Genomic DNA, 144,179 nt, shown 5'->3' with positions numbered 1-144,179 from the left:
CCTATGTCCCTCCTTTGATGGCAATGTATAAATACAGATATAACCCACCATTTCCTCGGAGCATTATCTCAATTCATTGAGGTTCTGCTTCCCGGCATATGTCGACATTTTGGCTCAAATAAACTCACTAAAATTCTTTACAGGTTTCAATGGTTTTTTTTTTTTTTCGTTAACACAGCCTTGTTGCAGAAACCAGATTCGCCAGTCCTTTGAAGACCCCAGGCCTTTGCATATCACCAGCCCATATTACCTGCAAACTGCCCGTTTGGCAGACCCCATTGCCTACTTCCCCATGTCATCGGTCCTTCTACCCAAGCTGGCTTATGGGGGGCTGCAGAGCAGATTTTTGTGGATGACCTGCTGCTCTCCCATGCTGCCGGCAATATTGGAATAAACGCTCATATATGATTCAACCCTGTCTCTGCTTAATTGGCTCAAGTAGTGACAGGCAGTCTGGACCTCTTGGTTGTCCATTTACATCTGGGGCTCAGTTTACTCATTATTTATTAGAGATTCTAATTCTAAGTACCTCCTAATGTTACAGAGAACCGGAATAAATCAAGCAATGCTCAGAGAATTTGGAGTCACACTTTATTCACCGGGGTGGGCTTAGAGAAAATGAGTTCAAATTCTAAGCTAAGCTACAACCAGAGCTTCCCTTTTTATTAAAGAGCCAGCTCTATGTGGGCTTAGTGGTTATCTCGCTGCTGGCCTTGAAAACAACACAGTTCTATCCAATTAAAAAATGCACCTGGCATGGCATTGAGAGTATGGGCATATCTAGTCTCTGGCCTACAAGGTCAGATAGCTAAGTTTATCTTCCTCATTATTCAAGCAGGCTGGAAAGCAAAGTTATTTTTTTTAGAATAAGAGGCTGTCTGAAAAATAGCAGAGAATTCCAAACAGTAGTTTTACAAAATAGGGGTTAGCCTTCTCACTAAGGCTGTTGCAAAAACAAAATGAGTTAGCATATATAAAATACTTAACACATTACCCAGGACAAAGTAAGCATCCTATAAATGTCACCTAGGATTTAGCCATGAAAATGGTTTAGCAATAATTTGTAGTCATAGGACCTCTGTGAACTTTGGGGTAGTATACTTTATGGATTATATGTGGATGAGAAATTTTCAATCTTGCTGAAAGCAGCAACACCTTTATTTGGTCCTAGACAGAAAATTATGGGTGAAGAGCATTTCAAACCAACATAATTTACAAGGAAGAATGCAGAGAAAAAAAGAACTTTGGGAAAAAATTCATGGTAGGGTTTACTTCATTTATTTTTTTAAATATGTTTTTCTTGTTTGTTTTTTTTTTTAGAGGGAGAGAGAGAGAGGGAGAGAGAAAAAGAAATATCAATGGGAGAGAAACATCGATCGGCTGCCTCCTGCATGCTCCCCGCTAGGGATCAAGCCTTCAACTCAGGCATATGCACTGACCATAATTGAACTGGTGGCCCATTGGTTCATGGGTCAAAGCTCAACCACTAAGCCACACTGGCCAGGCTATTTCATTTATTTTTAATCCTCACCAGAGGACATGCTTAGAGAGACGAAGGGAGAGAAAGAGGCACACACACACACACACACACACACACACACACACACAGAAAAACACACAGAGAGAACATGGAGAGAGAGAGAGAGAGAACATGAATTGGTTGCTTTACCTATGTGCCCCAACTGGGGATCGAACTGGCAACCTTTCGGTGCACAGGACCTCACTCAACCAATTGAGTCACTCCAGACCAGGCAGATTTATTTCATTTTTAAAAAAACTACAAAGGTAGGGGAGAAACCAAGATAGCGGCATAGATAAACACCTAAACTGCTGCCTTGCACAACAATTTCAAAACCACAACTAAAAGACAAAATGGACACCATCCAGAAACACAGGAAAGCTGGCTGAGTGGAAATTCTACAACTAGAAGGAAAGAGAAAAGCACATTGACACTCAGAGGAGCTGCAAAAGGCTGAGGTATGGAGACACACGCGCAGAGAGGACTGGCGGCTGAGTGCGTGGCTGGCTTTCTCAAGCAGGAGGGAGATGGAAGCTCTTGACTGCGCTGAACTCCAGGTCCGGGCGAGACCCTGGGGACCCAGACTCATATGGGGGAATCTGGACTGTCAGGAAAAGAGAAAAGCACACTGAGACTCAGGGGAGCTGCGGAAGGCAGAGGTCCGGAGGCGCGTGTGTGCATGGAAAAGACTGACTGCTGAGTGCGTGGCTGGCTTTCTCAAGCGGGAGGGAGACGGAAGCTCCCGACTACACTGAACTCCAGTTCTGGGCGAGACTCTGGGAACCCAGACTCATTCGGGGAGAAACTGGACTGTCTGGCAGCGGGCAAAACTCGAGGGCGGCTTTCTCTCAGAGGTGCTTGCAGCGATTACTGAGGGACACTGAGACCCAGGGGCTTCATAGGGCAGGGCTGATGGGAAGCCAAGGCTGTCTGCTCCGCCCTGAGACTCTGCCCCATCCAAGCTGAGCATACAAGCTTTTGCAATTTTGCAAGTCTTGTCTCCTAAGGGTGTCTCCAGCACAGAAGTTCTCCCAGCATAGACACAGCTGATCCTCACAGCCAATTGGCCTGGAGGTCAATTCCTCCCAGTGATACCAACAACAATCAAGACTTAACTGCAACAAGGCTGTACACACAGTCCACAAAGGGGTGCACCAAGAGTGTCCACCTCAGGTAACTGGGGAGGCCGAGCCACTGGGCCATGTAGGACACCTAGCACACAAAGCTACTCTACCAACTAAGGGAAGCAGTGAAAATGTGGAGACAAAGAAACAGGTCACAAATGACAGAAATGGAGGAAAGCAAACTACTGGATATAGCGTTCAAAACCACACTTATAAGGTTTTTCAAGAATTTCCTAGAAAAGGCCCATAAATTTAGCGAGACACTCGAGAATATGAAAAAGGACCAACTAGAAATTAAGCATACACTGACTGAAATAAAAAATATTATACAGAGACATAACAGCAGACTAGAGGAACGCAAGAATCAAGTCAAAGACTTGAAATACAAAGAAGCAAAAAACACTCAACTGGAAAAGCAAAAAGAAAAAAGAATCCAAATATTTGAAGATAGTGTAAGTAGCCTCTGGGACAACCTCAAGCGTACCAACATCCGAATTATGGGGGTGCCAGAAGAAGAGAGAGAACAAGATACTGAAAACCTATTTGAAGAAATAATGACACACGCCCCTGGGTCAGGGTGAGGCTGGGTCCCGGGTCCAGGAGAGGCCGCGCGCCCCCGGGTCCGGGTGAGGCCGCGCGCCCCCGGGTCCAGGAGAGGCTGTGCGCCCCCGGGTCCGGGTGAGGTCACGCGCCCCTGGGTCTGGGCGAGGCTGCGCGCCCCTGCGTCCGGGTGAAGCTGGGTCCCGGGTCCGGGTGAGGCCGCGCCCCTGGTTCTGGGAGAGGCCACACGCCCCTGGGTCTGGGAGAGGCCACGCGCCCCGGGGTCCGGGTGAGGCCACGCGCCCCTGGGTCTGGGTGAGGCTGGATCCCGGGACTGGGTGAGGCCGTGCGCACCTGGATCCGGGTGAGGCTGGGTCCCGGGTCCAGGTGAAGCTAGATCCGGGGTCCGGGTGAGGCTGTGCGCCCCTGGATCCTGGTGAGGCTGGGCCCCAGGTCTGGGTGAGGCTGCGCCCCTGGGTCCGGGAGAGGCCACACGCCCCTGGGTCCGGGTAAGGCCACGCGTCCCTGGGTCCGGGTGTAGCTGAATCCCAGGTCCGGGTGAGGCCTTGAGCCCTTGGATCTTGGTGAGTCTGGGTCCCGGGTCTGGGTGAAGCTGGGTCCTGGGTCTGGGTGAAGCCGTGCGCCCCTGGATCCGGGTGAGGCTGGGTCCCGGGTCCGGGTGAGGCAGCGCCCCTGGGTCCAGGAGAGGCCACGTGCCCCTGGGTCCTGGTGAGGCCAACCGCCCCTGGGTCCAGTGTAGCTGGATCCCGGGTCCGGGTGAGGCCGTGCACCCCCGGGTCCAGACGATGCCGTGCGCCCCTGGGTCCGGGTGAAGCTGGATCCCGGGTCCAGGTGAGGCCATGTGCCCCTGGATCCGGGTGAGGCTGGGTCCTGGGTCCAGATGAAGCTGGATCCCGGGTCCGGGTGAGGCCGTGCCCCTGGGTCCGGGTGAGGCCACGCGCCCCTGGGTCCGGGTATAGCTGGATCCCGGGTCCGGGTGAGGCCGTGCCCCTGGGCCCAGGAGAGGCCACGCGGCCCTGGGTCTGGGTGAGGCTGGATCCCGGGACTGGGTGAGGCCATGCGCCCTGGGGCCCGGGTGATGCTGGGTCCCAGGTCCGGGTGAGGCTGCACGCCCCTGAGTCTGGGTGAAGCCGCACCCCTGGGTCCAGGTGAGACCAAACCAGAGGGAGTTGGACCTGCATTACCACCATTTGTCCACCATCCAGAGCTGAAACGTCAGTGCCGACATGTACACAAAAGGAACTGGTGGACATTGAAATTGGGTCTCAAAAGAACTGTTGGTCCAGAAAGAAACTTACTACAGACTGATTCATTTGTCTGTCAGCATAACTATTATTGCTCGTCTCACATTCGGTTCTTATAAGTATATTTCTAGTAACACATGATCTCACTCATCTAGGGGAAATGATGAACAACATAGACTGATAAATAAGAACAGACCCAGAAACAAGGAGGCATCGATTGGACTGTCGGGCCTCAGAGGGAGGGGAGGGGAGGGTGGGGGTAGGGGGGAGAGATCAACCAAAGGACTTGTGTGCATGCATATGAGCCTAGCCAATGGTTAAGGACAACAGGGGGTGGGGGCATCCGTGGGGAGGGGTGGGGGATGGGAATGGGGGGATGAGGACAAATATGTGACACCTTAAGCAATAAGGACATTTTTAAAAAAAGAAATAATGACAGAAAACTTTCCCCACCTGGTGAAAGAAATAGACTTACAAGTCCAGGAAGCTCACAGAACCCCAAACAAAAGGAATCCAAAGAGGACCACACCAAGACACATCATAATTAAAATGCCAAGGGCAAAAGACAAAGAGAGAATCTTACAAGCAGCAAGAGAAAAACAGTTAGTTACCTACAAGGGAGTACCCATACTATTGTCAGCTAATTTCTCAACAGAAACTATGCAGGCCAGACGGGAGTGGCAAGAAATATTCAAAGTGATGAATAGCAAGAACCTACAATCAAGATTACTCTACCCAGCAAAGATATCATTCAGAATTGAAGGTAAGATAAAGAGCTTCACAGATAAGAAAAAGCTAAAGGAGTTCATCACCACCAAACCAGTATTATATGAAATGCTGAAAGGTATTGTTTAAGAAGAGGAAGAAGAAGAAAAAGGTAAAGATAAAAATTATGAACAACAAATACATATCTATCAACAAGTGAATCTAAAAATCAAGTGAATAAGATATCTGATGAACAGAATAAACTGGTGAATATAATAGAATCAGGGGCATAGAAAGGGAGTGGACTGACAATTCTCAGGGGGAAAGGGGTGTGGGGGGTGTGGGAAGAGACTGGACAAAAATCATACACCTACGGATGAGGACAGTGCGGGGGAGGTAAGGGCAGAGGGTGGGGTGGGAACCGGGTGGAGGAGCTATGGGGGGAAAAAAGAGGAACAATTGTAGTGATCTGAACAATAAAGATTTATTAAATTTAAAAAGTTTAAAAATAAAAACTACAAAGATGGAAAGGAAATCAGTTGCTGATTAGATTAATAGAATTAGATCCCTTTCTGAAAAAAAAAATTTTTTTGTTAATCCTCAACTGAGGATATTCTTCCATTGATTTCTAGAGAGAGGGGAAAGGAGAGGGAGAGACAGAGAGAGAGAAGCATTGATGTGAGAGAGCCACGTTGATCAGTTACATCCTGCACGTGCCCAACTGGGGCCGGGGATAGAGCCTGCAACCAAAGCACAGGCCAGTACCTGAACTGAACCCGAGACCGTTCCATCTGCGACCCAGTGCTCTGTCCACTGAGCCAAACCATCCAGGGCCTCTTTCTAAAAACTTACTTTTACATTGCCTAATGGGACTTTAAAAAATCCATTTGTTACCTGCCAGAGGATGAGACCTCTGTTCTTGTCCTCTTGAGGGGAAGATTTCAATCAAGAGACACAGTGCAGACGAAACCGCTTTGGCTCAGTGGATAGAGCGTCAGCCTGCGGACTGAAGGGTCCCAGGTTCGATTCTGGTCAAGGGCATGTACCTTGGTTGTGGGCGCATCCCCAGTGGGGGGTGTGTAGGAGGCAGCTGATCGATGTTTCTCTCTCATCGATGTTTCTGGCTCTCTATCTCTTTCCCCTCCTCTGTAAAAAATCGATAAAATATATTTTTAAAAAAGAAAAGAGACACAGTGCAGCAAAGCAAGCAAGAATTTAGTGGCTGCAGCAAAACACACTCAGGAGAGTGAAACAAGAAGATCACAGAAGCAACAGCTGAGCCTAGGCTGGGCTGCTTGGCTCACTGGGAAGTCAGGGAAAAGGGGTCTGGGAGACAGGTTTAGGGGGTTGCCTGGGACAAGCTGCTGCTGCCCATTGCTCCCCAAGTCTTGTGGGGTTCCTATGGAGTTTAGGAGATTTGTGCCAGTGGGGGAAGTAGAAAGGGAAGGGAATGGCGAGGGCATGCCCCCCAGAGGGAGGGCACATGCTGGGTCCTTTGCATTGGGGGGTACTTATCTCTCTCAGGTGGGAATCTCAGGGGAGGTCTCAATACAATGTTTATCTGCTCCCTAGGGGTGCTCTTTCAGGGTTGTGGTCTCCACTGATTGGTGGGTGCAGATCAGGGGGTCATTATGCAATGCAGCTGGTCCTGAGGCAGCCACAGTGTCACTTGTCTGGTTTTGCTGCTTTTCCGGGTCTGGGGCTGAGACACAACTGAGGCCTAGATGTTATCTCTAGGGAGGAAAGGTCAGGGGTCCAAACCGTATGACCAGCGATATCCCAGGGGAGGAAAGGCCACCTTGGGGGCAGGTCCTTGTCTTCCCAGTTTGCCCCTTGCTAGGCCCCTGGGGCTTTCTGCCCTGGTGACCTTCTTTTGTACCTGGCCCACTGTCCTTGCTCTGCTCATGTCTTGCCTAAATGCCTATTACACAGTCATTCATTTAAAAACATATTAGTATTGTTTAATGCTTTATTTTTAAAATGTTCAAAGTACTGTACAGTTGACATACAATATTATAGTTTCAGATGTACAACCCAGTGGTATGGCATTTATATAACTTACGAAGTGATCACCCCATGTCTGACACCATACATAGTTCTTACAATGTTATTGACTGTATTATCTGTGCTGTCCTTTACATTGCCACGACTGTTCTTATAAGGAGATCAATTAATAACAGCTCTAAGGCGCACCTTATATCACTTAATAACAGCTCTAAGGGGCACCATTATATCTCTCTGTCTACCTTAAGAAATAGGACAAAAATGTAGTAAGTCATAGTGTGTCACCCCCGCCCCTCCATAACACTTACCTTCTCTGCTTCTTCATACATTTTTGTATAAGGAATAATGAAAGGAGTAGCTTCTGAATCAATTTTGTAAAAATAGCTAGTGTTCCAGATAATGGAATATTTCTCAGCACTAAAGAGAAATGATCTATCCAATCATGAAAACACAGGGAGGGACCTTCCCTGCACACTGCTGAGTGAAAGAAGGCAAGCTGAAAGGCTACATACTGTGTGACTCCAACTCTGTGACATTCTGGAAAAGTCAAACTATGGAGACAGTAAGAAGGCCAGGGTTGCCTGGAGTTAAGTGGGAGGAGGAATGAAGCACAGGGATTTTTTAGGGCAATGAAACTTCTCTGTGGTGCTGTGTTGGTGGGTACCTGTCACAATACGTTAAACCTTAGAATGTGCAACACCAAGAGTGAGCCCCGATGTCCACTATGGCCTCTGCGTGATGATGACGTGTCCATGTAGGTTCATCAATTGCAACAGATGGCAGCGCAGCGGCAGGATGCTGGCTGTGGGGAGGCTGTGCAGGTGTTGGGCAGGGAGTCTGTGGGATCCTCTGTACCTTCTTTTCAAACTCACTGTTGAAGGGAACCAAAGTCTGCCACCTGAAGCTGCCATCTTGGGTATTGCTTTTAAGCTGTTTTAGGAAAACAGGACTCGGAGGGAAACTTTGACCCTCACCAGTTTCCTGCCCAGAGGATTCAGACAGAGAACCGGCCTTAGGAAGGAGATCTAGAGAGCTCACCGTAGCCTGATTTGCATTACGCATGGGCAATAAGAGGGCTTCAGACTGGGAAGAGGGGGGAGGGCTGCTCGCCAGATACCCCTGCGTCCCCTTGTTTGAGTTGCCTAGCAAGGCTTTTCCTGCCATGTGTTTCACTCTTCCTCAATTACCTGCAAATCATTCATTCTTGCTTCTGAAATCTAGTATCTTGTCCCACCCCTTTTCTCTTTTGTGCAAAAATGTCTTCTGTACAGTGTTGCCTCACTGCCTTTGGATTTTCATGCTTAGGTGAATTCCCATACCCGTGTCTGAACAGTTATTTTTCTTCTGTTTATCTGTCTCTGTTAATTTGAGAATTAGCCCAGCCCAGAAACACTTAGAAAATGGGAGGGAAAGTATCAATATTTTTTTAGCCCCTACAACACAGTGAACCTAAAACTGCTCTAAAAAAATACAGTCAACTTTTTAAAAATGGACTAAAGATGTAGAAAAACAACTAGAGCAAAGAGATCTGCTCACAATTCTAACAAAATCACTTCTTGCCTTGGCCAGGTAGCTCAGGTGGTTAGAGCATCATCCCAATACTCAGGTTGCTGGTTTGATCTTCAGGGCACATACAAGAATCAAACAATGAATGCATAAATAAGTGTAACAACAAACTGATCTCTCTCTCTGTTTTCTTTTTCTCTCTCTCTCCGCCCTCTCTGCCCGACCCCCCCCTTCCTCTTTTTACCTCTCTTTAAAGTCAATTGGGGGAAAAAGAAATAATTTCTTTACAATTGTGGACAAAAAAGGGGCCACATAGTATACGTGAGAAGCTCAGGGGAGGCCGGTGTGGCAGACTTACAAACTCAGACCTAAAGTAACCACATAGGATGGTCTGAACTTAAAACCTCCTGACTAAAAGTGAGTCATGGCGGGCAGTCATGTCCTAGGCTGGTATCTTTCTTGACAAAGGTCAACCTTTTACCTTAACTGAGCCTGTCTAATGTCCTTTGGCATCTACACTAGCATACCTTTGGAATGTCAGGGTAATTTCCTTTTTCCACACCCCTCCCTATTCCTGAGAAGAGACCACAAAACCCCTCATTGTTATTGTGATCGTGTTAATTGTGTTAACGAAAAAAAAAACAAAACATTGAAACCTGTAAAGAATTTTAGTGAGTTTATTTGAGCCAAACTGTCGACATATGCCATGCCGGGAAGCAGAACCTCAATGAATTGAGATAATGCTCCAAAGAATGGCAGGTTACATCTGTATTTATACATTGCCATCAAAGGAGGGACATAGGTGGGTTACATGAAATTCATTGGTGACGGATTAAGGAGGTGGGATAAAGTCAAACGGTGGGAAACCCCTGGAATTGGATAAAAAGTAAAATGATGGACACATACTTAGGTGGGTGCAGGAACAATTAACATGATAATGAAGGAATTTGAGGCATCTGTCCTGGCGCCCACCACATTTGGTTGTGCCCCAGGGGCTCCAGCAAAAGAAGGAAGTTACCATTTACCCAGACATCTCACAGATATGTTATCTTAGAGGCAAAAAAAGGCAAATGGGCTCAGGAAAGATCTGAGTTGATCTTTGTCAGGGAAAATATCAGCCTAGGAATGACTGCCCACTATAACCTGTTTGTAGTTAAATATTTAATTTTCAGACCATCTTTTGTGGTTATTTTAGGTCTCTGAGTTTTCAAGACTGCCACACAGGCCTCCCCTGAGCTTGTCAGGTTAGCAGGTGGCTTCTTTCGTTCACAATTGTTAACTGCCAACTATCCTATACCCACCTAAGTAAAAAAGCATGTGTCTATTTGTTTTACTTTCTATCCAATCCCAGGCTTCCCTGCTCTGCTTTCTCCTGCCTCCCTAAGATATCACCAATGGATTTCATGTAACCCACTTACCCATCCTCCTTTGACTGTAATGTATAAAATAAGGTGCAAAACGGCCAATATCTCCGGAGCATTTTCTCAATCCACTGAGATTCTGCTTCCCAGTAATTATCATCAGTTTAGCTCAAATAAACTCATAAAAATTCTCTGCAGGTTAAAATATTGTTTACATTGACAAATAAAATATTCAGGTAGCATAGAGATTAGCTAGGGCTAGTCATAGTGCCAACAAAATGAATTTGTGCCAGAAATTTACTTATTTGAAAGTTAGTATAAAAGCGGAATAAATATTCGCTGACAAGAAACATGACCTTGACAACAATTTCAAAAATACAACTAGAGGTCAGAACGGTCATCGTCCAGAACCACAGGAAAGCTGGCGGACTGAAATGCCCACAGCTGGGGAGAAGGAGAAGGCCACGGGGACAGTCGGGGGAGCCGTAAAAGCCTGAGGTATGGAGAAACGGACGGAGACACGAGCACGCGCGCCTGCGGGGAGGATGGAGCCGGAGAGGAAGGGGCGGCTGACGGCCTGGCCGGCGTTCACTGGCAGGAAGGAGATAAAGGCTCCGGATTGCGCTGAGCGCCGGCTCCTACTGCACTGAACCCCGTTCCGGGCGAAACCCTGGGAAGCCAGGCGCAGGCTGGGGGAATGAATCTGGGCTGTGGGGCGCAGGCACAGAGGAGCGGCGGAAGGCAGAGCTCCAGAGGCGCGCGCAGGAAGGGGCGCAAAGGACGGACTGTTGCCTGCGCCACTGAACTGCCCTAGCGGGAAGGAGACAAGGGCTCCGGACCGTGCTGAACCCCAGTTCCGACTGCACTGAACCCCAGTTCCGGGCGAAACCCTGGGAAGCCAGGCACATGCTGGGGGAATGAATTTGGCCTGTGGGGCAGAGGCACAGAGGAGCGGCGGCTCCAGAGGCGCACACGGGAGGGCGCGCAGAGGAGGGACTGTTGCCTGCGCCACTGAATGGCCCTGCTGGGAAGGAGACAAAGGCGCCAGACTGCGCTGAGACCCAGTTCCAACTACATTGAAACCCAGTTCCAGGCAGCGGGCGAAACTCCAGGGCGCGTTTCTCTCAGAGGTGTTTGCAAGGAATACAGAGGGACACAGACACAGGAGCCTCATGTCTCCTGCACAGCAACTCTTCCTATATAGACAAAGAGGGTCCTCATGGACAATTGGCCTGGAGGACAATTCCTCCTAGTGACACCAACAACAATCAAGACTTAACTGTAGATACTCACTCAGTTTCGCAACTGCGCCGCCCCCGCAGGCCGCCCGGCCCGGGGCACTGGGGACACCGCGGCGGCAGCGGCGCCCGGAGCCCGGCGGCCGCCCAGCGCCCATCCCCGCCGCGAGGCCCCCGCGTGCCTGGTTCCGCGGGGCGCGCGCCCCGCACACCGGACGGAGGCCCAGGCGCCCTCTCCGTGCACCTCCCGGCGCCACTAGACCTCAGTAGAGTTGACTGAATTCAAGGGATTAAGAAGAACAAATTGGGGAACTCGAAAAAGATGACGGCGGAGGTGAAGGCTGATGTGTTGCCTCACATGGCAGTTTCGGAAATACAACTGGAACATGGACTAGTGAGGGTGGCGACTGCTGCTCGTGTCTCCCCAGACCGGGCGGCTGCTCCTCTCAGTCAGCACCGCAGCCGGGGCCATGGGCTCGTGAGCGCCGCAGCAGCTGCTGTGGCGGCGGCCGCGGACTCGGCGCAGCGGCTCTCTGTGAAGGAAGAGACCATCTTTCTGCAGGAGGGGCGCATCCGCGCCACCGACCTGGCCGAACTGCGCAGTGAGATCCTCGAGGCCCCGGAGGCCGCCAACACCGATTTGGAGGATTCTTAGGAGTTCTCATCTTACATTCAAGCCCTTTAAGCCATTTTGACAGAGGAGAATCAAGAAGGAGGCTAAGTTAAACAAAGGAACTGCGAACTCCACCGCGCACAGCAATTTCAGGGGCACGAATGGAGGACAGAGCCTCTGCCATCCAGAACTACAGGAGAGATGGCTGAATGGTAGATTTATAGCTAAGAGGGAAGAGGAAACCAGCGAAATCGGAGGGGATGAGGTGTGGAGGCGCGTGGGTCTGGTTGGTGGCGGGGGAAAGGGGCTTTTGTTCCAAACCTAGGGGAGATTAGCTCTCCATCACACTGAAATCCAGCTTCTGGGGACCCGTGGGAGACCCAGATGCCTGCGGGGAGAGGCGGGACTCTTGCGGAGGTGCCAAGCGCCCCTGGGTCTGGGGGAGGCCGCGCTCCCCTGGGTCCGAGTGAGGCCAGGGGTCCATAGATCCAGGTGAGGCCTCGCGCATCTAGGCCCGGGTGAGCCCAAGTGGCCCTGGGTCTGGGAGAGGCCAAGCATCCCTGGGTCCAGGTGAGACCATGTGTCCCTGGATCGGGTGAGGCCTCGTGAACCTAGGCCCGGGTGAGCCCAAGTGGCCCTGGGTCTGGGAGAGGCCAAGCGTCCCTGGGTCCGGGTGAGACCATGTGTCCCTGGATCCGGGTGAGGCCTCGTGCACCTAGGCCCGGGTGAGCCCAAGTGGCCCTGGGTCTGGGAGAGGCCAAGCGTCCCTGTGTCCGGGTGAGACCATGTGTCCCTGGATACGGGTGAGGCCTCGTGCACCTAGGCCCGGGTGAGCCCAAGTGGCCCTGGGTCTGGGAGAGGCCAATCGTCCCTGGGTCCGGGTGAGACCATGTGTCCCTGGATCCAGATGAGGCCTCGTGCACCTAGGCCCGGGTGAGCCCAAGTGGCCCTGGGTCTGGGAGAGGCCAAGCGTCCCTGGGTCCGGGTGAGACCATGTGTCCCTGGATCCGGGTGAGGCCTCGAGCACCTAGGCCCGGGTGAGGCCACGTGCCCCTGGGTCTGGAAAAGACCAAGCGCCCCTGGGTCCAGGTGAGACCATGTGTCCCTGGATCCGGGTGAGGCCTCGTGCACCTAGGCCCGGGTGAGCCCAAGTGGCCCTGGGTCTGGGAGAGGCCAAGCGTCCCTGGGTCCGGGTGAGACCATGCGTCCCTGGATCCGGATTAGGCCTCGTGCACCTAGGCCCGGGTGAGCCCAAGTGGCCCTGGGTCTGGGAGAGGCCAAGTGTCCCTGGGTCCGGGTGAGACCATGCGTCCCTGGATCCGGGTGAGGCCTCGTGCACCTAGGCCCGGGTGAGCCCAAGTGGCCCTGGGTCTAGGAGAGGCCAAGCGTCCCTGGGTCCGGGTGAGACCATGTGTCCCTGGATCCGGGTGAGGCCTCGTGCACCTAGGCCCGGGTGAGCCCAAGTGGCCCTGGGTCTGGGAGAGGCCAAGCATCCCTGGGTCCAGGTGAGACCATGTGTCCCTGGATCCAGATGAGGCCTCGTGCACCTAGGCCCGGGTGAGCCCAAGTGGCCCTGGGTCTGGGAGAGGCCAAGCGTCCCTGGGTCCGGGTGCGACCATGTGTCCCTGGATCCGGATGAGGCCTCGTGCACCTAGGTCCGGGTGAGCCCAAGTGGCCCTGGGTCTGGGAGAGGCCAAGCGTCCCTGGGTCCGGGTGCGACCATGCGTCCCTGGATCCGGGTGAGGCCTCGTGCACCTAGGCCCGGGTGAGCCCAAGTGGCCCTGGGTCTGGGAGAGGCCAAGCGTCCCTGGGTTCGGGTGAGACCATGCGTCCCTGGATCCGGGTGAGGCCTCGTGCACCTAGGCCCGGGTGAGCCCAAGTGGCCCTGGGTCTAGGAGAGGCCAAGCGTCCCTGTGTCCGGGTGAGACCATGTGTCCCTGGATCCGGGTGAGGCCTCGTGCACCTAGGCCCGGGTGAGCCCAAGTGGCCCTGGGTCTGGGAGAGGCCAAGCGTCCCTGGGTCCGGGTGAGACCATGTGTCCCTGGATCCAGATGAGGCCTCGTGCACCTAGGCCCGGGTGAGCCCAAGTGGCCCTGGGTCTGGGAGAGGCCAAGCGTCCCTGGGTCCGGGTGCGACCATGTGTCCCTGGATCCGGATGAGGCCTCGTGCACCTAGGTCCGGGTGAGCCCAAGTGGCCCTGGGTCTGGGAGAGGCCAAGCGTCCCTGGGTCCGGGTGCGACCATGTGTCCCTGGATCCGGGTGAGGCCTCGTGCACCTAGGCCCGGGTGAGCCCAAGTGGCCCTGGGTCTGGGAGAGGCCAAGCGTCCCTGGGTCCGGGTGCGACCATGTGTCCCTGGATCCAGATGAGGCCTCGTGCACCTAGGTCCGGGTGAGCCCAAGTGGCCCTGGGTCTGGGAGAGACCAAGCGTCCCTGGGTCCGGGTGCGACCATGTGTCCCTGGATCCGGATGAGGCCTCGTGCACCTAGGTCCGGGTGAGCCCAAGTGGCCCTGGGTCTGGGAGAGGCCAAGCGTCCCTGGGTCCGGGTGAGACCATGTGTTCCTGGATCCAGATGAGGCCTCGTGCACCTAGGCCCGGGTGAGCCCAAGTGGCCCTGGGTCTGGGAGAGGCCAAGTGTCCCTGGGTCCGGGTGAGGCCGTGTGCCCCTGGATCCATCCGGGTGAGGCTGGGTCCCAGGCCCGGGTGAGACCACGCGCCCCTTGGGTATGGGTGAGGCCACGTGCCCCTTAGTCCGGGTGACGCCGTGCCCCTGGGTTCGGCCGAGACCAAACCAGAGGGAGTCGGACCTCCGTTACCGCCATTTGTCCACCATCCAGAGCTGGGGGGTCAGTGCTGACATGTACACATAAGGAACTACTGGACATTGAAATTGAGTCTCAAAAGAACTGTTGGTCCAGGGGGAAGCTCGCTACAGACTGATTCATTTGCCTGTCAGCATAACTATTATTGCTCGTCTCACATTCAGTGCTTATTAGTATATATCTAGTGACATATGATCTCGCTCATCTAGGGGAAATGATGAACAACATAGACTGAGGAACAAGAACAGAACCAGAAGCAAGGAGGCATCGATCGGACTATCGGGCCTCAGAGGGAGGATAGGGGAGGGTGGGGGGAGGGGGAGAGTTCAACCAAAGGACCTGTATGCATGCATATAAGCCTATCCAACGGTTAAGTTCAACAGGGGATTGGGGCATGCGTGGGGAGAGGGGTGGGATGGGAATGGGGGGATGAGGACAAATATGTGACACCTTAATCAATAAAGAAATTTAAAAAAAAAAAAAAAGAAAAAAGAAACATGACCTTTATATACAGTTCCCTGGATAAAACGGAGTGAGCACCCACGTGTACTTAACGTGATTTCTGGTCATTGATTATCCAGACGCAGAGATGAGAATTAGCTTATTCCAAGGGTATCACTTCCCATTAAGTCTCCCACTATTGTGTAGCTGTCCCGAATGTCCCTGCAGCGCTCAGGAGCCAATCTTGTGCCGTGAATGTGTATATCAGTGCAGGAAAAGGGTCCAAGATGAAAGAAATGGTGCCACTTAGCTGTGGGAAGGAGCATTCTTAAGGACAGCACTTTCCACTGGTGGCATTTGGAGTTTCTTACCTATCAACGCCTTTCATCAGATGAGAGTGTGGACGAAAGGGCCACATGCCAACCTGACGAGCTCAGGGGAGGCCTGGGTGGTGGCCTTGCAAACTCAGAGACCTAAAAGTAACCAGAAAGGATGGTCTGAAATGAAAACTTTTAAATTAAAAAGCAGTTTATGGGTAGTCATACTTAGGCTGGAATCTCCCGACAAAGGTCGATCTTTACCTTAACTGAGCCTGTTGTCTTTTTGTGTCTCCAATAACAGATCTTCAGAGTGTTGATACCGATTTTTTGGACTGGAACCCGAGTCTTTGTCTGCCAGAATTGAAGAATGAATCCACGGACAGAAAGTGGTATAGCAAAGGTGGAGATTTATTAAACAAGTACAGACTCCCACGTGCGGAGAGGGAAAGAGTCCCACAGAATGGACTCCCACGTAGGAAGGGGGAAAGGGTCCCCCTGAGTTCCTCTTCTCTAAGGCTTATAAAGGCTGCAGATCCTGGTGCCTTGATATCCCCTCTGATTGGTCACTATTCCCTTAGACTGGTTACTGTAGTAACTCCTGGGCTCAAAGGTCAAACCTCATATGGGACTTGTGAGGTTCTCCCCCCTCCTTCCTTATTGTTTTCCTATTCCCTTTGGGCTTTCTTCTTTTCCATCTGATTGAAGGGCTTCCTTCTCTTTATTTTGTAAATATAGACCTTTCTTGGCTACTTCCAGTTCCCTTGTCTTATGGAAATGCAACTGTTGCTGCTCCCTTGTCTTACGGAGATGTAACTGCACCTGGCTTCCTGGTGTTATGGAAATGTACCTTCTCCTTGTATTTTTTCCATGGTCCCCAATTCTAAAAAATCCCTAAGCCTGCCTATACTTCCCTAAAATTCCTGCTTCAGTGTCAAAGCAATTTTCCTTTTCCCAGACCCCTCAAAGCCCAGGCCCATCATTGGTACTGAGTTAATTGTTGACTGTTAACTATCCTGCGCCTACCTAAGTAAAAGAAGTATTGTCTATCATTTGACTTTCTTTTTTAAAAATATATATTTTATTAATTTTTTACAGAGAGGAAGGGAGAGAAACAGAGAGTTAGAAACATCAATGAGAGAGAAACATCGATCAGCTGCCTCCTGCTGGGGATGTGCCCGCAACCAAGGTACATGCCCTTGACCAGAATCGAACCCAGGACCCTCCAGTTCGCAGGCTGACGCTCTATCCACTGAGCCAAACCGGCTAGGGCTATCATTTGACTTTCTATCCAATCCAAGATGTTTCCCTGCTTTCTCCCGCCTCCCTAGTCTATCATCAGTGGATTTCATATAACCCACCTACATCTCCTCCTTTGACTGCAATGTATGAAACTGCCATTTTCCAGAGCATTATCTCATTTCCTTGAGATTCTGCTTCCTGGCAATTGTTGACAGTGGACAATTGGCTTGTGGACGAAAGGGGCCACATGCTGACCTGACAGCTCAGGGGAGGCCTGTGTGGCGGTCTTCAAACTCAGAGACCTAAAGTAACCCCATAGGATGGTCTGAAATTAAACTTTGACTAAAAGCAGTGATGGTGGGCAGTCACCTTCCAGGCCGGTATCTTCCCTGACAAGGTCAACCTGTACTTTAAACTGAGCCCAGTTTTTTGCTTCTATAAGAGCATGTGGTTGAAATGCCAAGGTAACTTGCAATTTCTCCTTTTTCCAGACCTCTCAGGGCACAACCAAATGCCCTGGGCCCCAGGACAGAGACAAAAATTCTTCATTGTTATTATTATCATGTTAATTGTTGACTATTAGCTATCCTGCATCCACCTGAGTAAACGAAGCATGTGTCTATCATTTTACTTTTCATCCAATCCCAGAGGTTTCTCCCCCTTTACTTTCTCCCACCTCCCTAATCTATCACCAATGGATTTCTTGTAACCTGATAGATCCTCCCTTCCCCCAACTGATGGACAGAGTATGACGTAAACTCCACCTGCAGCCGGACATTCCTAAACACCTTATGTGGACTGTACATGGAACCACCAATCAGCACCTGCCAAATACCCTAAGCCCCTGATTCCTAAGTCCCTAGGTGCCTAATCAAGTGCCTTGTATGAAACCACCAATCAGCGTGGGCTGAGTGCCCTAAGCCCCGTCCCCTCCCTCCCTCCCCTCCAAAGGCGCTTACACCCTGGCACGCCCTCTCCCTTTTCCCCTCTGAAAGGCGGCCGGCAGGGTGATCTCCAATAAAGCCTGTGTCCTGGTATCCCATGGTCTCCGGCCCTCTGTTTCATCTTTCATAACCCACCTATGTCTCCTCCTTTGACTGCAATGTATAAAAACAGGTGAAAAACCACCATTCTCCGGAGCATTATCCCAATCCTGTGAGATTCTGCTTCCCTCAATTGTCAACAGTTTGGCTCAAATAAACTCAAAAATTCTTTACAAGTTTGAATATTTTGTATGCTAACAAGAGAAAATTATGTTTGCCCTTGTAAAAGGTGACCACCGCACTGACCATGACTTCCCGCAAGGATGATGCAGGCCTTTTGCTTAGAATGTTCGAGCAGCCAGTGGGACAAGGCCTTCCAGAACCGCAGAACCCCCGCCACATCCCACCTGTCACACCCTGGTGCGCTCTGGGCGCTGGGAGAGTCTGTAGCCAGCATCCTCGGCCTTTCCCAGAGCGCTCACGGTCTGAGGCCAGTGCGCCGCTGGTTCCTGTGAGCCCAAGCCTCGGCCACAGTTCCAACTCACACGCAGGCCCTGCTGTGCCGAACTTCAGGATAACGACTGAGCACATCCTTTTAGGACAGACAGTGAGGCCCTCCTCTTGGTGGAAGGTGGTGGTGGGAGGCTGTTTGCCAGCAAATGCAGGAATTACAGGGCAGCTGCACGTGTGTTGGTGCCGGCAAATGGAGAGGGCTCCCCAGTTGGAACAAACGCGAATTGAAAAGAGGCTGCATTATCCCAGTGAAAAGAAGAGACTTCTTTCTCTCCCTTTCTGTTAGAATGTCTTTGCCTGTGCTTTTTAAATGTATGTAAGTCTTCAATGGCCTCTTGCTGGTCTTAAGGAATGTTTCCTGAGGGCCTGGGAGTGGGTCTCTTTGAGAAGCCCACCCCTGTGCCCTGGGAGGAGGGGAGCCAGCCTGCCACCTGACTCCAGATGGCAGAGCTTCCTTGGTGGGTTTGGCTCAGTGGGTTGCGTGTCAGTCAGCCCTCGGATGAAGGGTCCCAGTGTGAAAGACTGAAGGAGGGCCAGCAGCCTGACTCGGTTCATCAGTTTCCTAATGTACATTCCTGATAGCCTATACTTAGGTCCCTGCCCCTTAACAATCTGGTCTAGCAAGACCTGTTTTCCTAATTACTCCCAATTGACAAAGCGCCATAAACCAAGAATGAAACAGCTTAGCTAGAGGGGACTGTCACTGGCCCTAACGGACCAGTCATTTAGATACACTCTAGCTTCCCCATTTAACTGACCCAGAAGGGGCTGTGGACCCCACCACCAAAGCCCGGTAGTTAGGAAACAGAAAACAAAGAAACCCAGGAATATATATATGAGGCAGTCTCATTGTGTCATTTGTTCCGGCTTTGGATCTTTGAATCCCCTCTCTTTCCCAGTACCTCCAAGTGCTCAACTGTTGCTTCTTTTGCACCGATCCCACAACACCAGGTTCGATTCCAGGCAAAGGCACACACCTCGGTTGCAAGCTCTATCCCTGGCCCTGGTCAGGGTGCTGGAGGGAGGCAACCAATTGACGCATCTCTCTCACATCAATGTTTCTCTCTCTCTCTGTCTCTACCCCTCCCTCCACTCTCTCTAAAAACCAATGGAAAATTATCCTCAGATGAGTGTTAACAAAAGAACGCTCACCAACCAAATGGGAAAGCTTACCTAAGATGATGGGTTGTGTGCTCGGGGCACCAAAGTGTGGGATTCCTGTCAGTCTTCCCAATCCTTTTAGTGAGTTGCCCATACTGTGCATCACACTCTGATTTAATGCTTACCTGGTAATAACAGTTTCTTCCGCTTCTACCTCTTGTCAACATAAAAAATATTCAAACCTGTAAATAATTTTGTGAGTTTATTTGAGCTGAACTGTTGGCAATTGCTGGGAAGTAAAATCTCAATGGATTGAGAAAATGCTCCAGAGAATGAGAGTTTTGTACCTTATTTTATACACTAGCTTTCCCATTGCAGGAAAAATCCTGCAATAGGATTTCCTGCTGCACTCTACCCCGCCTCCGTTCCTCCCTTGTCCCCCGCCTCACCTTCTCCTCCAGCCCGCCCCCGTTTCCGTTTGCCCCCGGCCCCGCCTCTGCTCCGCCCTTGTCGCCCGCCCCGCCTTCTCCTCCAGCCCGCCCGCATTTCCCTTCGCCCCCGGCCCCACCTCCGCTCCGCCATTGTCGCCTGCCCCGCCTTCTCCTCCAGCCCGCCTGCGTTTCCGTTTGCCCCCCCGGCCCTGACTTCGCTCCTCCCTTCTCCTCCCCCCGCCCTTTCGACGCTGTCTTGATATGCAAATCAGCCGCCATCTTTGTTGGGGTAATTTGCATACTTGTCCTGATTGGTTGGTGGGCGTGGCTTGGCTGGTGGGCGTGGCTTAGGTGTAGCGAAGGTGCGGTCAATTTGCATATTTGTCTATTATTAGATTAGATTACAATCAAAAGAGATGATGCAAGTGGGTTACATAAAATCCATTGGTGATAGATTAGGGAGGAGGGGGAAAGCAAAGGGGCAGGGGAACCTCTGTGATTGGAGGAAAAGTAAAATGATTGACACATGCATCTTTTACCTAAGTGGGTACTGGATAGTTAACAGTCAACAATTAACACGATAACAATAACAATGAGAGGATTTGTGGTATCCAACCTGGTGCATTGGTTGTGCCCTGAGGGGTCTGGAAAAAGGGGAGTTACCCTGACATTCCAAAGGAATGTTATTGTAGATGCAAAAGACAATAGACAGGCTCAATTAAGGTAAAGATCAACTTTTTAAAAAACCTTTATTTTTGAGAGTATTAGAGATTGTGGGAAGGCATTGGACAGAAGTTGGCTGACGGCACCTGTCCCTGCCTTGACTTTCCCAAACAAGCCTGAGCCCCCAGATGTTTACTTAGACACGTCCTTGCTTAAAGGACACTACAGATGCATGTGTCTTCTCAAGAATACTTACCCTGCTGTTAGTATCTAACAGTTAATTTTAGTGCAAGCTGTTGTTACAATAAAAGCCTAAGAAGGCAAGCGAACAGGGCTGTTGGCTCCTATAGCCAAGCAGTCCCTTAGCCTCTCTTTCAAAGAAACATGTCAAAATAATCCATTCATCCATCGCTCAGGGTCTGCTTGTCAGGTCCAGCAAGAGATGTCTCCCTATCCCCCCACCCCCATTACTCCCTTACACCAGGTTTCCTCCCGCCCCAGGCCTTTACCACCTTATTGTCTGTGTCCATAGGTAATGCATGGATGCATATACATTCTTTGGTTAATCTCTTCCCGGCCCTCCTCCCCCTTCCCTCTGAGATTTGTCAGTCTGTTCCACGTTTCCGTGCCTCTGGTTCTTTTACTCATCAGTTTATTTTGTTCAGTAGATTCCTCATTCGTTTATTTTGATTTTTAGATTCAATTGTTGATAGATATGCATTTATTGCCATTTTCTTGTTCATTTTTTTTTTCAAGCACTACCAAGCAGAATTTATTACCCAAAGCAGTTTGAGGAATTCCAGGCACTGCTCAGCTTTCCCTGGTCACAAGGAAACCAGAACCTCTTCAAAGCCACCCTCCACCCACAGCTGAAGTGAGGGGTTAAAGGCTGCAGCCCAAGTTATGTCACAATTATTATATCCTCATTCGTGACTAATAATGTTAAAGTCACAAGTGGGCTCAATGTGATTGGACCCAACTGTTCCACAGTAAAATTAAAATAAGGTCACAATTTTAGAGAGGTTATTCAGACAGAAAGATACCAAGAGTCTTAACTGGCTGTGAGAAGGGGAAAACATTTGTTTATAGTTACCAGAATTGAAACCAAAATGTGGGGGTTTTGGGTCCGAGTTCATTGTCTCGTGAAATTGAAGAATGAGTCACAAAGACGGTTCGTGGACCCGAACTTTGCTGGGAGAAGCCAGTCCTGGAACGGGCAGCTGGGTTCCAGGAGCAGCCGGCGTCCAGGCTTCCTTCCCCTGTGACAGTGGGAGCAGTTCACATCCCGCTCCCTGAAGTCTGTGAGCCTGTGTGTGGAGGCCCAGTGGCCATAAGCCATGTGGCGCCGGGAAGCGCATCTCCTGCCACCAACCCAAGAACCTAGCGCCAGGCAGAGCGAAGAGGAAGTGGGCACGCTTTTTATATAATATGCTTGTTAGTTCCTGATTGGTCCTTTCAAAGAATTTCAAAGAACATCCTTGGGATTGGTTTACGTGCCTCACTGCCTTGTGATTGGTTATCTGCAAGCTGCCTATCTTAGCAACAGTCATACAGTCAGACATTTTAAATCTCATGCCTCTCACACTTGGCCTTCCTACCCCACCCAGTTGGGGTGCCTTAGTAACTCTGTAACCTGAGAATCAAAGGGTCTGGGCTGCCTGTCACTACTTGAGTCAAGCAGAGACAAGGCTGGATCATATATGAGCATTTATTCCAACGATGCCGGCAGTATGGGAGAGCAGCAGGTCATCCACAAAAATCTGCTCCGCAGCCTCTCCTCCCCGCAATAAGCCAGCTGCTTGTATAGGGTAGGACAAGGATTACATGGGGAAGTAGGGAGTACAGGCCTGGGAAGTAGGAGGCTGGGGTGGGACTCCATTGTTTGGGCAACAAGATTGTTAATCTTTCCATGATGATAGGCAGTTCTTGAATGAGAATGGACCGCATTCAAAGGTTGACTCCCAGGTCCCAGGGACATACAACTCTCAGCCAGGTTAGAATGTCCTTCTTAAACCAGAACTAGGCAATCACGGTTAACAGAACATGATTATATTTCCTATAACCATAGTTAGTATGCAACATTCTATTTTTGCCTCTAACAACTCTGCCTGATTTTACTTCCTCCTCCACTACTTCCCTGCCCCCCAGGGTCCCCGTCTCTGTCTATCTAGCTTTCTTCTGTCTCCTCAGAATTACATGGAATTGTATAATAATCATGTGTGAGTTTGAGCCTGGAAGGGGATGCTATTCCTGTGGTGCATTGACCAAACCCTCTGGGCTAATCAAAGCCATGGTTTAAGGTCTCCCTTGGGGATTCCCTGTGACTGTCCTTAGTTAGATATCTCCTGGTTGCCTAGTGACAAAGAAGCCTGCAGAGGTTGCCCCTGAAGAATGGAAGGAAGGGAGGCGGGTGTTAGGAAGGTGGTTATTCACCTTGCAAACACAATTCTCTCAGGTTGCAAAAGAGGCAGTCTTCAAGCAGTGTTGAGAAGTTCCCTATTTCTTTTCTTTTCTTTCTTTTTTCTTTTTTTTTTCATTTCCCTGACTATTTCTACATTTGGGGAATGCAAGCTGGTTTGACCTAATGTGGGATTTTGGCTTTATTTGTTGGATTGGGTTTATAATTACACTAGACCCAGGAATGCCAGTCCCTTATTCTCCTTTTGTTATCAAACCAAATAGCACCTGTGTCTACAAACACTGTGCTTTAAACTAAAACTGCTACAGCCCCTCATCCCAGACCATGAGCTGCAGATTTTCCTGAAAATCAGCTTCTGGGCCAGTTAATGAAGTTGTCTCTTCATAACTCAGCCTCCCATCCCCCACCTGGCCAGTCACGGTGGAACCAGGAACTCAAGGGACAGATTTCTTCCCTCACTTAACTCAGGCACTCCGCATGCGCCCCTGGGTCCAGGTGAGGCCACGCGCCCCTGGGTCCGGGTGAGGCCACGCGCCCCTGAGTCCGGGAGAGGCCACACGCCCCTGGGTCCAGATGAGGCTGGGGCCCGGGCCTGGGTGAGGCCATGCGCCCCTGGGTCCGGGTGAGGCCATGCACCCCTGGGTCCGGGTGAGGCCACGCGCCCCTGAGTCCGGGTGAAGCCGTGCCCCTGGGTCCGGGCGAGACCAAACCAGAGGGAGTCGGACCTGCATTACCACCATTTGTCCACCATCCAGAGCTGAAAAGTCAGTGCCGACATGTACACATAAGGAACTGGTGGACATTGAAATTGGGTCTCAAAAGAACTGTTGGTCCAGAAAGAAACTTACTACAGACTGATTCATTTGCCTGTCAGCATTACTATTATTGCTCGTCTCACATTCAGTTCTTATATTTCTAGTAACACATGATCTCACTCATCTAGGGAAAATGATGAACAACATAGACTGATGAACAAGAACAGACCCAGAAACAAGGAGGCATCGATCGGACTGTCAAGCCTCAGAGGGAGGGTAGGGGAGGGTGGGGGTAGGGGGGAGAGATCAACCAAAGGACTTGTGTGCATGCATATCAGCCTAACCAATGGTTAAGGACAACAGGGGGGTGGGGACATCCGTGGGAAGGAGTGTGGGATGGGAATGAAGGGATGAGGACAAATATGTGACACCTTAATCATAAAGAAATTAAAAAAAACAAACAAACAAACAAACAAAAAAAACCTCAGGCACTCCGGAGGAGGCGAACTCCCAGCACCTGCCTGCCACACGCTGCTCCACTCACTGAACTCTGCTCAGCAGAAACAGTCATTCTGACTACAGGTTCCCCAAACCATCCTTACTTGCGTTTTAAGGCATACCAGCTCTTCTGTGTAAGGCCTCTGCTTTTTTTTATCCTTATTACTTAAAAGAAGCTTCTGCCTTAAAGCCCACCCTTGCCTAGGCATTTAGCCCTGAGATGCTGAAAAGGTGGGAATGAGGGCAGAGCCCAATTAACATCAGGGATTCCGGTTGTTGGAGTTGCACTTGATGATGACTTTCAACCCCAGTCCCTCTTTGGATGTTTCAAAGGCCTCCAACACGTTCTCCAGGGGAAACCTATGGGTCACTAAGGACTTTACATTCACAGACTTGGACGCAAGCATTGAAATCGCCATCGGCCATGTGTTGCAGTATCGAAACACGCACTTGATATCCACCCCTTGGGGGCTGCATGCACTGCGGGCACACTGGTCATCTCAGAACCCAGTCCCACAAGCATAGGCTCCCACCAGAACAAGTGGTGTAGATGCCAGCCTGCATGGCGGTCTCCACCCCAGTGCACTCGATGGTGACTTCTGGCTTGTGCCCCAGGAGATCTTTCACTTTACTGATTTCCTGAGGGTTCTCCTTGGAGATCTGGAGGACAAAGTCAGCCCCAACTTCCTTGGTTTTAGACAACAGAGAGGCAGACAGATCAGTCACCACCATTTGAGCAGCACCCATTGCCTTGGCCACTAGCAAACTGACTAGTCCAACTGGTCCAGCGTCACACAGAAAGACCTTGTTCCCCAGGGTGACTCCAGCTCACTGGCAGGCACGGATCACCACAGACAGTGGCTCAATCAGGGCCTCTTCCTGAAAGATGACATTGTCAGGAAGCTGGTAGCAGAAGCTGGCATTGTGCTTATAGAACCGGCAGAGGTTCCCATCATCAGGGGTGTGGCACAGAAGAAGATGGACGGTGACAGGTTAAATTGGCCAATCTTGCAGAATTCATCGGTTTCTCCGGAAGCACCAGGCTCGATGCCAGTGTGATCACCTGGTTGTAAGTGCTTTACCAATGATCCCACTCTTATGCCTGTTCCTGAAACTTCATGACCCAGAACCATTGTTTTTTTTTCACAACAAAATCCCCAATTCGACTGTGCTGCCGGTGGCGGACATCTGAGCCACAGACTCCAACAAAATGCATCTTAAGCAGCACCTTGTTTGGGCCTGGTTCAGAAATATCATAGCTCCCCAGGCACAGGTCCCTGGGTCTGTGTACCACCAGGGACAGGTTCAAGAGCTTGGCCACTGCCATGTCACTCTTCCCTCCTGGGTTAGAGCTGCAGTCCACAGGATGTGTGGAGGTTCTAGTCTATTGTGCATATTTTTGATCTTTTATTGCTTCTTCTTCTTAAAAAAGACTCTTTAGCATTTCATGTAATACTGGTTTGGTGGTGATGAACTCCTTTAGCTTTTTCTTGTCTGTGGAGCTCTTTATCTGACCTTCAATTCTGAATGATAGCTTTGCTGGGTAGAGTAATCTTGGTTGTAGGTTCTTGCTATTCATCACTTTGAATATTTCTTGCTACTCCGTCTGGCCTGCAAAGTTTCTGTTGGGAAATCAGCTGATAGTCATATGGACACTCCCTTGTAGGTAACTAACTGCTTTTCTCTTGCTGCTTTTAAGATTCTCTCATTGTCTTTTGCCCTTGGCATTTTAATTATGATGTGTCTTGGTGTGGTCCTCTTTGGGTTCCTCTTGTTTGGGGGTCTGTGTGCTTCCTGGACTTGTAAGTCTATTTCTCTCACCAGGTAGGGGAAGTTTTCTGTCATTATTTTTTCAAATAGGTTTTCAATTTCTTGCTCCCTCTCTTCTTCTTCTGGTACCCCCATGATGCAAATGTTAATACTCTTGAAGTTGTCCTAGCGTTTCCTTACACTATCTTCATATTTTTGGATTCTGTTTTCCTTTTGCTGTCCTGATTGAGTGATTTTTGCTTCCTTATATTCCAAATTGTTGATTTGATTCTCAGTGTCCTCTACTGTTGATACCCTGTAAATTATTCTTTATTTCCATTTGTGTATGCTTCATTTCTGACTGGTCCTTTTTTATGTTGTTGATTTCTCATTAATTTCCTTGAAATTCTCACTAAGTTTCTTGAAGTTCTCATTAAGTTCCTTGAGCATCCTTATACCATTGTTTTGAACTCTGTATTTGGTAGTTTTCTTGCTTTCATTTAATTTAGTTCTTTCTCAGGAGGTTACTTATGTTCTTTAATTTGTGACATGTTTCTTTGTCTCTGCACTTTGGCTGCTTCTATGTGTTTGTTTCTATGTATTATGTAGGTCTGCTCTGTCTCCCAGACTTAGTAGAGTGGCCATGTGCAGTAGGTGTCCTGTAGGGCCCAATGACTCAGCCTCCCCAGTCACCTGAGCTGGGCATTCCAGGTGTGCACCTGTGTAAGCTGTGTGCACTGTCCTTGTAGGTGAGCCTTGATTTATGTTGGAGTCACTAGGAGTGATAGACCCGCAGGCCTATCTGTTGCAAGGATTGGCTGCAACTATAGCTAAAGACCCACTCCATAGGTCTCCGAGCCAACCCTATGGAGCAGGACTTGCTTCAGTGGGGCTTTGGTGCTCACTGAGTCTGCCCTTCACTTGTGGAGATGGTAGGGTTGTAATCCAGTGTGGTCAAAGTTGAACCCTGGGTGCACTGGCTCTGGGGCTTCCTAGGAGGTGCAAAGTCAGCCTCTGCCTTTCCCCTGCCTGGGGCCACACAGCATGAGCTACAATGCAATCTGAAGATGACTGCTACTTGTATTGAGCTTGGAGGTGCCCAGGAGAGGCCAAGCTCTGAACCAGGGTGGGCTGCTGCTAGTGCCAGGCCTAGGGCCACTTATTGAGAGGTACAGGGCACAACTGCTGCTTGTTTTATTTTAGCAAAGTCCAAAGCATGAGGCAAAAGAGAACAGTTGTATGGAAAAGCCACTGGAAATGGCTTGGATGAGACTTCAAGGAGGGAGGGGCAGGGTCTCAGGGAATCACCAGGACAGAGCAAAAGTGTGAGCCAGGTTTATGGAGATTCAGATATGGCCCAGCCTGTCAGCTCTGTGACAAGGATGGTTCAGCAAAGGCACGCTGGCTTCTGCCAGCACTTCTGTCTGGGAGCAAGCTGCCCTCCAGCTCTCACCCTGATTCCAGACAAGTCAGTTCCTCCCCAAATGTCCCAGGTTCCTTTCAAGCTGCTGCCCCAGAGCTGGAGCTCAGAAGGAGTGAGTCCAAGTAAGTCCATGTGCAGGCCCTTTAAGAGGAACTGCCTGGCCAGGCTGTTGTGGCTCAGTGGTTGAGCATCAACCTATGAACCAGGAGGTCACAGTTTGATTACCAGTCAGGGCACATGCCCGGGTTGTAGGCTCATCCCTGGTAGAGGGTGTGCAAGAGGCAACCGATTAGTGATTCTCTCTCATCATTGGTGTTTCTATTTCTCTCCCTCTCCCTTCCTCTCTGAAATCAATAAAAATATTTTTTAAAAGAATAATTGCCTGGAACTCCAGAAGCATAGGTGTCACTCAGCAACAATCATCACTGGTTTTTACAGCCGGAAGTTATGGGGACTTCTCTTCACAGCACTGGAACCCTGGGTTGGGTCCTGGTGTGAGGCAGGGACCCCATCTCTGGGAAACCTCCATAGCCAAGTATTTCTTCCCATTGTAAACTGCCTCACGTGGGTGTTGGACCAGCTGGTTCCATGATTCCACCGGGTCTCTGCCCCCTCCTACCAGTCTCAATGTGCTTCTAATTTAATTCCCTAGTTGTAGGACTTCTGTTCAGCTAGATTTCAGGTGGTTCTGAATGTTGGTTGTTGTGTATTTTAGTTGTAAATTCTGGTGTCATTGTGGGAGGTGGCGAGTACTGTGTTTACCTATGCTGTCATCTTGACTGGAAGCCAAGTTTACTTTTTTTTAGGGAAGATTCTAGCCTAGGACATGACCACCTGCCATAAGCTGCTTTTAGTTAAAAAGTTAATTTCAGGCCATACTTTGTGGTTACTTTAGGTGTCTGAGTTTATCAGGCTGCCACTCAGGCCTATCCTGAGCTTGTCAGGTTAGCATGTGGTCCCTTTTCATCCACACTTGTTGAGTGATGTTCTGGGTGGGAGAGGATTTTATTTGCAGTTATATTTCCCCCACACTAGCAAACACAACTTGCAGGGCACCTTCCTCAAAGCACCTACAGGTGGGTGCAGGCTCTCAGCCCCACCCCAGTGAGCACTCCTTTCCCCAAGGTGCTCTGGAAAAGACCAAGGCCCAGAGGGAGTCCAACCAATTACTATCCATCAGAATCTCTGGGGTAGGGCTAGGAAATCAACATGTTTTTAAAAACTTCCCACTAGATTGCAGGGTACAGGTAGCGTTGAGATTTGTGGCTTTTAGAGACCACACAAACCCACTCTCACCGGAATTGGAGCTTCAGCAGAGTTATAAAGGGTTGAAAATTTCCCAGTTCCCCATGAGGAGACACCCCATCTCTTCCTGCCCCAGGTCTCTTCAATCTCCTCAGTCTTCTATCCTTTCCAAGCCTGGGTCTCACCTTTCCTTCAATTTGGGGAACAACAGATTGCCATTAATTTCATTTCACTAAAGTTAGCTACAAGGGGAAAACCTAATATAGCTATCCCAAGGAAGCACAGGGAAGGAAAAAAGTTGTCTTTGGCCCTCACAGAGTCCCTGGCTTGGTCTGGAAATTAAACTGATAAAGACAGAATAACAGGAGAAAAGTATACATTTTATTTAATGTAAGTTATTTTTTTAATTAATTATTGATTTGAAAGAGAGAGAAGAGGAGAGAAACATTGATTTGTTGTTCTACTTATTTATGCATCCAATGGTTGGTTCTTGTATGTGTTTGGTGATAGATTAGGGAGGTGGGAGAAAGCAAAGGACGGGGAGGGGGGGGGGGGGGCGGGAAGCTCTGGGATTGGATGAAAAGTAAAATGATACAGGATAGTTAACAGTTAATGATTAACCTTATATGCGGCTCAGGGTGTGGGGGGTCAATGGGGGAAAAGGGGGGATATCTATAATACTTTCAACAATAAAGATAAATGTAAAAAACAATTAACATGATAAAACAATGAGAGGATTTGTGGTCTCTGTCCTGCTGCACTGGTTGTGCCCTCTGGAAAAAGGGGAGTTACCCAGACTTTCCAAAGAAATGCTATCCTAGAAGCAAATGACAATAGACAAGCTTAGTTAAGATAAAGATTGACCTTTGTCAGGGAAGACACTGGCCGAGGACATGACTACCCACCATAAACTGCTTTAGTTTAAAAAGTTTTAATTTTAGACCATCCTTTGTGTTTAGTTTAGGTCTCTGAGTTTGCAAGGTTGCCATGCAGGCCTTCCCTGAGCTACTCAGGTTAGCATGTGGCCCCTTTTCGTCCCGAGTATCCTCAGTGGGAATAGAAGCTACATTCTTGGTGTATTGGGATGACACTCTAACCAACTGAGCTACCTGGCCAGAGCTACTTAATGTAAGTTTTACGTGACATTGGAGCCTTCATCCTACTTAATAATAGACAAATATGCAAATTGACCATACCTTCGCTATGCCCACGATTGGCCAGGAGGCGCGGGGGGCGGGACTTGGGGTGGCCGGGGTGGCTGATTGGGCTGGCGGAACGTTGAGCTTGCGTTGCCAGTGGTGGCGCGAGCTCAGCGTCTGCGCCATGGCTGTGCTGCGGCACAGAAGGGGCCTCTGGGGCAGCGAGTTCACGTCCCGCCACGGACCATCAAAAGCGGGGGAGCTGGGCGCTTGTCCGCTGGTGCACCAGGCCTTTCAGAAGCCTCTGCCGCGCTGGAGGCTTCTGAAAGGCCTGGTGCACCAATGGACAGGCGCCCAGCTCCCCCGTGATCGAAAGCAAAAGCGTGTAGGGGACCCTACACGTGCATGATTTAATCATGCACTGGGCCTCTAGTAAATAAATAAAAACCCAAAGAAACCACTAACTTGAGTGTTTTTATGCTAGAGTTGATGAAGAGTGGATGGTCATGGAGGAATATGACAGAACAATGGTAAAAAGTCAGTGTGGTGAACTGGGGGAGACAGCAGGGCCTGTTTCTCTGAATCTTCTCAATGTCTCCTCTGTCTTGGAGATAAGAGGCACCTTTCCTCTGGTACAAGGAAGGCACCTCTGATCGAAGAGTCTTATAGCCTGTTTCAGGGGATGGGGGGGTGGGGGGGTTGGGGGGTGGGGGAGAGGGTTAGAGAATCCTTCCAGGACCTACCCTACCAGTTCTCCAATTTCTTCAGCTTAAAATATTCAAGGTGCCAAGATGTCCTGAACCCCATCAAAAGGAATCATTACTTCAAGCTTTGTACTGAGAAATGTAACCATGAGTCAGATTTTTTCTAATGCCTCAAAGATTAAAAAATCTTTAAGAACATGGCTCTGTTAAAGAAAAAAATTATTCTGACACTTGTTAAAAGAGCAATGAAAACTTTATTCAGCACGATGGCAATAGGTGTTGAGACTACCAGTATTATAATAGGGGAGAGAGCTCTGGCCCAACTCTCAAAGCAGGACAGATGGCTGTGGGTTTAAAGCCAACAAACAGTGTGTGTGTGTTGCGGGGGGTGGGGGAGGATGGGGGTAAGGGGTGATCAATGCTAGGAGAATCCCTAAGAGGAGACATCCAGGGTGGGGAATTCTTGCTAAACTGTCCGAGTAGAGTACACGTTTTGTTATCCAAGGCGTCCCTTGAGATAAACTTAACTGTGCAGGTGTTTGGACATTAAGTAGTTGCTAGTGAAGAGACTACTCTAAGCAAGCAGGACCGAGGGTAGGCATTATCATCTGACCTGATATTAATATAGTTAAAACTGCTGGAGGCCAAAACCGGTTTGGCTCAGTGGATAGAGCGTCCCAAGGGTCCCAGGTTCGATTCCGGTCAAGGGCATGTACCTTGGTTGCGGGCACATCCCCAGTAGGGGGTGTGCAAGAGGCAGCTGATCGATGTTTCTCTCTCATCGATGTTTCTAACTCTCTATCCCTCTCTCTTCCTCTCTGTAAAAAAATCAATAAAAAAACCCCACAAAAACTGCTGGAGGAATTACACCACACAAATATATGCAGTTGCAAATCACACAGAACACTTTATTACTCACAAGGTTCCTGGTGCTGTGGGCTCAGACTTAACAGGGTCCCTGGGGAAGAGTGGTGTCCTCTGAGGGCAGCGGTGGATCCGTCTTTGGGTGGCTGGCCATCTGGTTGGGTCGAGTCAGCAGGAGGAGGGCGACCGAAGTCTCACGATAGGAGGTTTGGCCGTTCCTCTGCCATCCGGTGTTGAGCAAGGCAGCGTGGAGTGTGGATCAGGAGGATGATCGATGTACCCGTTTTTTAAGCCTTTTGTCCCCCAGCAGTCCGGGTGGCTATCAGTAACATACATCATCACACAAGTGTTCATCAGAGTACAAGCTGGTTATCAGCAACTTGCATCATTCCTATGGGTGGAGTACAGGAGGAATATGGGGTAAGTTTTATCTATGTCACACACACACAGGGATGTGGCTACCTAAGTGGTCAAGTCTGACCCTTAATATGTTACTCTAAGCGTTCACCCTAAAATTACAAACTTATAAACGAGAAAATTATTACTATTACATAAACCTATTTAACAGGATTCTTGCTGAAGACAGACTGGGATGGTCAGAAATCAAGGACACACAGGTAAGCAGATACTGAAGAAATTCAAGACATGCCACCCAAAATATGCACTTTGGTATATATGGATTATTTGGAGCTGAAGGCACTTGTAAAACAGCAAATGCTGGGAGAGCCCTTCTCTGAACTTCACTGATTCACCTAAAGACAGATCCTCCAAAAGAATTTTGTTGTCCTAAACCCCCTGCCTGGGAGTTCCATCCACTAGGAGAGGATACTAGAAGTCACCACCCAATCCAGACAGAGTTTGTCCCAAACTTCCCATCTGTTCTAAGGCCCAGTCATCTTTTTTTTTAAAAAAATCCCTGACTCTCTTCTAAGAAGCCCATATCCCCTATCCTTTTGGTGCATAAGCGCTTACTGCTTTTTTTTTGGGGGGGGGGTATTTTTCCTATGATGCCTCCATGCATATAATATTAAAAATGAATACATTTATATGCCTTTTCTCCTGATAATCTGACAGTATATTTCATAGGCCTAACAATGGAATCTAGGAAAGCAAAGGTGAGGCCTTCTCTCCCAACTGACTCAACAGGATTTTGGCCACAGCTGGACTAGGCAAGCCAAGGTCAAGGCCCAAGGGCATGGCATAGTTGAAAAGAGGGCTCAGAGCAGCCTGTCTACAGTTTGGTCTCAATCTCTGTTTCTACCACTTCATGCTCTAGCAACAACTACTTATACCCACCCACCTGAACTCACTCCACACCTTTGACCATGCAACTCTCTATGCTCCAAATGCCTATCCATCTTTTGGTCTGTAACCCATTCAAGACATAAGTCAACTTGGACAAATTCCTTGAAAAATACAATTAGCAAATATGACATAAGAACATCTAAACAGCCCCAAATCTATAAAGAAATTTAATTTAGAATAAAATTTCTTCCATTTATTAGAAAGGCCCAGATCTAGAGGACTTTTCTGGTGAATTCAATAAAATATTTAAGGAAGGAATAATGTCAATACTAATACTTCACAACTTTTTTTTTTTTTTTTGAAGCCTGTGGGACCCTGATACCAAAACTTGACTAAGACATTGCAACAAAATAAAATAACAGATAAATGCAAAATACTAGCAAACAGAATTCAACTATATATTGAAGAATTACAAACAATGACCTGGTAGAGTTGATTCCAGCAATGCAAGGCTGGTTCAATATTTGAAATCATTGTAACCAACCTTATTAACAACTTAGAGAAATAAAACCACAGGGTCATGTCCATTGATGCAGAAAAAGGTTTGGCAAAATTAAAATCACAAGGAATTTTTATTAAAAAGCTCCTGGAATTAATACAGAAGTCAATATACTAGCAATTTCTATATACTAGCAATCAACATATAGACACCAAAAATTAAAAATGCAATGCCATTTACAATCACTCAAAAAATTTTTAGGTTTAAATGTAACAAAAAATTATAGGATTTGTTTGCTAAAAACTGTATAATGCTGCTCTGGCAGGTATGGCTCAGTTTGTTGGAGCATCATCCAGTAGACAGAAAGGTCGCAGGTTTGATTCCCTGTCAAAGCACATACCTCGGTTGTGGGTTTGATTCCCAGTCTGGACACATACTAGAGGCAACCAATCGATTTTTCTCTTTCATATTGATGTTTCTCTCTCTCTTTCTTTCTCTCCCCACCTCTTTCTAAGAATCAATGTCCTCAGGTAAGGATGAAAAAATAACAACTATATAATGCTGATGAAAGAAATTAAAGAAAGTCTAAATAAATGGAGAGACATACCATATTCATGGATCAAGAGACTCAACATAGTAAAAACGACAATTTTCTCCAAATTGATATACAAGTTTAATGCCATTACTATCAAAATCCCAGCGAGATTATTTGTAGACACAGATGAGCTCATTCTAAAGTTCATAAGGAAAAGGAGCTAGAATAGCTAAAGCAATTTTGAAAAAGAATAAAGTAGGAAAATCAGTTTACTTTATCTCAAGACTTCTACTATAGCTACAGCAATCAAAACTGAGTAGTATCTGTAGAAGGATAGACTCATAGATCAATAAAGCATAGAGAACTCAGAAATAGATTCACATAAATATGCCCAGGTGATTTTTCACAAAAGTACAAAAGTAATTCAATGGAAAAAAGGTAACTTCTTCAACAGATGATACTGGAGCAAATGGATGTCCATAAGTAAAAAAGTGAATCAAAACCCAAGTCTCATACCTTACAGAAAAATCCATTCAAAATGGATCACATACTTAAATGTAGAATGTAAAGCTATAAAACTCTTAGAAACAGATAATATGAGACAATCTTTAGGATCTAGGGCAAGGCAAAGAATTCTTAGACTTGACACTAAAAGCACAATCCATTCAAGAAAAAACTTGATTAATTAGTATGTTAGATTTCTAGGGCTGTCTTAACAATCTGGGTGGCTTAAAACAACCAAAATATATTCTCTCTTAGTTCTAGGGGTTAGAAATCTGAAATCAGGTCTCAATAGGTCCATGCTTCTCAAGTCTCTAGGGAAGAATTCTTTGTTTATTCCAGTTTCTGCTGATTGAGGTATTCCTTTCCCCACAGAGTGCTGGGATTGGGATCCTTACAATATTTTGAGAAAAAGAATTTTCTAAGACTCACAGGAGAGGATGAGTGATTTTTATTTGTATGGAATTACATCTCTGTTTCTAAAGTCCCATTCTAGTCATAGAAGTATAGTTGGGGTTTCAGTAGAGCTAAAAGCAAAGGCAGTGTCCAGAGTTTCTGTTCCATATTGCAGTTGGCTCCAGTTCAGCATCAGGCTAGTTGCAGTGCATTAGTCCATTGTGTGTGGGGTTCACATGGCTGTGGACCATGTGGGCAAATACAGGATGCAGGAGCAAGAGAGCCCCACAAGCCAGGAGTCACGCATAACCCACCAGGAGCCCAAGAGCCCAAGAGTGACCAAGAGCTCCTTTGTTTAGGGGAATAAATATCCTAAATTTCTTACCATTGCATTGGCCATGCCTATCCTGGCCAATGACCTGCTTCCCAGTGTGACTGACAGCCAAGTACCTTCTCTATTGTTATAGTAATATATAGAAATGTTTAAAAATGTCTAAAAATGTTAAAAAGGTTTTAAAATGTCTGAGTTAACTTTCTTGAAACTTAAAGTGTGATATTAAGGACATATTCCCCACTGCCCTGAAGCGTGTGTACCCCATAGATAAGGATTTGAACTTCAGTTACTGATCCAGAGTGACTTGCTAAGATAACCATATGTGTGAGTGATGTACTCTCCCTAGATAACATGTAGCCCCTCGCCCTGTTTGAGATTAACATGTGTGCATTGACGTCATTCACTGATAGCCACCTGAACTGCTGCGGGTACGAACAGGCTTTAAAAATGGGTCCTGACCAGCCAACAGTGCTCGCCTGTGGAGACCACCATAAAGGCATGTCCTTTGGTTGGTCCGGCAAGTGACGCCGCCCCACACTCCTCTCCCTGCCAGACCACAGAAAAACAGCTAGTACCTCCTGATCAAGACTTGACCAAGCTCTCGGGTGAGGAACGCCAGCCCCCTGCATCCGGACCAGACCAGCCCAGCTGCCGGACCCCAGAGGACAGCACCACCGGGATCCCGTTAAGCCTGTACCCGCAGCATCAGGAACTTTGTGAGTAATAAAGTGCTGTGTGATTTGCAACTGCATATGTTTCATGTGGTGTAATTCCTCTGGCAGTTAGTTGATTCATTTTGCGTACGCTTAAAATTGAAATTAAAGCTTCTGGTCTTTTCGGTCCTAGGCCCGCCCTCGGTCCTGCATGCGTAGAGTAGCCTCTTCGCTAGCAACTACTTGAATGTCCCAACACCTGCACGGTTCAAGTTTATCTCAAGGGACGCCTTAGATAACACCCCAGATCCTTTCCCGGGATCTACTTGGGACACCTATGTCACCCCAACTTTATCGGGCATGCATCCATTCTTCCCTTGCCCAGTCCCCTGGGGTGTGCAAAGTTGCAGCTTCCTGGCAAAACTGCCCAAATGACATGCCTATAATATTTGGCCTTCCCTTTGCTCCTTTCTTGTTATTAATAACCACGTTAATTACACCGGTATCCCTTGGCTTGTTGTCACTTCCCTCATCACTGCTTTTGCTTTCACTTGGTGCTCTCCCCGTGTCTCTGTATCTGTGTGTTTCTCTCTCCTTATAAGGACACTAGTCGTTGAGTTAGGGTCCACCCTCATCCAGTAGGGCCCCATTTTAGCTTGATTATATCTGCAGATTACATCTGATTACATGTGTCATATTCACAGGAACCAGGAGTTAGGGCTATAATATATCTTTTTGGGGGGACACATTTCAATTCATACAATTAGACTTAATCAAAATCTAAAACTTTTGCTCTGAGAGGAAACTAAGATGGTGGCGTAGGTAAACACTAGTACTTGCTGCCTCCCACAACCACATCAAAATTACAACTAGAATACAGAACAGCCATCATTCAGAACCCCCTGAAAGCTGGCTGAATGGAAGTCCTACAACTAGAGAAGTAAAGAAGAAAGCACAGTGAGACTGGTAGGAGGGGCGGAGGCGCAGAACGGGCTGCTCCAGCACCCATGCGTGGTGTTTTTTAATTGGGAGAAATATCTCCTAGGCCTCCCGTGAGAAGCAAGGGGTCCCAGCCCCACACCAGACCCAACCCAGGGTTCCAGAGCTGGAAAGAGAAGTCCCTGTAACTTCGGGCTTTAGTGTGGGGTCCACCTGGTCCGAGGCTTCCAGGGAAACAAGATGGCCAGACCTTCATTATGAATGGGAAAGGATGGGACTCATACCCTAGTTGAGGAGGACCCTAGGGGACAATTGGGGATGGGGAAGAGGTTAGAGGCCAGGGGCGTAGAACTGGGTGTGTCTCTTCCAGGGCCTGCCTGAGTAGCTGGTGGTAATGGCTGCAGTGGGTAAATCTGGCTGTTTTTCCTAACAGGTTACTTTCCCTGGAAGAATAACTTCAGCATTGAAACTGTGGAGCAAACCTGGGGAAGCCATCTAGAGACCACCAAGGGTCTTCAGTAGAGTTGTTAATGAGCCCCTTTCTTCCCCAGACTCTAATCTAGGCAGTGGAGATACAGCAGGGAAAGGCGTCAAAGTCTGTCCTCTGGGAGGGTGAGAAGAGATAATGTGAAGGAGGGTGATAAGAGGCTTGGGGAATCCATTCCTACTCCTGCAGCCCCACGGGGGAAACACCTGGAGGTGGTCCAGGCACAGCTCACTCTGCCCTTCTCCGCCCGCCTTACTCCTTTCTCCCCTTTCTGGTCCCACTGCTGCCCCTCCAGGGAGGCTCTGGTCACCTCTGCCCTGGGCCTTGTGCTTCCTCCTGTGGAGTGTGTATCAACATGGCTCTGTCAGAGATCGGGCCCAGTGCCTGATTAGGACCAGTAGAGACCTTTGCTCTGGTGTGCCCACCATCTTCTCAGGATTCCCACGTCAGTGTAACCACAATTTTCTCTGGAGCCATGGTGGGAGAGCCAGTATGCAGGGTTCAGAATGAGTCGCCCCAAAAATATGCCTCTATGGTATGTGGATTGCTTTTGAGCTAAAGGCAATTTCAGCTCCAGGCTTGAGAGGAACTCCTGCCAGCAATAAAGTTCCTGCAGGAGGAAAAAAGAGGTAGGCTTTTCTGACGCAATGTGGTTAAGAAACTGTAAAGAAATTAACTGTATATTTGTTTCTGGAAATGCTTGGTTAGCAAATTGGAAGAAAGCAGGGGCAGTTTGGGAAACTTAGCATCCTAGAAATTAAAAAAATAACTGGATTCCACTTTTACAACTTATTTTGAAAAAAAATTATTTTTTCAGTAAAGTTGTAAAAAAAAAAAAAAAAGGCTCAATGAACACACATATACCCATCACCCAGTTCTGTTAACTTTTTGCTGCATTTGCTTTATGTCTCTATAAAATAGATGCTTCTGAGTCATTTGAAAGTTGTAGCCAGGAGAACTCTTTACTCCAAGTAATTCAGCATACACCTCTCCTAATAACAAGGCATTCTCATCAACAGCCATCATAACACTGAAGCATTTAATGATTCCATAATACTTTCTAATGCATATTCCCCTCACAAAGTTCCCCAATTGCCCCCCATCTCCTTCATAGCTTCTTTCCTTCAACCAGCTGTAGGGTGATTTGCTGGTGGTCTCCTGTGGAGAGGTTCTCTAACTTTTCCGTTTTTCTTTCCGTGATACTGACGTTTTAAAGAGTCTGGTGGAACTATTTTGCAGATAAGCTCTCAATCTGGATTTGTCTTATTTTCCCTGTGACTAGATTTACTTTAAACATTTTTTTTGGCAGCTATACATGGGTGATGTAAAACCCACTTTGAAATTCAGTATGCTAAGGCTTCAGAGGGCAGCTGAGATACTTTTATTTTTCTGCGGTGAAAGCCGTAACATTTATTGAAGACTGGAAGTATGTTTGTAAATCACAGGGCTGCATGAGCATACATTCCATTGTTCCTAATGCTGTTCCAACACTGAGATACTTCTAGCAAGAATTGTAGCCTCCTGGGGCGTGTGGCCCTTTCAAACGAAGGGCTGGCTGAGTTCTTCGGCCTTGATAGCTCTAACGACCATTACTAGAGGCAGCATTTAAGCCAGGGGTTCTCTTGACATTTGGCTTTGTCTGGAGACATTTTGGTGGTGATACCGTTGAGGGAATGGGTGTACCACTGGCATCTGAGTGGAAAGAGGCCAGCGATGCTGTCAAACATTCCCCTTGAAAAAGTATTATCTGACCCCAAAAGTCAATAATGTAGAGGCGGAAAAACCAAGGGAGCTACTGAAGTGTTCCAACCAGTTGACTCCCTGGCACCATTCCTTCTTGTTCCTGAAATGCTCCACTATTGTCTGGGCCATCAACATTAAACACACAAATCCCAGTACTTCCTGCTAAGTAGGAGATTCACTTTCATTTGTCTGGATCTAAATTGGTCCTCTAGTTGGCCTGTGAACTTCCTGCGCCTGCCAGCCAATGCGTCATCCGAGATGAGCACTGTCAGGGCAGGCACGTAGCAGTAGCCATCTTATTTGGGAGAAAAGGTGCCAGTGAAACCCCAAGAGCACTGCTAACTAACAAGTGTGCTGAGGTTAGAGTACACACAGTGCTTTCCAATAGTAAGTCCTGTCATTCAACCCAACACGCGAGGAGGCAGTTAATCACGCGGTGGCTGGCTGGCTGTGCCTTTGCGCTCGAGGAACCACGTTTGGCCAGGGACTGGCTGGAGGACACCGGCTGGCGGGGGGGGGGGGGGGGGGGGGGGGAAGAGGAGGGGGGAGGGAGGTGTCAAGAGAGAACGCTGGGGGTGGGGGTGGGGTGGTTGTGGAGGAAAACCAAGTTTGGACGAAGGGGAGAACACTGGCCAGGGTTAGGATTCAAACGCGGGAGTCAGCCCCCAGGTCCCGCACTCAACTCCTTAGGAGTCAAAACTGTTCCGTCCTCTCCCTCCTCCTCCTGCAAACACCTACCCTAACGCTTAAAGGGCGCCTTGGGTGAAATAAAGTCAAACAAGTTCAGCGGTAGCCATGGGCATGCTTGGCCCCTGATCTCTGGAGAGACGGGCGAGTGGCGGCGGGCATGCGGGGAAAGTCAGGTCTTGCAGACGCCTCCCTAAAGCCCTACGCTCCAGGTGGGGCAGGTGAGCGGACGAGGCCCCGTCCGAGCAGCGGTGCGCGGGGCGGCGGAGGGGTCCGCGCGGGAAGGAAGCCGTCGATGGGGCCACGGCTCAGACCGAGGACACCCTTGTGCCAGGGTCCGGCCTCCTCCGAAGGGCAGCGCGCACGCCGCAGGACGACTTGCTGCTTTAATCCAAGGACAAGGCGAGCTGGCCATTCCGTTATGGGCCTCCCACTGAGCGAACAGTCGAAACTTCCCTGGAGGCCTTACTTGGGCGTCGGTAGCGCCCACTCGGGCTCTCGGACCGCCCCGCTCCGAATACCGCCCCTTCCCGGCACGCACCTGGGCCCCTGAAGCCCCGCACCGCTAAGTGAGAGCAGATCCAAGCCCCGCCTCGCTGCCCCGCCATCAGGTGGGCTGTGTCAGGCTCGGCTCCGCCGCAGGTGACGGCCCGTTCCACCGCCCGCCCGCCCGCCGGGCCCCGCCCCGCCGCTAGGCATTGCAGTGCTCCGTCCCGACCCGCCCATCCGGCCGCCAGGTGAGTAGCTCCAGGCCCCGCCCACCGCCTGGGGCGCCTGCGCAGTGTGGTCCGTCCGGCCGAGGCCGGGCGGCGCGGCCGGCGCACTCGACAAGCGCAGTACGCGTGCGCCGTGCGGCCGAGGGCGGGCGGCGGCGGCGGCGGCGGCGGCGGCGGAGCGGGGGCGGGGCGGCGCCGTCTGGCTCGGTCGGGCTGGGGCGGGAGCACGGCGCGGGACGGCGGGGCCCGCGGGCTGAGGACAGCGGCCTCAGTGGCCGACAGGTAAGGCCGTGTGCCGCAAGGGAGCGGGCGTCGCGAGCGGGGGCGCGGCGGGCTCGCTGAGGGGCGGTGGCGCCCGGGGAGCGGCGGGCCACGGCGCATTGTCCGGGCAGCGAGTGGCGCCTGTACAGCGCCCCCTGCCGGCCGGGCCGCGGGCGGGGGCCTCCGGCCGTTCGCCTTTGTTCACCGCCCCCGCCAACATGGCCGCCGCCCCTGGCCCGGCAGCTCCGCGCGCTTTGTTCCGGGCGCCGCGGCCCCGGGCGGGCGGTGCGACCTGGGGAGGGGGACCGATGCGGCGGGCGCTGGCGGGGGCGGTGGGGTGAGTTGCATAACGCGGGCCGGGCTGGGGATGGGAAACGGGACCCCCAGGCGGGGGAGGGGCTGGAGGAAGGGGGAAAGGTACCAGTCCCCTGGGTCTTGGGGGGCGGAAGGGGAGGGAGGAAAGGATGTGGGGAAGGGTGAGAAAAGATGTGGGGTGGGGAGGGGCGGGGACGGCCTACGGAGTCCGTGCCTAGGCGGTGCGGGATCCCTTGCGACGCGTGGACCCGGTGGGACCCCTGGGAAGGGATGGGAGGGGAGGAGGTTCTGCGGGTGGTAACCTGCAGCCCGGCGCTGTCCGTGCGTCTCGGCGGTGGGCCTGGCGGAGAAGGCGGCCGCTTGGGGCTTCCCGTGACGCCCACCGCCCCATTTTCCGCGCGGCATCCCGCGCCCTAGGCGCCTTGCGCGGGACGGGAGGCTGGCGAGGTCGGTGCACTCGCACACACTCGCACTTTTCCTCGCGATGACCTTGAGCGCATTCCGCAGCGTTTGTGGAGAAGAACCCCGTGACGCGGGAACTGCGCAGTGCCTTGGGTTCGGGTCTGCCTGCCTCTCCACTGGGGGTGCGACCCCCTTTCTGTAACTGGAATAGATTTTGGTGACGGTCTCCGCAGTATGTGCCTCGACATAGGCACCCCAAATCTGTTTATGCAGTTGTTTTATGCCAATTTGCTTCCTTTGACTTGTGGTTCGGATTCCGGGTTTTGGAGAGGGTTTTTCCTGCACATTGAAGTGGCAAGTGCGGATTATTTTACCTATACGTCACAAAGCAACTCGAGATAAACGTTTCAGTGTTTTAAAGGATTACATTGCTTAACGAGACTTCAGTAGACATACCTACAGGTATGGTAATACCTGTATAACTTCTGTTGGCATTTTCTGGAAGGGTCGTTGTAAAGGGAGAATACAGTAATTGTTTTCTACATAGCTTTGTTAGGAAGTGAAAAAACCTATACTTGGGGATGAAGACTAGGACAAATTGAGTGTGTGAACACTTAAGGGGTTATGAACTTTGCGAAATTACAGATGGGGCTTAAGTGAAATGAGACCTCCCAACTCCCTTCTCCTAGTTAATGGGCAAACCAAAAAATTGTAGTAGCTACTAATTTACAGAACACTTATTATCAGGCTAATATATGTAAAGGTTGCACAAAACGTCAGGATTATCAGTAGTAGGCATCAGTTTCTTGTGAGGAATAAAATAAAATTTCTTTATTTCTAATATTTTGAGTAGGGAAATAGCTACTGTTAAAATGTTGTGAAATGAATAAGGAAAGAGTGTCTCTGGTCATCAATTTACGTTCAATTTAGGATTTTTTAAAAAGACTTGATGATCCCGAGAATTTCACTAGTACTGTTTCTTACCATACCTTTAATTACCAATTCAGAATACAGTAACAGTATTTACTTAGTTCTGGAATATCTGAATTAGTGTTGGTTACTGAAGGTGAATCTTTGTGACAGTTCAGATAGTTCCCAATTTATGATTTTTTGACTTTACAATGACGTGAAAGCAATTCCTGTTCAGTAGAAACCGGATTTCAAATTTTGAGTTTTGAGTTGTTCCTGGGCTAGTGAGCCGCAGCTCCCAGTCAGGCACCTGATCACATCAGTACTCTACAGTGAACTATGTTGGCAGTGTTTTTAGGACCTTGTTTTGGGTTTTTGCATTCCATCATGTATATAAAACAGCCATCTTTGTGTCCGGTTTCTGGCGAGAAAGATGAAGCTCAAGATAATTGGCCTACTGCCCTACCGGTTTGGCTCAGTGGATAGAGCCTGCAGACTGAAGGGTCCCAGATGCGATTCCCGGCCAGGGCACATGCATGGGTTGCAGTCTGATCCCCAGTAGGGGGTGTGAAGGAGGCAGCTGATCAAGGATTCTCTCTCATCATTGATGTTTCTATCTCTCTTCCTCTCCCTTCTTCTCTGAAATCAATAAAAATATATTTAAAAAAATAATAGGCCTACTGTAGGCTAATGTAAGTGTTCTGTGCACATTTCAGATAGGCTAGGCTAAGCCAGGATGTAGGTTAGGTGTATTAAATGCATTTTCGATTTATGATATTTTCAACTTATAATGGATTAATTGGGATATAACCCCATTGTAAGTTTAGGAGCATCTGTGGTTCTAGGAGCTGTTATAGGATAGACCAGTGGTCAGCAAACTCATTAGTCAACAGAGCCAAATATCAACAGTACAACGATTGAAATTTCTTTTGAGAGCCAAATTTTTTAAACTTAAACTTCTTCTAACGCCACTTCTTCAAAATAGACTCGCCCAGGCAGTGGTATTTTGTGGAAGAGCCACACTCAAGGAGCCAAAGAGCCGCATGTGGCTCGCGAGCTGCAGTTTGCCGACCACGGGGATAGGCAAAAGGTTCCTTGGTCACCTAAGTTTGGGAAACAATGCTATCCATTTCCTTCTAGGGTCACAATTCACATTTTTGCATTTGGGCTGTGAGAAATAGTGTTTTCCATATTTGGCCCCAAATCTCTTTTTGTTTTGTTTTTAGAGTACTATCTATTAACACCCATGAAATCTAGGTAATGTTGGTCATGGGGGGTCCTTACAGTGTATTTTAGATAATGTTGCCTCTCCTTTCATTTTGAAGTGAGAGGTTGATGTGGTTTGTGTGTGCCTTTGCATCAGATTTGGCTTTTACTGTATTGATGAGAAATTATGAATTATTTGATGTCCTACCTACAAGGAATTTAATTACAGTGTTTTCACTACTGGATTACTTACCTGATTGCACAGTTACAACTTATGGCTGCATACCTTAATTAACTTTTTTCCCCTTGGTATGTTAGAAATACATGAAAAAGATACTGTTGTTTCTGAAGTTACTAATGTGGATTATTTAGAGATTAAAAATAATGCTGTTTGGTATTTCTTTGGTTTAGCTGTTAGGATCTTAATTAACTGCTGAGAAAACAGTTAATATATATTCATGTAAATATTTCCTTATGCTTATTAGATGTGTTTTCCTCTCTCTTTGAAAAGAATAAATTGGAAGATGGGAATCAATTATTTTGTCCAAGTATTTTGTTCAGTTTGGAAGACATTATGGTATTGTGAAAAGGAGATGAGCTTTGGAGTTGGACATAGAGATAGAATGACCTTTCAACTCAGAAGAGTTGGGTTGAAATCCAGCCCCATTGGTCCAAAGTCACATAGCTGATTCATCATGTAGCCCTTTTTAAAAAAATATTTTTATTCTTTCTTATTGATTTTAAGGATAGAGATAGACATGGATTTGTTCTACGTATTTATGCATTCATTGAATGTTTTTTGTATGTGCCCTGACTGGGCATTGGACCCCTAACCTTTGTTGAGGAATAAAATTTGTATTGGGATGATGCTCTAACCAACTGAGCTGCCTGGCCAGGGCTCACCTTTCCTTTTTGAACTTCTGATTCCCCATCTGTAGACTGGGATGAAACCTGTTATATAAGGCTTTTATGAGAATTACATAGACTGTAGCGTTTACAGTCTGAAAAAAAAAAAGCAGCTGAAGCCAAACATTGTTGACTTCTTCCCCTTCTTTTGAACTTTTATTGTTTTTATTTTATTTTTATTTTTTAAAAATATGTTTTTATTGCCCAGCTGACGTGGCTCAGTGGTTGAGTGTGGACCTATGAACTGGGGACAGTGATGGTGAACCTATGACACGCGTGTCAGCACTGACACGCGTAGCCATTTCTGATGACACTCGGCCGCATGCCGAGGATGAAACATTTGCGACTAGAGTCTTGGAGTTAGTTTTTTCCTCAAAGTGACACACTACCTGAGTTATGCTCAGTTTTTTGGCGAAGTTTGACACACCAAGCTCAGAAGGTTGCCCATCACTGATAGGAGGTCATGGTTTGATTCCCAGTCTGGGCACATGCCCAGATTGTGGGCTCGATCCTCAGTAGGGTGTGTGCAGGAGGTAGCCGATCAGTGATTCTTTCTCATTATTGATGCTTCTATCTCCCTTCCTCTGTAAAATCAATTAAAAATATATTAAAAATATGTTTTTATTGATTTTAGAGAGAGAATGAAACATCAATGTGAGAGAAACATTGATTGGTTGCCTCCCGTATGCACCTGTACCCCAACCAGGGACTGAACCTGAAACCTAGGCATGTGCCCTGAAATCCAGGCATGTGCCCTGGCCAGAATCGAACTGGCGACCTTTGGGTGCATGAGACAACGCTCAACCTACTGAGTGACACTGGCCAGGCTCTTTTGAACTTTGCTGTAGTTATCAGCATGATTTTTTTTCATGTTGAAGTAAACAGGTTCTTTGTTGTGCCCCCATATTTAATTTAATTTTTAATGAAATCTTTATTAGGTGTTTATGATCCTAAAATTGCCATAAATCTTTTCCAGAACAAGTTATGTATGGGCATAATAAAGATGTGCCCTTGGAGACCTTAAGGGTTTCATGTACATATATAATGAGGACATTTTATGCAGAGGGTATTGTGAAAGAGAAGGTGATGATGCCCCCACAGAATACAGAGTAGGAGAGGATGGAAGGGATAGCAGGCGAAAAGGCATGAAGAAAGTTTTGAGGCAATCCTAGGTTTGAATCCCAGCCAAAACATGGCCCTCGTTATCTTTTACTCCTTTGGATGTTGTGTTTATTTGTAGAATGGGATGGGGACACCTACTTCATCAAGTGTAATTTCAGTGGAGTGGCTCTTGGATGTAGTAAGTGCCCTGTGGGTGTTGATCATGATGATGATGTTCACCCCTGCTGATGCCACCTGTAGTTTGGGATGGCCCGTTTTTCTAGGAATGAATTTGGGTCCAGATTTTAAATAATTATACATATCACGTTAAGGCAGTTAGTGTTTTATCCTGTAGGTGGGGGAAACCATGGACAGGCATTGAACAACATGAAGGGGGAGAGGAGGACTGTGAGTGTGTAGGATCTCTTGTCTCCAGAGTCTGGCCTATTGTGGAAGGCCGGTGAAGTCATTTGAGGCAGGAGGAATTGGTCTGGAGTCAATAGAACGTCAAATGTGTTGACGTTTGGGGGTATTATTTTATCCAGATGTTGGATAAAATATGGGTATGATTTTATCAAATGTTGAGAGTGAAAATGAAAAGACGAGTAAAGCATTTTATTCCATTTTAGATGTTTTCAAGTTGCAATAGTGTCTTTAAAAGGCAAAGCAACTTTAAAAAACAACAACTTAGATTATATTTGTTTATAGTAAGTTGATCACTTTGCTTATAGTTATATTCTTATAATTTAGGTTTAATTTCTTGATCTGTCCGAAAATGATCTATATGTTTGTAAACGATCTATATATTGTATATATGATCTTTACATCTATCTGTATATCCTGACAGAAGTGATAACAATATCCTCTTGACTGCATATGGGTTAGTTGGTTGTTTCTTTTTGCTCTTTTTCTCTTTTGAGCATCACTGTGACACATGTTTTTTGTGTGTATCCAGTGCGTTTAACCAAGTAGTAATCACTGTTTCTTCCATTTGTCTTAACTTGGGTATGGTGGTGTCCTTTCAAGGTAGTTTTCTTCCCTTGGATGCAGCTCCATTCATCTTTGAACTGTTTCTTGTTCCTGACGCAAGGTGTCTGAGACACATTTTGTGTTTTTCCTGCCCAGTACCTGTTAGCTGGTTCTTTTTTATTTTTTCAGAGGGGAAGATTTCACTTTATTGTTACATCAGTCTCACAAATAAACCCAATACAGCCAGAAACACTGAGCAGATACAGTGCTATCAGCTGATTCATTTAACCTCTTTTATCTGGAGTGGAATTTAGATACCAGAACCTGGTGGTGTGCGTCCTGATTGCTACTGGGATGCCCCTGTTTTCACTGGACAGACTTGAGATAAATACATTTTGATTTTATGGATATTTCCATTTCATACCATTGAAAATTTACATTTTTAGCAATATTAGTTACTTTTCTTTTACTACAATATAAATATAGTCGTTTTAAAACACTAATAAAAATGGTTGTAGGTTTATATTTTATTAGTTATTTTTGTTCTTAAAACTTATCCACATAAGGATGTATAGTTGACATTCTGAATTACAAAATCATTTTAAAATATTTTCTCTCTGATTATGTTACTGATTTGACTATTAGTTTGGTTTATTTGCACGAAATTCTTAACGTTTAAGGATTGTTTTAATTTATGTAATGCATTTTTTAGTATGTAAACATTTATGTGGTTTAGAAGTTAAGGCTGTATTACAAAGGTATGTTTACAGCCTTCCATTCCTGTCCTTTGTACCTGTTCCCTTCCTGCCCCGTTTTTATTAGTTTCTGGTTTATTCTTCCAGTGTTTCATTTTTGCAAATACAAGTTCATACATGTATTTTTTATTTCTCTTCCTTTCTTAAAGTCTAGAACTCTGTGTTCACTGTTTTGTTTCTTCCTTTTTACTTAATATATTCTGGAGATGATTTCATATGAGCTCTTTTTTATTCTTTAGTATTTGTCTCCTAATGATGAACAGTTGGATTGTTTATATTCTATCACTTCAGTGAATACTTTGTGGATATATTGTTTTGTATTTGTTCAGGAATAGCTTTAAGATTGATTTTTGGGTAATAAGTCAATATGTTTGTAATTCTGGTAATGTCAAAAATTACATTTAAAAAAAAAGCAGATCTCATTATGTCACCCTTTTACTTAAAACTCTCAATGGCTTCCTATTGCTTTAAAGACAGAACTACATCACATGGCCTCAAGGGCAGTGTTCATCCTTTGGGACTTGCGCCTCACTGTGCACTATATCTCCCCTTGCTTTTCTAGCTCTAGCCATGCTAGTCCTTCTGCTAGTTCCTGTGCCATCATCTCCTCCACCAGGGAGTGTGGCACTTGTTCTTTTCCTCTGCCTGGAATGCTTTTCTGTCCTTCTTTCATTATTCCTAGTCTTTAGAGCTTGTCTCAAATACAGCTTTTGCATGAAGTTTTTTTGTGTGAGTTTGTACATTTGTCCAATAAAGGTAGAGACAATAGTCCAGGAAACCCTCATACCTACTAAAACAGCCATCCATTTGCTGAAGATTTTTTTGATCAATAGGAGGAAGTCAAGTCCTCCTATTAGAGACGTTGCTATTCTCCCTGATGCTTATCAAATTTATAGTGCTAATTTATGAATTTTTCTTTGCGTTTATATATACTTTTACTGATTTCAGAGAGTAAGGGAGAGAGAGATAGAAACATCAATGATGAGACAGAATCATTGATTGGCTGACTGGAATTGAACCTGGGACCCTTCAGTCTGCAGGCCAACGCTCTATCCATTGAACCAAACCAGCTAGGGTGAATTTTTATTTTCCCAAAAAGGCTGAGGTTAATGAAAACAGAGACTGTTCCTGTTTTTGCTCATAATTATTTTATACTCCTTTGCTCAATGCCTGGTTTGTGAGTGCTCAAACCCCCTGGACAGTAACTAGAATTGTTTATGGGAAGGTGCAGGCTGTGTGTTTATGCCTGGTCTTCTGCATAGAGGTCTCTCAATCAGTGGTTATTAGGGACCCGAGTTAAGGTGTAGGAGCGGATGGAGCAGCTTATAGACAATAAGGCTGTTATCTACATGGCTGATGCTGGACTTTGATGTTCACAGAGCAGGCATTTGGGGATGGAAGATGGATATGTAGTGGGGAAGAGAATATGAACAAGCTAGAGGTCACAGCAGGCCAGGTTGAAAGCTGTGTTAGTTCTGTTGTCTGTGACCTTGGTTGTGTGGGTGATCTACAAGAGCTGGACCCTTGTCATGGAGCTAACTACACACACTTGGCTTAGGAGGCAGAGGAGCTCAGGGAAGGGAAGGTACAAGCAGGTGCTGCAGCTGATGCAGGCCAAATCATGCCTTGAATCAGTGAGGTCGATTGGAAGATCAGTGAGTGCCCATTTGCTTGTGCCCTCTGCCTGCTGCACAAGACTCTCTCTTGTGGCCTGCCCAAACCAGAAATAAGCAGGAGAGGAAATTCTGGGGAATGTGATTCAGCTAAGTTAAAACATTACAAAGCGAAATGATAAATTTGGGTTTTAAATTTCCCCACTCAGGTTCTACATAAAGTGAGTTTCTGTGTCTGCCCTAAAAGTACAAATTGAACTCCCAGTTTGTAAGTGAAAGCATTGATTGGTAAGGAATGGGATCCTGAAAATTGAATTAAGAGCATATGGTCAGATTGTGATTAACCTGGAAACCTTGAAACCCTAAATTCTGCTGGACTACCTTTGCCAATAGTAGAAAGTCTTTACATTTGGTGTCTGAGGAACTTAATCTCCATTCCCTGAAAAACCTGTAATTGGCCTCTCCTAGGATAGTCCCAGCAGATTTCAAAGTGTGAGGTGCAACGGAGGACGAAGTAGGTAAGTAAATGCCGGTACTCATCACCTCCCACAACCACATCAAAATTACTACTAAAATACAAAACAAACATCATTCAGAATCACCTGAAAGCTGGCTGAATGGAAGTCCTACAACTAGAGAAGTAAAGAAGAAAGTACATCAAGACTGGTAGGAGGTGTGGAGGTTCTGAATGGGCTGGTACAACACCCATGTGGGCCATATTTTAATCAGGAGGGATATCTCTGTTGCAGAGGCCCCCCGTTCCCCCAAGGGACAAGAGGTCCCAGCCCCACACCAGGGTTCCAGAGCTGGGAAGAGAAGTCCCTGTAACTTTGGGCTATAAAAACCAGCAGGGATTGTGGCTGAGTGACACGGAGGCTGCTGGAGGCCCAGGTGTTCCTCTTAAAGGGCTGGTCCATGAACTTACTAGGACTCGATCCCTCTGAGTTCCAGCTCTGGGCAACTTTCGGGGAACCCAGGAATGTATGGGGAGGAACTGGACTGTATGACATCTAAGTAGGAACTTGGGGTGGCTTTCTCCCAGATAGGGATCCTCGCAGGAGTCATTGTTCCTGTGTTGGGACCTCCCCCATCGCAGAGCTGACTGGCAGCCATATCCGAGTTTCTATCAGCCTGGCTCACACTTGTCTCTCTACCCTAGTGATTCCCTGAGAACCTGCCCCATCCAATTTGCAGCTCCACCCAAGCTGTTTGCCGCAGCTTTTCCATATGAATGGCCTGTCCTGACTCAGGCTTCAGACTTTGCTAAAATCTCTCAAACAAGCAGCAGCTGGCATCAGCGTGCCCCAAACCTATCAATAAAAGGCCCAAGACCCAACACTAACACCAGCCTGCCTTGCTTTATACCTGGACCTTGTCTGGGCTCTTCACAAGCCCAATACAAGAAGGAGCCATCTGCTGACCTTTCTGTAGCTCCTTTGGGTGGCCCTAGGCAGTGGCTGACTTTGCACCTCCTGGGAGGCACCAGAGCCAGTGTACCCGGTAGACAGCTTCAGACCATGCTAGATTACAACTCTACACATCCACAAGTGACACACTCAAGGGGCAGACTCAGTGAGCACCAAAGCCCCACTGAACCAAGTCCTGATCCATAAGGGTGTCTCCTGCACAGCTGCTCTTCCACTGCAGTCCCAGTTGGTCCTCACAGCCAATTGGCCTGGAGGTCAATTCCTCCCAGTGACACAAATAGCAATCAAGGCTCAACTACAACAAGACTGTGCACACAGCCCACACAGGGGCACACCTAGAGGCTGAGCCACCAGATCCTACAGGATACCTAATGCACAAGGCTGCTCTACTTAATACATCGAAACAAACACATGGAAGCATCCAAAATGCAGAGACAAACATGTCAAATGGAAGAAATGGAAGCAAGCAAACTACTGGGTACAGAGTTCAAAACCATTGTTATACAGTTACTCATGAGACCTTCAAGGGACTTAATGAGACTTTCAAGGATCTTAGAATTTCAAGAACCTTAGTGAGAACATCAAAGACATGAAAAGGGGTCAGTCAGAAATTAAGCACACACTAACTGAAATTAAGAATTATTTATAGGGATTCAACAGTAAAGGATTCTGAGAATCAAATCAACGATTTGGAATGAGGAAGCAGAAAACACCCAATCAGAAGAGCAAAAAAAACCAAAGTAAAAAATATGAAGATAGTGTAAGGAGCTTCTGGGACAACTTTAAGTATATCAACTTTAGCATCATGGGGGGCAGAAGGAGAAGAGAGAGAGCAAGATATTGAAAACCTATTTGAAAAAATAATGACAGAAAACTTCCCATACCTGGTGAAAGAAATAGACTTACAAGTCCAGGAAGCACAGAGAGTCCCAAACAAGAGGAACCCACAGAGGCCCATACCAAGACACATCATAATTAAAATGCCAAGGATTAAAGACAAGAGAGAATATTAAAAGCAGCAAAAGAAAAGCAGTTAGTTACCTACACAGGAGCACCCATATGACTGTCAGTTGATTTCTCAGTAGAAACTATGCAGGCCAGAAGGGAGTGGCAAGAAATATTCAAAGTGATAAAAAGCAAGAACCTACAACCAAGATTACCCAGCAAAGCTATCATTTAAATTGAAGGTGAGATAAAGAGCTTCATAGACAAGAAAAAGCTAAAGGAGTTCATCACCAGCAAACCTGTATTACATGATAAATAAACGTGAATAAAATAGAATCAGGTATGGAAACATGGAATAGACTGACAAATTACAGAAGTGGGGAGGGGGAAGAGATTAGCAAAAGATCTTACATGCAAAAATGCATTACTTATGGACACAGACAATAGAGTAGTGAAGGCCTCGGGTGGGGCAGGAACCTGGTGGAGGAGGGCATTGGGGGTCATAAGGGGAACATCTGTAATACCCTCAACAATAAAGGTTTGAGCAAAAAAGGGTGAGGTGCAAAATGTGACCCATGAGGAGGTGTGCTACCTTCTAAAAGGTGGTCTGGTTTGCCACTATATAGTTAAGAACCTGGGGAGTATGTGTGGGAATGAATCTTAACCTTTTGCACTCGAATGTCGAGTGTGACTCGACATGGTTAGCATTAGAATAAAGGAATCGAGAAAAAAGCAAGCGAGTGCAAAGGGTTAAGGATGTGAGATAATGGTGGAAGGAGTTCAAGTTGGGTTAGACTGAATTTATTGATATGGGCCTATAAGCAGAGTTGCTGCATTCAGTGTTGTAGCTTGAGGGGTTGCAAAGGTCCCCTGTTGCACCTGAAACCTCTCAAAATGTAACCTGTGCTAATTAAGCAGAGTTGAGCTGCTAGAACTACCTTGGTGTACCATAGAGGAAGGGTTCATAAATTTGGGGAGACTGGAGTGTTGGAGTGGATTTGTCATGCCCACCCTGGGGCGATTCAGTGCTCATGCCTTATCCCACAGCTATGAGACATTTGTGAGTGGAGTCCAGTGTTTTTAAAATATATATATTTTGATTGGTTTTCTTTTTTAGAGAGAGAAACATTGATATGAGAACAGAATATTGATTGGTTGCCTCCTGTTGGGGATCGAGCCCACAACCTGGGCATGTGCCCTGACTAGAAGCAAACCAGCAACCTTTTTGTGCCCTGAATAGTGTCCAACCTACTGAGCCACACTGTCCATGGCCAGATCTCAGTTTTCTTGAGAGCACTGGTCATTGTTTTCTGTAGGGCAGGAATCACAGCAGGAATTGACTGGCACTGGACTGCTGAATGTAAATGCAGTGGGGATAGTTGGATCCTAGGGTGGCAGTCACTTTTTTATTTAGAATTAATCTCTGGTTTACAACTTGGTCATTTTCTTGTTTACTCTGGTATTGTTTAAAGTTTTCCTTTAAATTGACACAGTTAAAAAATAAGTGCAATCTCATACTTCCCATTTATAATTATTTTTTCACAATTTTTGGAATATTATTGATGAAGTAAGTTTTACCTAAAATACATGGCCTTTAATTTTTTTTTAAAGTATTTTTACTGATTTTTAGAGAGAGAGAAAAAGAGAGGGGGGGGGCGGGGGACAGAGATAAAACATCAATCGGCTGCCTCCTGCATGACCCCTACCAGAGATTGAGCTCACAACATGGGCATGTGCTCTGACCAGGAATCAAACTGGCAATCTTCTAGAATATGGGACAGTGTCCCACCAACTGAGCCACACCAGCCAGGCCCATGGCATTTATTGTTGTTATTTTTAAAATATCTTTTTATTGATTTTAGAGAGAGAGATAGAAACATTGATGAGTGAGAAGCATCACCCACTACCAGGGACCTAGCCCGAAACCAGGCATGTGCCCTGACCTGGAATCAAACTGGTGACCTCTTGATACATGGAACGACGCTCAATCCACACCAGCCGGGTTTTATTTTTAATTTTAATTTTTTTTTAATCCTCAACCGAGGATATATTTATTGATTTTAGAGAGAGAGGAAGGGAGAAAGAGAAACATCAATGAGAGAACAACACCAATTCATTGTCTCCTGTATGCACCCCAACTGGGGTTCGAACCTGCAACCTAGCTAGGTATGTGCCCTGACTGGGAATCACATCTGCAGCCTTTGGTGTATGGGATGATCCTTCAACCAACTGAGCCACCTGGCTAGAGCACTACATGGCCTTTAAATAATTTATGTCATTGGTGGGACTATAATTTGGTAGAACATTTTTGGAAAGTGACTTCACTATATATACTTAATTTAAAATGCACATGCTCTATTTGGCCTAGCAATTCCACTGCTAGGAATTTATTGTATAGATGCATTTGTACAAATATGCAGATATGGATGTTTAAGTGTATTGGGGTTAACAGGATAAAATAAATGATCTTTTTTTTTTCTTAAATATATTTTATTGATTTTTTACAGAGAGGAAGAGAGAGGGATAGAGAGTTAGAAACATCGATGAGAAACATCGATCAGCTGCCTCTTGCCACACCCCCTACTGGGGATGTGCCTGCAACCAAGGTACATGCCCTTGACCGGAATCGAACATGGGACCTTTCAGTCCGCAGGCCGACGCTCTATCCACTGAGCCAAACCGGTTTCGGCATAAGTGATCTTTATATCCATTCTAAATTCACTATACTGCATCGAAAACATAACATTTAGTATGAGAAGCAAGTTGTATAGCACTGTATATTGTATGCATGCATATGTGTGTTTTAAGATGTTCGTGTACTTGTATTATGCTTTAAATATTTGCACAACAATATTTTATTAGATTTGTAAAAGTCTTACCAGTGGTTACCTCTGGGGGATGGGGCAGATGGAGAAGGGAGGAGGGCTCTGTGTAAGAAAGTAACACTTTAGCTTCAAATAGCTTCTTAATTTGAGTTAATATAGTAAATTCACCTTTGGTTTGAGGACTGTTGACTTCAGTCCTGTATTTTCTTTTAATTTTCAAAAAATTATGAAATCCTATATAATAAGAGGCTAATATGCAAATAGACCGAACGGCATAACAACTGGTCGCTATGATGCGCACTGACCACCAGGGGACAGATGCTCAATGCAGGAACTGCCCCCTGGTGGTCAGTGCGCTCCCACAGGGGGAGCACTGCTCAGCCAGAAGCCAGGCTCACGGCTGGCAAGCGCAGTGGCCTCCACAGCAGAGTTAAGGACTCGGGATGTCCAACTGCCAGGGAGTGGGCCTAAGCCAGCAGTCATACATCCCCCAGGGGGTCCTGGACAGCGAGAGGGCACAGGCCGGGCTGAGGGACCCCTCCCCCCCACCAGTGGCCTCTAGTATATTATAAGTACAGACGTAGTGACACATCTATGGTGTGTGACACACCAGCTGTGGAACTACCATTCATTTCATCATACATTTTATGTGGTCACAGTTGTAGTCTCTATTCATGTATGATTTATTCATGTATTTCTCATGTGTATTCATTCTCCTGTTAAGTATTAGCTTGTTTCCAGTTTGAGACTGTTAGTTCAGGTCCCCCTAAAACAAAAAGAGAGCAAGTTGGGATTAGAATTAGCTGTGTTGAGGGAGGTGAGGCCAGGCTTTTTTTTTTTTTTTTTTTTTTAATTTATTGATTTCAGAGAGGGAGATAGAAACATCAATGATGAGCGAGAACCATTTATTGGCTGCCTCCTGCATGCCCCCTACTGGGGATCAAGCCCGCAACCTGGGCATGTGCCCTTGACAGGAATTGAACCTGGGACCCTTTAGTCCGCAGGCCAACGCACTTATCCATCGAGCAAACCCAGCTAGGGCTTGAGGCCAGGTTTGATGCATGTGCAGGAGGAAGGAATAGAGAAAATGTCTGGTGGGAAAAGTCTTAGGACCACAGTGCAGTTCTTTTTATTTTTATTTATTTTAGAGAGGAAGGGAGAGCGAGAGAGAGATTGAAACATCAGTGATGAGACAGAATCATCTATCAACTGCCTCCTGCACGCCCCACACTGGGCATCAAGCCTGTAACTCGGGCATGTGTACTTGACCGGAATCGAACCCGGGACCCCTCAGTCCGTAGGATGACGCTCTATCCCCTGAGCCAAACTGGCTAGGGCTACAGTGCAGTTCTGAGAAAGGCCAGTGAGAAGTCCTTCAGCCAAAGTTGGGTAAGAGGTATCCTCGTATCTTGCTTTAGCATCTCCTACTAGAAAGTGTGTGAGGTATGCATGGGGCTCGGGGGAGGATGGTGATGGATTCAGCAGAGCAGCTGAGTCATTCACTTAAGCTCGCATGGTAGGTGAAGCTCCCCATGGCAGGTGGTCTAAGGCTGCGGTCGCCAACCTTTCGGACCTCACGGACTACCAGTGGTCGGTGGACCACCGGTTGGCGACCACTGGTCTAAGGGGCTCACCTCATTTCCACTTTCATGGCTGGTTTGGGACTTACGTGAGTGGACTGGACTTGGTGTGAACATTCAGGCACATGTTTCTGGCATGCTTTTCTGTTGTGTAGAATTGCTGGGTCACATCATAGATAGTACCAGACTTTTCCAAAGTAGACATACCAATTTCTGCTACAGCGAATACATTATTGTGGTTCCATATCCTCACCAATATTTGACATTGTCTTTTTAATTTTAGTCATCCCACTGGGTGGTTAGTAGAATCTTACTCTGGTTCCTGCCTCCTAAATTGAGTGTGGCCGTGTGATTTTGTCTTACCAGTGATGTGAGCAGAAAAGACTTGTCACACAAACTTCTAGGAGCAATAGTGAGATTTGCCACATCTTCCTCCTGCCAGTGATGGAGCTTTCTGCAGTGCGGGTGTTTTATGTGTCTGTCTGTGAGCCAAGAGGAGAGGAAGGACCAGGGTGGAGAAAAGAAGAGGGTGGGGGAGAGCAGTCGAAGAAGGGAGTGGGAATTTGTTTCAAGTAACTAAAATTTCTGGGGTTGTTTGTACCCATTGTACTGGTATACTTATTAGCTTAGATAAACCTTAAAAATAATTTAAGACTTTATTTTTCAGAACAGTTTTAGGTTCTCAACAAAATTGAACAAAAAGTACAAGTTTTCTTGTAATCCCTTGATCCCACACAGGCACAGCCTCCCATGCCCTGCACCTGGTATACATTTGTTACAATCAATGAACCTACATTGACACATCATTATTATCCCAAATCCATGGTTTACATTAGGGTTCACTTTAGGTGTGTATATTCAATGGGTTTTTACAGATATGTAATGTGTACTCACAATTGTAGTAAAATACAGAATAGCTTCGCTACTCTAAGAATCCTCTCTTGTCTGCCTGTTTGTTTTTTATTGATTTCTAAATTCCATTGTGATCAGAACACTGTTTAATTAAAGTTCATGGTATTTTTTAAGCTTATGACCAAAGAGATGATCAATTTTTGTAAATGTCCTGTGTATCCTTGGAAATAATGTGGATGTAATAGGGTCTTATTATTTTTATTGATTGATTTGAGAAAGAGAGCTTTGTTGTTCCACTTACTTAGTTTTTTAGAGGGGGGGTGGAGAGAGAGAGAGAGAGAGAGAGAGAGAGAGACAGAAACATTGGTGTGAGAGAGAAACACATAGATTACCTGGCCAGGGATCAAACTGGCAACCTTTTGGTGCATGGGACGATGCTCCAACCACCTGAGTCACACTGGCCGGGGCGTTGTTCCACTTACTTATGCATTCATTGGTTGATTCTTCTGTATGCCCTGACTGGGGATCAAACCCGCAACCTTGGCATATCAGGATGAGGCTCTTAAGTAGCTGAGGTACCCGGCCAGGGCACATGCGATTGTCAGTTCAACTTGACTAATCATGTTAAATTCTTCCACATCCTTAAACTTTTTCCCCCTTTTGGTCTGCTGCTTGTATTGGTTACCAAGATAAATGTATTTAATATCCTTAGTTTTGGTAATTTCTGCTTTATATATCTTGAGGTTATGTTATTAGGTGCATACGTGCTTAGAATGACATATCTTTTTCATCAATTTTGTTTTTTAAAATAATTCCATTTGCCCTGGCTAGTGTGGCTCAGTTGGTTGAATGTCATCCTGTGCACTGAAAGGTGGCTGGTTCGATTCCTGGTCAGGGCACATGCTCAGGGCCCATGACCAGGTTGTGGGATGGGAGGCAACAGATTGATGTTTCACTCTCCCTCTCTCTTTAAAAAAAATAAATAAATAAATAAATTAAAGGACTTAAAGTCATCGTATTCCTCACAAAGGCAAAAGTATCGTTAGAAGTAAAATTTTACCTTTTTTTTTATCCTCACCTGAGGATATTTTTCCATTGATTTTTTTTTTTTTTTTTTTAAGAGAAGGTGGAAGACAGAAATATCAATGTGAGAGAAACACATAGGCTGGTTGCCTCCTTCAGGAGCTCCTCCAGGGCCTGGGCGGGGGAGATGCCCGTGATTGGAATTGAACCTGGGACCTTTCAGTCCTCAGGCCTACGCTCTATCCACTGAGCCAAACTGGCTAGGGCAAGTTTTTTTATCTTAATATTCATGCGGCTGCACTATCTTTTCTTAGGTATATATTTTTGTACCCTTTGTTTTCAATCTTTCTTTGTGCTTATGTTTTAGATAATTTTGTTGACAGTTGGAATTTTAAAAATCTTGTCTGATAATATTTTTTAAAATTGGGACATTTTGTCAACAACATTTAACAAGATAATGGACATAGTTGGGTTTAATCTGTTATCTTAGTAAGCGCTTTCTGTTTATTGTACCTGTTTTATGTGCCTTTTCCTGTCCCCCTTTGGGTGCTAATTTTTATTGTGTTTTTTTTTCCCTTGTTAACTTGAAAGTTACTTAAAACGTGCATCTTTGACCTACCAGAATATAATATTTGGTTCTTTCCCCCTTTCTTTGGCACTTAAACTCTACCTCATTTTCATAGTATATCAATGTTGTGCTGTTATAATTCTCTGTATATTTTATCTTAAGATATTAGTAATTTGTGCAGTCAGTAGCTTGTTTGATTTACCCTCTTCATTCCTTCTGTAATTCCAACCCCTTCATCTTTGAACATTTTCCCTCTGCCTGAAGAACACTTTGTTTTCTACCTGTTGTGACTGCTCAGAGTGAATTCTCTTGAGTGTATGTTAGTCGAAATATGTCTCAAATTGGCCTTCCTTTTTGAAGGATATTTTTGATGTGTATAGGATCCTAACTTATCAGTTTTCTCCTGAGGCATTGAATTACATTTTCAGCTTCCATTCTTTCTGTAAGTCAGTTTAATATTTGCTCACATGGTGCAACTTGATAGATCCTCCCTTCACCCAACTGACTCATTCTTGAGTGAGTCTGTGTCCACTCAGACATGTACTTTTTGCTTCTTTCACAGAGTGCCTGCTCAATGGCTTTCTTCTTTTTCTCAACTTGAATAAAACTTGCTTTATTCTCACTCCCATTCATCCTTGAAAGTTTTCCTGGGTGAGTGAAGGACCTGGAGGTTGCCTGACAAGTGGAAGTTCCTGGCATGGAAGTGGACTAGTAACATACTTCTGTGGCGAGCCAGCCATGGGGTCTTCACTTTCATTTCTAGGTCCCTTCTCCTGTCACTGTTCTAGGCGTGGAGTTGAGTTTGAATGGAGTAAACCCACCGTCAGGGTGTCTAGCCACCACCATTACTGTTGGATACAACAATTCCATGTCAAGATAATGATGCTTCAAGGCTTTGGACCCATCCCTGACTTAGAGGACCCAGCCAATAACATAAGCGCTCTGATGAATCGAAGAAGGAATCCACGGACAGAAAGTGGTATAGCAAAGGTGGAGATTTATTGAACAAGTACAGACTCGCACGTGCGGAGAGGGAAGAGTCCCACAGAATGGACTCCCACGTAGGGAGGGGGATAAGGTCCCCTGAATTCCTTTTCCCTATGGCTTATAAAGGCTGCAGATCCTGGTGCCTTGATAATCCCCTCTGATTGGTCACTATTCCCTTAGACTGGTTACTATAGTAACTCCTGGGCTCAAAGGTTGAACCTCACCTGGGACATGTGAGGTTCTCCCCCCTCCTTCCTTATTGTTTTCCTATTCCCTTTGGGCTTTCTTCATCTCCTGATTGAAGGGCTTCCTTCTCTTTATTTTGTAAACATAGACCTTTCTTGGCTACTTCCAGTTCCCTTGTCTTATGTAAATATACCTGTTGCTACTTCCTTGTCTCATGGAGATGTAACTGCACCTGGCTTCCTTGTGTTATGGAAATGTACCTTCTTCCAGTTTGTGGCCGTGATTTTTCCATGGACCCCAATTCTAAAAAATCCCTAAGCCTGCCTATATTTTCCTAAAATTCCTGCTTCAGTATTTTCACATGGTGCCCTGGCCTCTTTCTTTTTCTCTGTTTAAAATAAAACTTGTTTTATTCTCCCTCCAAAATACATATATTTGCTCCCATGGGTGGAATTTGTCTTTTTTATTTCAGGCGTTTATGATTTTTTTTTTGTCTTTAGTTTTCAACTGTTTTATTGTGATGTGTCTGGTTACATATTTTTATTTATATTTTGTGTTTATAAGTCCTACTGAACCTGTGGAAATGTCTGAGTGTTCATTTTAATGTGTTAGACCTTCCCAGTCTCTTACCTTCTCCATGCTTCATTCTGGGTATTTTCTTCTGATTTTTCTTTGTTCACTAACATTGTCCCAATTATGCCCCAATTAATTATCTGCCTAGATTTAGTGGGACATACGCAGGTGACCAGGGGTCAGCAATAATGGCCTATCTCCTGGTACTTCAATGTCTAGTTGAGCCGAACCAGAACACATGAACACACAAGACAGAATTAGTATGCAATCACACAGGGTTTATTTACCTATTCCTAGTGGGTCCTAGGCTCCAGCAAAGGCCACCCGGCGATGCACACCGATAGACGGATGACTAAGATGGACACAGACAGGCGGCCGCAGTTGGTTCAGGCTCGCACAGCAGAGCAGTCAGTCAGGGGCTCCTCTCACAGAGCGACGTGGAGTCCTCCTCTATCAGGCAGGAGACATCAACCGAAGAAGGTCCGGTGCTTATATGGCCGGTAGTAAACAACTTGTGTCTTGTCAGTGTGGGCCAGACTGTGAGCCTTCTGCTAGGAGCAGGGTGTTTACACTGGAAGGGCTTAGGGCATTTACGTCAAGATAGTGGGGCATTCACCATGTTTATAACATTTTGGAAGTTACAGAGTATTGGGGTCTCCACACAGCAAACATTTCATACAATAATCATTTCACACATTAGGGGGTTTCCTTATGACCATAACATTATAACAAACATTTAACAAGATTAGCCAGCCTACTATTAATCTTATTTATTGCGTTTACTGTATTTTTTTACTACTGGAAAATCTGGTTCTTTGATAGTATTCTACCAAAGTTTACTACCTTAACGTCTTATCTGTGAATATAATACAGTTGTTTTTATTTATTTATTTCTGTACCCTTCTCCCCTTCCCCCCAACCTTAAATTACGATTTTGCGACTCCAATACCTGGCCCCATGGGTCTGCCTTTTTATTTATTTATTGTTCTAGTTTTTATTTTGTCTCTTGCAGCTGGATTGCGCGTGCAATAGATTACATTTTTAAAATAATTTGTAATTATTGGGGTCTAGGATGATATTTTATAGACAGGATTTGTGCTTGCTTCTGCCAGGCATCTGAGGGAGTGGACAGTCTGGGATCACCTCAGTTCAGGTCTAGGGTAAAGAGGAGTAGTGGCTGGCTGCAGTTCTTAGCCTGGATCCTTTCCATTTCTTCAGCTCCTGAGAGCAATTTAGGATTCCAGCTCATGTGACATGGGTCCACCAGCCCTCTCTTTCCTTTGGTACTCCCTGGGTTCTAGGCTTTGGTCCCTCACCTTGCAAAGCTGTCAGCCTTTCAGCTGTTTCTTACCACTTGCCAGTTGCTCTCAGGGATAAATGTGGTTCTAAATGTGGGGTTTACTTCCTTAGATTGTGCCTTTGTGAGCTCTACTATCTTCAAGTTCTTTGATGCTTTCAAGCATAGTTGTGGTGTATATGTTAGTGTGTGTGCATTCACATTTTTGTTGTGGAAGTTGTCAATCATATGTTAATGTGAAAAACCATTGAAACCTGTAAAGAATTTTTGTGAGTTTATTTGAGCCAAACTGTCGACACATGCTGGGAAGCAGAACCTCAACGAATTGAGATAATGCTCCAGAGAATGGTGGGTTACATCTGTATTTATACATTGCCATCAAAGGAGGGACATAGGTGGGCTACATGAAATTCATTGGTTATAGATTAAGGAGGTGGGATAAAGCAAAGCAGAGGAAAACCCCTAGGATTGGATAAAAAGTAAAACGATGGACACATACTTAGGTGGGTGCAGGAACAATTAACATGATAATGAAGGAATTTGTGGCATCTCCCGGAGCCCACAACATTTGGTTGTGCCCCAGGGGCTCCAGAACAAGGGAAGTTACAAGTTACCCAGACATTTCAAGGGTATGTTATAGATGCAAAAAGACAGATAGGCTCAGTTAAGGTAAAGGACCTTGTCAGTGAAGATACCGGCCTAGGAGGTGACTACCTACCATAACTGCGTTTAGTTAAAGTTTAATTTCAGACCATCCTTTGTGGTGACTTTAGGTCTCCGAGTCTGCAAGACCGCCATGCAGGCCTCCCCTGAGCTGTCAGGTCAGCATGTGGCCCCTTTCGTCCACACATATAAAAAGTCATGAAAATAGTGTAAAACAACCCCCTTTGTCTCTTTGACAGAACTCCAGTGATGTCTTCCTGGCTTTGATAATTTCCTGGCTTCTGGTGTGACAAGGTGTTCCAGTCTGACTTGGAATTAGCCATTCCAGTAAGAAACCCTGGTGGTCTTGATAGTTTCTGTTAGTGGTATTCTTTTAGATGATATTTTTTTCCTTTTTTTTTTTTAAGCTTTTAGCAGAGGTCTAAATTATTAATCCATTTTTTAAATGTATTTTATTGATTTTTTTACAGAGAGGAAGGGAGAGGGACAGAGAGCTAGAAACATCGATGAGAGAGCAACATCGATCAGCTGCCTCCTGCACACTTCCTACTGGGATGTGCCCGCAACCAAGGTACACGCCCTTGACCGGAATCAAACCTGGGACCCCTCAGTCCGCAGGCTGATGCTCTATCCACTGAGCAAAACTGGCTAGGCCAGTGGTCGGCAAACTCATTGGTCAACAGAGCCAAATATCAACAGTACAATGATTGAAATTTCTTTTGAGAGCTGAAAACCGACTTCTGCGCATGGGACACGAAGTTTCAGTCGCACTGTACGTGCACGCCCGCACGTGGTATTTTGTGGAAGAGCCACACTCAAGGGGCCAAAGAGCCGCATGTGGCTCGCGAGCCGCAGTTTGCTGACCACTGGGCTAGGCTATTATTCCTTCCTTACCAGGAGTTAGTTCATTCTTTATCTTGATGCCTGCAGATATCCTTTAAAGACTCATCAAGGATTCAGAGTTGTCTGTTGCCAGTAGCTTTAGGTGAGTGTTGTGCCATGGATCTTTTAGCAGTCTCGTGAATCAATAGTTATAAAAATATGAAAACAATTTTAATGTAACATGGTGTCTTTGGTAATGTGTTAAGTGATAAGACATCATTAACATACAGATAAAATTTTATGTTTTAAGATACTAAAACGACACCTTTTGATGCTTATAAAAAATACTAGAGTCCCGGTGCACGGATTCGTGCATTGGTGGGGTCCCTCGGCCTGGCCTGTGGGGATCAGTGGACCTCCGTGCCACTGCAGCCCGGCCTTACCCACCAGCTCGTCGGGCTCTGTCCACATCGATCCTGCACAGCACGAAGTAGTGTGGTTAGCGGCAGGCGCCAGGGAGGAGCCCGAGCCTGGGCTGGCGCTGTGCCACGCCTGCTCATCCCAGCCCTGCTGTGCCTGCCACTTGGGAACGCAGGGGGCGTGTCTGAGGGCCATGGGCTTGGCGGTGTCTGGTGCCCGTCTTGTCAGCTGAGCGGTGTTCCCGCTGTGGGAGCGCACTGACCACCCTCCGGTTGCTTAGACTTTTTATATATTGAGATATATTATAGATATTGAGGTTAACATTGATTAACAAATAATTGATGATAGGGAATATTAAGAGAGCAACTCAGAGTGAGGTCAGACTTCACAGGCTGAAGTACCATCCTTCACACAATTGCCCTTACTGCGGACATCATCTGCAAGCTGGGGGGTCCCTAGATCACCACGTTTCTGACTAGCTGGCTATAAATTCGGGGTTCCCATGACTCTCAGGTTTAGCAATTTACTAGAACAACTCAAGTGCTATGCTTATGAATTACAGTTTTATTGTAGCAGAAATGGTTCGAAATCAGGACCAGCCAAAAGAAGAAATGCGTAGGGTGAGGTTTGGCAGGGTCTGAGCAAGATTTTTCATTGGCGTTAGGACCATCACCCTTTGGCACGTGGATGTGGGACTGCATGGAGTCAGAGCATTGTTGACCACAGAAGCTCACTCAAGCTTCAGTGTCTAGAGTTTTTATTGGGGTTTCATTATGTAAGCATGATTCATTGTCCATGAGGTTGAACTCAATCTCTAGTTTCCCTCCCTGAAAATCCTCTACCCTGTAGTTGGTCTTTCTGGGTTGGCCAGCCCCCATCTGGAGTTATCTTGTTAACACTCTGAATCACAAGGACTTCTGTCACTCAGGAAATCCCAAGGATTTAGAGGGTGCTTCCCAAGAATTGGGACAAAGGCCAGCCAAATTCTTTGTTTTACAATAGTTGCCAATTCTGTTTTTATAGGTTGATCACTAATGCCCTGATGGCTGATTCACTCTAGTCATGTCCATTCTGTGGTGGGCTTAGTAACTTAATTTAGAAGTAGATGAGCTTAACAGCTATTTTGAGATCTGCAACAAGTGCATTGTGTTGGAAAGATCTGTAATTTCTATGATTGAGGAAGTAAAAGGAACTAGTAATAATACTGTGATGTGTTGTGTCAATAAAAGAACATTTGTACTTATCAAAAATTTAATAAGCATTGATTCAAGCCAAGTTTGAGGATATATATGCCTGAAAGGATCTTACTGATTGAGAAAATGCTCTGGAGGGAATGGCAGTTTTACAGCTCATTTTATACATTGGAATCAAAGGAAAGAACATAGGGAAGGTTACATGAAATCCATTAGTGTTAAATTAAGGACAAAGCAAGATAGGGAAATATCTAGGATTGAATAAAAAAGCAAAATGGAGAGATAAATCTTTTGCATTGATGGGTGCAGGATAGTTAACATTTAATATTTATAGGAAATAGAGATGGTACGCTGGCAGCAAGATAACAACAAGGAGTCTCATGGTCTTGTACTCTGTGCCAAGGTTGTGCCTCTGAGAGGTCTGGAAAATAAAATTATTCTGCCATTTTAAAGGTTTGTTATCCGAGATGCACAAAAACAATGGGCAGGCTTGCTTAAGGTAAAGATTAACCATTTACTGACGAAGCTATAGGCCTGGGGAGTGACTGCCTGCCCTGACCTGCCCAGTTAGGAATTTATTATCAGACCATACTGTGTGGGTGCTTTTAGTCACTGAGCTTATCAGGCCTGCCATGTGGCCCCCTGAGCTTGTCAGGTTTATTGCATAGCCCTCTTTTGGTTCACAGTTGTATACATTTATGATGGCAGGAAATTTGTGAGAATCTTTTGATTCCCTTTGAGATCATTACAGAAAGAGTATTGAGGTTCAAAACTAAATTCTTACCTGTTGGGAAAATTTTTCTAGGCTGAGAGACCAAAGAAAAAGGCTGACAACTTGAGCATTACATCAAAAGTTTATTAAGGGAACTTACATATAAGGTGCATCTTGGGGGCTGAGGCAAGAAAACATGGGTTTCTGTCCTGTGTGTTGCAAGGCGGATGCTAAAGGGTTATACATGGCAGGATGGGTAGGGGTGCTGATGTGTGAGCTATCCCAGAGAAAGGAAAACACCATACATGCTTGCCTGTTTCAGGAACCAGCACCCCTTTGGTATAGGGGTGGGCTTGATTAGATAGGGGATTTTAAAAAGCAGACTCTGCTCTGGCCCAGCTAGATATGGCTGGAGATCCAGCAGCAGCAGTCATGTCATAGAACTGTCAGTGTTTTAAAGATGATTGGGCAAATTGCAAGCCTGGATAGTTCACTATCCTATATAATAAAGAGGTAATATGCAAATTGACCCTCACACCCTCACAATATGGCTGCCTATGACCAGGCTGGCAGGGGGGTTAGTGAGTGACAACCAAACGACTGAACAAGCAGGCTGTGTGGGGCAACCAGGCCGGCAGGGGGTTAGTGAGGGCCAACCAAACGACTGAACAAGCAGGCTGGGTGGGGTGACCAGGTCGGCAGGGGGAGGCAGTTAGGGGTGACCAGGTCGGCAGAGGGGGACAGTTGGGGGCGACCAGGCTGGCATGGGGCACAGTAAGGGGTGACCAGGCCAGCGGAGGGGGCAGTTAGGAGTGGCCAGGTCTGCAGGGAGGGGGCAGTTGGGGGCAACCTGGCCGTCAGCATGGGGCAGTTAGGGGCAACCAGGCCGGCAAGGGGGGCAGTAAGGGGTGATCAGGCCGGCATGCAGAGGTAGTGAGGGGCAATCAGGCTGGCAGGGGGGGCAGTTAGGGGTGACTAGGCAGGCAGGCAGGTGAGCGATTAGGAGCCAGCGGTCCAGGATTGTGAGAGGGATGTCTGACCGGCAGTCAGACATCACCAGAGGGGTCCCGGATTGGAGAGGGTGCAGGCTGGGCTGAGGGGACCCCCCCCCCCCCCATGCATGAATTTCATGCACCGGGCCTCTAGTCTATATTATAAAAGCCTAATATGCAAATTGTCCCCATGGGAGTTTGACCAGGAGACCAATCGCTTGTTATAACGTGTGCTGACCACCAGGGAGTGGCGCAGAACAAAGGAAGGCCCTGCCCGGCAGCTGGGGAAAGGAGGCCCCGGCTAGTAGCCGGAAGGCCCCCATCTGCCCTAATCACCGGCCAGGCCTAGGGACCCTACCCATGCACGAATTTTGTTCACCGGGCCTCAGTGTTTAATGAAGATGAACTTAGCAAAGGAAATCAGGATCTTCTTTTCCCCTTCTTTTTTGTTATTAATCCTCACCTGAGAATATTTTTTTCCCCATTGCTTTTTCAGAGTGGAAAGAAAGGAGGGGAAGAAAGAGGTACACACATACACATTGATATAAGAGAGATACATCGACTGGTTGCCTCCCAGATACATGCCCTTGACTGGGAGTCGATCCCATGAACCTTCGGTGCGGGGGCTCATGCTCTAATCACTGAGCACACCTGCCAGGGCTCCCCTACTTTTTATCATGAAAAATTCCAAGTTGAAATAAAAGTTAAAAGAAAAAAATTAGTATGCGCTTCACCTAGATTAAAAATTTAGTATTTTTTCATTTTCACTTCATTCTCTATGTATGTATTATTTTCTTTAGGTGAACCATTTGAAGTTCGCTGCTGACATTATGACAGTTTACCTCTAGAAATTTCATCGTGCATTTTCTAAAAAGTATATTACAAGCATAACCACAATGTAATAATTGTGCTTTTAAAGGCTAATGATCCTTCTATATAATAAAAACCTAATAAGCAAGCAAGTTGTCCCCTCAACCGAGAGTTTGACCGCTCGCTATGACATGCGTTGACCACCAGGGGGTGGCGCAGAACATGGCGGGTGTCGACAACGTGGTGCTGGCAGCAGTGGCAGTGGAGGCGCTGCTGGCCCCGATGGGCCCCGATGAGAGCGGGACCGCAGTGGGATGGTGGAGCAGGTGAGCGGACGGCACCAGGCCAAGGCAGGTGCAAGCAGGGGCCCGATTGCCCTGCAGATGGCGACCAGTGGCAGTGGTGGGGGGCGGGGCCGCCGTCTGGCTCCCAGGCGCTGAGGGAGCCGGGGGGGGGAGGGGGCCTGGCCCCAACCGATTGTCCTGCAGACGATGACCAGTGGCCAGCCCCGGACTGGAACGGGAACCTGGGGGTGGGTGGCAGTAACCAACCTCCCGCAGCACCCGGGCAGGGGGCTGTGACCTCTTGCTGGCTACCTGGGAGTGGGGGTGATGGGGTCAGAGGTGCGGTGAGAATGGGGGGTGCCCGCCGAACTCGCTTGCTCTCCCCCTGCTACCCTCCCCTGGGACACCAGGGCTCACGCGCTGGTGAAGCCCCTGTGCTCAGGTGCCGGGCGCCCCCAAGGAGCCTGCCTTATACCTGTGCGGCCTTTTCCGGGTGAGCCGGGACTGCAGGGCCCAGTCGGGCTCCCCGTGGGTTTGCACAGGAGAGAGTGTGCTGCCCGCCTGGCTTCTGTGTGGCGCCAGTGGGTGGCCCAGAGGCCCACACTGCACCCTGACCCACGGCGTCCGGCCGCACTCACCGCATCTCCACATGGGAACTTGGGTGCCGTGACTCAGGCGGAGGGGGGCGCGTGGGGGTCTGGGAACCCAGGTGCTACCCAGGGCCCAGAGGTCAGCTGGGACCTGCCCTTCCACGCCAGATGCTCGCGCTTCAGTTGCCAGCCAGGCCTAGGGACCACAGCCGTGTACGAATTTCGTACACTGGGCCTCTAGTCCTATATAATAAAAGCCTAATATGCTAAGTGTCCGGTCAATCGATCGGCTATTCAGCCAATCAAAGCGTAATATGCTAATGACATGCTAAGGCTGCCCAACTGCTCGCTATGACATGCACTGACCACCAGGGGGCAGACAAGTCGACTGGTCGACCAGTCGATATGACGTGCACTGACCACCAAGGGGGTAGACGCTCGACTGGTAGGTTAGCTTGCTGCTGGGGTCCGGGTGATAGGGACTGAGCGAGGGGCCAGACACACACTGGAGCCCTCCCCAGCTCCCACCCAGCTGGCCAACCTCCCGTGTCGCTCCCTGCCCGATCGTGCACCGGTGGGGTCCCTCAGCCCAGCCTGCGCTCTCTCACAATCTGGGACCCCTCGAGGGATGTCGGAGAGCCGGTTTCAGCCGAATCCCACAGGGGGAGTGCCGCTCAGCCAGAAGCCGCGTTCACGGCTGACGAGCACAGTGGCGGTGGCAGGAGCCTCTCCCGCCTGTCCTGCCTCCGTGGCAGCGCTAAGGATGTCAGACTGATGGCTTAGGCCCGCTCCAGGACATCCCCCAAGGGTTCCCGGACTGCAAGAGGGGGACACTCCCCCCCTCCCCCAGTGCATGAATTTTGTGCACTGGGCCTCTAGCAATTACATAATTTCATATACTATTTAGCCCCTATTTAAACTTCCCCATTTGTCTTAAATATCTCCTTGCTTTTTTTTCTCCAAACCATTCATTCAGGGTTTACTCATCGTGTCTGACTTTTAGAGTATGCTCATGGGTCTTGTAGAAACTTTCCACTTGCTCCTGTGTTACCTGTATTTCCTACAAACTGGAAATTAGGTCTAGTGAACAAGTAGATTTAGGTGCAGCATTGTGGATCAGGGAAGCCTCTGTTGTGCGGTTTGCTGAACCGCGATGCCTGCATGGTGAGGCAGCATTTGTAATCAGGTACTCTGGTGATCCTGTGGTGCTGTGCAGTATTGCTCTCCATCATCCTAGTGGTATTGGCATCTGTTGGGTCTCTGAATACCGGACAGTCTTTTTTATGGTCTGAAGTTAGACTCCATTTGACAACATTTCTGTAATGCTTGAAAAAATGTGATAATTCCTACTATCCTGGAAATAATGAGATTTTGCTGTCAGCATGTAAAAGTTAAATTGTTTTTCCCTTTAGTTTGTCTTATTTTTAACCACTTAGTAGAATAACATAAGGCAAAACTTTTTTTTTTTTTTTTAAATATGTAAGTTTTGCCCTTTCTATTCAAAAGAGTGAGAAAGCTCTGAATGAATTTTCAAAGTCTTGTATGGCAACTTGATGCAAAACGAAGCCAGTGTTTCATTAGTTAATGCTCTTCATTGTTTTCCTTTGGCTCAGTCTCTGTATATTTCTTTCTGGTCTTAACAGAAGTTGGGATAATATTAGACAGTTGGAATATTAATTGTAACTCAAAAATGGAGAGGGACTTTCATCTGAAATTTTGCATTCTTATGTTATTCAAAAAGCTCCTTGTGGCCCAGCCAGTATGGCTCAGTGGTTGAGTGTCGACCCATGCACCAAGAGGTCACTGGTTCGATTCCCTGTTAGGGCACATGCCTGGGTTGCGGGCTTGATCCCCGGTGGGGAGCATGCAGGAGACAGCTGATTGATGATGTTTCTCTCTCCCCCTTCCTCTCTCTCTAAAATCAATAAAAATACTTTTTTTTTTTAAAGCACCTTGTGTCCTTCCCCTATTGCAACTCTTCCTTCAACTTATATTCTCTACTTTTATTTATTTTAAACTCTTACTTTTGCTAAGTTTTAAAAAGAAATGTTCTTACTGATTTGAGAGAGTGGGAGGGAGGAAGGAGAGAGAAAGAATCATTGATGTGAGAGACAAACATGGATCGGCTGCCTCCTGCACTCCCCCTACTGGGGATTGAGTCCACAAACCCCCAGGTATGTGCCCTGACCAGAAATGAACCAGTGACCTTTTGGTGCATGGGACAGTGCTCAACCAACTAGCCATGGTGACCAGGACTATACTTTTTAAAAGTGTAACAAGTTCATCCTGAAATTTTTAAAGAAGTGGTAAGCAATAGAAAGTGGTAAGCTTAAATATCCTGGAGAGAAGAGTGAATGCTTTAGAACATTAGTAAGCTAAATTCTTCTTGTTACAGAACCCAGTGTAGCTTACTAAGATAGGCTACATTGATATTTGTGTAGATTAAAATATTCCTAAATCTTGAAGTAGCCTTGTAAAGAGAAGTGGATGAAAGGAGCCCTGGAATGTTTTCAAAGTTGGGGAATACAACATCATGTAATTATTGTATATCGATGGGAATTCTATCTAGTGCTAAGAGAGTGGATACAGAAGACAGTGATGGGTTAGATAACGCAGTGAAAAGGTTGAATTTAAACAGTTTATCTGTTACTGTAGCAGTAGAGGGTAGCAGCCAGTTGGTGAATTTGGTGGTGGGAAAGTATTTCTTTTGTTTTCTTAGCAAATAACAAGCTTATCTGTTGAGATTGGGGTAGTATTCTTGAATGCTTGAGACATGAGATTATAAATTTACCGTTTTTCAGCCATGCTGACCAACTTAAGATGTGGGCATGGTAGGCAGGGAGTTGGGTTAGGGTTTTGCCACAAAATTGACAGGAAGAGGAGGGAGAAAATGGAGAAAAGCAATGAGTCACTATAGTGGTTGACAATCCATGGAATGTAAACTGAATTAGGACAGTGAAAAAGTGGTCATGATGGAGGTAATGGTTACATCAAAGAATTGTTGGGGTGAGATTGTTAGTGTTAGAAAGTAGAATGATTAGAGGTGGTTTCGAGTGTGAGATGCTTGAAGCAAAGATTCCAGAAGTATTGCAGTCATTGGCAATAGTGGTCGAGGTTGTGACCTGGAGAGAGGTGGCTTAAAAGGAGGGGTCTATAGTTTGAAGGATGTTAAAGAATTGAGGGGGCAGGATGTTGAGAGGATCGTATGTTGCCAAGAATGTATGATGGTAGTGGAAAAGGAGGTACAGAAGGTGCCAAAGTCCTTAAAGTGTATACAGACAAGAGGATTAATAGGAAAAAGGGGTCCACACCAGTCTAAACCTTTTCTGACACTCCTGCATCACCCTTTTCTGATTTCTGGCAGCAAAATGGGTTGAATTACAGTGAGTGAAGTCGGATGCATATAGTGTTCCAGTTGACTTCTGAGAAACTATACTTTGGGGTCTTGCAAATGCCCCAGACTTTCTCTTTGAAGGGTCTAGCACTTCCTTTTTTTCCTGGCTGTGAGCTGTCCTGGCACCCAGGTCTGAGGAAATCAAGTTAATTGCTTCTGGGCAGGGTGTGTTTTAGTTAATGTGATGCTTAAGATGTGATGTCACAGTTATGGCTTACTCGGGTTATTTTGTCCTTACGATGCTATAGTAATGAACTGTTATTTCACTGTTTTACAGAGTGCTTATGATTTCACGTATTTTTGCTGAATTTGTAAAAGAGGCACGCCAATGATGGATTAACACGAACATTGAAATTCTGTGCACAGTTTCAAATTGGAGCATATTGAATTTTCACCCTAGTTCAGCAGCTCTGCTGCTCACTTAAATGCAGATGAATGAAGACCCCATTCGGGAAGACACCTGGCCAACGGTCCAGAGCTGATGCAGGTAGGCAGTGCAGTTCTCTGCATACCTCAAGTGTGATAAACTGAAAATAGTTATAAAATTGTAGAATACTTTCACATAATTCCTAGTTGTTTGCTCTTCTTAAAGCTTTGTGATTTGCAGTATTTCATACACATACATGCGAAAAAACAGGTTTAGATTTTTGAGAGGCAGGATCATATTAATTTTTGTCCTGTTGTAGATGTCCAGTAAATTTAGCAAGTGAATTGTAAACACCCAGTTAATAGGATTACAGTCAATAAAGGAATTGTTTCATTTTGAAGGAGGAAGTGAAAATGAGATGAATAGATGAGCATTAGATTTACTAAGATTTAGGATATTTATAACAATTTGAAGGAAAAAAGATAAACTTGCAGGTTTTGTATACTTACTTGAAAGAACTTTACTGGAATGCAATGTATGAAAATGAATATTTAAAAGAAATTATTGTTTTTGTAGCAGACAGCTAATACAACTAGAATAGAAGTTTAGACTTTGCATGATTTTTACCCATCCCCAAAACAAAGATAAATCTTAATAGGCTACACTATAAACTAAGTAAGTGATGTTTTCTGTGGGACCCAAGTTCTTCTCCATTACAGAACACACTTGAAAAAAATGTGTCATAACATTTTGAGATTCTTTGATAAATGAATCTGAGAATTATGGTAGTGAAATTATTAATCTTACAGAAATGGTTGCTGTGTGATTTAGAACTATTTCTTATGTTTATTAACTATAGTATTTGGAATTCCTTTATAGAAGAGCCACAGGGATTCAGATTTTTAAGTACCGCTCATCTCTTTTTTATTTTAGTTTCTCTTTTATTGTTTTACATTATAATGATAATATTGATGTAACTATTCAATATTTGTCAATAAGATTAACTTTCAGTAGTGATGACAGACTGAAGTGTAAGTCATCTGAGAGTTTGTTACTCTGTTCCCAGCTCTCATCAGCCCTGTCCTGCTCTTATTATTCATATGAACATTGGTGCATTTTGTATCTTCTTGAGCCTTGGTTTTTCTCATCTAAACAATGGAACTGTTAGGGTAGGTACTTGTTGGGGATATTATGAGGTATAAACGAGCTTATGCATGTTCGGTGCTTAGCTAGGTTCCTGGCACATTATATCTGCTGTACAACAAGCATTATTATTGGTGATCATACTATTTGCAATGAAATATTTTCTATTTCAATTTAATAGTTGAAGAAATTGCCGTCAGGTTTTTGTTGATCAGTGAAATCTCCCACATTTCTGTTAATTAAATAGTTTGGTTTTCCCAAGTTCTTTTTATGCACACCATTCCAAATTCAACATTCTTATTTTCTTCATTGAGTTTGAAATCATCTTTGGAGGAGAGTGAGCTGATTAAGGTGATGTGTGTTTGGTATAAGTAATTGAAAGAGCTAAACCAGGGGGTGTTATTATTTTTAAGGGAGAGATTGTGAATCCTGGCAAGTATGTTGATCTTCTGTTTTCTGTTTTTATTTTTGGTGTTTTAGGGGGTCTCCAGTATAGTAACTTTTTATGCTTAGTATATAGTAAATGAGATATTAGTTACCACTGTACTTCTAAGAAAATGTCTGCATGGCCTCTGCAGCAATCTGGTGATGTATTTATGTTGTTAACAATTTTGAATTTAAGAGAGTTCACAGAAAGATTTTTATTGAAAGGGGAAAGGACTGAGGTTAGTAGCCATTGGTGAAGAATCATTCATTTCTATAAAAATTGGCTTTTTATAATTGAAAACTTAGGATGCCAGAAGCTTTTGCTAATTACTTTTAAGTGTTTTCCAGTCTCACATTTCTTACATATGTTTTGGAGTGGTGTCTTCATTTCAGGTGCTTTAGCGGCCAGTGGAAAATTAAGTAAAGCAACAGTCTCTTTGTCTACACTGTATAAAAAATGGGTCGATGGATTTTTTTCAATAACAAAAACAAGCTTGTTGCTTTTGGCATTGCTAAACACACCTTCAGAATATACAATTTTAAATAAGTTCATGGGAACATATACTCCAGAAAGGAAGCCACTTTTCTGGATGGCAGGTTACAAACCTGTTTTCCACTAAGTGTCTTTTGAGCTTTGCATTAAAAAATGATTTAATAGTAGAACAAACAATAATGTGATCTTACATGTATGACTCTTCCGTATTTCTTAGAGCACGTAGCATTAAGCTAAAGACAAGTAGGTCCTCTATTGGCCTGTTGTTAGGCCATGAGGTCAGACTGTTTTCCACTTATGTGATAGAACCTGTTTTAGGAAGATTGCTGACTCCTGATCAGTATTGACTATAAAATTGTCTTAATCATTCTTCTTGTTAACAAAGACTAAGAGTCTGTTCCTGTTAAATCCCTCTATCAGTAATGAATGTGTGTGCCCTTTACAAATAAAGGAAATTCACGGAAAGAGGGTTTTGTTTTGTTTTTCTTATGTAACAGGAAGCCCAGGTAGGCATTCCAGAGTTGGTATGGTGGTTCAGCTATGCCCTTAGGCGGTGCCATCTCAAAGGTAAAAGCTGGGGGCTTCAACAGTCCAGCTCCTAAGGCGTCTTTTTCTAGGTGGATAGCTGGGCTTCTCACATGGAGGTTCCCAGAGAAAGTGTCCTAGGAGGAACTGGAACAGCTGCGTGGTCTCTTCTGTCTGAGCCTCGGAAGTCTTACAGGTTCACTTCTGTTGTATTCTGTTCCTTGAGGTGGTCCAGGCACCTGCCCAGATTTCAAGGGAGGGAGCATGTGCTGTGCTGAATGAGAGGCATGTCAAAGAATTTAAACTGCCTCCATGGTAAATATTGGGTAGTGTTTAACATAGAGTGTGAGTGATCAATGAAAATTAGAATATTGAATTTTTACGTTTTTTAATATATCTAGTTTAATATATTAGGGATTTTTATTTTAAAGATAACAGGTTTATATACCTAATGACATTAGGCAGTAAGTCCTATGGTATGGTATGACTTTTTTCATATATTTTTCCTTGAGTTAGCCTCCATTTTTACTATTTTACCAAGTAGCTGCAATTTTCCTCCTTTTATGGCATACTTTAATAAAAATTCACAGTTGAAAATGTCAAATAGTGCCAAAGACTTATAGCAAAAAGGTAGGCACTCCAGCCCTGGCTGGTGTGGTTCAGTTGGTTGGAGTGTCATCTCGTACAACAAAAGGTGGCCGGTTCAATTCCCAGTCTGGGCACATACCCAGGTTGTGGGTTCGATCTCCTGTTGGTGCACATGTGGGAGGCATCCAATGGATCTCTATCTCCTTCCCCCTTCTCTATAAAATCAATATTTAAAAAAATTATTCAACAGTTATAAGGTCTGTTTTTTTTAAAGTTAGGTACTCCATTCTGATTTTTACCTTCAAAATTTATAAATAATGAGTATACAAATTTCTTTTGTTCTGACAATTTTAGATATTATATATCGACATCTGTTGAGGATTTTGGCTTGTTCACATAATATCTCCCTCTTTCATTAGACTCCTAATAAAGAGTTTGGCTTAAATTATTTTTATTGTGTCCAGCCCGTGTGGCTCAGTGGTTGAATGTCAACCTATGAACCAGGAGGTCAGGGTTCGATTCCTGGTCAGGACACATGCCCTGGTTGTGGGCTCGATCCCCAGTGTGGGGCATGCAAGAGGCAGTTGATTAATGATTCTCTCATCATTGATGTTTCTATCTCTCTCCCTTTCCATTCGTCTCTGAAATCAATAAAAATATTTTTAAAATATATATTTATTGCATCTGTTATAATCACTGTATAAATACTGAACCCTTTTGAACCAAGTACATTTTTCAAAAATGCATATAGAAGATGGGTGTGTTTTTTTTTAGACCTTTTGTTCACATTGTCTTTATTCTACTCTCATGCTCAGTCTTTGGTGGGGTAATAGGTTCTAGGTTAGAAATGACTTTAAAAAATCCTCACTGGAGGATATATTTAGAGAGAGGAAGGGGGAATGAGAGGGTGGAGTTAAGGAAGTGGGGACAATGAGGAGAAACATTGGTGTGAGAGAGAAACATTGATCTATTACCTCTCGTATGTGTCCTGACCACGAATCGAACCCGTGACCTTCCAGTGCATGAGGACACTCCAACCAGCTGAGCTACAACATCCAGGGCTATTTTCCAACCTTTTGTCCTGACTGGGAATCGAACAGTGACCTCCTGGTTCATAGGTCAATGCTCAACCATTGAGCCACGCCTGCCAGGCTATTTTCCAACCTTTAAAAAAAATTTCAGTAAGGATTTAAAATTTCTTTTTTGTTCTATTTGTTTATTTCTTTTTAAAAATTTATTAAATTGATTGGGATGACATTGTCAACAGGAACATACAAGTTTCAGGTGTGGGTTTCTATGTTACAAAATCTATATTGCATTGTGTGTCCACTACCCAGAGTGAAATATTCTTCTGTCACCTTATATTAGGATCCTAGGATCCCCTTCTCCTCCCACCCCCTTCACTATGGCAACCACCACACTGCTGTTTGTGTTCATGAGTTTTAGTTTTATATCTCACATATGAGTGAAATCATGTGGTTTTAGCTTTTGTGACTGACTTAGTTCACTTAGCATGATCTTCTCAAGGTCCACCCATGTTGCTGCAAATGGTGCTACTTCATCCTTTCTTATGGCTGAGCAGTGTTCCATGTGCATGTGGACCACATCCTCTCTGTCCAGCCCTCTATCGTGCACGGGACACTTTGGTTAAGTACATGATTTTGAGTTTTTGGGTGTATACCCAGGAGTGGGATTGCTGAGTCTTATGGTAGCTCTATTCTTAATTTTTTGAGGAATTGCCAGACTGCATAGTGGTTATACCAGTCTACATTCCCACCAGCAGTGAATGAGGGTTCCCTTTTCTCCACAACCTCTCCAACACTTGTTATTACTTGTCTTATTGGTAATGGCCACTCTAACAAGTGTAAGGTGGTATCTCTCTTTAGTTTTGATTTGCATTTCCTTATTACCAGTGAGGTTGAACATCTTTTCATATATCTGTTGGTTTGTATGTCTTCTTGGGAGAGGTGTATTTTCAGGTCTTCTGCCCGCTCTTTGATTGGGTTGTTTGGTATTGAGTTTTATGAATTCTTGATATATTTTGGGGAATAAACCTTAGTTGGAGCTACTGTTTGCAAATATCACCTCCCATATGGTTGGCTGCCTCTTTGTTTTGTTGTCCGTTTGTTTTGCTGTGCAGAATCTTTTGAGTTTGATGTAGTCCATTCGTTTATTTTTGCTTTTACTTCCCTTGCCTTTGGGGTCAGGTTCATAAAATGTTCTCTACAACCCAGATCTATAAATTTGGTACCTGTATTTTCTTCTATGTAACTTATTGTTTCGAGTCTTGTGTTTAGGTCTTTGATCCATTTTGAATTAATTTTTGTACCTGCAGGCAAACTGTAATCCAGTTTCATTTGTTTGCATGTGGCTTTCTAGTTTTCCCAGCACCATTTATTGAATAGACCATCTTTACTCCATTGTGCGTTTCTGCCTCCTTTGTCGAAAATTATCAGTTCATATGCATGTGGTTTTACAACTGGGCTCTCTATTCTGTTCCATTGATTTGTGTGTCTATTTCTCTGCCAATACTGTGCTCTTTTGATTATCGTAGCTCTGTAGTATAAATTGAAGACAGGTAGCGTGATACCCTCCGCTTTGTTCTTCCTCAGGATTGCTTTGGCTATACAGGGTCTTTTGTGGTTCCATACATATCTGATGATTTCTCGTTCTATTTCTTTAAAAAATGACATTGGGATTTTGATGGGGGTTGCATTAAATCTGTATATTGCTTTGGGTAACATGACCATTTTAACTGTTGATTCTTCCAATCCATGAACATGGGATATTTTTACATTTTGTTGTGTCTTTTTCAATGTCTGTTTAATAATGCTTTGTAATTTTTTAGTATATAGGTCTTTCACGTCTTTTGTTAACTTTATTCCTAGGTACTTTATTCTTTTGGTTGCTATTGCAAAAGGAATTGTTTGTTTTTCATTTCTTTTTCTGAAGTTTTGTTGTTAGTATACACAAAGGCAATGGATTTGTGCACATTGATTTTGTATCCTGCAACTTGACTGTATTTGTGTATTGTTTCTAAGAGTTTTTTGGTGGGGTCTTTAGGGTTTTCTATATACAGAATTAGGCCGTCTACAAAAAGTGACAGTTTGACTTCCTCATTCCCTATTTGGATGCCTTTTATTTCTTTCTCTTGCCTTATTGCTCTGGCTAGGACTTCCAGCACTATGTGGAATAAGAGTGGTGAGAGTGGACATCCTTGTCTGGTTCCTGATCTTAGGGGAAAAGCTTTCAGTTTTTTGCCATTTGAGTGTGATGTTAGCTGAGGCCTTTATTATGTTGAAATACTGTCCTTCTATTCCTGTTTTAGTGAGGGTTTTAATCATAAATGTATGTTGTATCTTATCAAATGCTTTTTCTGCTTTTTATCCTTTCTTTTATTAATGTGGTGTATTACATTGATTGATTTGTGTATGTTGAACCATCCTTGTGCCCCTGGAATGATCCTCACTTGATTGTGATGTATAATTTTTGTGATGTACTGTTGTATTTAATTTGATAGTATTTTGTTTAGGATTTTAGATCTGTATTCATCACAGATATTTGTCTATAGTTTACTTTTTGTGTGTTATCTTTGCCAGGTTTTGTCATAGAATGTATTAGGCATTATTGCCTCTTTAATTTTTTGCAAGAGTTTGAGAAGGATAGGTTTTAAATCTTCTTTGAATGTTTGGTAGAATTGACTGGTGAAGCCATCTCTTCCTGGACTTTAGTTTTTTGGGAAGTTTTTGATAGTTGTTTCAATTTCCTCACTGCTGATCAGTCTATTGAGATTTTCTAATTCTTCATGATTTAGTCTAGGAAGGATATATAAATTTCTAGGAACTTATCCATTTCTTCTAGGTTATTGAATTTGGTGGCATATAATCCTATCTAATAAAAGAGTAATATGCATATTGACTATCACTCCAACACACAAGATGGCTGCCGCCATGTGGACACAAGATGGCTGCCACAAGATGGCCAGCAGGGGAGGGTAGTTGGGAGGGACCAGGCCTGCAAGGGAGGGAAGTTGGGGGCGATCAAGCCTGCAGGGGAGGGCAGTTAGGGGTGACCAGGCCAGCAGAGGAGGGAAGTTGGGAATGACTGGGCCTGCAGGGAAGGGCAGTTGGTGGTGACCAGGCCTGCAGGGGAGGGCAGTTAGGGGCAATCAGGCTGGCAAGGGAGCAGTTAGGCATCAATCAGGCTGGCAGGGGAGTGGTTAGGGGGTGATCAGGCTGGCAGGCAGAAGCAGTTAGGGGCAGTCAGGAAGGCAGGCAAGCGAGGAGTTGGGAGCCAGCAGTCCTGGATAGTGAGAAGGATCCCAGATTGGAGAGGGTGCAGGCTGGACTGAGGGACAACCCCCCCCTCCCCACTCCCCGGGCACGAATTTCGTGCACCAGGCCTCTAGTCTTTCATAATATTCTAGTATGATCCTTTGTATATCTGTGATGCCTGTGGTGACTTCTCTCTCATTTTTCATTTTGTTTATATGGGTCTTTTCCCTTTTTTGCTTACTGAGTCTAGCCAGGGGATTGTAAATTTTATTAATATTTTCAAAGAACCAACTCTTTGTTTTATTAAAATTTTGTAGTCTTTTTGTTCTCTTATTTCATCTTATTCTGCTCTAATTTTTATTATTTCTTTTCTTCTTGCTGACTTTGGGTTGCTTTTGTTCTTTTTTGTACTACCTATAAGATGTGATGTTAGGTTGTTTACTTGGGATTGCTCTTGTTACTGCTTTTGCTGCATCCCAGAGGTTTTGGTATTTTGTGTTGTCATTCTCATTTGTCTCTATATATCTTTTGATCTCATCTTTTATTTCTTCTTTGACCCTGTCATTTTTTGGTAGTATGTTGTTTAATCTCCACATATTTGTGGGTTTCTTTTCTTCCTTTCTGCAGTTGATTTCTAGTTGCAAGGCATCATGGTCAGAGAATTTGCTTTGTATAATTTCAATCTTCTTGAATTTGTTGATGCTTGTTTTGTGACCTAACATATAGTCTTCCTTGAGAATATTCCAGGTGTGCTGGAGAAGAATATATAATCTGATGTTCTGGAATGAAATGTTCTGTAAATGCCCATTTTCTCCATTTGGTCTACTGTTTCATTTAATGCTGGTGTTTGTTTATTGATTTTTGTTTGGTTGGTCTGTCTAGAGCGGTCAGTGGAGTATTAAGGTCTCCAATTATGATTGTGTTTTGATCCATTTCTTTCTTTAGTTCTGTGAGGAGTTTTATATATTTCGGTGCTTCCTGGTTGGGTGCATATATATATATATTAAGAAGTGTTATATTTTCTTGATGTAGTGTTTTCTTTATCATTATAAAGTACCCATCTTTGTCTCTTTTTTCTTTGTTATCTTGAAATCTATGTTGTCAGATATAAGGATGGCTACACCTGCTTTACTGTGTATGTTATTTGCTTAGAGAGTCATTTTTCACCCTTTCACTTTGAATCTACCTTTGTATTTGCAGCTAAAATATATCTCTTATAGGCAGCATATGGTTGGGTTTTGTTTTTTAATCCACTCTACTACTCTGTGCCTCTATTGGTGAATTCAGACCATTTACATTTAGGGTAATTATTGATATATGAGGATTTCCTATAGTCATTTTGTTTTTTGTTTTGTGGTAGCTCTGCCTCCATTGGTTCTTTTCTTTTATGTTTCTGTCTGTTATTTTTGTTTGGTGGTATTTCATACATCTTTCATCTGTTCCCCCCCCCCCCTTTTTTTTTTTAAGCTATATGTCCTGGTTTGGGATTTTTATGTGTGATTACCATTAGGTTTATAAAGAATGAAGTTACATATATAATCCGTAGTTTTTTTCCTTTTGAGTGCATGTGATTTTCATCTTCCTTTGTCAGTTCAGATCTTTCCCCTTCCCTTGTATGTTTTTGTTGTCACAAATTATCCCTGTTTATGCTGTAATTTTTTTGGTGATCTTACTCGTAGTGTTGTTACCTTATGTTTTATGTTTCAGGTAGAATAACTCCCTTGAATATTTCCTGCAATGGAGGTTTTCTGGTGATAAAATCCCTCAGCTTCTGTATGTCTGGGAATATCTTTATTTCTCTTTCATATTTAAAGGGTAATTTTGCTGGATATATTATTCATGGCTGATAATTCCTCTCTTTTAGACGTTTGAATATTTGGTTCCATTCTCTTCTGGATTGTAGAGTTTCTGCTGAGAAATCAGATGACATTCAGATGGGTTTTCCTTTGTAGGCCAATTCATTCTTTTCCCTGGCTGCTTTGAGAATTTTTTCTTTTAATTTTTGACAGCGTCAATACAAAGTGCCTTGGAGAGGGCCTCTTTGGATTGAGGTAACTAGGTGTTCTATTTGCTTCTTGGATTTGAGGATTTAGTTCTTTACATAGATTTGGGAAGTTCTCATCCTTTATTTGTTGTTTTAATAGACTCCCCATTCCATGCTCCCTGTCTTCCTCCTCTGCAGTGTCTATAATTCTAATATTGCTTTTTCTGATTCAGTCAGTTAGGTCTCGTAGAGCCTTTTCATTTTTCTTTATTCTCAGGTCTCTCTCTTCTTCCCTCTGTGTCATTTCTTGATTCCTATCTTTGGTATCACTAGTTCTTTCCTCAATTGGTTGGTTCTGTTTTCTATACTCAGTAGATCACTCTTTGTCTCCTTAATTGCATGCTTCATTTCCAGGATTTCTGATGGGTTCTTTTTTAAAATTTCAATTTCATTGGTAAAATACTCATTTTGTTCATTGATTTGTTTTCAGAGTGCACTGAATTGCCTGTCAGTATTTTCTCGCATCTGAGTATTTTCAGAACTGCAGTCTTGAAATCTCTTGTCATTTATATAACATATTTCCATGTGTTCCAGCCTGCTTTCTAGGGATTTTTCATTTTCTTTCTGGTCATTTTCGTTGCTATAGTTTTTCAAGGTATTTGCTATCCTTCTTTGTTTTTGCATTTATCTCTGAAGAGGTCTTTCCACTATATTCTAGTAGATGGTGCTGAATCACAAGATTTTTTACCTCTGTGGTTTCCCAAGATTTGAACCATTACAGCTTCCATAGGACAGTACAGCCGCACTACTTTGGGGTGGGGTATGTTTTATCCTCACCATAATGGTCGCCATTATGCCCCAGGCACCCATCCTGGAGTTCAGTCACAGAGGGAAACAGCGATTCAATTGCAACAGCTCTTGGTTTACAGATAATATGCTCCTGGACCTGACTATAAGGGCAGTGGGAGGCGATTCTTGGGAGTTTAAGCAGCGGCAGGGTTCTATGGCTCTCTTTCTCTGCCTAAAACACACTGCCCGGCTGGACGGTGGGGATCTCTCAGGTATGTGTGGGTTAAGCAGGGATTTCTTTGTTAAATTATATAAGGTAACTTGTTGAAATGTCTGTGGGAGAGGAAAAGTTGCGCCCTTATACTGCCATTCCTCTGATGTCGCTATTATTTATTTCATAGATGTAAGTAGCTTATACTTCTGAGGCTCAACGTTATTTTTTAAAAAAAATATATTTTATTGATTTTTTACAGAGAGGAAGGGAGAGGGATAGAGAGTTAGAAACATCGATGAGAGAGAAACATCGATCAGCTGCCTCCTGCACATCCACTACTGGGGATGTGCCTGCAACCAAGGTACATGCCCTTGACCGGAATCGAACCTGGGACCCTTCAGTCCATAGGCCGACGCTGTATCCACCCAGTTAGGGCAACATTATATTTTTTAAAAGCCTTTCTTGAATTAGCTCTGCCTCTTATGTGTGTCTTGGTATCTCATTGCTTTTGGTCTCTGTGTTTCATCCGGAGGTTTCTCTTAAATGTCTTTCAGTCTAAGGTGGATCCTTTAGCAAGGCACAGAGAAGGTGATTGGAATCTGTGTGTGTGAAAGTGGGCCTTGTTTCCTGGTGGACTTCACGTGTATTATTGGGGCCTCCACATGTCACTATTTGTGGGTGTTTTCTCTATAGATGAGATTTCAGATTTCCTGCTTGTATGAAAATATTACATATCAGATTTCCTGATTTCACCCTAAAAAGTTTTAAAGTCTTACTCCTTTACCACCTGTTGAAGTGGCACCTTCAGTGATGACTGCTGGTCTTTCAAAGCTGGGCTTATTAAATGGCTGTGCATCAAGGAGAGTGTCACCTTGACAGCTTCCCAGGGAAATTTCACAGGAGGAAAAGGTGCTCACAGGGGAGGAATGAGTGAATTGGGAGGGTTGGAGGCAGTGAGTGTGGTGTGGAGGGGCATTGTTGAGTATTGCTAATCCATTGGAGTTGCTGGAACATACTTGGTGTGAATTCAGATGTTCCAAAGATAAAGACCAAAGTTAAGTTAAAAGTTGGTAATTTTGGGACATGTATCTGAATGGGCTTCTGTTAGAAAAGTTTGTGCATAGTTTTTCTTGTCCATCATGGTTTAGTGCAGTGATGGGCAACCTTTTGAGCTTGGTGTGTCAAACTTCGCCAGAAAACTAAGCATAACTCAGGTAGTGTGTCACTTTGAGGGAAAAACATTATTTCGCAAATGTTTCATAGGCGGCCGCGTGTCATCAGAAGTGGCTACGCATGTCAGTGCTAACACGCATGTCATAGGTTCGCCATCACTGGTTTAGTGCAATTTTTTATTTTTTATTGATTGATTGATTTGTAGAGAGGAAGGGAGAGGGAAAAACATTGATTTGTTGTTCTACTTATTTACAGATTCATTGGTTGACTCTTGTATGTGCCCTGATTGGGGTTTGAACCTGCAACCTTGGTGTATTGGTACAATACTCTTTATCAACTGAGCTATCGGGCCAGGGCAGTTTAGTGTAGTTTAAATAACTATTTTGTGAGTCTTAGAACACTTAATTTGTAAATATGACTTTCTCACTTCTGTCAACAAAATAGTTGTAGGTACCTGGTAAAGGATCTTGTTCTGTTTTCCACTGAAAAATCTATGATGCTCTCATAGAGGTGATATAACCCACTTTCCATTACAAACTGACGTCAGTGCCCAGTGACTATGTACACACCTATCTACTTTTCTGTTTTCCACTAAACTGTATGTCTTGGTGACCGCTCCTTAGCAATGTACAGGGATCTTCCTCATGGCTCTTTTCAATTACAGTAGGTCCTCGTTACGTCGGAGAGCCATTCTTACAGTGCAACACCACGATTTTCGCCATAAGTAGGAACTCACCTACATAAGCACCTACATCACTCACATAGAGCACATACACAGCAGTAATGAAGTGAAACATTAAAAAAAATGTAAAAGAAAGATAACAATTCCTGACCTTTACTTGTGGTAAATAAATAATAACATAATGCACATATGTACGTACATCGAAATGACGGAACTTTATATATATATTTTTTATAAATAAATGGGAGATGGAGATGTAACCACGAAACGACGTACATCGAGTCCGACGTCACCCGAGGACTGTCTGTATATAAAGTTCAATTGTGTGGATATAGCATATTAGTTTGTTCAGTAAGTCATTTGGACATTTGGGTTGTTTCTACATTTCTGCTATCAGAAATAATAATTGCAGTGGTCCATATATGTCTTATCAGTGTGTCATTGGGATAGATGCCCAACAGTAGGATTGAGTCAAATCTTTTTTAAAAAAATATATTTTATTTTATTTTATTAATATCAGTGAGGAAGGGAGAGGGAGAGATAGAAACTTCATTGATGAGAATCATTGATTGGTGCCTCCTGCACACCCCCTACTGGGGATCGAACCCACAACCTGGGCATGTGCTCTGACTAGGAATCGAACTGTGACCTCCTGGTTCATAGGTTGACACTCAACCACTATGCTACACCTGCCAGGAAAGATTGAGGTATATCTTAGTGCCTGTGTAATTCTGTGGGATGCCACCAGATTCCCCTCCATGGCCTTGTCCCATTTTCATTACTACCAGCAAGCAGTATGTAAATGTTTCTCCTACAGTCTTGCCAGAGTAGTATATTCCCAACTACATGGATTTTTGTCCATCTGATGGGTGAGAAATGGTGTGTCTCAGTGTAGTTTTAAGTGTGAGGTTGAATATCTTGTCATGTAAGGGCCTCTTTGGCTTTCCTTTTTCTGTCCTTATCTCACCCATTTTTGTCTCTCCTTTCAGAAGCTCTTTTGAAAAATGTCAGTTATTAACCTTTAAGATAAGACTAATTTATCTTCCTACTGTGTGGTTCTGGCTTCTTGACAACAACTTGAGTCCCTGGTCTCTTGCTCCATCTCTGGCTCTCAGCCAGCTTCACAGATGGCCTTTTGGCCTTCTGCATTCCAGTGTTCTATCTGTGGTTGCTTGGCTCCTGTGTGGTTATGGTGCACTTTTCTCTCTTGGTTTCTTAAGAGTAGTAAGTATCCTCTGAAACTTTGAGAGATTTGTGTGAGATGTAAATTCTGAGTCCATACATGAATGTAAATGTCAGTTGGTTTTCTTGGGTACAGGGTTCAAATTATTTTTCCTCTACATTAAAGGCATCACTTACTCTTATTTAAGTGTTGATGATGGAAGAATAAGTCTTAATAATACCTCTTCAGTTTTTTCAAAAGGACTTTTAAAAATGCACTTAATTTTTTTTGAAGAATTTTAAATTTACAACAAAATTGAACAGAGGGTACAATGATTTCTCCTATATCCCCTTCCTCTCCCTAGCCTCCACCCCTAGTATAGTCTCACATGAGAATGTACATTTGTTACAATTGATGAACCTACACTGACACAGCATCATCATCCAGGGTCCAGAGTTTACCTTAGGGTTCACTCTGTGTTATATATTATGTGGGTTTTGACAAATGTAAAATGACATTTATCCACAATTATAAATACACAGTAGTTTCACTATCCTAAAAATCCCTGTGCTCCAGCTGTTAATCCCTCCCCCACCCTCAACCTGGCAATCACTGACATATTTTTTTTATTTTTAAATTAAGTTGACATTCAATATTATATTAGTTTCAGTTGTACAGTGTAGTAGTTAGACACATATAATTTACAAAGTGATCCCCTGATAAATCCAGTACATAGTTATTACAATATATTTTACTATTCTAGAGGCCTGGTGCACGAAATACGTGCACGGACAGGGGGAGGGATGTCCCTCAGCCTGGCCTACACCCTCTCCAATCTGGGACCCGTCAAGGGATGTCCGATTGCCGGTTTAGGCCCGATCCTGCAGTTGGACATCCCTCTCGCAATCTGTGACTGCAGGCTCCTAACCACTTGCCTGCCTGATTGCCCCTAACTGCTCCCCTGCTGACCTGATCACCCCCTAACTGCTCCCCTGCTGGCCCAATTGCCCTCCCCTGCCGGTCTGATGGCCGCCAACTGCCCTCCCCTGCCAGCCCGATGGCCCCCAACTGCCCCCCCTGCCGGCCTGATGGCCCCCAACTGCCCCACCCTGCCGGCCTGATGGCCCCCAACTGCCCTCCCCTGCCGGGCTGATCACCCCTAACTGCCTCTGCCTCGGCCCCCGCCACTGTGGCTTTGTCCGGAAGACATCTGGTCTAATTAGCATATTACCCTTTTATTAGTATAGATTCCCTGTACTATATATGCCCATGATTATTTTGTAACTGCCAATTTGTACTTCTTAATCCCTTCAGCCCATTGGCTTTTTATTGTCTTCTCTAGGGTCCCTCAGCCTGGCCTTCGGGGATCGGGCTGAAACCGGCTCTCTGACATCCTCCGAGGAGTCCTGGATTGCGAGAGGGCGCAGGCCAGGCCAAGGGATTCGTGCACCGGGCCTCTAGTCTATATATATATAAAAGCCTAAGTGACCATTCGACCATTTGACCATTAGCTATCATGCGCACTGACCACCAGGGTGTAGACGCTCCGACCGGTAGGTTACCTTGCTGCTGGGGTCCAGCTGATTGGGACTGGGCGAGACACACTGGACATGCTCTGGAGCCCTCCTGCAGTCCCTCCCCGGCCCTGATTGTGCACCAGTGGGGTCCCTCAGCCTGGCCTGCACTCTCTCGCAATTCGGGACCCCTCAGGGGATGTCGGAGAGCTGCAGGCCAGGCCAAGGGACCCCACCGGTGCACGAATCCATACACCAGGCCTCTAGTATGCATATAAGATCTTTGGTTAATCTCTTTCTGCCCTCCTCCCTCCCCCCTTCCCTCTGAGATTCATCAGTCTGTTCCATGTTTCCATGCTCGTGGTTTCCACTCTTTTTATTTATTTATTATTATTTTTTATTGATTTTTTACAGAGAGGAAGGGAGAGGGATAGAGAGCTAGAAACATCGATGAGAGAGAATCATCGACCAGCTGCCTCCTGCACACCCCCTACCAGGGATGTGCCCGCAGCCAATGTACATGCCCTTGACCGGAATCGAACCTGGGACCCCTCAGTCCGCAGACCGACGCTCTATCCATTGAGCCAAACCGGTCTCGGCGTGGTTTCCACTCTTGCGTTGAATGTCTGACCCCTGGTGGTCAGTGTGCATCATAGCTACCAGATAGTGGGCTGGTCGGCTGGTCGCTTAGGCTTTTATATATATAGATGGAATATAGTTTTGCCTTTTCCAGAGTATCATATACTTAGACTCATACAGTAAGTTGTCTTATCAGATTGGTTCTTTCTTGGTAATATGCACTTAAGGTTTGTCTGTCTTTTCATGGCTTGATATCTCATTTATCTATTTTTCAATATGGAATGTATTCTATTGTTTGGACATAGTACAGTTTATTTATTTACTCCCGACTGAAGGGATATCTTGGTTACTTACTAGTTTTGGATGTTTTCAACTCACTTGGGTTAATGCTAAGTGTAAGAGATCCTTCATTTTTACAGCCAAATAATATTCCATTGTGTAAATGTACCACTGCTTTTTTATCTACTGATGGGCACTCAGGCTGTATTCATATCTCATCTATAGTAAATAGTGCTGCTGTGAACATAGGGATGTATATATTCTTTCCGATTGGTGTTTTGGTATTCTTAAGATAGATTCCATTTTTAAGTTTTTGAGGAAACTCCATACTGTTTTATACAGTATGGCCTGCACCCTCTCGCAATCCGGTCACTCATATACCAGCAGAGTATTAGGGTTCCCTTTTATCCACATCCTCACCAGCACTTGCTATTTCTTGATTTATTGATGATAGCCATCCTGGCAGGAATGAGATGGATGATATACCCCATTGTAATTTTAATTTTATTTCAATTTTCTCTGATGATTAATGATGTTGAGCATTTTTTCATATGCCCGTTGGCCATCTGTGTGTCCTCTTTAGAGAAGTGTCTGTTCAGGTCCTTTGCCCAGTTTTTAATTGGATTGTTTTCCTGCTTTTGATTCCTTCAAGTGTATTCTTTTTAAAAATATAATATATATATATATTTATTTATTTCAGAGAGGAAGGGAGAGGGAGAGATAGAAACATCAATGATGAGAGCTCAGAGGCCCTGTTCTACTAACACGAATGAGTGGCGTTGTCACTGCACACAAACACAGGCACAAGAAAGCTATTGTTGTATCAGGCAGCCCCAAATTTCAGACTGCCATGTGGTAGACACAGGCTGAGGGTGTTACATGCAGTAGCTCATTTAATCCTTGTAACAGTCCTAGCACGTACAAATACAGCTATCACTAGGCTTGGGGAGCCTCTGGGAACCCTAGTGGCAGAGTCGAGGCTTGGTCCTCAATACTTTGTACCCTCAGTGGCACGTCTGCAGTCAACAAGTAGATTGCTCACAAGCACATACAAAACTCTGGGGATGCGTGATTGGGAGGGCACCATGGGCAGGACCGTCAGGCAGCCCATGATAATGTCACAGGTGATGTGAAGGCTCTCCCCACCCCAGCCGTTGAGGGGTACCCAGCCTACATGACTGTATCTGAGGGTGGGGCCAGTGTATCCCTGTTGGTTGGGTATTTGCCTTCTCCCCAGCTGTTGCTGCTGGGAGGGGCCTGAGTCCCTTAGGAAAAATGGCTGCTGGGGTTTGGTGGTAGGGGTGGGGGTAGGGGGCTGATTGCAGGTCTCCTGGCCATCTCTTTTCCATGTCTCCCACCCCAGCCTCTCTTCAGGCAACTCCAGTCCCCACTGCCCTCTCTCCACAGAAGCCTTAGGTCAGTGCCTGCAAACAAAAATTCTGTGCCCTGGGTTTTTGTTATTAACAAAACAAACCAAAAAGTGCCTTTATCTCTGACTGTGTTTTATGGTCCAGAATGTGGTCTATCTTGGTGAATACTCCTTGGGAACTTGAGAAGGTGATGTTGGATAAAGTAGGTGATAGATATCAGCTATTCAGTTGAACTATGTCCTAGTTGGATCTGCCCATGTATGTGTGATAAAGAGGTATGGAAGTCTTCTGACTATGATAACGGATTCACCTATTGCTCCTTGTAGTTCTGTCAGTTTTGCCTCCTATAGTTTGATGTTCTGTTCTTAGGTATGTACACATCAAGGATTGTTATGTAACATTGGAGAATTGATATCTTTGTCATAGTGAAATGCCTTTATCCCCAGTGACATTTCCTTGCTCTGAAATCTCTTTCTGAAATTAACATAGCTATGCCTGCTTTCTTTTGATCACTGTTAGCATGGCATATCTTTTCCATTTCTTTGTTTTTAATGTAAATGTATCTTTTTTAAAAAAATATTTTTTTATTGATTTCATACAGGAAGAGAGAGATAGAAATATCAATGATGAGAATCGTTGATTGGCTGTCTCCTACATCTCCCCCCCCCCCCCACTGGGGATCGAGCCCACAACCCGGGCATGTTCCCTTGACTGGAATCAAACCTGGGACCCTCTAGTCCGCAGGCTGACACTTTATCCACTGAGCCAAACCAGCTAGGGCTAAAGTGTATTTCTTATAGACAGCATACAGTGTGGTTTTGTTTTTTGGAGTATGACAGTCTGTTTTAATTGGTGTGTTTAGGCCACTGGTATTTAAGTTGATTGTTGGGATTAGTATTTGCCATATTTGCTACTGTATCCTATTTGCCATTGCTTCTTCCAATTTTTGTCTTCTAATCGTTTTCTGCCTTTTATGGTTTTAATTGAGCATCTATCCTATATAATAAAGAGGTAATATGCAAATTGACCCTCACACCCTCACAATATGGCTGCCTACGACCAGGCCGGCAGGGGGGTTAGTGAGTGACAACCAAACGACTGAACAAGCAGGCTGCGTGGGGCGACCAGGCCGGCAGGGGTGTTAGTGAGGGACAACCAAACGACTGAACAAGCAGGCTGCATGGGGTGATCAGGCTGGCAGGGGGAGGCAGTTAGGGGTGACCAGGTCGGCAGAGGGGGACAGTTGGGGGCGACCAGGCTGGCATGGGGCACAGTAAGGGGTGACCAGGCCGGCGGAGGGGGCAGTTAGGAGTGACCAGGCCTGCAGGGAGGAGGCAGTTGGGGGCAACCTGGCCGGCAGCATGGGGCAGTTAGGGGCAACCAGGCCAGCAGGGGGGTGCAGTTAGGGGTGACCAGGCAGGCAGGCAGGTGAGCGATTAGGAGCCAGCGGTCCAGGATTGTGAGAGGGATGTCTGACTGCTGGTTTAGGGCTGGTCCCTGGAATCAGCCCTAAACCGGCAGTCGGACATCACCAGAGGGGTCCCGGATTGGAGAGGGTGCAGGCTGGGCTGAGGGGACCCCTCCCCCCCATGCACGAATTTCGTGCACTGGGCCTCTAGTATATATATAAAAGCCTAAGCCTGACCATCCAACAGGTAGCTATGACGCACACTGACCACCAGGGGGCAGATGTTCAATGCAGGAACTGCTGAGCTGCGGTGACTTGGCAGCTGCAGTTCTTGGGTGACACACCCGGAACCAGAGAGGAGGGAGTCCGATTTCAGGGTGCGTCACCCGAGAATGCCCTCTTGCAATCCGGGACCCCTCAGGGGATGTCGGAGAACTGGTTTCAGCCCAATCCCCACAGGCCAGGCCAAGGGACCCCACCAGTGCATAAATCCATACACTGGGCCTCTAGTTTTACATAATTCCATTTTTTTAGCATGTCAGTTACCATTGGTCCTTGAACAATGTGGATTTGAACTGTACAAGTCCACTTATACGTGGATTTTTTTCCCCTAAATACTGTAGATGTATTTTTTCTTATGACTTTCTTAATACCATTTTCTCTACGGTATTATAAAAATACAGAATATAAAACATATATAATATACAAGAGTATATAATATACAGAGTGTTGACTGTTTATGTTATTGATAAGGCCTCTGGTCAACAGTAGGCTATTAGTTTACTACTAATAGTTTTGGGGGAGTCAGGAGTTAATATGTGGATTTTTGGCCCTGTGGAGTGTTGACTATCCTAACCCCAGCATTGTTCAAGGGTCAACTGTATATGCTTTTAAAAAACGTTTTTAACCCTAGAATTTTCAATATATGTTTACAACTATTCCAAATCCACTTTAACATTGCAGTACTTCAATGGTAGTAACAATAGCTTTTAATACAAAATATTCTAATTCCTTCTCTGATCCATTTGCTAGTATTATTTTGAACAAAATCCATTCAGTTTTAAATAAGAAATTAAAGTTTATTTTATCTTCATTTATTCCATATCTTGGCTATTGTAAATAATGCTGCAGTTAACATAGGGGTGCATATGTCTTTTTGAATTAGTGTTATGGATTTCTTTGGATAAATATCCAAAAGTGGGATTGCTGGGTCATATGGTAATTCTATTTTTAATTTTTTAAGGAACTTCTCTGTTATTTTCCACTAGGGGCCCAGTGCATGAATTTGTGCACCTTGAAAGGAACTGTGGGCCGCGAGGCTGAAGTGGGCACAGGGAAGGGTCTCTGACCATCCTCCGCGCCCTGCCCGGCCCCTCCCACCACGGCCCCCGGTCCCTCTCTGCTGGCAGCCCCACTCCCGCCGCCACCTCTCCCACGTGCTGACGGCACCAGCCCCACTCGCACCTGCTGAAGGCACGGAGCGATTGGGGCCGGCGCCAGCAGTGGGTGCGAGCGAGGCTACTGCCCCGATCACCCTTCAGGAGCAGGGGGAGGTGGAGAAGCCCTCAGGGGTGATCGGGGCCGGCGCCGGCTGCGGATGCGAGCAGTGCCATCGCTGGCAGCGGGTGCAAGAGGTGGCTGCCGGTCCCGATCGCCCCTCAGGAGCAGAGGGATGTAGAGAAGCCCTGAGAGGCGATCGGGGTTGGCAGTGGGTGGGTGCGGGACTGGTGTGGGCAGGACCATGGTGCTTGGGAGCAAAGAATTTTCAGTAACCACCAGAGGCTTGCCCCACGACAGCGACCAGTGCCCCGCCTTGGTCTGGCAACCCCACTCACCTGCTCCACCATCCCACCGCGGCCGACACCCTCCATGTTCCACGTGTGCCCCCTGGTGGTCAGCACACGTCATAGCGACCGGTTCAGTTGTTCTGCCGTTCGGTCTATTTGCATATTTGGGTTTTATATATATAGATGGTGGCTGTACCAATTTTTAATCTCACTTTTTCAGTAGTCCATGAGCACTTGGTGTTTGTTGATTTATTGATATTTATCCTGATAGGTGTGAGGTGGTATCTCATTGTGGTTTTGATTTGCATTTCCCTGTTGATTGGTGATTTTGAGCATCTTTTCATATGTCTATTGGCCATCTGTATGTCTTCTTTGGGAAAAAAAGTCTATTCAGGTCCTCTGTTTTTTGTTTGTTTGTTTGTTTTTTGGTGTTCAGGTGTATATTTAGGGATTAACTCCATATTGGATGTATCACTTATGAATAATTTCCTTTCCCATTTAGTGGGTTGTCTTTTTGTTTTCTTTGATCTGCAAAAACTTTTTTAGTTTATTTTTTCTTTTGTTTCCCTTAACTGAGGAAACATATTTTAAAAATACTGCAAAGAGCGATGTCAAAGAGTTTACTGCCTATGTTTTCTTCAAGGAGTTCTATGGTTTCAGGTATTACATTGAAGTCTTTAATCCATTTTTAGTTTATCCTTGTATATGTTGTAAGAAAGTGATGTAGTTTCTTTTTTTTTTTTTTCTTTTTTGCATGTATTTGTCCAGTTTTCCCAATACCATTTGTTGGAGAGACTAATCTTAACCCCATTATATTTTCTTGCCTCCATTGCCATAGATTACTGACCATATACCGTACTTTGTGGCGTATAAGACGACTGGGCATATAAGATTTTCCTGGGTTAAAAAGTCGTTTTATACGCTGGAAAATACGGTATATTGGATTATATTGATGGGATTAGATATAATGGATTAGATATATTGGACTATCGTATTTTCCGGTGTATAAGACGACTTTTTAACCCAGGAAAATCTTATACTCCCAGTCGTCTTATATGCCGGAAAATATGGTAAGTGTGGGTTTATTTCTGGACTATTCTGTTCCATTGGTCTATGTGTCTGTTTTTATGCTAGTACCATGCTATTTTTATTACTGTAGACTTATAATATAGTTTAATATCAGGTAGCATGATATCCAACTTTGTCCTTCTTTCTCAAGATTGCTTAGGTTATTTAAGGTCTTTTGAGGTTCCATATAAATTTTAGGATTATTTGTTCTAGTTCTGTGAAAATGCCATTGGTATTTTTTTTTTAAATATTATTTCTTTACTGATTTCAGAGAGGAAGGGAGAAAGATAGAAACATCAATGATGAGAGAGGATCACCGATTGGCTGCCTCCTGCACTCCCCCCACTGGGGACCGAGCCCATAACCCAGGCATGTGCCCTCGGCCGGAATTGAACCTGGGACCCTTCAGTCCGCAGGCTAATGCTCTGTCTGCTGAGCCAAGCCGGCTAGTGCCATTGATATTTTGATAGGGATGGCATTGAAACTGATAGATTGCTTTGGGTAGTATGGACATTTTAATGATGTTAATTCTTCCCATCTATGAGCACAATTGGTTTCTGAATTTCTCTTTCTAATAGTGTTGTTACTAGTATATAAAGAGGCAACTGATTTCTGAATGTTAATTTTATATCCTTCACTGAATTAATTTATTAGTTCTAATAGGTTTCTTTGGGTGGATTCTTTAGGGTTCTCTATATATAGAATCATGTCATCTGAAGAAGTTTTACTTCTTCCTTTCCAATTTCGATGCCTTTTGTATCTTTTTCTTGTTTGATTTCTATGACTAGGACTTCCAATACTGTGTTGAATAAAAGTGGTGAAAGTGGACAACTCTTGTCTTGTTACTTTTCTTTTTTCTTTTCCCTTCCATTTCTTAAAGAAGATGCTTTCTTTTGATACGATTTTTATTCTCCATTTTGTTTCTGTGGTGTATCATACTAATTGATTTGTGGATATTGAACCAGCCTTTCATCCCAGGAATAAATCCCACTTGATCATGGGGTATGGCTATCTTTTTAATTAATTGTGAATTTGCTTTGCTAATATTTTGTTGAGGATTTTTGCATCTGTGTTCATCAGGGATATTGGCCTATAATTTATTTTTGTAGTGTTTTTGTCTAGTTTTGGTATCAGGGTAATGTGGGCCTCAAAGTGAATTTTGGAGCTTTCACTGTTCAGTTTTTGGAACAGTTTGAGGAAGATAGGTATTAATTTTTATTTGAATGTTTGGTAAAATTCACCTGTGAAGCCATCTGGTTCAGGAATTTTGTTTGTTGGGAAGTGTTTTTGATTACTTATGTGATTTTTTTTCTTTATTGATTAAGGTATTACAAATGTGTCCTTATCACCCCATTGTCCCCCCAAGCCCCCAGTCCTGCCCTCACCCTCACCCCCTGTTGTCTACGTCCATCGCTACTTATGTGATTTTGCTATTAGTTATTGGTCTGTTCAGTTTTTTTGTTTCTTCTTGACTTAGTCTTGGAAGATTGTATGTTTCTAGGAATTTATCCATTTCTTTCAGGTTGTTCATTTTGTTGGCATATATAAGTGTTTATAGTATTACCTTACAACCCTTTGCTTTTTTTGTGATGTTTGTTGTCACCTTTCTTCATTTATGATTTTATTTATTTGGGCCCCCTCTTTTTTTTCTAGATGAGTTTGGCTAAAGGTTTATCAATGCTGTTAATCTTTTCAAAGAACCTGCTCTTGGTTTCCTTGACCTTTTTTTGTTTTGTTTGTTTATTTAGACTATTGCATTTACTTCTGCCCTAAAATTATTTCGTTCCTTCTACTCCCTTTTAGGTTTTAAAGTTCTTTGTCTAGCTCCTTTAGGTGAAAATTTAGATAGAATATTTGAGAATTTTTTTGTTTCTTGAGGTAGGCCTGTATTACTATAAATTTCCTTCTCAGGACTCTTTGGCTGTATCCCATTGATTTTTGGGTCATTGTGTTTTTAGTTTTCTTCTTGTAATGGATTTCTAGTTTCATACCATTGTGATGAAAGAATGTGCTTGATGTGACTTCAGTCTCTTTAAATTTATTGAGACTCGTTTTGTAGCCAAATATGTGGTCTGTCCTGGAAAATGTTCCATGTGCGCTTGAAAAGAATGTATGTTTTGCTTTTGGGTGAAATGTCCTAAATATATCAATTAAATCCATTTGTCCTAATTTGTCATTTAAGGCCACTGTTTCCTTGATTTTCTTTCTTGATGATGTATTTATTGATATCAATGGAAAAGTCCCCTATTATTATTATACTAGAGGCCCGATGAACGAAGATTTGTGCAAGAATAGGCCTTCCTTCCCCTGGCTGCTGGCACCGCCTTCGCTCCAGCCCGGAGCCACCTTTCCACCTTCGCTCCAGCCAGAGCCGCGTTCCGCCTTTTGCCTTGTGTCAATTTTATATTCCCTCCTTATTGGCTGTGGGTGGACGCTGCCACCTTTGTCTCGGAGTTACGGTCAATTTGCATATTCCGTCTTTATTAGATAGGATTTCTGTCAATCTCCTCCTTTCTGTTCATCAGTATGTAATTGCTTTATGTATTTATGTGCTCCTATGTTGGGTATATAGATGTTTACAAGAGTTAAATTGTTGGATTGATCTCTTTATCATTATGAAATGTCATTTTTGTCCCTTGTTATAGTCTTTGTTTTAAAGTCCATTTTGTCTGAAATAAGTAGTTACCCCAGCTTATTTTTTGATTTCTATTTTTATGCAATATCATTTTTACTTCCATTCAGCCTGTATGTGACCTTCGATCTGAAGAGGATCTCTTGTAGGCAGCATATGTACATGTTTTGTTTGTTTTTTAACCTATCCAGCCACTCTATGTCTTTTGATTGGAGCATTTAATCCATTTACATTTAAAGTAGTTATTGATAGGTATGTAGTTATTGCCATTTTATTGTTTTCTGATGGTTTTTGTAGTCTGTTTCTTTTTCTTACTTTTTTACTCTCTTTTGTATGTATGTGACTTTCTGTAGTGTTGTGTTTGGATTCTTTTCTATTTCTTTTGTATACTCTTACAGAATTTTAGTTTGTGGTTACCATATGTTTCATATATACCCAACTATGTTTGAATACATTCTAAAATCAATACAATTTTATTCACCCTTTATATGTTTAGGCCATTATTTTTACTTATTTTCTGTGTGTGCTTCTGTGTATAGCTTAATTTATTGTTGAAATTACCCATGGTCTTCCAACTTTTATCTTTCCTTTATAAAATCTTAATTGTTGAGAGTATTACAGATGCCACTCCCCTCCGCCCCCCCCATTATCTCCTCCACCTGGTTCCCTCCCCACCCCAGGCCTTCACTGCCCTATTGTCTGTTTCCATGGGTAATGCACATCTATACTAATAAAAGCCTAGGTGGCGTCTTGCCTTCGCATCATCACAAGATAGCTGCCCCCACAAGTTGGCCAGCAGGGGAGGGCAGTTGGGTGGGACCGGGCCTGCAGGGAGGGCAGTTATAGGCGACCAGGCTGGCAGGAGAGGGCAGTTGGGGGCGATTGGGCTGGTAGGGGAGCAGTTAGGCATCGATCGGGCCGGCAGGGGAGCAGTTAGAGGGTGATCAGGCTGGCAGGCAGAAGCGGTTAGGGGCAATCAGACAGGCAGGCAGGTGAGCAGTTAGGAGCCAGCAATCCTGGATTGTGAGAGGGATGTCTGACTGCCAGTTTAGGTCCGATCCTGCAGAGGTCCCAGATTGGAGAGGGTTCAGGCTGGGCTGAGGGACACTCTCCCAGTTCACGAATTACGTGCACCGGGCCTCTCTAGTATGCATATCAATTCTTTGATTAATTTCTACCCTCCTCCTCCCGCCCACCTTCCCTCTGAGATTCCTCAGTCTGTTCCATGTTTCCATGCTTCTGGTTCTATTTTTTTATTGATTTCAGAGAGGAGGGGAGAGGAAGAGAGAGAGAAAAACATTAATGATGAGAGAGAATAATTGATTGGCTGCCTCCTACAAGTCCCCTACTGGGGATCAAGCCCGCAACCCCAGCACATGCCCTTGACCGGAATCTAACCTGGGACCCTTCAGTCGCAGGCTGATGCTCTATCCACCGAGCCAAATGGCTAGGGTGCTTCTGGTTCTATTTTATTTGTCAATTTATTTTGTTCATTAGATTCCTCGTTCGTTTATTTTGATTTTTAAGTTCAATTGTTGATAGATATGTATTTATTGCCATTTTATTGTTCATATTTTTTACCCTTCTCCTCCTTTTTCTGTTTCTTACGAATACCCTTCAACATTTCATGTAATACTGGTTTGGTGGTAATGAACACCTTTAGCTTTTTCTTTTCTGAGAAGATCTTTATCTGACCTTTAATTCTAAAAGATAGCTTTGCTGGGTTGAGTAATCTTGGTTGTAGGTTCTTGCTTTTTATCACTTTGAATATTTCTTGCCACTCCCTTTTGGCCTGCATAATTTTTGTTGAGAAATTAGCTGATAGTCCTATGGGCGCTCCTTTGTAGGTAACTAACTGCTTTTCTCTTGGTGCTTTTAAGATTCTCTCTTTGTCTTTAGCCTTTGGCATTTTAATTATGATGTGTCTTGGTGCCTCTTTGGGTTCCTCTTTTTTGGAACTCTGTTTGCTTCCTGGACTTGCAAGTCTGTTTCTCTCACCAGGTGGGGGAAGTTTTCTGTCATTATTTCTTCAAATGGGTTATCAATATCTTGATCTCTCTCTTCTTCTGGCACCCCCATTATGCTAATGTTGGTGCGCTTAAAGTTGTCCCAGTGGCTTCTTACACTATCTTTATATTTTTGTATTCTTTTTTCTTTTGCTCTTCAGATTAGGTGTTTTGTGCTTCCTCATATTCCAAATTGTTGATTTGATTCTCGGAATCCTCTACTCTACGGTTGCATCCCTGTAAATAATTCTTTATTTCAGTTAGTGCATGCTTAGTTTCTGGCTGGTCCTTTTTCATATCTTTGGCATTCTCATTAAGATCCTTGAAAGTCTCACTAAGTCCCTTGAAGCTCTCATTACTAGTAAGTTCCTTGAGCATCCTTATAATCATAGTTTTGAACTCTGTATCTAATAGTTTGATTGGTTCCATTTCATTTAGTTCTTTTTCTGGAGATTTCTTATGTTCTTTCATTTGTGACATGTTTCTTGGTCTCTGCATTTTGGCTGCTTCCCTGTGTTTGTTTCTATGTATTGGGTAGAGCTGCTATGTCTCCTGGACTTGGTAGAGTGGCCTTGTGTACTAAGTGTCCTATAGGGCCCAGTGGCTGAGCCTCTCCTCATCTGAGCTGGGCACTTTATGTGTGCCCCTGTGTGGGCTGTGGGCACTCTCTTGTAGTTGAGCCTTGATTGCTGTTGGTGTCACTGGGAGGAATTGACTTCCGGGCCCATTGGCTGTGAGGACCAGCTGAGAATACAGTGGAAGAGCAGCTGTTCAGGAGACACCCCTGTGGAGCAGGACTTGCTTCAGGGGGGCTTTGGTGCTCACTGAGTTTGCCCCTTGAGTGTGTCACTTGTGGATGTGTAGAGTTGTGATCTGGTGTGGTCTGAAGCTGTCCACTGGGTGCACTGGCTCTAGGGCCTCCAGGGAGGTGCAAAGTTAGCCACTGCCTGGGGCCACCTGGCAGTAACTACAGAGAGATCTGCAGCTTCCTACTATTTCAGTGGTCAGCAAACTCATTAGTCAACAGAGCCAAATATCAACAGTACAACGATTGAAATTTCTTTTGAGAGCTGACAACCAACTTCTGCACATGGGCCACGAAGTTTCAATCGCACTGTATGTGCGTGCCCGCACGTGGTATTTTGTGGAAGAGCCACACTCAAGGGGCCAAAGAGCCGCATGTGGCTCGCGAGCCGCAGTTTGCAGACCACTGTCGTATCTGTATCAGGTTTAGAAGTGCCCAGGCGAGGCCCAGCTGTGAAGCACGGTAGGCTGGTGCTAGTGCTGAGTCTTGGGCCTTTTATTGATAGGTTTGGAGCACCTGACACCAGCTGCAGCTTGTTTGAGAGATTTTAGCAAAGTCTGAAGCCTGAGCCAGGACAGGCCATTCATATGAAAAAGCTGCTACAAACAGCTTGGGTGGGGCTGTAAATTGTAGGGGTAGGGTTGGGGGGGCGGGGGAGGGGCGCGTTTAAATCACCAGGGCAGGGCAGGGCAAACAGTGTGAGCCAGGTTGATGGAGACCCAGATATGGTGCCTGTCAGTCAGCTCTGTGGCAAGGGAGGTCTCAGAATAGGAGCAATGACTTCTGTGAGCACTTTTGTCTGGGAGATAGCTGCCCCCAAGTTCTTGCCCTGATGCCAGACAATTTAGTTCCTCCCTGTGTATTTCCTGGATCTTTTCAGGCTGCTGCCCCAGTGCTGGAGCTCAGAGGAAGTGAGTCTGATTAAGTCTGTGTGCTGGCCCTTTAAGAGGAACTGATGGGACTCTGTCAGCCTCTGTGTCACTCAGCCACAATCCCTGCTAGTTTTTACAGCTTGAAGTTACAGGGACTTTTCTTCCCAGCACTGAATCCATGGGGTGGGGGTCTGGTTGGGGCTGGGACCCCTTGCTCCTCACAGGAGGCCTCCGCAGCCAAGATATCCTTCCTGATTAAAAGAAGATCATGCCTTCGCCCCTCCTACCAGTCAGTGTGCTTTCTTTATTTCTCTAGTTGTAGGACTTCCTTTCAGCTAGATTTCAGGTGATTCTGAATGATGTTTGTTCTGTATTTTAGTTGTAATTTTGGTGTGGTTGTGGGAGTGTGTATCGCATTTACCTATGCTGCCGTCTTGGTTTCCTCCCTCCTTTTTGCCTTTCAACCTTTGTACTAGGTTTGTAATTGGTTAATCCACTGCTTTTACTAAGTGTTGCCCTTTGTCGAAAATTTTCCCCCCCAAGTGTGTACATGTATATTTTTTCATTGATTATAAAGAAAGGGGAAGGAAGGAGGGGGGGGGAGGAGAGAGAGAGAAACATCAATCAGCCACCTCTCGTACAGGTCCCAAATGGGATAGAACCCAAAACCTGGGTATATGCCCTTACTGGACTTGAACCCACAAGAAAAATACATGATCTGAAAATTAAAAAAAATTACTAAATGTAATTAATAGCAGATTACACTCCACAGATAAAAAGTATCCAAATGGAACACCACCACCAACAACAAAAAACAACTGGGAAAATGAATAGCCTCAGTGATCTGTTGGACACATAACATAAATGAAACTGGACTTCACGAAAGAGAGGACAGAGGGGTAAACGAAAAAACAAATCTGAAACATATAACTGCAGAAATTTTCCAGATGTGGTAAGTATACCAGTGCAACCATACAGCTTACAAGATCAACATAACCAAAGTAAGATTAAAAAAAAACAAGGAAAACCGTGCCAAGGCACATCCTAATCAAATTTCTGAAAACCACCAACAAAGTATTTTTAAAACTACCAAAGAATAATAGATATTAAAAATAGAGAAACAGAAAATACTAATTCCAGATTTGTTGTCAGAAACCAGGTAAGCCAGAAGACAGTGCACTAAATCTTTAAGGTGCTGCTGAGAAAAAAAAAAAAAGCCAGCATCCTACCTGTGAACTCAGCATACCATATTCAGCAAATACCTTCCAACTGCACGACCCTTAGGTTCATGGGATGGCACTCCAGCCACCACTGAGCCACCCCAGCCAGGGCTTTTTTGTGTGTGTGTGTGTGTGTGTGTGTGTGTGTGTGTGTGTGTTTAAAATTGATTTTAGAGATAGAGGAAGGGAGAGGAATAGAGAGGTGGGAACATCCATGGGGGATAAACATTGATCGGCTGCCTCCTGCATGCCCCCTACTGGGGATCGAGTCTGCAACCCAGGCATATGTCCTGATCGGGAAATGAATAAGTGACACAACCATTGAGTCACACCACCTGGGCCTATATTTTTTTATTCCTCTTTTTGGTCGTTTTTACTTAAAGAAGTCCCTGTAACATTTTTTTGTAATACTGATTTATTGATGATGAATTCTTTGCTTATTCTTATCTGGGAAACTATCTCTCATTTGATTCTAAATGACAGCCTTGCTATAGTAACCTTGGATAAGGTCTTTGCCGTTAGTCACTTTGAATATTTCATGCCATTTCCTTATGTCCTGCCAAATTTCTGTTGAAAAATCAGTATATAGTCTTATGCGAGTTCCCTTATATGTATCTGTTTTTCTCTTGCTACTTTTAAGAGTCTCTCTATGTCTTTCACTTTTGGCATTTTAATTATGATGTGTCTTGGTGTGTAACACTTTGGGTTCATCTTATTTGGAGCTCTCTCTGCTTCTTGGACTTGTATGTCTATTTCCTTTACCAAGCTAGGGAAGTTTTCTGTCATTATTTCCTTTAGATACATATTCCATCCCTTCTCTCTCCTCCTTCTGGGACCCCTATTATGTGAATGTTGGTATGTTGGATGTTCTCCCACAGGCCTGTTAAATTTTCCTCATTTGTTAAATTCTTTTTTCTCTTTGTTATTTCTATTAAGCATTTTCTGCTTCTTTTTCTTCCAAATCACTGATTTGATCCTTTGCTTCATCTAATGTAATACTGATTCCTTCTAGTATAGTCTTCATTTCAGTTATTGCATTTTTTCTGACTTTTTAAATGTTCTCACTGAGTTCATCTATTCTTCATAGTTCATTGAGCATTCTCATAACCATTGTTTTGAACACTGTATCTATTAGATTGCTTGGTTTCCATTTCTTTCCATTTTTCTCGAGTTTTGTTCTATTCTTTCATTTGGGACATGTTTTTTGTTTCCTCATGTTGGCTGACTCCTGTGGTTGTTTCTATGTAGTAGGTAGATGTGCTTTGTTTCGGCAGAGTGGCCTTATATAGTAGGTGCTCTGTGCCTAGTGGAACAGTCTCCCTGGTCACCTGAGCCCGCACTCCAGGGGTGTCCCTTGTATAGGTTGTGTGCTCTTCCCTGTAGTAATTGGGCCTCAATTGCTGCTGGCATCTCAGTGGGTTGTGTTGACCCTCAGGCTGACTGGTTGTGAGGGCTGACTGTGACTACAGAGGACAAGCTATTGTGCAGGGGCTGACCCCATGCAGTGGGAGTTGCTGTAGTGGGGCTCTGGTGTCACCTGAGTCAACCCTTGCATTTTTGAAACTGGGTGGTTGGTGCTCTGGTGTGGTCTGAAGCTGGCCACCAGGTGTGTTGGGTCTGGAGCTTCTTGGGAGGGGCTCCAGTGCAGGCCAAGGTCAGCTGCCGATTGTGCGATGTTATGTTGTAAACTGAAGCCAGCAGCCACTGGTGCTGGGCTTGGGAACCTTTGGTGGGCCCCATGATGCTAGCTGAGGATTGCTGCCACTTGTGCTGGACTTGTCGCTTTATTGAAGCTGTGTTCTAGTTCAAGACTGGTTCTGCTTATTCCAGACTTGGGGTCAGCTAATGGGAGTTACCATGCAAGTTGAGACCAGTTGCCACTCGTGCTCAGCTTGGGTCCGTTTAGCAAGAACTGTAAAGCTGAGGCCGGCTGCTGCTTGTTTGTGGTTTGTGGATCTTGAATTTTGGGAAAGTCTGTAGCACAAGTCCAGGCGGGCTGCTGGTGTGGAGAAGCCACTGAAAGAAGCTAGGGCCAGAGTTGGGTGGGGCGTGGTCTCTGGGGAATCACCAGGTGGGGCCAGCGGTATTAGCTAGGTTAATCCGGAGTAGATTTGGTTCTCCCTTGCACTGGGCTGGTTGGGAGGAAGGAGAGCTCAGTAAGGGAATGAAAGTGTGGCCTGCCAGCACGTTCGTTCTCTTCCCCTCCCCAGAGAGTTGCCCTGACCCCTGACCCCTGACCCCTGACCCTCCAGCCCTTACCTAAAGTTAGTAAATTCAGGTTCTCCTCCTGTGTCTCTGGTACTTCTTTAGCTGCTGCCCTTGCTCTACAGCTTAGAGTGAGAGAGTTTATTAGCAAGTGAGTGTGCACTGGCCCTTTAAGAACGGAGTGTCTCAGTCTCCCTCAGCACTTAGTCTCTCGCATGCCACCCTGTGCTGGCTTTCACAGCCTGATGTCAAGCAGACTCCTGCTCAGAGCACTGGTGTGTGGTGTAGGTCTCCAACCCCTGTCTCGTGGTGGGGGGCCTCTGCAGCCGGGAATACCCCTCCTGATTCTTAATCACCAGATGGTGGGTGTTGGACCTGCCCATTCCGTCTCTCCTCCCTTCCTACCAGTCTTGATGTGGTTTTTAAAAAATATATTTTTAGTTAGAGGACTTCTGTTCAGCTAGTCTTCATGTGGTTCTCAGTGATGGTTGTTCTATAATGTCATTGTAAATTTGATGTGATTGTGGAAGCAGGTGAGCAGTTTACCTATTCTGCCATCTTGACTGGAAGTCTGATTTTCTGCGGTTTCAATATGATAAGCATATTATGTCCTTTCTTTTTTGGGGGGGAGGGGTGTCTCGTCATTTATCTTGGTTTGTGTTGTCTGAGCTTCCTGGATGTGTGGTTTGGTGCCTGATGATAATTTGGGGAAATCATCAGTCATTATTGCTTCAAATATTTTTTGGTTCCTTTCTTGTTTTTCTGGCATTTTTATTGTGTGTATATTACACTCTTTGTTACTGTCCCATAGTTCTTGGATATTGTTTTGTTTTGTTTTCCTGCCTGTGCCTTTTTTGTTTGCTTTTCAGTTTTGGAAGTTTCTGTTGACATATTCTCAAGCTCAGAGATTATTTCCTCATCAATGTACTGAGTCCATCAAAGACATTCTTCATTTTTGTTAGATGCTTTTGATCTCTACCATGGCCTTTTGATTTTTTTTGTATAATCTTTCTCACCTCTTCTTCATGCTGTCTACTTTTTTCATTAGAGCCTTTACCATATTATTCATAGTTACATTAAATTTCTAGTCTGATAATTCCAATTTTGCCATATCTAAGTCTGCTTCAGATGCCTGCTCTCTCTCTTCAAATTGTGCTTTTTGCCTTTTAATATGCCTAACAATTAATTATTTGTAAGCCAGACATGATGTACGGGGTAAAGGAACTCCAGTGAATGGGCCTTTAGTGAGGTGGTGGTGAGGTGCAGGAACGGCGGAAGAGGTACATTCTGTAGTGCTGTGATTAGGTCTCTGTCTTTCAGTGAGTCTGTCACTGGGCTGTGACTTCACGAGTGCTTCGCTGTATCCTCCCCCTTACGTGAGACAGGACTGCATGGGGCTAGAGAGAGCGGGATGTTTCCCTGTCCCCAGCTCAGTTAGGCTCTGAGGGCAGGCCCAGTTTAGAACAGAATGTTATGGTATATTTCAAAGGGGGTACTTTCCCCTCCCTCTGGCTAGAAACAGGAGGGGATTTTTCAGTGATCTTCACTGTGAGAACCTGATAGATCCTGGAGATAAAACTCATAAAATGTGGAGCTCCCACCACCTCCTCCCCTCCTTCTCTCCCGTGACTGTATTTCCCTGGAGTTTTTACCTCTTAGACTTGTATACACTGAGCCTCCAGTAGTTGGTCAGTTATTATTTGGGATTTCCTCCCCAGCACTGGTTCCCTGGAGGCGTCTGCTGAATGAGTTGTGAATCTGTGTATTTGCTTGTCTGTTTTTCTAGTTTTGGAATCAGCAGTTTGCTCTGTGACCTCACTTCTGTGACCAGTGTACGAAGAGTTGTTGGTTTTTCAGCTTGTTCAGCTCTTGTTAGGACAGAGTAACGACTTCCAAGCTCTTAACATACTGTACTGGAAACAAGAAGTTCTGTTTGTTCTTTTTAATTTCAAGAACTTTTGTTTTCCCTTTTCATGGCCTCTTGTTCCCATTTATGACAAGTATCTTCAGTTCCTTGAGAATACCAATTCTTCCATTAATCTTTGTAGTTCTTGGACCATTTTGTGAACAGTGGTGCTACTTGTTTCCATCTTTCTCAGTTCTACCACTGAGGTTACGTGACTATTGATCATTGTCCATGCATACCTAAGAATTAAGAATGAATTATGAATGGCTTACCTTTTCTTGAGTGTTCAATAGAATTGTTTCTGCCATGCTACTCTTCTGAACGGGAAAGTCAACCTTGTGGGGATGTGGGGCCAGGATAAGCTTTGTAGGACGCAGGGACAGGGATGTGTCTATTACATTGGGGGCACACCAAATGCTAAAGTCAGCCGCCCTTTCCTTGTATGTTCAGCATGGGAAGGGAGGGAGGGGATCCTGAGGCCTGGTGCAGTGGTGGTAGAACTTGCTTTTGCATTTCTTATCTCCTCATTCTTACCTGCTGACACCCAGAGGTGATCCAGGGATGCTTCAGGTAGATTTGCCCTCCGTCCATTCTGTGTCTTATCTTCACCCACGGGCTGCCCACTTCTTTGCATGCCTGAAGACATGCAGGGTGAAAGTGGGTGAGCATGGCTCTCTCAGCTCAGGGTCAAGGCTCACCATCTTTATCTGTGAACTAAGACAGTCTTACATAAACCAATTGGCCATCTATCTTCTTTTTCAGTTACCTTTTTAAAATTGTAAATATAACAGTAGTACAGAAAATTTTGTTTACAAATGGTCACCTTAATCTAAGTCAAGGAGAGCGATAACTCAGAAGCCTTCCTCCTCCACCCAGGGGAACCTCTGTTCTGAGTTTATGGTGAAAAGTCCTTTGTTTTATTTGTATTGTTGATACTTAGTGTAAATTTTGGTCTATATAGTAAGTAGTGCTTTGGCTATATTCCACAGATTGGATAGATTGTGTTTTCATTTTTTTAAAATTCAGAATATTTGAATTTTCATTGTGATTTTGTGATTGAGCCATTGATTTTTTTTTTTTTTTTTTAGAATATATTTTTATTGATTTCAGAGAGGAAGGGAGTGGGAGAGAGAGATAGAAACATCAGTGATGAGAGAGAATCATTGATCAGCTGCCTCCTGCACGCCCCACCCTGGGGATCAAGCGTGCAACCTGAGCATGTGCCCTGACCGGGAATCGAACCGTGACCTCCTGGTTCATAGGTCGACACTAAACCACTGAGCCACTCCAGCCGGGCTGATTTTTTTTTAGAAGATTAATTTTCAACACTGGGGTATTTCCAGATTTTTAGTTTAATTCTGATGTGGTCAAAGAACAAACTTCATATGATTTCAAGTTGTTATAATGTATGTATTGAGAGTTTGCATTATGAGTAGCATATGGTGCATCTGAGTTAATGTCCCATGCGAACTTGGGGGGGAAATGAGTATTTTGCCATTATTGGGTTAGTACCTATAAAATGTCAACTAATTCAAGTTGAATGCTTGTGATGTTCATGTCTTCTTTATTCTTTCTGATTTTCTACTCATTGTTATATTAATTACTGGGATGAAAGAGTTTAACTCTCTAAGTATGGCATGTCAACTTTTTTGTAAATTTTGTCATTTTTTACCTTATGTATTTCAGTAGTTTGTAATTAGGTTCTAAACACATTTAAAATTGTTATGGCTTCTTGAATAATTGACCCTTTTTATCATTTTTTGTTGTTAATCCTCACCCAAGGATATTTTTTCTATTGATTTTCTAGAGAGAGTGGAAGGGAGAGAGGGAAAGAAACATCGATGTGAGAGACATCGGTTGTTGCCTCCCCATGCTCCTCGACCAGGGTGGGGATCGAACCTGCGAGACCCTTCTGTGTGTTGGCTACTGCCCTAACCACTGAGCCACTGGCCAGGGCTGACCCTTTTTATCATTTTGAAATAACCTGAAGTTAATTTGTCTGATATTATCTCTTTTTAATATGATCTCTTAATTGGTGCATTTACCTATGTCCCTTTAATGTGTTATCAATGCTGGGGGTTGAAAGGTATTTGCTGAATATGGTATGCTGAGTTCACAGTAGTAGGATGCTGTTTTTTTCAGCAGCACCTTAAAGATTTAGTGCACTGTCTTCTGGCTTACCTGGTTTCTGACAACAAATCTGGAATTAGTATTTTCTGTTTCTCTATTTTTAATATCTATTATTCTTTGATAGTTTTAAAAATACTTTGTTGGTGGTTTTCAGAAATTTGATTAGGATGTGCCTTGGCATGGTTTTCCTTGTGGTTTTTTTTTTTTTTTTTTATCTTATTTGGTTATGTTGATCTTGTAAGCTGTATGGTTGCACTGGTATACTTACCACATCTGGAAAATTTCTGCAGTTATATGTTTCAGATTTGTTTTTTCGTTTACCCCTCTGTCCTCTCTTTCGTGAAGTCCAGTTTCATTTATGTTATGTGTCCAACAGATCACTGAGGCTATTCATTTTCCCAGTTGTTTTTTGTTGGTGTTGTTCCATTTGGGTACTTTTTATCTGTGGAGTCTAATCTATTAATCACATTCAGTAATTTTTTAAAATTTCAGATCATGTAATTTTTCCCAGTTTTATTTTTTCCTGCTATTTTTCTATTTTAAGTGTTTGTGTTTTTTCATTAAAAAATATTTGTTATTAATTTTTAGAGAGAGAGGAAGGGGAGGGAGAGACATCAAGTGAAAGAGAAACATCAATCGGCTGTCTCCTGATCGCCCTGGGGATCGAGCCCACAACCCAGGCATGTGCCCTGACTGGGAAACAAACTGGCATCCTTTCAGTGCATGGATGACATCCAGTTAACTGACCCACACCAGCCAGAGCAAGTGTTTGTGTCTTTTAGATATTTGAGCATATTTATTATAGTTTTTTTCACCTCTTTGCCCGCTAATTACACTATTTTGGTCATAACCTGCTTGGTTAAATGGTTACAGTTTGCCACTCACTTGTCTGTCTAGTAGTTTTTGCCTGGGGCATTAGACCTTTAAATTTGTTGTGGAGAGTTCAGTTTTTGTTGATGTCTGTTGATTAATACTGGAGTTTGTTTTCGAAGGATGGATCTGTAGCAACTTTTTTTCTTAGGGCTTCTACAGACTTCCTGTTAAGGGCCTTTTTTTGTTTTTTACTGACTGCTCCAAGTGTTCAGAGATGCAGGCAGACAGACTTTGAACAACAACCTTCATGCCTTTGCAAGTTAGTATCTTTCTTCGTCTTCTTTCTTTTTTTTAATCCTCACCCGAGGATATTTTTCCCATTGGTTTCTTTTTTTTAAGAGAGGAGGAAGGGAGGAGGGGGAAGAGAGACACATCGATTGGTTGCCTCCACCACGCATTCCAATCAGGGCTGAGCCTGCATCTGAGGTATATGCCCTTGACTGGACATCGAACCCAAGACCTTTGGGTCCACGGGCCAATACTCTAAACACTGAGCAAAACTGCCCAGGGCACAGGTTAGTATCTTAAGGCCCTCACCCTCCCACCCTACCCCACCATGTTTGCAGCCCCCGCTGAGATCTCATTGCTAGCACTCTGCCCATAACTCCCAGCCACCTCACCTTCTCCAGCTCCAGCCTGACTCTCAAGGTAGGAAAACCACAGTGCTTTTCTTGGTTTCATATAGCATCACCCACAATGGTTTGGAATGGAGCCCAGCTTGGTGTGGGACTGCCTGGCTTTCTGCTCTCTGGTCAGAAATATATTCTTTCAATATCTGGGTCCAGGTGTTTCATATCTTCTGTCCTGAATTTTAGTTGTCGTGTGGCAGGAAGACAAATTGTGTAACTTTTAGTACTTTATGGCTAGGATTGTCACTTTTATTTGATTATATTTTCTTGCCCACATGATTTTTGGTTTGTGTTTAATGGCTAATTTGGGGAGATGAATTGTTGTTCATCATTTTATCTTCTCAATCCCTTACATCTCCTTTTTGAAAGTTCAGTAAATGAATGGCTTTCTCATATATTGGCCATCTACAGTTTATTTTCATTTCATGCTATATGTCGTAGTTTTCAAAGTTAATTTTTTTTCTTGCGTTTGAACTATTTTTTTATCCGATTTTCATTGACTGATATTCACTTCTCTTTTAGGCCATGCTGGTGTATCTGCAAGCATGATGAAGAAAAGGACGTCCCACAAGTAAGCAATTCTGAAACTTGCTTTTAAATAGCAGGCTGTGGCCTTTGGTTACGTGGGGTATGAGGTCAGTCATGTGAGGCCTTGTCTCCTGTAGTAAGGAGGTCTTGTCTTGGCCCACAGCAGCCAGCCTCACATAACCTTACTGCACACGGAATCATGGAGTGGATCATATCCCTGACCACGCCCTTGGCCTTGGCCGTGGCCTGGCCTAAGGGTGCCTAGGTCTGTCCTTCCAACCTTTAAAAGCCTCTGGGCTCTGATTTCCCCTCCAGCTTGACGGGAGCTGACTGGTGGGAGAGGCATCGCTCGTGGCAGGTTGTCATTCTCCTCTCGCACTCTCTCTTTAGAAGGGCTGGACTTCTGGCCCGCAGGTTGGGTCTTGGGTCTGGTGCTGGACAAAACATAGCTCAAGCTGGAGGGCCTGGCTAGCACACTGCCTGGCACACTCACTGCTTTATAACATTTTCAGATGAATGAAGAGCTTGTAATTTAGAGAAAGCATATGTATGTTGAAAGCTAATTAAATAGCCATGTATTTTTAGTGACAAATGTGTTATAAATCCTAAATTCTATAGGTACCAGACTACTGAAGCCACTTTTTCTCCCTCAAATTGTTTTTTGTGTGTAATATAATTATGTCCAAGGAGAAATTTGAGAGACTATTATCTTAAATAATACTATCCACCTGTATTATATTATATTATATTATATTATATTATATTATATTATATTATATTATATTCAATAGATTTCACAAGTATCCGCTGGCGGCTGCTACTGCATCATGGAAACCGCTCTAACAAATCAGTTCTGATAGTATAAGTCTTAATCATAGATTCCTTGACCCCAGCTCCTCCGGAGCCTCTCATAGCAGTTGTTTCCAAATTATTCCTATTGAAAGGGTTATGCCTTTGGTCACTGCCATAGTGGTTGAAGAATGCAAGAGGCCTCTGGGCTTATTGTGGAAGGTCTGCATGAAAAAATTCCTTTCAGTAATTATTGGTGATTAAAGCAAACCTGTCTATTTAAATGAACATGTGAGTACGTAATGTAAACGTCTGTGATATTCAGTTCATGAAATGACCTGGGAAGTTAAAATGTGAAGGTAAGTATGCTCTTGTGTCCCTGAGATTTGATAAAATTCTAAATTTCATTGTATTTCCCATTACTCTCATGGCTCTGCCATATCCAGTGATCTGATAACTGGTGTCATATATCTCCATCAGCATCATATTATTACCACAAATGATAAACCATTTCTTGGCATAATAGAAGGTGATGATAAAAACTTAAATACAGTGGGGAATAAAAGAAATTACACATTAACTTTGCAAAACCAGAACAGTTCATGTAAAACAGATTTTGCTACTTAGGTTAAAATAAATGCCTTTGAGAATGTAATGTACATTCTGTTTTATCCATTTTTATATATTTCCAGATAGAGGCATTCGTGGATCTGAGATCTTGGCCTGTTAGGAATGCATTTTGTGTGAGAGAGAGATTTCATTTGCCTCATCCTAAGCTATGCTTGTTAACTCATGGCTTTGATATACTAGTTACTTTTCCTCTTAAAGCACAAGGAATTAACATGTACTATTAGGTTTTTGCAAATCATATGTGTACGAGTTCAAAGGATCTTCGGTTCTGCGTGTTCTGTGACATGGGGAACTCCAGCCAGTGCTTTATTAGGAGGTGTGCTTGTCTCACACACTAGAAGAAGCCTGAACATGCTACTCTGTAGCAAAAGGGAGAAGTTGAAATATAAGGAAACGTTAAAATTTTCCTGTTTTTCTAATCTCAATGCAAATATGAAGGTGGGTGGAACAGAAACAAGGACCTAAACAAAAATTCCCCATTTCACCAACGGTGGCAGTTAATAATAGCTTTGGAGTGGTAGGCGGGGCCATGCTGGTGGAGAGCTCCCTGCTCGGAAGCTGGCTGGCTTTGTCGTGGGAACCAGGGCTGCGCAGTGGCCGGGTCAGCAGGCTGCTTTGTCTGCCTGGCGCTCCGTTTACTCATGGTTAAAATCAGTGTTGGATTAGAATCGTGGGTTTTCAGCTTTAGCATAGAGTCTTTTCTGCAGATGAAATGTTAGTAGAAAAGCAGAGTTGGAGCCTCACTCTCCCCTTGTCTGCCACACTGCGGCTCTCCTCCGGCGGCCAGGTCTGTCTCGTGGCACATGTAGCATAGGGGGTCTGAGCAATAATCCCCTGTGCACACGCCTCTGCTTGCTTGAGGGAGAGGCACAGGGACTCACAGCAGAGGAGTGCAGCAGTCATTGTCCTGAGCACAGCAGTTCCTGTCCCATGGGTGCCCGGGGGTTCAGGGAATCAGGTCTGAGGTGCTTAGAGCAGAAACCTATGTAGCTGGGTCTTGTTTCTAACCTATAGAAACAGTTACATGTGCCTTCCTGCAGGCCAGACCCCTTGCTACGCTACATTTTGGGGACAAGCTTGGGACAAGCCTTTCCTGACTTTGCAGGAGGTTGTTTGGGAAATGCATTTGCATGGAAAGGACATCCTGAAGGGAAAGTACTATAGTTGGGGAGACTAAGGTGAATTTAGCTATAGAGGTTCTTTTTTTCAGTTTTCAAATGTAGGTCTCTTTGTTTCTTCCGTAATTGGAATAGTGGATGGGTTTCCATTTCAGGGCGCTTTGGTCTGTTTGCTACTAATGTATATCTGGAAAATGGACAGGAGCTGTTAGTGTTGTACACTAATTTGACCTCTATTTCCAGGGAATGTTTTTCTTCAAGACATAATACTAGTCATTGACAAAGATTGTCATCATAGTCCTCCTCCCCATGTACTTACTATAGTTTCTTGTGGTTTTCATGGCATCCCTCTCAAGTTGGAACCATGCACCCCTCTGTATATAGAGGTTCTGTTATTTGACCAAGGTCATACAACTAAGAAGTGACTGAGCTAGGATTCGGAAACAGGACAGTCTGATTCTAGAACTCATGGTCATTACCACACTGTATTTCCCGAACATGTTTTGTTGTCTCATCTCTGAAAAATGTTATTTCAGTCATAAACAGACTAGATAACTGTTAGAGCAAGTATTTAAATCATGGTGCTGACAATTTTAAATTGGTCAAAACATGTAATACTTTTCAGTCAACTTGCAATACCTCGGTTATAGCAGTGAAAGTGAATACTCTGTTACTCACACCAGTGGAAGTGAAGAGCCCTGTGGCAGACCCTTGTGGCACGTGGACATGTCAGGTGTCTGCAGGTACACTGTGTAGACAAAGTGGTGAAAGAAACCGTAAGGATTGGGATGGAACACTTGACTTCTTTCTCCTATTTTCATATTTGTCACTCGAAGCTGGGAATGATAATATTAGTATAGAATTTTTATCAAACAACAGGCAATCAGAAAAGCAGGCTTTTCCCCTCTCTACTTGCTGATATGTATCTTGCAAAAGACCATTGTTTTGATTTAATCAATATTTCCTTCTGAAATCTGCTGGAACAGAGTAAGGGAACTGCTTTTATATCACAGTACTAAATAGAAGAAGGAAAGAGTGTCAGTAATCTCTATATATAAAACCCTAATATGCAAATAGACTGAATGGTGCAACAACCGGTTGCAAGGATGTGTGCTGAACACCAGGGGGCGCGCGGAACATGGCGGGTGTTGGCCACAGCAGGATGGTGGAGTAGGTGAGCGGGGTCGCCAGATCAAGGCACGGCACCGGTCACTGTCATCGGGGCGAGCCTCTGGTGGTTACTGAAAATTCTTTGCTCCCACATGCCACAGTCCCACCTGGCGCTGGCACCTGGTGCCCATGCCAGCCCCGCTAGCACCTGCTGCTGGTGGTGCCGGAGCCGCCGCTCACACCCGCTCCCGGCTCCTGATACTGGCCCCGATCACTCGGTGCTGTCCGCAGGTGCAAGAGGCGGCTGCCAGCCATGATTGCCCCTCAGGGCTTCTCCACCTCCCCCTGTTCCTGAGGGGTGATTGGGGCCAGCAGCCACCTCTCGCACCTGCTGTCAGAGACGGCCCCACTCACACCCGCTGCTAGCGCCAAAGCCACCGCTCGCACCTGCTGCCGGCGCCCAGTGTCAGTCCCAATCGCTCAATGCCGTCAGCAGGTGCGAGCAGCGGCTGCTGGCCCCATCACCCCTGAGGACTTCTCTACCTCCCCCTGCTCCTGAGGGGCGATTGGGACAGCAGCCACCGCTTGCAACTGCTGCTGGCACCAGCCCGGATCGCTCCGTGCTGTCAGCGCATGGGAGTGCCAGTGGTGGGAGCTGGGCTGCTGGCAGACCGGACTGGGGGCCGCGGCGGGAGGAGCTGGGGGGCGCGGAGGGTGGGCTGAGACCCACCCCTGTGCGCTCCACAGCCTCGCAGCTCACAGTTCCTTTCAAGGTGCACAAATTCATGCACTGGGCCCCTAGTTTATATAATAAAGTACATAGTGTGTACTAGGTATATCTCAGAGAATTGTGATAATTGAAAATTTTAATTTAAGAAAGTATGGCGCCCTTAAATATTGGCTGCCAAAATAAGATATTTAACTAATGAGAAATAAGTTGTTCATTTAAATCATTAAGGGCGTCTAGATGAAAGTTCTTTCAACACTGGATTTCTCTTTTTAATGACAAATTAGAATGGTACTTTCAGAACTTATTTAAAGTATTGAGCAAAGTACATAAATGTCTCCTGTGCTCTCAGTTTACTCTTTTAGGAACATGGGTGATAGAAATTAGAGTCGTTCTGAATCCGCATTACTTAAGGTGTGGTGCTGGGTTAGCAGGTGCAGCGGCATTTGGAGCTTGCTTGAGCCGTTGATCCCTCTCCACACCTGCAAGTGATAGGAAGCATGCTGGAGTGTGAGAAGCACTGGCCTAAACCGTCATCAGGGCTGATAGCTTCGGCACATTAGAGAACTAAGTCAAGTTGTGTGGTAATTAGTAACACACAGTTATAGCAATGACAGGTGATGAGACGCTGTGTACTTGGTTACCACTCACTCCCATGGAAACTATAAGAAAGCTCTTCTTAACCATCAGGACAGATATCATCCTTAATGAAGCCACATACTTTCCAATCTCTTTATTATTTTTTCCCCTGAGTAATTTGCCTCAAGAAACAGGAAAATGATAACCAACGTTTAACTCTGGTTTCTCTACTTTTATCCTTGAACTGTTATTTGCACCTAGCTGTAATTTCAGATGACTTCGGTTGAATGAAGTAGTGTATTGGTGCCTGTATACAGTATTGCTGTTTGTCTGTTGATTACCTACCTGGTGGGTGATAGTTAAGAACATTTTAGACTCTTTCCCAGGAAATGTACAAGAGATTAAGGGCTGTTAAAAATCTATCTATCTATCTATCTATCTATCTATCTATCTATCTATCTAAAAGCCCAAGTGACTGACGAGCTAGTAGCTATGACGCTCACTGACCACCAGGGGGCAGATGCTCAACCCAGGAGCTGCCGAGCTGCGGTCACTTGGCAGCTGCGGTTCTTGGGTGATGCACCCGGAACCAGAGAGGAGGGAGCCCGATTCCAGGTGCGTCACCTGAGAACCACCCTCTCGCAATCTGGGACCCCTCGGGATGTCAGAGAGCCGGTTTCAGCCCGATCCCCACAGGCCAGGGTGAGGGACACCACCGGTGCACGTGCACCGGTCCTCTAGTATATATATCAAAAGGAACATAAATCAAAATCACCATATTCAAGAAGCCCCCATTTTAAGTGAAAAGGTTACTTTAAATACTTAATCTCACATTTCTGCTTGTGCTGTTCTTAGATTGCATGGTCTGGAGGTGACCAAAGTGTGATTGTGTCTTTTCAACACTTTCTTCCCGCAGTCTGACATGTTCTGTTTGCTTCTATAGAGACCATTTCAACTAACACGACCTTTAAATTTTTTTGTTGTTGTTTCTTAAAAAATCTAAATTAGCAATTAAAATAAAATGTAAGGACTTGGTTAATATATAATTTTTAATTTTCTAATGTAAGAGTTTTACTAGTGCCATTATCCAGGGATTGCAGTTGTTAATAATTTAATGCATAATTTAAAAGTCTTTTCTACATATCTGAATGGATAGTTGTGTGTATAAAGTTTTTCATGTGGTCACATTTTCTTCATTTGTAGGTATTTAAATGTCTTTAAATTCTTTTCTATGCTTTTAATAGCTATGTAGTTATTTCATTTTAAAGATACTCTTATTTATTGAATCAGTCAGACCTGTTGAACATTTTTTATTTTCAGTTTCCCCTATTATGAACACTTGCCCAAAACATCACTAGCTATATCTTTGTGCTCGTTATTTTCTTTTGATAAATTTCCTAAATGTTGAATCACTGGAACAGCAGAGTGCCAAATTGTTTACCAAAAGGGTTGTATCTATTCAATGAGCAGATATATAATAATTTTCGTTAAAATAACTCCTCAAAATTTGCAAGTTTTTGTTATTATTAATATAAAAAGGTCATTTTACCAGCAGGCTGAGAAACTTCTGAAAGATACAAAGCAAATGGGGACAGATTCATATAAAAACTTAAGTAGAGCTGAGAAACTCTCAGCCACTTTTTGAGTTGAAAAAGAAAATCTCCAAAAAGTGGGTATTGATGCTAGACCCTTACTGCCCAGGTCAGAGACAGCAAAGGCTGGCCATGACTGCCAGAGTCACTCTAGATGAGAAAACCATGGCACTAGTCCCCCGGCCGGTGCTCGCTTTACCTCCCCTGACTTACCGTCTCTGTGCTCACTCCTGGCTGCCCTATACCACCTGCCTGAGTCACGGCTGCTTCATCAGAAACTGCACTTAATGCTCAGACACCCGGACCTTGGCTTGTCCAGAAGTAATATACCACAGCCACAGATACAACTCTTCTCTTGCCTTGCATTTTAAGTATGCGCATCAGGAATCATCAGTTACCAAGGAACTGGCAGCATGACAGGAAGTCATACATAGAACAGGAGAGCTAACCAGAAGTCAGCAATGTGAAGAAAACCAGCACTCAGGTGGTACCAGGCCCACACAGAAGGCCAACCAAGAGTTCATAGAGGAAAACAGGAAAGGAAGTGAACATTATCCTTAGGGATTGGGGGCATGTTCATTAAACAAACAAACAAACAAACAAACAAACAAAACCCACACACAACACTTCAAAATTAGATAAGGAAACAGTTCATTTGTAGAAATTAAAAATACTATGTAAGATATTCAGGCTGAACTTCAAATCTGTGTTTTAACTAATTCAAGAAAAATTGAGCTGAGAAGTGTGTTTTTGTTTTTCAGATTTTTTAGAGAGAGAGGAAGGGTGAATGAGAGAGGGAGAAATATCAATGTGATAGCGAAACATCGATTGGCTGCCTCCTGCACACCCCCTACCGGAGATCAGGCCCCAAAACCAGGCTTGTGCCCTCACTGAGAATCGAACTGGCAACCTTTCAATGCACAGGACGATGGCCAACCAACTGAACCACAGCAGCTGAGCCAGGGCTTGCTGAGGAGTTCTTGATGAACAGTATGAAAGGGAAGTTGAGCCACAGTGGATAGATCTGGAAGTACTAGCATTCATTCATCTAATAAGAGCTTCAGAAAGTGGGTGGAAGAGGAACATAATCAATAATGAAGAAGATTTTGCACAGGTTTCTGTAGATTGACCAAGTACTAGTGAGGGACCATTAAAAACACATCACAAGCCCTGGCCAGTGTGGCTAAGTTGGTTGAGTGTCGTCCTGTGCACCGAAAGGTTGGATTCTTGGTCAGGTGCGCTTGATACTCGGTAGGGGGGCCAAGTAGGAGGCAGCTGATTGATGTCCTGCTCTCATATCGATGTTTCTCTCTCCCTCTCTAAAAATAAATAAAAAATGTTTTTAAGGTGTTTAAAAAACAAAAGAAAACACATCACAAGTTCTGGTGATAGTTCAGAATCCAGGAACAAAGAAAAATCTAAAAGCAGCTCAAAGAGATAAACAGGTTACCCTCAAAGAAGCGAGGATCAGATTGGCATCTGTTGTCTGTGACACTGGGAGGTAGAAGAAAATGAAAGTGATTTTTCTAATAAATGTGCTGAGGGGAAAAGGATTTGGAACCTGGCTTGTATACTAGGTTATTCAGGATGAGGGCAAAATAATACTTTGATGCGTGCAATAATATAGAGTTTGCATTTATGATCGCTATCTGATTTATCAGAGGATATATTTGGAAAGACAAAATAGAAGAAGATATGTGGAAACATTAAGGAAAAAGGAATGAAACCCTTGCTTGTTTATTTTAAATAAGGCAATGGTTAAAAACGTTCTTAAGCTAGTAGTAAAAGGAAAAATAACAATTTGGAACAAAAGTCTAAATTTCTACAATGTGGTAAAAGTGGCCAGGTGACGATACTATGAGCTAATGTGTTTGCTTTTTTACATTTTCTTTTTTTTTTTTTTTTACTAAGAATTTTTTTGTTTGTTTTTAGTCGTGCTTGGTTTGGGAGAGGGAAAGTGTAGGTTTTGATTTAATTGTGGGTTTTTAGTAGAAAAATGTAAGTATAAATTTGATATTTTTGGAAGTTAGATAGAGGTCATTGCTATAAGATTAAAAATAAGAGCTGTAGATAAGCTTTATTTGGTGGAAAGAAACCTCATTCTAACTGTACAGAAAGGAAGAAAGGGATGAAAAAATGAAAGCAGACATAAAATAGCATGTTCGAACAGACCCAGGCATATTACTTACCACAGCAAAAGTTAATTAAAATCCCCTTAGAGAAAGTAAGGAAATAAAATCCATGCAAAAGAAAGGGTTACATGTCCTCAGAATGAAAGGATGCCGGAGCCACTTGAATAGAGATGCCCGCTAGCCATGTTAGTCCTCTGTGCAGTTCAGAAGAGGGAGGAAAGACAGCCCGAGACCACCTCTGAAGGTGAGTGGGAAGAAAGCTGCTTGTTCTGAAATGTGGTGACTGAAGGAATGTCTGTGTCCCTCTTCCAGAGCCAGCTGCACAGAAGCATGTCACCAGTGAGTGCAGAAAGGATGAGCAACTGCCCTGGAACCCGCTGCTCTGAGTTTGCCAGTTGCACTTTTCTGCCCTCACTTGGCTAAGTTTTTATTGATGTGTTTTTTTAAATTTTTAAAATTTTTATTATTATTATTATTTTTTTTTAGAGAGAGAGAGAGGAACAACAGTGTGGGAGAGAAACATTGGTTGCCTCCTGCATGCACCCCAGTCGAATCCTCAACCTGGGTATGTGCCCTGACTGGGAATTGAACCCTCCACCTTTTGGTGTTTAGGATAATGCTCCAACCAACTGAACCACACTGGCCAGGACTGAGTTTCTATGGTTTTGTTTAGAATCATGTTAACAGAAATTTCATGTCTCTGAGTCTAGGCTAGAATATCTTTCCAGTTGTAGTCCGTGTTCTTCCAAGCAGCAGAACCAGTGGTGTGTGCGTGCACGTGTGTACACAGAGAGTACGTACAGACCCTGAGAAGAGCTGATGTGGCAGCTAGTGTTGGAAGGCAGAACTGCTTTTTTCAGGGAGAACAGTTTTTCTCAAGCCTCCAACTAATTGGACATGGCCCACCTCTATTATGGAGGAGTCTGCTGGTTCACATGATTTTCTACAAAAGTCCCTTAACAGGGGGAAAAAAGTGCAGTAGCAACCTGAGTGCTGCAGCTCAGCTAAGTGACACATTAAAATTCCCCATCATGCTGGTGCAGATGCTGTGTTTGCTTCCAGTTTGGTAGTGAATTACAAAATGGTGCACGTGACTGACTGCCTTCCTCCGCAAGGTGGGGAACTCACCTCTGACTTGGCCGTGAAGAAGCTTGATCTGTACCCAGCCTGGATCACTAGGACTTTATGCCTAAGATCAGAAGATAGGTAATTGATTGTCTCTGATGAAACATATACTGCTGTAAAATTCCTGTATTCCAGAGGAAATGTAATCACTGTCACCAGTCTTTTTCCACAGAGGGCCAATTGGATGTAGTGGCACATTCCCAGGGATTATGAAAAGATCTTGAATTTCACTTTCTTTTGGTGTTTGAGTGTTATTAATATTTTTAATTTACAGACTTGATAGTACTTCATTAAGTTTTTCTTCTTCTCTTCCACGGAAGTTTACATGCAGAGTCTATTTATTTATCTTCCTGGTGATACAGGTTGGTTCCTTCCCGTGAACAGTATTGAACTTAGCCCTTGGCTCTGTCCTTTCTCTCCTTTGAATGTAAGGTAGTCTGTTCCAGGTTATATGGAACTGTTTCTACCCTACCGTTTTTTCCTCTCCTTTAGAGTAGTGTTAACTCTATTGTCAGAGCAGATAACAGTTACATCCTGTTTAGTTCTCTTGTTCCCAGGATTGTTCTGCAGTCAGATATACTCATGCTTACTACTGGCCCCAGACTGAATCTTTCCCAAGTGTTCCTTGAGTATCAAACTCTGTCCTGCGACTTCTGTAGGAGGCATCTGTGAAGTCAGAGTTCCCCGAAATCTCACACGCCCACAGCTTTGTCTGTGGCCTTTTACTTTTACTTTTGAGGTCAGTATAGAATTCCTGGTGTATAATAAAATCTTTGGCTACATTTTCTTTCCTGCGGACCTAAAGTTTTTTATCCCCTTGTCTTGTGGACCATAGTGTTGCTGTCACATTCTGATTTCCTTTCCCTTACACATAATGTAATTCTTTTGCCTGGGTGCCCAGGAGAGGTTGTTTTCTTTAAGGTGCAGTTGCTTTACTAGAATGTCTTAAGTGTCTGTAGCTCTATGTGCATATGTACATTTTAAGTCTTTTATTTCAGGAAAATTTTCTTGAGTTATTTCAGTATTCTGTTTCTTCGGTTTTAGTTTTGGGTAATTCTGTTAATATTGAAGTTGAAATTTCATATCTGTCACCATCTCTTAATTCTTACATTTTTTGCCTCATCTTTACATTATCTATTTCCCTTATGTACCCCCAGAGTGTCTATTTCTTTTTCTATTCCTCGAGTTAAGTCATTTCTGAAAAATTTTCAAGTGCTACTTGTTTCCTGACCTGTGCCTGGTTCTCCTCAGGTCTGGTGTAGCTGTCTTGTTGCTGAGGGAAGGCACTCTCTTTCATGGCTTCTGTGTGGGCTTAATGTTAGGTGGTAGTTTCCTCTCCTTGTGAGCATAGTTTGGGTCTGCCTCCATTGCCTGTTGGCCCATCATTCCGATTGTTACAGTATCACCCTGTGTTGGTTCCATCACAATCCTGTCCTTACTCCTGTAGATGAGAGGGTGAGACCATTCCAGGTCAGCTACAGCTGTCTGTCTCTTTGCCTGTGGCGTACTTGAAAATAGAGCCTCTGACTAGTCTTGATGTGAGACCTTTTGTCTGCCTCCTTTGGGACTTGCCCTCAGCTTCTGAACCCCCTTCCCTTTGTCCTGTGGCCCATCCTTCTCATTAGGATACTGTCCCCAGCCGGGCACGCTCAGTGCAGGCTCCGCCTTCCCGGAAGGCAGTGTGCTGGGTGTTTGCAGAGCCTGGAGGGCTGGGGCAGCCCTGTGTTTCCTGGTCTCCACACTCTGCATGGAACCTTGGCAGCCTTTCTCAGTCTGCTCAAGTTTTCCTTCTGGCGTGTCCTCCAAATGGTGTCCCCCTCTTGCTTAGGTAAAATTCCACGCCTCATCGAGGCAATTCTAATGGTTTGCTATAACCTATTTCTCTGTGTCATAAAACACTAAAATTTACCAAACTGGTCTATTTAAAATATATATAATTGTAGTTTTAAATATTACAGCTTACAATAAATTTGTTCTTTTTTAAAGTGTATTTGTGTTATGCCAGTTGTTTCTAACTTTTATTCATGATATACCAAATAAGAGCTTTATGCCATAAAAGTGTGGGAGGGGCCCTGGCTGGTATGGCTCAGGGGTTGAGCACTGACCCAAAAACCAGGAGGTTGCTGGTTCAATTCCCTGGTCAGGGCACATGCCCGGGTTGTGGGCTTGATCTCCAGTAGGGGTTGTGCAGGATGAGGTCCTCTCTCATTGATATTTCTCTCTATCCCTCTCCCTTCCCCCCCCCTCTCTAAAAATCAATAAAAACATATATATTTTTAAAAATGTGGGAGCTTGTATTCAGGCCAAGTCTTGCCCCCTTTGGGTATCGTTGGATATGTAGGTGAAACAAATATTTTTTTTCCCTGATAGCAAGAGCCAGGTGTATTATTTGTAAACATTGTATGTAGATTTTCAATCCTCCCTAATAAAATAGTAATATGCAAATTGACCACACCTTCGCTATGCCCAAGCCACGCCCACCAGCCAATCAGGGCAAGTATGCAAATTACCCAACAAAGATGGCGGTTAATTTGCATACACTGAGGGACAGAGGAGTGAATACTGAAAATAACTTAGAAGGAAGAGGGAGGAAAAGCGGAAAGCAAGGTGGCTGTCAGAGGGAAAGTCCAGGCGGGGCGGAGCGTGGCGGAGTGGGGCGGGCGGCAGCGCACGTGGCCGTAGCAGCCGCTTGCAGGATTCTTCCTGCAAATGGGCTACTAGTTGTTAATATCTAGAAAGAATGTAGTTTGGTGTTGCCCCAATAATTTTTAATATGTAAGTATTTGTGACAAATGTGTTTAAGATTATATTTTCTAGAGAAGTAATGGTGGTATAATAAATGAATATAAGCCCATCTGAAATGCAGTTTTAAGAATAAACTTCAGCCCTAGCCAGTTTGGCTCAGTGGATAGAGCATCGGCCTGCAGACTCAAGGGTCCCAGGTTTGATTCCAGTCAAGGGCATGTACCTTGCTTGCGGGCACATCCCCAGTACAGAGTGTGTAGGAGGCAGCTGATCAATGTTTCTCTCTCATCGATGTTTCAAACTCTCTATCCCTCTCCCTTCCTCTCTGTAAAAAATCAATAAAATATATTTGAAAAAAAATGTATTCTAAGTCTTTAAAAAAATAATAATAAACTTCAATGTCTAGTTTATTTTTACTGTTTAAGCCTGGGGGTGGGGGTGCAAAATTATGTGAACACTAGAGGCCCGGTGCATGAAATTCGTGCATGGAGGGGGGTTGTCCCTCAGCCCATCCTGTACCCTTTCCAATCTGGGATCCCTCTCACAATCCAGGACTGCTGGCTCCCAACGGCTTGCCTGCCTGCCTTCCTGATTGCCCCTAACCGCTTCTGCCTGCCAGCCTGATTACCCCCTAACCACTCCGCTGCCAGCCTGATTGATGCCTAACGGCTCCCCTGCCAGCCTGTTTGCCCCCAACTTCCCTCCTCTGCCGGCCTGGTCACTCCTAACTGCCCTCTCCTGCAGGGTTGATCACCTCCAACTGCCCTCCCTTGCAGGCCTGGTCCCTCTCAACTGCCCTCCCTGGCAGGCCTGGTCCTTCTCAACTGCCCTCCCTTGCAGGCCGGGTGCCTCCCAACTGTCCTCTCCTGCTGGCCATCTGTGGTGGCCATCTTGTGTCCACATGGGGGCAGGATCTTTGACCACATGGGGCAGCTATATTGTGTGTTGCAGTGATGATCAATCTTCATATTACTCTTTTATTAGATAGGATAGAGGCCTGGTACAGGGGTGGGGGCCAGTTGGTTTGCCCTGAAGGGTGTCCCGGATCAGGTGGGGGTTCCCTTGGGGTGTGGGGAGGCCTGAGTGAAGGGCCTGTGGTGGTTTGCAGGCCGGCCACGCCCCCTGGCAACCCAAGTAGAGGCCCTGGTATTTGGAATTTATTTTCCTTCTACAATTGAAACTTTGTAGCCTGGAGCGGAGCCAAGCCTGGGGCTCCCTCCACGGCCGGCAGCCATTTGTGTTGGGGTTATAATTGAAACTTTGTTGCCTTAAGCAGGTGGGCCCGGCCAGGGTGTGCCCAAAGCTTTGCTTCCCCTGTTGCCGGCGGCAACCCTGGCCTGCTCTCTCAAGCTCCATTCTGCTGCCATTTGTTTGAATTTGTTTACCTTCTATAATTGAAACTTTGTAGCTTGAGTGGAGGCTTAGGCCTGGCAAAGGCAGGCGGAAAGCTTGGTTTCCTCTGTTACCTAGGAAACCTTGCTCTCTGTGGCTGTAGCCATCTTGGTTTGGGTTAATTTGCATACTCGCTCTGATTGGATGGTGGGTGTGGCTTGTGGGTGTGTTGGAGGTATGGTCATTTTGCATATTTGTCTATTATTAGGATTAGAATGGATGAAATTAAGTAGTTATACATTTCTTTCTAATTTTTTCTTTTTTATTATGTTTTTAAATTTTTACTGAATTTTTTTTTTTTTTTAAGGGGAGAAGGGAGAGAGGGAAACATTGATTGGTTTCCTCCTACACACGCGGCCCCGCCAACACCACCATCACCACCACCACACACACACACTCTGGGGATGGAGCCCTCAACCCGGACATGTGCCCTGACTGGAATAGAACTGGTGACCTCTCTGTCTATGGGACAATGTCCAACCAACTGAGCTACACCAGCCAGCGCTATACTTTTTTTTTTTTTACTAGAAATGGACTTATATTCTCTAAGGCTATAAATTTGGCTGAAAAACTGATGCTTAATGTTGGGGCTTGAGTTGCCCCTGTGTAGTCAAGTTTTTCTGCCTGTCCACACCTGGGTGCACAAGAAGCTCCTACTGCCACCCACCGTGGACGCATGGTGGTAGAGAAGAGCCCCCACGTGAGCCGCACTGCATTGCTGTGGGGCTGCCCGGGTGGCAGCCTTAGCGAGCACAGTGTGGTGGGCTGGGGAGAGCATGCTAGCTAGCAGCAGTTGTGTTGGATCCAGTAGTGCATACCTTTGAGCTGATACCTTACGTGTCTGTGTGTGTGTGAATACAGAAAACACCGGAGCAGCGTGGGGCCGAGCAAGCCCGTGTCCCAGCCTCGGCGGAACATCGTAGGCTGCAGGATTCAGCATGGGTGGAAGGAGGGCAGTGGCCCTGTCACCCAGTGGAAAGGAACCGTTCTGGACCAGGTGCCTGTAAACCCTTCTTTGTATCTTATAAAATACGATGGATTTGACTGTGTTTATGGACTCGAACTTAATAAAGATGAAAGAGTGTCTGCGCTTGAAGTCCTCCCTGATAGAGTTGGTAAGTTCTCTTTACTATTTCTGCGTTTATATGCTTTAAAGATAATTACTTAAATGAATGCTTTCTGATTATTCTTCTGTATTATTGGTATTGTTATTTTTATTGGAGCACAAGCACTCTCTATTTAAATCAGTCACCTAATACCACAAAAGTTGATCAGTGCATGTTCTAAAGGAACTGTGAGGGATATAAATACAGGGGTGGGCAAAAGTAGGTTTATAGTTTGTATGGAAAAAGACATGCAGGTTATGATGATTACTGTGGCTTTATTAACACAAGAGAATGCCACTCATAACTAACTGTAGAAAAACAGACTTTGTTGTTTTTTAATCCTCACCAGGATGTTGTTATTAATTTTAGAGAGAAAGGGAGAGAGAAACATTGATTGGTTGCCTGCCGTATTTGCCTTTACCAGGGATCAAACCCTAAACTTAGGTATGTGCCCTGCCCGGGGATCAAACTCGCAACCTTTTGGTGTACGGGACGCTGCCCACCGGCCAGGGCAAGACCAACAGATTTGACAGACTTTTGTTGTGGTAAGAAACACAACATAAAATTTACTACTTTAACTATTTTTAAGGTTACAGTTCAGTAGTGTTACGTATATTCATTCACATTGTTGTAACACAGTTCTTTAGAACTTTTTCATCTCGTAGATCTGTAATTCTATCTCCCTTGAACAACTTCCCTTTTTTCTCTCCCCTTAACCCCCGGCACCCACCATTCTAGTTTCTGTGTCTCTTGAGTTTACTTCGTAAGTCTTACAGTGTTTGCTTTGTGATTGGCTTCTTTCTCTCAGGATAATGTCCTCGAGTTCATTCACATTGTAGCACATGTCAGGCTGTCCTTCCTTTTCGAAGCTGATACTGCTCTATTACATGTATAGACCATGTTTTGTTCATCCGTGTGTGGACACTTGAGTTGCTTCAACCTTTTGGCTGTTGTGATCAATGCTGCTATGAACATGGGTGTACAGATATCCCTTCGGGACCCTGCTTTCAGTTCTTTTGGGTGTATACCCAGAAGTGGAATTGCTGGATCATATGGTACTACTTTGTTTAATTTTCTGAGCAACATACATAGAATTACTGCTTTCCATAGTGTTTGTAACATTTTACAGTCCCACCAGCAGTGCACTAGGGTTCCAGTTTGACTACATTCTCACCAATTCCTGTTATTTTCTGTTGGTTTTGATTTGCATTTCTCTGATGATTAATGATTTTGAGCATCTTTTCCTATGCTTTTTGTTCATTGGTATGTAATTTTAGCAGAAATGTCTATTCAAGTCCTTGCCCATTTTTTGATCAGGTTATTTGATTTTGTTGTTGTTGAGTTGTAGGAGTTCTTTATATATTCTGGAGATAAATGAGTTTTAATTTAAATAACAGTATGACAAATTTATTGATAATGATTTTAGATTCTACATTGCATTTAACCTTTAAGGAGCTGCCACACATTGAGATTTGATATATTATGATAAAAGACTATCTAGAATTATATGAAAAGATTAATAGATCAAAATAATATATAACAGATTGAATGTTAAAGCAGATATAAGAATCTAGCTGTCCACTTTTCTTACTAAGTTTTTGTTAGAAGATAATTATTTTTCACTAAAAATATGTTTATATACTTGGCCAGTGTGGCTCAGTTGGTTGAGCATGGTCCCATGCACCAGGAGGTCGCAGGTTCAATTCCCAGTCAGGCCACATGCCCAGGTTGTGGGCTCAATACCTACTAAAGGGATATGCAGGAGGCAGCCAGTCGATGATTCTTTCTCATCAATGTTTCTCCCTCTCCCTCTCCCTCTCTTTCTCTTTCTTCTTCTCTCTGAAATCAATAAAAACATATTTTACCAAAAAATGTTTAGGTAGATATTTTTAAATAAATATTTTTAGATTTATCATTTATAATTTGTACAATAGTTGACATTGACAGTTGTCATCTGTATAAACAAATGACTCTTTGGAGCCCTCAAAATTTTTAAGAATGTATAGGAGTCCTGGGGATCAAAAAGTTTGAGAACTTTTGGTATGAAGAAACTTGTTGGATTTCGTTTTAAAATTATGCACAGTGGGGAATTCTATGTACTTTTTATTAATTATCCTATAATTAAGCAAAGAAAACCACCGTATGTTTTTAGAATATCCTGATAAATTGGATAAACGGTATCTCTACCAAGAAATTCTAATCTTTGTTCCTTTGAATTTTATTTAACCGAAAGAAAAGCACTCACGAGTAAAATAGGTTTGCTTATTTATTCTAAAGACATTTGTCTAAAACTGAGGAGAAACCTTATAATCAGCGAGAGCCTCTATAATTCCCAGTGTTAAAGAAATGAAGCTTGTAATTTTTGTCTACCTCTTTAAAGAAGGTGGAGCAGGGCTGTGCAGAGGGCTGATACACCAGTGGGGAGGCTGTGCTGCTAACCACACAAGCCGTCCAGAACAGCCCGCTCTCTGAAATAATTCATGCAACAAATAGGAACCACTGTGAGCGTGGTATTGGAAACAGGATGGGAAAGGCCTCTCCTTGCATCATGGTAGGCTAAAAGCAAGTAAACAAACATGTAAAACAAGATAACTGTAGATGATGATAAATGCCATTAAGAAATAAAACTGGTGAGGTGACTGGTGACTGAGGCTGGTGGCTGCTTTCCCCAGGGTGATCGTGGAGAGCCTCTGGGAGGAGACCTGCTCAGGAGCCAGCCCTTGAAGGTGTGGGGGCAGCACATGGTCCAAATGAGGAGGCCAGGGGGTGTCCCAGGAAAACAGAGGTGCCCGTGACACTGAGGTGAAGGCAGTTAGGAGGGAGGTGACAGAATAGGAGTGAAGAGGGCCAAGAGGGGAAGATGGCCCATGAGAAGCAGTTCGTTATTCAGATTATGTGAAAGGAAAACACGGCTGCATTTTAAACAAATGAACATGCCCGGCCGCTATTGCTCAGTGGTTGAGCATCCACGTATTAACCACGGGGTCAGGGTACCTGCCCCGGATTGCAGTCTGGATCCCCAGTAGGGGGCATGCAGGAGGCAGCTGATCAATGATTCTCTCTCTTCATTGATGTTTCTAGCTCTCTGTCCCTCTCCCTTTCTCTCTGAAATAAATAAAAATACTTTTTAAAAAACAACAGCCCTAGCCAGTTTGGCTCATTGGATAGAGCGTTGGCCTGCGGACCTAAGGGTCCCCAATTCGATTCCAGTCAAGGGCATCTACTTCGGTTTGCAGGAGACAACCAATTGATGGGTTTCTCTCACATCGATGTTTCTCTCTTATTGATGTTTCTCTCACATCGATGTCTTCCCCTCTCCCATTCTTTCTAAAAAATCAATGGAAAAATAGCCTTGGATGAGGATTAAAAAAGAAAAGAAAAGAAATAACAACAAAAAAATGAACAATACAATCCTATATAACTGCCACAAAGGTCACTCTGGTTGCTGTGGGAATAGATTGAAGGAGCAAGAATAAAATAAAAACCTAAATAGGTTAATTTCTTAGTTTTAATAAATGATCTGTGATTATTTATGTAAGATGTTAATATAAAGGGAAGGAAGTCCTAGTTTAGATACAGCACCAAGAGCAGATGAGTTCAGAAAAATTTAGAGGAAAAAATATTCTCAAAATAACTGACTTGGGGCAATAAAATAGTTCTGATGGAATCAAATCTGGGCTAGGTCCAGCAACGTAATTTTGGTGGTGGTTCTTAAAACCCACCAGGTGATTCTGATGCTGGCTAGTGTATTGTGTGGACAACATTTGAATAAGTTCAGTTTTCACAGTAGATATTCAGTAAAACCCTTTATAGACCATTGTTTTCTTTTGTTTTTGTCCCTAGCAACATCTCGAATCAGCGATGCACACTTAGCCGACACAATGATTGGCAAAGCTGTAGAGCACATGTTTGAGACCGAGGATGGCTCTAAAGACGAATGGAGGGGAATGGTCTTGGCACGTGCCCCTATAATGAACACATGGTTTTACATCACCTATGAGAAAGACCCGGTCTTGTACATGTACCAGCTCTTAGATGATTATAAAGAAGGTGACCTTCGCATTATGCCTGATTCTAGTAAGTATGAATTGACAACTTTTATTTTTGATTATTCAAAAGTAATGTAATTTTAGAGCAAGATACTTGATAAACTATTTTGCAGATACAGTTTTTATTTTAATTAGTAGGGATAAGTCACACATCAAGCATAGGTTGTGAAATTTTTACCTCTTTGCCAAGAGTAATTTACTTTTTGTGGCTATTTCCCTGCTATGGACTTTGGACTTTCATATGGATGGAGTGTATGGTATGGGGCCCTTTGTGACTGACTGGCTTCTCTCACTAACCACTGTTTTCAGGGCTCGTCTGTGTTGTAGCATGTGTCAGTACTTCTCTTTTTATTTATGGGCAAATACAACTCCTTGTATGGATAGACTATATTTTGTTTGTTTGGTCATCTGGTGATAGACATTTGGATTGTCCTCTAGCTTATTTACTGTGAAGACTGTCGCTATAAATATTTGTGTGCAAGTTTCTGAATGGGTGGGTGTTTGCAGTTCTCTTGGGTATGTAGACACCTGGGAGCAGAATTGGTGGATCATAGTGATCACTCTGTTGAACTGTGTAGGGTACTGCCAGGCTGATGTTAAGCATTCTCATCAACAGTGTGTGAGGGTTCTGGATTCTCCAACCCTCACCAACACTTCTTGTTATCTGACTTGTATTTTATTGGTTGTGAAGTGATATCTAATTTCCCTGATGACTAAAGATGTCAAGTATCTTTTCATTGTGTGTCTTTGGAGAAATGTCTGTGTCCTTTGTACTTTTTTCAACTGGCTGTCTGTTGTGTGTTGAAAGAGTCAATATTCTAGGTACAAGTCTCCTGTCAGCTACATGATTTGCAGATACTTTTACCTCATTCTGTGGGTTCTCATTCACTCTCTTGGTGGTGTTCTGAAGTCCATTTTACCTATGATGCCTTTGTTGTTTGTGTTTTTGGTGTTGTATCTTGTAATCTGTTGACAAATCCAAGGCTACTATGTTTTCTTCTAAGAGTCTTAAGTTTTATTTCTTAAGCTCTTCTATTTAGATCTTTGATATGTTTTGAGTTAATTTTTTGTTTATAATGTAGCTTAAGGGTTCAGCTTTATTCTTTTGCATGTGACAATACAATTGTCTGAGCACCATTTAAAAGAAAACAAATACCAACACAATTCTTTTCCCTGTTGAATGGTTTGGGCACCCTTGTTGAAAATCAATTCCTTATAGATGTATGGGTGTATTTGTGAACTTTCCCTTCTTTTCCATTTGTCCATATATCTGGTCATACTTGATTAAATTGTTTTGTATTAAGTTTTAAAGTCTGGAAGTGTGAATCTGTCACACATACACCCCCATTGTTTTGCCTCTTCTGGGTCTCTTCTTAAGTCTTTTATTCTTTTTCATGCTATTGTGAATGGAATTAGCCTGTTCTTTTTAAGGCTACTCCATGTCCTTTCTTCAAACACTGGAACCCTGGACAGACACAGACACTCACTATATTGGTAATGTGACTGCATCTCTATTGCCTTTATTTTTTTCCGTTGATTTTTAGAGAGAGAGAAACAGAAACATGGACTTGTTGTTCCACTTACTTATGTATTCATTGGTTGATTCTTGTATATGCCCTGACTGGGTATTGAATCCAAACCTTGGCGTTTAGGGATGACACTCTAACCAACTGAGCTACCTGACCAGGGCTTCTGTTTCCCTTTTTTCAGTTCTTTCTGTGAACAAGCTAGTCAGTGAGCTTATTCACGTGTTCATCAGGCCCTGACTTTCTACCTTCTAGATTTTTTTTTTAAATGTTTGAGTACATTTGTTACAGATGTGTAATGGAAAGTATTTATATAGGCAGGAGTTACCATGAAAGCATTTCTCAAGAGCATTATGAAGTTGATTTTTTTTTAAAGAGATATATCCAGTCAAAGTAAGGGTTATGGACTTTGATGATAGAAAGTGTGTGGTCATTTGCACATTACCCATCTCCTCTCACATCCCAGCCACTTCTCCATCCTGTCTTCTCTCTCCAGACTGCTAAGTACTTTTGTGAGTGGTATGAAAGCGTGTTTGCCCTTAGAAACAGTGTTGATGCTCTGAGTCAGAGCTCTGCAGTGGCCTCTGTGAGTCCCTTGTTTGTTTGCTCATCGTACTGTAAAATGTCTGGGAACCATGCTTTTGGAATTCCTTTGTAAACATGAAAGTGATGGTATGATGCTGCTGCTTGAGGCAAAAGCATTTTTGAAGAGATTTCAGCTTTGCTTTCCTCTTACTTGTTTAAAAAAAGTACTGATAAGATATGTGTGCTCAAACATTTTAGTTGTATTTTTTGTGTCTCTTAGTACCAGAGATCAGAATAGGGTTTGGATCGTGTTATTCAATGAGAGAATTTGTTGTATTCAGAGGCAAACTACTGTTAACATGATAATGATCCAAACCAGGATCCCTATAAGAATAGAATGGTACACTGCCAACCATTGTGCCCGGATGACCAGCCTAAGCCTGGATTGCCTTGAGAAAACCAGATGTCCAGTAGCCTTACCTGAAGGCCCTGTCCTCTGCTGGTACATGGGAGGAAGTGCAAGTTCTTCAGGACCTATTAGAGGCTTCTAAAAATAGAATTGTTAATTGCCTGCCTCCCTTTCCCCTTTTTTCTCTTTTACATTGTTTCTTTGTTGTTGGTGGTGATGGTTTGCTCTCATTACATGTGTATTACTAGAACAGAGTTCCTACTAGGTCATAGGGCTGTTCCCCCACACTAAGGTTTTCTTGGGGACCTTTAAAAAAATACAGGTGCTTTAGCCATCCTGGGAGACTTGGTTGTAATTGGTTTGGGGATCAAGTTCACTTAGCACCTAATTTTAAAGCATAGGAAATCTTTTGTTTTCTTTTATATTTAATATATTGGGGTAACATTGGTTAATAAAATCATAGAGGTTTCAGGTTTACAATTCTTTAATACATCATCTGTGGAAATAAATCTCTTTTGTTTTGAAACTGGGTTAGGAAAGCAATGTATAATGCAGCGAAGTTGAGGATAAAGAAGCTTTAAGACCAGAAGTACTTAGGCATTTTAAGTGTGTAGCATATTCTCAGTAATCCCAGTAGGTATTGTCTGCTTTGAAATCCTATTTTAGAGTAACTCAGACTTATTTTTAAGAAGGCATATTATTATTTAGCTTGTTTTCCTTGGCCTTTTTCTTCATTTAGTCCATACCTCTTCAAGTAATTATAGCCATAATTAAACATGAGCCAAGGGGATTTCTGGTTAGCACTCTTAAGTTTGTTTACATGTCTAGATCTTGGGGATCAGCACACTGTTGTTGTAAATGAAGTTTTGTTTGTTTTTACAGATTTGAGAGAGAGAAAAACATCGATTGGTTGCCTCCCGTGCGAATCCCAACCAGGGATTGAACCCACAACCATTTAGTGTATGGGACAACGTTCCAACCGACTGAGTCACCCGGCAGGGTAGTAAATGAAGTTTTACTGGCACACAGCCACACCATTCATTCATGTATCATCTGTGGCTGCTCTCACACCACAGAGCAGAGCTGGGTAGTTCCTACAGAGACCACATGGCCTCAAGTCTGGCCCTTGAAGAAAAAATGTGCTGACTCTTGGTCTAGATAAGATAAACCCAGGATATTAAAAATGTTTGTTAAAATAGACATGAGTTAGTATGTATCTAAAAAATGGCTATAAATTATTTTTCTCCACTATTTACATATAGATGATTCACCTCCAGCAGAAAGGGAACCAGGAGAAGTTGTGGACAGCCTAGTAGGCAAACAAGTGGAATATGCCAAAGAAGATGGCTCTAAAAGGACTGGCATGGTCATTCATCAAGTAGAAGCCAAACCGTCTGTCTATTTCATCAAGTTTGATGATGATTTCCATATTTATGTCTACGATTTGGTGAAAACATCCTAGATGTCGTCATGAACTTTGCCAAATTTGTGGAACTATTAAATGTATAATTTGTAGACATAAAGACTTTCTGCTTTCCAGTTTAATGAAAGCTTAAATGTCCCTGCGAACCCACAATCTCTGCCAGCAGAACGGGTTTTGTTCTGAATAGTACAGATTTATGTGAACACAAAGCCTTTTGTGTTAGCAACTCCTTCCTCTTAAAAGAAGTCTGTCTGTCTGGAGGGGAGTTACAGGTAAAAGTTAAGCTAGTATCATTGTCAATTAAAACTGTAATCGATTTTATCCATTTCCCCTTCACTCTTAACATTCTCTTATTCTGCTGCCACAATGCAAGCATAGTTTGGTATTTTTGTTACTGCCTTTTTTTGAGATATATATGCATCAATATCTACCTATGTCTGTGTGTATACGTATATTATATATATATATATATATATATATATATATATATATGCACACACAGATTTTTGCACGTGTGTACGTGAGCGTACACACACACACTTTATTGGCAGTCCTTTCTTTGTGGATTGGGATGGGGTTAAATAATTTTCTCCAGTTTAATAGGAGTGCTTGATCCAAGTCAGTCATATTTAACATATTAATGCTGTTTATTTAAAATTAAATTTGGGCACAGGAAGCACATAGGGATGTTCAGCTTGTTTCAAAGTCGAAAGTTCAGAGCACCTTTTTCAATGTGGAGGCTTCAAACCATAAGTCCAAATAGAAATCACTTCTCAACAGCTAATGACCCACATTAGAATTTTATAAAATAGTTAGAAATCTGGGTAAAAGGCTGCCTTTAAGTCTAAGCTTTGTAAATTCTTTTGTTTACATATTTTATCAAATACTTTTTTTTTTTTTTTTTTAAAGCAAAGCCCAGGTGCTTGGTCCACACAGTGTAATGCCAGTGTATTTTGGACACACATTGGGTCCAGTATTTGTACAAATCAGTAACCTGGGTTTTGGTACATCGGTTACCCGTGTGTATGTGGCGAGTTCCTGGAAGAGCTAGTACTTTATATTAATAATGTAAGTGGAAGAATGACAGTGTTGCCCTCGAACAAGTTCTCTGGGACACTTGCATTTTTATTGCTACTATTACTGATACATGATTATGGTCCAAAGGCTTTTCCCCTGGCTTTCCCCCACAAAGAATGTCTAGGCAAATACCAGCTAAACCTCCTGACATCTTTTGGGGTGCTGTATGTTCTTGCTTATGATGTGCTGCTTCTGTGGACACTGTTACCCCAGGATCAGTGGCCCATGCTCCTTTGTTGGTGTGACTGATAGCAGCCCTTAGCCACAGAATCCTTCCCTGGCTTATTCCTTCAAGGTAGTTTTTACTGAAAAAGTGTTTGGTTTAGCAGCAATACACCCATGTGTCACTTTGTTTTAGATAAGCCATGGCAGTTTGAAAGGTAGGATAAGGCCTTACGTGAAACCAGTCTCTTGGGAGATTGGAAATCTTACCTAAGATTTGGGTAAAAGGCTGAACACTCTTGCTGTCAATCGACTTCCATCATGGCTGTCCTTGCTGTCAGAGATTTTGTAGTTTAAAGGTCTCATGTGTGGTTTGCATGATGCCCACTTCGCTCCAGGAAGGCTGCGCCTAGTGCTGGTGGATGGTAACCCCGCACGCCATATACGTACACACCACGTTTCCTACAGCGTATCCAGCGCCTCATCGCAGCAGCCAAGGGCGAGCTTCTCCATGCAGTGAGTTACCTAGGTCTTAGGTACTCCTCCCGTGAATAAACAAGTGTCATCTGCACGCCTGTCCGCTGCTCTCCTGGTGGCTCTTGGAAGAGTGCCTGCATGTGAATCTAAGGCCAAGCCTGGCTCCCCAAACCCAGTGGACACGCGGCCCAGAGAGGGAGTGTGTCTAGCGCGTGCACTACACAAACAGCACAGTGACTTCGGGCTGAGAAACAAAGCTCGCTAGAAGTGTCCTGCTGAGGGCCGGGTCAGTGGAAACATTTCTAGCATTCCTTCCTTAATGGCTTGCATTGTGGTATTTCCACAAGTACCTTTAGCAGCTTCTCGGTGCCACATGGCCTGCCAATCTAGATGAATGTGACAAGTGATTATTGTTATTATTTTAATTATTGCTCCATTTTTTGCCTTTAGGGGTGAAGGAAGGGGAAGGGTTTTTTGTTGTTTGTTTTCCATCTTTTTTTTTTTTTTTTTTTTTTTTTTTTTTTTTTTGTGGCTTATACCCCACTTCCTGATGCTGTGACTAATTCTGCTCCCTAGCCAAATATATCAGGCTTCATTTTAGGCTCATGTTTCAGATCTGCATGCATTGCTTGCGTTTTCCTGGTATCTGGATGTTGGCTCCTTGTCCTAGGAATCCAACATTGATTTCCAAAATTATCATGGGACTTGTGACAACACAAGACATGAATCTGTATAAAATGTATTGGCCTTCCTCACTGACCTGCTATAGTATTATTGTGTCGTGTGTGCGTGTGTGATGTCTGGCTGCCATGTAAAGCTTCAAAGGAAAACCTTAAAGCAGACCATCCCTTTTTGCATGCTCTATTCTGAGTAAAATGTTCAATGTAACTAATGAAAAATGCATGTTAAAGATATTTAGGTTTTTTTTTTTTTAATCTTTGTTTTTACTTGTTTTCAGTTTCCTGTATATTTGCTTACTGTGCTGTTTTAGTGGTTGTAGGATAAAATGCACTGGTGAAGCAATGTAGTGCCAACAGGAGGTGATTTTCCAGTTGTGTGTGTCATGCAGCATTTGAAGGGACTGTGCATCTTAGAACAATCACAGTTACCTCTAAACCAGATTTCATTTCTATTATTTTACGTGCCAAACCCCGAAGTGCATTGGGCTTGAATCTCTGAACGCTGTGGACCCATTGGAAGACTGTTTTGATTGTCACAAATTGTAGTGCCTGAAAACATTCTTAAGTGATTGTCTTAAAAAAAAAAAAAAAGAAAAAGGAAGTTTTCCAAAGACAAAACAGGAACAAATAATTATGGTCGAAATGTCTGTGGTTCCTTGGAAATGCTGCGCTTTTTGTATTTTCCATCATTGTAGTGCAGTTTGAATGAATGTGTATAGTTCAGAGGTCTTCGTGTTCGCATCTTAAAAGTAGGTAATGACCTCATCTTTCAAGCTTGAATTCATTTTTAATTTTATTTTATACAATGTGTAGACAGTTCCCTGTTCTCTGCATTTAGAAGTATAAACAATATAAATCTGTTAATTCTGTAAGTAATTTTTATAATTATGATGTAACTCTATCCTATCCTTAAAACATTTAAAATAAACCCTTTATGTTCAACTTTTGACTATAAATTTTGTGCTCATGAGCAAAATGTGATGTGTAAAACCTGCTTCAAAAAAAGTGTTTAAAGTTTTACTTTAAGATTTTAAGTGACCTTTTTTACCCCTTTCACCACGTGTAAATGTCAGATATACATAAAAACAAATAGAATTTTTATTTGAATGATAATATTTAATAATATCTGAAAGGAGAGGGGGCATTAATCAGTATCCCAAATATATTATATACGTAGTTCCAAATATTAAAGTTTGTGATTGCCATTAATAAGAAATTTTAATTTATCATAAAATTTTTAACTTGTTTAAATAGAATTAAATATGTATTTTATACTTTCATATCTATTCTTGCTTTGTATCCTGCTTATAATGCTTTATGAATATTTAAATAGCAATCTGTGAGATTCTGTAGTAAAAACATCTTAATTTCTCAGTAGTGAGGACAAAGAAATGTAGGTACTACTGTGACCTATATGTATTTTGTTTTACCCACCGGCGTAATTTTAATCAGTGAGGTAAAAAGTAGAGTTTATGATGTGCCTTTGTGAGATTTGTTGTTCTTATGTTTCCTGGTTGAGTTTGGCTTGTCTTGCACAGCCAAGGGGATGCAGGGCGGCCTCCGGCTCTGGCGGGAGGAGCTACAGACAGTGTGGGGGAGATGAACCTGGAAGCGCAGGTACTCCCCTGGGTCGGACCTCAGTTGTAGTCTTGTGGTAACGGAGCTGCAGTTCAGGAAACCTTTCTGCCAGAAAAGAACAAAGCAAGTTTCGTCTGAGTGTTGGTGGTTGCTGACGGCTCTTGGTCAGCGCTCATCAGTCGGGTCTGTTGAGAGCAGTCCTCACTCTTGGGGAACTGCAGGGATGGGCCTGCCTTTTTGTTCCCTCTCAGTACTCAGCTCTGTGATCATAACAGCACTCGCAGATGCTTAGCAAGTACCTTGCCAAGTACTTTCCTCCATTACGTCATTTAATTCTTAATCTTGTGAGGAAGGTGAGACTTCCGTGTTGTACAGGTGGGGAGGAGGGGATGTTGAGTATGTTGTCCAGGATCACAGGGGCTGTCAGGACTCAGACCCTCAACGCTGCTGTGTCAAAGCCTCAAAGTTAAATTACTGCAGTGGGATGATTTGAATAATAGTCTAATTTCTGTGGATAATTTTTGTAACCTTATTAGTAAATAGCAAAATCTTTTATTTCCAAATTGCCTAATAAAAAGTCTTATACTGGTATTAGTTGCTAGAATGTAGGAATCTATGTCTCTGTATAGTAAGAATTAGAACCCAAAGTTATTTTTTTTCCAGCAAAAATAAATACTTTATTTTGGAGAGAAGTCTGCTGAGAGAAATTTAAATAATTTCCATTACAAGAATGTAGATAGGCTTAGTGAATAGAACATCAGTCTGCAGACTGAAGTAGTCCTGGGTTTGATTCTAGTTAAGGGCGCATGTCTTGGTTGTGGGCTCAATCCCCAGTGGGGGGGTGTACAGGAGGCAGCCGATCAATGATTCTCTCTCATCATTGATGTTTCTATCTATCTATCTCTCCCTTCCTCTGAAATTAATGAAAAAATATATTTAAAAAAGAATGTAGGTAATATTTTCTATTTCAAAGATACTTTTCAAAACATGTCATTAAATTAATCCTATATAATAAAGAGCTAATATGCTAATTGGACCAAACAGCAGAACAACCATCCGGACGACCTTCCAGATGAAGCCGAGGCTGCAAGGGGCTGTGAGGACCAAGCAACTTGCACAAATTTCGTGCATCGGGCCTCAAGTATTCTTATAAAATGTGGATTCCTTATGTCCATAGCACAGATTTAAAAAAAAAAAAAATGTTTTGTTGATTTTAGAGAGAGAGGAAGGGAGAGGGATAGAAAATTGAAACAATGATGTGAGAGAATCATCGATCAGCTGACTCCTGCAACTCGGACATGTGCCCTGACCAGGATTCGAACCAGTGACCTCTTGGTGCACAGGCCGACACTCAAATCACTGAGCCACACCAGCCAGGCCATAGGACAAAATCTTATACATAATTTTTATAGTAATTCACTTGTTTTATGTCATGTATTTGTAAGTTTGTTTTTAGTCTTCTAGGTTTCAGAGAACTCAGTGAGTCTTTAAATTATTTTGCCAGGCATTCTTAGATAGTCTCTGTCTGCCCTTATACTGTCCTTAAAACTCTTCTAAGTTTTTGGTAACCAGTGGCAGATGGCTTTCGGGTATTGCCTTGGCACATCATTTTGCATAAATATGACATTGAATTCTTCTTCACTTACCCATGAGGGCACTAGACCAAGTGGCGATGGTGACACTGAAGTATGGGTGGGCCCTTTCCAGGCATTTATTTTTTACATTGGCCATTAATAGGTGAGCAAGCTGCCAGCCACCTTGTAGCACATTTCTGCCTCCACTTTCATCTTCCTCCATTGCTTTCATTTACGCTTGAAAATGCATGCTCTGGGGGAATGTAAGAGCTGGAAGTAACATGTGAACTACCTAAAGTCCTTCATAGGATTGACACATTCTTATAACTTTAAAACTCTGTGTCTTCATGTTGAGTCCCCTGAAGCAGATTATGATGTGAAAAGGACAGAAAGGGAGGTCTTTAAAAACCTTGTTAACATGAGTTATCAACAAATTGAGTTGAAATTTAGCATTCTGAATGGTCTTCAAATATAGATTGCAAAATAGCTTTAAAGCTTTTGCCTTGAATTTTTCTCAACGGATTTGCAAGAAATCTGGTAGTTACTACCCATGCTCTGTGTACACACACCTGTGATAAGCTGTGGGCATTCCCCCTAGAAAACCAAGAGAGGTCCCTGGGGACATGCTCTTTTCCTGAAAGTTGTTCCTAGTTGTGGACTGTTTGTGTTCATTGTGTCTGTTATTTACTAGGGACATTATTTTTACCATAGTGTTGCATTGAGTTGTCCTGTAATACTATGATCAGTAGTTCTAACCACTGGGTGTGTGTGTCTTAATTTGTCCCAAATCTGATGTGCCATACTATGAGAGGCAAGATTGTGGTCTTTTTAGAACAGTTCTGCAGGGGAAATAGAAGGTTAAAGACTCAAAAATGTGTCTGATCGATGGAGTCCATAGTTCGATCGTCCCACAACTGCAGGGACTGCCTCTGAGCAGTCCAAGGGGGAGAGAACACACCAGGGCCCAGGGAACTACGATGTCCATCTGTTTAATTCACATACATTCATAAAAAATTACAGAAATGGCTCAGCCATCGTCACTGGCCCTTTTTTGGGGTTTGGTAATTGTGTTTTTTTAAAGGGTCATGCTCTAAGTGCTTGTGGAAGACCACTGAAGAAGTGCTTTGTGATAAAGTTCTACACACGTGTAACAGCTTGAGCTGCTGTAACAAACAGCACGTGGCTTAAAAAGCAGACATTTATTCTCTGTTCTGGAGGCTGAAAATCCAAGGTCAAGGTGTCAGCAGGGTTGGTTTCTCGTTAGGCCTCTCTCCTGGGCTCGTAGATCACCGTCTTCCTCCTGTACCCTGACATGTCCTTCCCTCTGTGTGTGTCTGTCATGGTCTCTCCTTTTTATAAGGACATAGTCTCTATTAAGCCCCACACTTATGACCTCATTTTAACTTAGTCACCTTTTCAAACACCCAGTCTCCAAATACAGGCACATCTACATATATAAAAGCCTAAGCGACCAGCTGAATGGCCGGTAGCTATGATACGCACTGACCACAGGGGGAAGACACTCAATGCAGGAGCTGCTGAGCGACAGCAACTTTGCAGAGTGCCCTCTATACTCTGGGACCCCTTGGGGGATGTTGGACTGCCGGTTTCGGCCCAATCCCCGTAGGCCAGTCCGAGGGACCCCACCAGAGCACGAGTCCATACACCAGGCCTCTTGTTTTAATGTAAAAGGGGTAGATACACATAGTATGCTAAAAAGAACATTGAAAGCTCCATGAGTTCTAGATCTATTTGCACACTTCCTGCTGGTGTGATCCAGGCAAATGATTTAGCCCTTCTCACATGTTTTCCTTGTCTGTATATGGGAAGCATCCTGCCCTGTGACTCTCCAGTGTGATGCTGACGTGCGTGGTGCAGGCCTGAGCCTCCAGGCTGGCATTGAACCAGGATGCGTGCCTTGTACAGATAGAAGCTTTGTTCTTTAACACCTTGCCATGTGTGCTTTGATTTTTTTAATCTTTGAGATCACACTTTAGTTCCACATGGTTTCGTTTATTATATAATGCCAGGAAGATTTTCGTTTTTATGTTTTTTCAGAAAACTAGCATCTGCATATATAACAATTGTAATAATAAGCACCCTTGAAATGTTAGTGGGATGGTCCATCCACATTTTTTATTTTAGTGTAACTGAGGGCTAGACTGTAAGTCTAAGCTTTTTGAATAAAGGTACGTGTCTGTTGACGTTTTCACGTCACAGCAGTCACAAGCACTAACCTGCTTTTGTGAAATGTGTTGCTGGACTTTGCAATGTCAGGCAATGGTCTGATGGGTAGTAATTTAAATAGCAGGTCTACTTTCAGAACGAATTGCTATCAAAGAGGGAAGCTGCCTTTATTATTAAATACTAGAGGCCTGGTGCGTGAAATTTGTGCACGGAGGGGGGGTTCCCTCAGCCCAGCCTGCACCCACTCCAATCGGGGACTCCTCGGGGGACACCCCTCTCACAATCTGGGACCGCTGGCTCCTAACCACTCACCTGCCTGATTGCCCCTAACCTCTATGCCTGCCTGCCTGATCGCCCCTAACTGCCCTCCCCTGGTGGCTTGATTGAGCCCCCAACTGCTCTCCCCTGCTGGCCTGATCTCACCCCCAACGGCCTCTGCCTGCCTGATCACCCCTAACTGCCCTCCCCTGCCAATCTGATCTCGCCCCCAACTGCCCTCCCCTGCCAGCCTGATCTTTCCCCTAACTGTTCTCCCCTGCTGGCCTGATTGCCCCTAACTGCCTCTGCCTACCTGATCACCCCTAACTGCTCTCCTCTGCCAGCCAATTTGGTTCTGATTGGTCAATTTCTATGCCAGTCAGCGTCAAAAGCTCCGCCTCCTAGGCAGACATTGCTCCTCACAGTTGACCCAGATTTGGTTCTGATTGGTCAGTTTCTATGCCAGTCAGCGACTCTGGGCCTATCAATGGGTCCTGATCAGAAAGGCAGGGCTGATCAGCAGCCCTGGTGGAGGCCTGGAGAGAAATAGAGGCGAGGCTGTTGGCCAGGCCGGGAGAGAAGGAGAGGCAAGTTCTGATCAATGGCTGCCACAGAGGCTACGGATCAGACCCTGCCTCTCTCTCTGCAGGCCTCTCCGGGCCTGATCCGCAGCCCCCTAGGCCAGTGGTCGGCAGCTGCAGCTCGAGAGCCACATGCAGCTCGCGAGCCGCGGTTTGCCACGCTGTTGACTAATGAGTTTGCCGACCACTGACCTAGACTCTTGATTCCAATAATTACAGGCTGTTGTTGTTCCTTGTGATTAAGCCCCTATCCAGTGGTAGGCAAACTCATTAGTCAACAGAGCGGCAAACCTCAGCTCTCGAGCCGCAGTTTGCCGACCACTGCCCCAGGCAGTCATTGCTGGGTTGGGGCGCTGGCAGTGGCCCCAGTCAATGCTGGGACGCCACCAACCCAGCATTGACTTCCAGTCTGGTTGAGCCTTTGGTTGTAACGGTTGTTACAACCCTGGCTCTTTATTGTATAGATTTTTTTTGGTTTCAGAGAGGGAGAGAGAGACATCAATGATGAGAGAGAATCATTGATCAGTTGCCTCCTGCATGACCCCTACTGGGGATCGAGCCTGTAACCCAGGCATGTGATGAGATCAGTGCTCAACCACTGAGCCACACCGTCTGGGTAGAAGCTGTATTTTAAAAAGGACAGTTATGCCCAATGAATTGTAGCTGTGTGTGCAGTGGGGGGTAGGGATCACTGCTTTCCACCCCTGGTAGGCCTTGGTGCACTTTGTTGAATCACTTCTTTGCCCTCTCCCATGATAATTTGAAATTGGTTCTGTGGAGAAGTTTTAAAAGTAGATTATGGTTTTTCGCAACGGGTTTGCAGCCAGAACACAGGTGTGAAAACCACCATTAACTCAAACCCAAGATGGGAAAGGAAAAGACTCACATCAACATCGTCGTCATTGGACACATAGATTCTGGCAAGTGTACTACTACTGGCCATCTGATCTACAAATGTGGTGGCATCGACAAAAGAACCATTGAGAAATTTGAGAAGGAGGCTGCTGAGATGGGGGAAGGGCTTCTTCAAGTATGCCTGGGTCTTGGATAAACTGAAAGCTGAACGGGAGCGAGGTATCACCACTGATATCTCCCTGTGGAAGTTTGAGACCAGCAAGTATTATGTGACCATCATTGATGCCCCAGGACACAGAGATTTCATCAAAAACATGATTACAAGCACATCTCCGGCTGACTGCTGTCCTGATTGTGGCTGCTGATGCTGGTGAATTTGAAGCAGGCATCTCCCAAAAATGGGCAGACCCATGAGCATGCCCTCCTGGCCTACACACTGGGTGTGCGACAGCTGATTGTTGGTGTTAACAAAATGGATTCCACTGAGCCACCTTACAGCCAGAAAAGATACAAGAAAATTGTTAAAGAAGTCAGCACCTACATGAAGAAAATTGGCTACAACCCTGACACAGTAGCATTTGTGCCAATTTCTGGTTGGAATGGTGACAACATGCCGGAGCCAAGAGCTAATATGCCTTGGTTCAAGGGATGGAAGGTCACCGTAAAGATGGCAGTGCCAGTGGAACCACGCTGCTTGAAGCTCTGGATGGCATCCTGCCACCAACTCGTCCAACTGACAAGCCCTGCGTCTGCCCCTCCAGGATGTCTACCAAACTGGTGGTATTGGAACTGCCCCTGTGGGCAGAGTGGAGACTGGTGTTCTCAAGCCCGGCAGGTGGTCACCTGTGCTCCAGTCAACGTTACAACTGAATGAAGTCCGTGGAAATGCGCCGTGAAGCTTTGAGTGAAGCTCTTCCTGGGGACAATGTGGGCTTCAACGTCAAGAACGTGTCTGTCAAAGATGTTTGTGGCAATGTGGCTGGTGACAGCAAAAATGACCCACTAATGGGAGCAGCTGGCTTCATAGCTCAGGTGATTATCCCGAAGCCCCCAGGCCATGTCAGTGCTGGATATGCACCTGTGCTGGACTGGCACACAGCTCCTATTGCTTGCAGATTTGCTGAGCTATAGGAGATCGATTGTCGTTCTGGGGAAAAGCTGGAAGATGGCCCCAAGTGTTTGAAATCTGGTGATCCCGCCATCATTGATATGGTTCCTGGCAAGGCCCTGTGTGTTGAGAGCTTCTCTGACTGCCCTCCTCTGGGCCGTTTCGCTGTTCGTGACACGAAACAGACAGTTGCTGAGGGTGTTAACAAAGCAGTGGGCAAGAAGGCAGCGGGAGCTGGCCGTCACCAAGCCCGCCCAGAAAGCTCAGGAGCTAAATGAGCATTAACCCCAATACCTGCCGCCACCCAGCCTTACTCAGTGGTGGAAGAACGGTCTCAGGACTGTTTGTCTCAATTGGCCACTTAAGTTTAATAGTAAAAGCCTGGTTAATGGCTACAGTGCATCATAAAACCTCAGAAGGAAAGGAGAATGTTTTGTGGACCATTTGGTTCTTTTGTGTGTGTGGCAGTTTTTAAGTCATTAGTTTTTAAAATCAGTACTTTTTCATGGAAACAACATGACCAAAAATCTGCCACAGAATTTTGAGACCCATTAAAATAACAAAGCTTAATGAGAAAATAAATAAATAAAAGTAGGTTATGTTTCTAGGGGGGGTACAGCTTACAGGCGTTAAAGTTCACTGTAGTTTCTGGACATCCCATCCTAAATTTCTGGTATGGGTAGTAGCCTTGGTCCCACACTCTTTCTAAGCAGAGCCAGCTGCTTTATTTAAAGCCACAGAATCTCACTCGGGTTCAACGTGAGCTTGAGAGAAATAACCAGCACGATTGCCAGGGGTGTGGTGAAGGCCAGCGCAGCTGGGCTACTGCGTGTTTCTCCAGCGCCTGGGGGATGGAGGCTGGGGGTTCCGAGAGCACGTTTTTGTCCTGAGAGAGCGAAGCTACGCAGCTGCTGACAGCACTGATGACTCACCAGGTTCTGCTCCTGTGCCTGCTCCACGGAGGGCTCCCCTCACCGCTGCCTCTTAGGCATCGTAATTCTTAGTGAAGCCAGCATGGTGTTTGGCTTTTCGAGAACACAAAAAGTAAAACAAAATTGCACTGTATTTTCAATTTAGTCCTAATTCTCCCAGCTGACTAGCCAACAGCATGTTGGTCCTTTGGCGTCCACAGGGTAGCTTCTGCCCGCCTCCCCCGGAAGCCGCGCGCACCTCGGGGTGGCAGGAGGCCAGGTCCTGGCCGGTCACGCTGCATCCGCTGCCCTGGGTTTATGCGCACACTGCCCTAGTGGATCATGAATTGCAAGGTGAAGTTTCAAGTTGCTAGTTTCTGTATCTTCATAATCTAAAATATCCTAAAACTGTTTCATTTTCCTGTTTAAAAACAATTCTAGTTACGGCGTCAGGCTGGAGCAGGGTGGAGTGCTGGGCGTGGGTTTGGGTAGACAGCCATCGTAACTTTAACTGGGTGAATTACCCAATTCAGTAAGGCTCTGTATTCCTACCTCTGCCATCAGTGGGCAAAGACCAGCTTTACATCTCAGAAACCAAGGTGGGTTTTTTTTTTCTTTTGTTAATCCTCACCTGAGGATATTTTTTCCATTGTTTTTCAGAGAAGGGAGGGAGGAAGGGAGGGGGAGAGAGCGAGAAACTTTGATGTGAGGGAGACACAGATTGGTTGCCTCCCACATACGCCCAGACGGGGTGGGGAATGTACCCATAACCTAGGTACATGCCCTTGACCAGGAATTGAACCCACAACCCTTCAGTGTGTGGGTATTTTCATATCTTCCTTATACTGTGGAGAGAATCCTGGTTTGTTTTTAAAATTGACTTCAGAGAGAGAAAGAGAGAGAGAGATCAATTTGTTGTTCATTTAATTTATGCATTAACTGTTTGCTTCTTGTATGTGCCCTGACCAGAGATGGAAGCCACAACCTTGGCCTATCAGGACAATGAGCTACCTGGCCAGGGCGAGAGAATCCTAGTTTTGACTTAATAGTTCCTTTTATAATCAACCATATTACCAATATTCCTTTGCTCTTTGTGAAATCATGATGTCTATAAGATAAAATTGTCATACCTTTATTAAGGGTCCTTTTTAAGGACCATCTATATATATAAAAGCCTAATATGCTAATTGTCCCTCCAACTGTGCGACTGTTTGACCAGTCATTATGATGTGCACTGACCACCAGGGGGCAGATGCTCCACCCAATAGGCTAGCTTGCTGCTGGGGTCTGGCTGATCAGGACTGGGTGAGATGGGCTGGACACGCCCTGGAGCCCTCCTGCAATCCCTCCCCAGTCCTGATCGTGCACCAGTGGGGTCCCTCGGCCTGGCCTGCACACTCTTGCAATCCGGGACCCCTTGGGGGATGTCAGAGAGCCAGTTTTGCCTGATCCCCGCAGGCCAAGCTGAGGAACCCCACCAGTGCACAAAACCGTGCACCGGGCCTCTAGTGTTAATATAATTTTGTGCTTGTTTTTTTAAAAAAAATATTTTTATTGATTTCGAGGAAAGGACAGGGAGAGATAGAAACATCAGTGATGAGAATCATCGATCAGCTGTCAACTGC

At 44.4% G+C, this 144,179-nt stretch overlaps 1 protein-coding gene and 2 pseudogenes across 6 annotated transcripts; 2 read left to right on the top strand and 1 right to left on the bottom strand.

The window, feature by feature from the left end:
- Window positions 1-24,319: 24,319 nt before the first annotated feature.
- LOC103304804 (sorbitol dehydrogenase-like) lies at window positions 24,320-25,386 on the bottom strand (annotated as a pseudogene).
- A 14,697-nt stretch (window positions 25,387-40,083) lies between these two features.
- On the top strand, window positions 40,084-134,099 carry SPIN1 (spindlin 1). Of its 6 annotated transcripts, XM_054726902.1 has the most exons (7): window positions 40,084-40,200; window positions 61,521-61,608; window positions 70,776-70,985; window positions 108,124-108,172; window positions 122,930-123,183; window positions 127,018-127,251; window positions 130,946-134,099. In XM_054726902.1, the coding sequence occupies exons 3-7, from the start codon at window positions 70,934-70,936 to the stop codon at window positions 131,143-131,145; spliced, it is 789 nt and encodes a 262-aa protein (XP_054582877.1). In that variant the 5' UTR covers window positions 40,084-40,200; window positions 61,521-61,608; window positions 70,776-70,933; the 3' UTR covers window positions 131,146-134,099. The 6 variants fall into 6 exon arrangements, with proteins under 6 accessions (XP_054582877.1, XP_054582875.1, XP_054582880.1 ...); XM_054726900.1 differs by lacking the exon at window positions 61,521-61,608; XM_054726903.1 differs by lacking the exons at window positions 40,084-40,200; window positions 61,521-61,608 and adding an exon at window positions 41,335-41,358.
- A 6,409-nt stretch (window positions 134,100-140,508) lies between these two features.
- Window positions 140,509-141,928, top strand: LOC103297922 (elongation factor 1-alpha 1-like; annotated as a pseudogene).
- The last annotated feature ends 2,251 nt before the right edge of the window (window positions 141,929-144,179 follow it).

This window comes from Eptesicus fuscus, chromosome 15, assembly GCF_027574615.1.
Source record: "Eptesicus fuscus isolate TK198812 chromosome 15, DD_ASM_mEF_20220401, whole genome shotgun sequence".
Taxonomy (NCBI): domain Eukaryota; kingdom Metazoa; phylum Chordata; class Mammalia; order Chiroptera; family Vespertilionidae; genus Eptesicus; species Eptesicus fuscus.
The sequence above is the reverse complement of the archived record's forward strand: the minus strand, read 5'-3'. Positions and strand labels throughout refer to the sequence as shown.

What these genes read in the sequence shown, in the direction of transcription:
- SPIN1 (XM_054726900.1), top strand. Translation starts at nt 70,934, where the DNA reads ATGAAGACCCCATTCGGGAAGACACCTGGCCAACGGTCCAGAGCTGAT. An exon ending in AGTCCTCCCTGATAGAGTTG is followed by an intron (nt 123,184 to 127,017) that starts GTAAGTTCTCTT and finishes TTTTGTCCCTAG; the next exon opens with CAACATCTCGAATCAGCGAT. An exon ending in TCGCATTATGCCTGATTCTA is followed by an intron (nt 127,252 to 130,945) that starts GTAAGTATGAAT and finishes ATTTACATATAG; the next exon opens with ATGATTCACCTCCAGCAGAA.